A 121,896-nucleotide genomic window follows, 5' to 3' on the forward strand; every position below is an offset into this window, starting at 1 on the left:
TGCGCGGCGAAGGGCCCTCAGAACCCAAGCGGCCCAACAGGTTCTCGATATCGGTATTGTCAAAACCTGACTGTACACTGTAAGTTTGATCTTGGAGGTTAGCCATGGTGTACAATCTAGATGTGTGCGATCCAGATTCAGCCTCGCTAGACAAAGCATCAACAGAGAGAATCGGCTCTTGAGAGCTGTATTCTACTATCGCGGAGTCTTTGAGCTCGTTGTCGTTGCCGTAGACGGTAGCTTCTGGGTTTTCTCTTTGATCAGAGACTATTGCAATATTCTCGCGATTCTGGAATGATATACACGGGGGCAGTTGGAGCAGGTTGGGTGCAAGGCAAGAAGGCAAGACACTTGGTGAGCAGATTCCGAGTCTATAGCGTCGACCATTACTAACATCCGAGACAGCTCACTCGGGCACAGCCGCAGTATTCTGGCAAGCATTATCTCGAGGCCAAAGTTTCCATCTCGAATCCCTTCTACCCCACCCTCGCCGCTCTGGTTGGACGGGGGGAATCCCATCGTGATGGGGGATGAGAAACAGGTCTCGGCACAGCGGCAGGGAGACGGATCTTACCGCGTCTAGGTATCTTGGTATTACTACGTATGACGGTTGCCAAGGACTTTGCCACAAATAGACCAGTGAACTTGGCTGAAGGGGGTGGAGAGGCTGCTCGCAACTTGTTCGTTACTGATGCCGAGTTTTTCGGTACTTGGGGCTCTTTGCTCAAGAACATCATCACGAACTCTGCGGGTGCGTTTAGAGCCTGGCCACTCTATCATATGCCTTCTTCTGCGCCCTCCTGGGCCTCTGCTGCGAGAGTTACTGTCATTGGTGATGCCGCCTACCTACGTGTCGACTCCCTTTCGTGGGAGAAGGCGGCTCAATGTACGACGCCCTGGTTCTGGCATCCCCGATTGTTGAGCGCGGCTTAGACCAGCTGGATGCCGCCGTCACGGCCTACGAAAAGGAAATTTGGCAATGTTTGTGAGGGGACAGGACTTGATTGATCGGAGCATTGGCAGCGGATGACTGTTGTTTGCTCCCGATGCTCCGAAGGGTCTCTTGGAAGTTCTGCGCTCTACTACACGGGACGTTTGATCCAAATGACTACCGAAAAGCAGCTGCAGGATTAAGCCTATCGCACCATATCCCGAGAGAAGTATATCTCGTGTTGCCTTTAATACCTGTAGGATTACATCTATGACATTCTTGAGATCTGATCATTCTAGACTGCACAGATGGCACTCAACACATGATGAATCATACAATTGATAATTCGATATCCTTCTATAGCGGTCCCCAATCTGAGATTATTACCATCACGACAACATGAACCAAGAATTCCTCGTTATCTGGCCCAGACCAGCCCCCCCGAGAGAACTGATTTATGGCTTCTTGACACAAGCGGCGCCCTTGAGGTACGAATCCTGCTTGCAACACTGGGGGGCGACTCCAGCACTCATTGCGCAGTAATATCCAGTGCCGACGTTGCATGGCCCGTTCAGGCCGCACGGCACGAGCTGCGCATTGCCAGCGTAGCATCTGCCATCAAGAGCTTTCTGTCCGTTTGCGCAGCAGATGGTGTTGCTGATATCCGTGCCGTTGATCGAGACGCTGACGTTGATGGTACACTGCGGCGTGGCTCCGGCGCACATGTTCTTGCCATCAGCACAGAGGTTGGTAGACGCGACGGTGCATCGGCCATTGACGGCCTTCTGGCCTGCAGGGCAACAGATGGTGGCTCCGAGGTTGTCGGTGGCGCACTGCGTGTTCGCTGAGCAGACGGTGATCCCGTCGGCACAGAGAGAGGCGGCCGCATCAACGCACTGTCCGTTGAAAGCCCTTTGCCCCATGGCACAGCAGATGATGGATCCTTTGTTGTCCATGGTGCACTGGGACTTGTCGCCCAAGCAGATGAACAGGTTGGGACAGGTGCAGAGTCCTGCGAGTCCAGCATCAACAGCTCGTTGGTACAGGTCGGGGCGGAAATCACCAGGCATGATGTCCATGCTTGCGAAGTCGTCTTCCGAAGCCACAGCTGCCCGGAACATGCCCAGGGCAAGGACGAGAGTAGAGAAGAGTGAAGGCATAGTGAAAGGTGAAACCACAAGGGTGATTCAGATGATTTGAGAGGCTTGACTGTAGTTGGAGGCTTGGGATGAAGAACTTAAGAGAGTGTCGAACATCTCATTTGAATCTTCTCCAGTCGTTGAAGCCTCCCTATTATATACAACTTTTCTTCATGATGAACCGGAGAGGCAAATAGACGGCAATCATCGCTCATAGTTTCCTCACCGACAAAATATTTGCCTCTTACTGTTCTTCAAAAGTTCCAGAGACATTGTCTTTTGACGAGTTGGTGTAGGATGCCATGCCAGGTAGGATCTGGAGCAGCTCAAAGGTCAAGTGATTGAATGACAACGCAGTTAGCCATCTTTCAGCTCGCGGAACCCAATATAGCATCTGTAGTCTCCGAACAGTTGCATATCTTGGTAGACAAGCTGTAAGACTCCTTATGACGAGTATGTCTAAGGTTTGTAAAGCGAGAAGAGCCGAGGTAATATATTGGAAAAGAAGTTGTGACTGACCCTGAAGCTCTTGATCGATTGCATCAGGCTACCGACCTCGAGCTGTTGGGGGCCAAGCTGTTGGTGGCTGTGATGTGGCGCTATAGTGGACCGAGACATCCATATGCAATGTCGCTGAGGTTATTTCGTAGGCCAGGTCAAGACACGGATATTATTCTTTTCACGTCATCTGGACTGTTCACCCTTGAGCTGTCTCATTTGATATTCAGCTGTCGAGATCCCGTAGGTAATCGGCAGATCGGGGGGCTCTTCTTTCACGGCTGGCTGAGGTGGCCTTCAGACATGTCTTGTATCTTTTCACAGAGTGTGGACGCGTACGAGTACTTCATTGGTAATATATTGACCATATAGATAGTCGAGATCATATGCAGATCTACACCTGTCTTACTATACGGACAGGAGCCTCCGGGTAGGTTGGTTCGTTGCCATTGCTCTTTGGGACCGTCGCCAATTACCCCGTCTGTGAATGCCCTCCTATTGATCAATTGTACTGAATGACATATATGAGTTAGCTGCGTGCTGATGCTGCATATGGGCTGCGCAAAGGAGCGGATAGGCAAGGTAGACTCACCACCAGGCGGCCGTTCTGGTTGGAGATTCGGTCGTCCAGGTTGACACCCTGTCGTTCACGGTATCCGCCGTCACGCATCGGCAGCTCGGCGGTCAAAATGGTGCCGTCCAACCGGATGTCGTTGGCAGAGTGCGAGAAGTCTAGGCATTGCCAAGCATCAGCATTCCATCCCATGAGCAAGTATTCGATCGAGATGAGAGAGCAGTAATATACGCCGGTGGCAAAATGAAGGCTGTGTGGCTACGGGCACGGGGATATCGAGAGATGTGTGTAAGCAGAAGATGCAAGGGAAGGACTATACGTACTCTCACCATCCCACATGAACCAGCCGTCTTCGTTGCCAATGAACTGATCAAGGTCAATTGAGGACTCCTGATAGTTGCCCTCCTCATCCGCAACGGAAGCGCGAAGGATGTGGCCATCCTCCAGGTAGAAGTTCTGTGCAGAAGCTGAGAAAGACATTGTTCGTGTGGTGTAATTGTTAGTGAGGAATAAGAAACAGCGTGATTGGGTCGACTGATAATTGATCAGGTCGTCTCCAACAGGAGGAGAATACAGAGGGCTGCTTTATATCTCTTCGAAGAGCACGTTTCTATGGTTTAGGGGGCGGCTGTGTCGATGTGCCCCTGCCCAACTGCCCCTCACCTGCCCCGCCTTGTCGACAGATATTCTGCATGATGAGGACGCGGGATGGGGAATTTGACGTATAACATGAGGTTGGCTTGAGAAGTGAATGGATGAATGGCCAAGTGGACACCAATGGCGTCTCCAGCTTGTGCCGCCTGCAGCTTCAGGAACGTGTCAATGGCGGATATTGCCTGATATCCCCGATTCTGGTTCAGTTGGTGAGCAGAACTGAGGCCTCACGATCGCCGAGCAACCCAGTCTGCCTTGCCAAGCTTGGCTCTGAACAAGGACTAGTAACGTCAAGCTAAGATGCAGCTTTCCCCAGCTATGTGTCCACTCAATTGGACTCACCGCAACGCAGCTCGACAATCTTCCCCGTGATGAATGAACCTAGCATCAAATGGCTGGCCAAGGGACTCACCCCAAGCTTCCTGACTCGCGCAGCATCCGCGTCATCAAGCTTCATGGCGCTGCGAACATCAGTGACGAGATCCGGTTCGACCTCATCACCACCTCGCTCGACGAGCCTCTGCCGTACGAGGCAATCTCATATACGTGGTCTGGACAAGCACTCGATCGCCCGGTCTACGCCAATGGCCAAGAATATCACGTCACGAAAAATGCAGAAGATGTTATGCGAAGACTTCGCCCAAGCAGGCCTGATGACTCCAGGAACCTCTGGATAGATGCTATTTGCATCAATCAGAAGGATGACGCCGAAAAGTCGGTGCAGGTACAGCTGATGTTTGAAGTCTACGCCAACGCAGAGCGCGTCAACATATGGCTTGGCCAGGGCACCGACGCAACTGCTCTTGCTCTCCAGTGGCTGAGGTGGTACAGCTGGTCCTTTGCTGCTGCTTGGAAGCTGCAGTCGAAGTTTGCATCGGCCATCAGGTCTGCGGACAGCATCTTCATAAGGCTCCTCTTAGGCATCGCGGCTGTTTCGATGTCGTGTATCTGCGCGTGTATGATGATGGCTGTTGGGGCGCTGATACTGTTGCCTTTTGGCCTGTTGCCCGTATGCAAAAGTGCGCATGCCTTAAAATCCCCGCCTCTTCAAAAAAAAAAATCATTGACATTATATCAGGCCGTAAAGAACAGTTTCGAGCCGGTTTGGCCGAATTGGCTTCCCTCGAATACTGGGAGAGAGCCTGGACAGTCCAGGAAGCCAACGCCAACCCGTCTTGCTTCATCCTGTGCGGTTCATCTGCTCCGCTTCGCCTGGATTTATTTTGCCAGAGCCATAACATGGTTCCGCCCATCTACGTCTTCAGCTCACTGAACAACAGCAAATTGAACCAGCGCTATGGTCTACATCTTCTGGACGCTTTCCACACCAACGGCGAGGCGGAGTTTGGAAGCCCAATCTTCGAGGTGCTGTGTAAGACAAAGGCGACGATAGCCAAGGATAAGCTGTTTGCCATACAAGCAATGTTTCCTGATACTTTGGGCGAGTTGACGGTAGACTACTCACGATCAGATGGCGAGGTTTACACCGAAGCCGCCCGTATAATTCTCGATGAAACTCAAACGGTTGAGTTCTTCAGATATGCTGGCCAAGCTGGTCGAGAGCATGGTTTCCCTTCATGGGTGCCCTCCTGGTCTGCACTTGTCGATCTGCCAGAATGGCTCTGTGGCTTCTCGCCAGCCACAATCTCCCAGGACGCTGTGGTGATAGAGGGGGAAGACGATACGGTGCTCATATTGAAAGGACGACGGGTTGAAAGAGTTACATCGGCTGTCAGTGATCGCTTCCCAGTTGTGGCGCCTCTCCCGGTGCCGTGGTCCCGCGTTCTTGATCTCGATATCGCAAAGGAAGCCTTTGCAGTGTTGCGGAAATGGATACGCACAACAGGGGCAGCTAGTTGCCATGACCCTCAGATACTCCAGCTTGCCTCCCTCATATCGGACATGATCAAAATGGAAGCCGAAGAGATTATTTCTTGGTTTCACTTGATATGGGAAGAGGACAACATTGGCATGGAGAAACTATGGGATTATGGATTAAACGGGGGTCAAGTCTGCGATTCTCGCAAGATTACTGTCAACTTCTTGCAGCTTGTTAGCGGCAGGTCACTTTTCATGACGGAAAGCGGAAGAGTTGGGATGTCAACGTTGGTGATACGCCCGGAAGACGAGGTTGCGTTATTCACGGGCGAGAAGTTGCCGTACGTTGTTCGCAAAAGCCTTGAGCATTCTGGTGGATATACTCTGGTAGCTCCGTGCTGGGTGAGCGGTGCTCTCAAGGGCGAGCAATGGCCCGGTTGGGATGGAGATATGGAGGACCTGGAGGATATTGTACTTGTATGAGAAAGCGCTTCATGAGGCATTGACAGCATCAGGCCTACTGGCAGACTCATCCCAACCATGAGGTATTGAGACTTATGTTAAAAAGTGTTGTATTTCTCATGGCTTGAAAGCATCAACAATTCCCTGTGCAGTCATAAAACAGTAGATACCTTGTGTCTGGGGACGCTTACAGACGAGCATTTCCCACAATTTAAGCCTTATCACCCGACGACCTTGAAGTCGCCAGAGCATTCATAGACTTGGTCGTGACAGCATCCAAACTGGATCCGCTGAGGACGGTTTCCTTGATCTTGTTGATGATTTCGGCGGTTGAAACAATACCAAGCTTGAGGGCATCACTGAGCAGTCTTACGACGCCATGTTGCATGACGCCGCGCTGAATCTCTTCTATTGCGGCATAGTCATGTCAGCACTATACGAGGCGTCTTTGTAAAGTCTTCTCTTACTTTGCATAGCTGGAGTATGGCCCTTGTGTAAAACGATTGTATACTTTTTCAGCTTGGACTTTGTGCACTTGTTGGAGAGGCCTATGGGGTGGCCAAGGCTGACGATTGTGTGCTTGTTGCCGACAGATTCCGTGTTTAAAGAATAGTATTTGCGCAAAGCTTAGATGGTAGTTGAGAAGATAAGTTAGCTAGACACTTCAAGATCAAGACGTGGGACTCTCATCACCTTCTTTATCTTCTTTGTTGATGCATTCGAGCTGGATCGATTTGTCTTCGGGTCTCAAGCCGGCCTTTTTTAACAGCTGCCGGATTGCTTCATCGTCCTCTTCAAGTGATGCATTCGCAAAATTAGTGTTTGGCAATTCGAGCGGTTTGTGTTTACTCACTGTAGATGATGATGCCGTGCTCGAACCGAGACTCGCCGGAATAGCACATTAGGAAGAATACGTCAATGTAGCCCACGAGTCGGATCTTGCCGGGCCATCGTTCATTATTGACGAGAACATCCCATGGGTGGATGTCACTAATCGTGAGTCAGTTACAGATCGGCTTCTGAAGAGAAAGAAAAGGCTTCAAGCACGGACTAGTTGCATTCCAAGATGTTGTCTTCGATTGTACGGCCAAATGTGCGCAGAACGCGGTGATATGATGCCATTGTAAAGGTCTCTGTTAGATCGTAGGGAACCTCAAGGGGCAATTGATCATTTGCAGACAGAAATCTCGCATGTCTTTCAAGAGCAATTCAGACTCAAGCTGTCTGAGCAATGTCGCATTCTCGACGTTCCAACAACAACATACTGTGTGTGACAGATGCATCGTCTCACATCGATTGGCTTGCTCTCTGCGAATCGCGTCTCATCGTTGCATATCACATCAGACCGGCCAACCAGCCTTGGATTCATCCTGTTTCTATCAGCTTCAGACCACGTCACGCATATTTGGGCATTGATGCATTAGTTACGGGGCATGAAACTCCAATTGCATCAAGTTATGGAGATTACTGTCTAATTTGAGATGCTTAATGGCATGTCTGCGCCGTCTAGTGGCCAATAAAGTGGCCACTCTTGAGTCTACTTGCATATGCCGAAGCCTAGCAAGGATCAAAGCTGAAGAGGAGGAGCCGGAAGGACAGGCGGCCTGCACCACTGCAGTATCGTCCCATTGTTGTGATTGTTATGGCTGGAAACATGTCGCGACTCGGTTCGCTTATACTGCGCGTATCCATGGCTGTTCATGCGATGATTAGTACGAATAGCCATGTAACTTGATGAGATATAGATCTATCGGGTTTCCATATCTTCACCCATCTGGCGTCTTGTTGATTGTTCCCAGCCCTGCGATTCCTCTACCATGGAACCCTGACGCCAATTGATTCTTTGTCTGCAGAAGCGGAGGGTTGTCCTCCACACGCAACGCTATCATGGCGGACCAGTTCGAAACAGAGGACGCTTCAAAGCGAGTCCTGGTAGCCAAGAAGATGCTGAAGACGATGGGATTCCACGAGGAAATGTTGAGAAGCATCGTCACATCGTGGCTTGTCCCCCAGCTCAGAACAGAAATTACCCGCGAACCGGGCAAAAGCCTCACCAGGATCCAAGATGTCGGTTTCTTAGCAAAGACTCGCTCTGACGGGCTGAGGCCTTACCGGATGTTTGATATCACCGACCGCATGTTGGTTGATGACATTGATCCAACAGCGCCGTACTGTATGGTATCGCATCGGTGCAAGGACCCAGAAGTCGATCTTGATCTGCTTCGAGCAGCCAGAGACGATGTGTCCCAGTCGTATCCAGTGTGGTACAAGCCGGAGCGGACTGATGTCGAAGTGATTCTCAAGTACTGCAAGGAAAAGGTAACGCAGCAAAGGAAAAACGTCAACGGCTGCGCAGTGAAGAGCAGACTCGATGAGAAGCTTGCCGAGCAAGGCTGCTATGTCGCCTCTCTCCTAAAGATGCATCACCAAAGCAAAAAGGTCCATGCCGAGATTACAGAAGCCAAGGCTGATCTAGAGAAGATCTTGCGCGACCAGAAAGTCTCAGATATGGAGAGCAAGGCATACCGAGATCTCAACAAAAAGGCAAAGAGTGGTGGAGCTGAAAGAACCACAACAACATCCCTCGTGGAAGCTGATAGCTATGTGTTTGTAAGAAGCAACAACAATGAACACAAGAAAGCCGTCAAGGCGGCCTACGAGAGGCTTTTTGACGCAGAGTGGGAGAGAGACAGAGAGGCGGAGGACCTGAAGTTTGATGCGCTCAGCCGCGATCTTCGAGAGGCGGTGGAGGAAATGATTCGTTGCTTACGACTGTGGAGATCTGCCATCAAGATAGAGCAGTTGATATTGAAGGCTGAGCAAATCTTTGATGGTGGTCTGATGGCGGGCCAGAAGCAACAGAAGTGCTACCTGTGGCTTGATACCTGCTGTATCGACAAGAGCAACCACAATGAACACTCTGAAACCATGTCGCTCATGGGAGACTGGTATGCACAGTCCTCATTCACCCTGGTTCACCTGGACACTGGCATAGACAAGTCGCCAAAAGGATCTGACGCAGAGGTCCATTGGAACGAATACCTACAAACAGATGGCGATCATCACAAGCTGGTCTCGCTTCCAGATCAGGAACAAGATCGCATCCAAAATTATCGAGACATTGGCAATGGCTCGGAAGTTGAGTGGTCTACAAGGGGGTGGACGCTGCAAGAGCTGGTGATGAGCCGAATGACTTACTTTGTCAACGCCGACTGGAAGTTGCTGCCTCGACCTGTGGAGAGTCTAGGACGACTATACCACCTCATACCGTATATCGATCTATACACCGAGGCACTCGACGCCAAGCCTGGTCAACATACCTGGCGGCCCGAAATTCTGATGACCGCGCTGCTCAATTCGGGGGCGGTGGCTCCAAGCGATGCGACGAAGGTTGTATACCCTAGGATACAGAGGGAATCGGAGCCAGATGAGGCGGAAGTTGAAGACGACACACAATCGCTGAGCAACCGGCTCCTAACGTCTATTGCTATGCCATGGAACATAGTGGACACGATGTTCCACGTTATCAAGCCGGAACCAACCAAAAGCGATACCAAGGAAGAACAAGACCTGCGAGCCGACTTGCTGCGCGAGATGTCGGTTCTTTGGGACCCGTCTTTGGCAAGTCGATTTCCTCAGAAGACGGCAAGCGAAGAGAAGAATGGAAAGCAGAAGCTTTTCCAGGTTCCTGAGCACCCTTTCCCTCAGAGTGGTGCGGATGCTGAGGATAGGGTATTGCGTGCGCTGTCTCTCATTAAGGCTCTGGAGCTGGTGGGCTTTTGTTTTCCCAAGGACCTCTCCCGTGAGACCGCTAGATCTGAAATGGCTCAGGCCATTTACTTTGCGGCTGTGGGACTGATTGAATGTTACGATGAGACGCGGTTCCCAATCGTTGTTCAGAAAAAGAGGAGGGAAGAGAGCAACAACAAACCAACTGATGCTGAAGTGAAGGCTTTGTCAAAACTGAAAAGGAAAGCGGAGAAAAGAGTGAAGCTTGAGATGAGAAAAAAGCTGTTCCAAGAGCTGCTTGAGTCCTTCCCTGAAGTTAAGCATCGTTATTCCGTCGACGGCTTCGAACGCACTGAAGAGAAAGAGGAAGCCTTTTCCAACATCCTCGCCCACATATTGCATGTTCTGGTAGGGGAAGTCAAGCCTCTGATACGAGAGGATCGAAGTTTCATCGCTCAATTTGCAAACATCACCTCTCTGGACGCGTGGATAGCGGGAACGAAGAGATACGGATTCACCACTCAAGAAGTCATGGCCCTGGCGTGCCAGCGGAAAACTACGAAACCATTCGATCGCGCATATTCGCTCATGGGCATCTTGGGCGTTCGGTTTCCGACATTCTCGGCCGAAGGCTATGAAAAAGCACTGTGTCGACTCCTGGATGAGGCGATTACTACACACAACGACGTCTCCGTCTTCAACTGGACAGGCTATGATGCAGGGAACCCGACGCGAGGGCGCTCAATGTATCCATCGACGCAAGAGGCGTACAGAGCGGGAAATGGCAGGCTTCACAACCGAAACTCCCTTGCAGAAGTCGAAAAGGACAAGATGGTGAGAACTACACGCTCATATCATGCCATCGTCGCCCTGTTACGCGATACAATCGACTTTCTCAAGAAGACTACTCCTCCAAAGCAGGAAGTCGAATGGATACAAGCGATCGCTACCATTGTTCAACACCTCAAACTGCAAGACTTGAGATCTCCATCGGCCAATCAGTCAAAGCTGGATATAGTTGGAAGCCAGGCCAGTAGCCAAAGTAGAAAGGACGCGCTGCCACTTGAGCTTGAGATTGTCAGCAAGTTCATCGGATGGATCATCAATCCTTCCAGCAGGCCAGCTTACAACCCAAGCAATGAATCTCTGGAGGGAACGATACGCGTCGCTCTCGAACCGGAACCTGAGCCAGTGCCTGTCCGTGCGGTCGATACACTCGATTGTATCGATGAGCAACAGGAGCCTGTCTCTCCGATTACAGACCATGAGGTTGTTCCGTCAGATGATGTATCTGCGATAGTCCCAACTGAGATTCCCTCGCCCGACGAGAACATTGAGGAGCAGAGCCCTCCTTTAGGTAGAAAGAGCAGATTCGTCGAGCAGCTCTCTGAAGCAGGCCCTGCTACAGAGGCATCTACCGCCTCTTCGCAAGACACGTCACGGACTGAGGTTACAAATCCACATGAGAACATCACCAGATATTTACAGAATTGGGCCATGGCCTTGACTCAGGGAGCCAAGCTCGATGAGGAATTTCTCACAGATCAATTGCCACCACAAGTTCGAGGGATTCGATACAGAGTCGAGGAGCCGCAGCAAGACAACTCCATTGTCGAAGACCTTGGCGCTGGCTACTCGAACATGGCCTCACCGCATCCGATCATCGTGACCAATGCAGGGATCGAGGGCATTTTCGACGTTCAACGAGTGATCATCACAATGGCAGATATGGAGGGCCTTCGGCAACAAGTCGAGCACACCACCAGTGGAGACCAGATACTATCCGGATATTGCTCCATCAGCACTGGTTTCGCGCAGGTCATTGTCCGATTCTCGTGCAAGAGCAGTCTTGTGAAGAAACAATTAGAGGTCATTGACGGGATTGACTTGACCGCTACAAAGGAGGAGATCAAGAAAGTGGAGAAAAAGAAGGAACACAAAATCACTGCCAAGGGCCTGTGGGATAAGATGAAAAGGGACAAGAAGAAGAAGAAGAAGAAAGGGAAAGAGGAGGATGACGACGACCTAGAGAGCGAGATGCTGGAGTCGACGACTCTGGACGACCCTGATAACAATGCAGAAGCAGAGAAAGAAGTGCCGGAGAACCAACAGGGCCATGATCTGGACGAAAAGAGGACCATCAGCGGCATGATTAAGTTTATCCAGGAGGACGACTTGCGACTGGTAGCAGGGGAATGGGTGCTCGCGAGGTGCTCAGGTGTGTCCAATGCCAATTGGTTCCTCTGCCATCTTGAACTGGGCTCGACGCATCCATTCTACGGTTATCGCATTCCGACAAGTGAGATAAAATTCGACAGTTGCACCCCCGAAGATGGTCTGGTCAATGCGTGGAATACGTATATGAACCGGAAGAAGGAGGAGATGTGCAAGATTCTGACAATGCTCCTCAAGTCCAAAGAGCGTAAGCTCAAGAGGAGGAAACTCGTTGGCCGCATACTGCGCGATCTCAAGACGGTGGAGGAGAGGGACGAGGAGGAATATGACCCTGGGGAGAGTCGGGAAAGCTTAGCGGACAGGACTGAAACCAACGACAGCCACGTCGATCACGCACAGAACGAGTACGATTATGTGGACGAGTACCCTCGAGAGAGAAGCGAGATGCCGCAGATGATGCCGCCAAACTCGGAGTTTCACTCCCAGGATTCTGCACTCAGCGTAGTGCAGGACGACATGTGGTCTGCCCCCTTTGATCCTCAATCGCAATTCACTGCTTCAAGCTACGAGACTCCAGACATGTTGCCCAACCAAGAACTCCGGCCCGAAGACTCGGTATCCAATATCGGAGATCAAGACGCCAGGCCAACTTCGCGACCGCCATCTATCCGCAGTTCCACTACAGTCACCGCATCCACGGCAAGAGACGCCGGCGATGACGACGAGAAGTCGCACTTTTGGGATATTCTACCGTTTATAGAAAAGGTTGCGGAGACCAAGGCCAAGCATTTCGACAAGCATTTAAGTGCTACCGTGTTGAAGAATACGCCGCCGGTCCTGAGGCAAGCGATTGAGAATCTAAATGAGGGGAGGGACTTTTTGCCGACAATGTTTCACTCGGCGAAGAAGATTCATATGTTTTAGGAAGCATTTCTGTGTCTGATGTGCGGAATTCAACAGGTTTACTGTAGCTATATGGTGCTTGCTTGAGGACTTTTCGGGGAAATTCCCAGACCCTGTCATTTCATGGATGCTCTCTTCCAAGAGCTTCGTTGCTCTGATCCCACTAGAAAATTCCACTGCACCTAAATACAGTAAGGTAAGCTTCAGGTTATTTTCCCGGTGCCGTTCGGCTGACTTGAACGGGTCAGAGCCGGCCACCTGTTCCCCTCCCCCTTATGGGCCTACTAGAGCCTTAGGTACGCATCACTATTCCGTTGTATCGGCGCTTCTTCTCTCGCCAAACCAGCGCCGCGATTTTCCTCGTTGCTCTGCCTCAACTTCTATGACAGTAGGCTACAGCTACAGAGCAGGAGTTCTGTACTGAAGATACTGATCACGCTTCTAAACACATCCCTGGCCGGGGGGGGGGGGTGCACCTTACCCCCTGTCCAGCATCGACGATTGAAGCATTGACAATTTGAAATGATACGCAACCCCCGGACATGGCCATGACATTCAGATTTTCGAAAAGACTCACGATATGATTTCAACGACGACCATCTTATTGACGCAAAACCAGATCACAGCACCCACACTGAGCATACTTCTCGATGTCCATGGACCAGCTGCCCGAAGATGGAGGCTCGAACCCAGTCTTCAAGAAGATACTCTACCCGTCGAAAGACAACCTCTGCGACGCCTGTCGCCGCATCTCAATTCCTTCACTGACTGCCGAGCTCGCTTCTCCCCCGAGATTCTGGAGGGAGATGGAGCTAGAGAATGTCATGCCGATAACGTCCAAGTATGGCATGCGCCTTTTTGAGAATGCATTGGACCTCACCAAGAGAGTCAGATCATGTGCCATGTGCTGGCTCATCGCAAACGCATTCACAATGCAGTATCGAACCCTTCAGGGCATTGCTGAGAGACCAATCTTCCTCAGCCCGTGGTGGACGTATGGGACGGCTACGCCAATGACCTCGAACCCGGTGGAGGACCAATTCCCGCTGATGGGGATGCTGATCTGGATACCTGTTGACGACCATCCGCATGCTACTCCGCGCGATGGATATGTCCCTTGCACGCTGCGATTCTATACTGATGACGGTACGGTTGATTTGAGATACACAGAATGTTGGTCACCCTTGGATGCATAACGGCATTTTAACATTGTCAGTCATGTAGAGAGCCCTCATACTTTCCAGCGCATAGTTGGCAGAGTCCCAGTTCCCTATACCGGGAGTCCGCAGATACTTGCTCGTCTGCGGCACCAACTCGCCACATGCCGGGAGAACCATCCAAAATGCCTCGAGACAGTCGCAGGCCCTCCATTTGAGAGAGAGAAAGAGCCGATCCTCCCAACACGCGTCCTCGATCTCAGGCCACAGAGTTCTGGCATTGAGAAGGATGATGAATCCGTTCGTCTGATCAATACAGAGGGCTCTCGAGGCCACTACGTCGTGTTTAGCTACCGCTCTGCAGTCCTCAGGGATCCCTTATGCACAACCCGCGCGAGCCTTGAGACTCATCTGCAGGGTATTTCCTGGACCAAGTTTCCCAAGACGCTGCAGCAGGCAATGGAATTAACCAAGAGCCTTGGTTTCCGCTATTTCTGGATTGACTTGCTCTGCGTTGTGCAGGATGACCCCGAGGAAACACTCCGTGAGTCAACAAGATTAGGCGACGTGATCGAAGGTGCAACCCTCGTCATTGCGGACTCAAGGGGATGGAGTTTCGAGGAGGGCCTTTTCAATACTCCGAGCAAGCAAATATCGCCAACTCTCACCAGGATACCTTACCACGACGCGGACGGGATTGCTGATGGCACGGCGCTGTATGTTGACTGCGTGGATCGCAACAACATGAGCGATCCAGATGAGACAGACAGCACGTTTTCCGGAAGGGCATGGGTCACCCAGGAGTATTTCATGGCGCGACGCATTGCCTTTTTCACTCATTCCGACACTGTCTGGTCATGCCGGACAGTTCGTATAGGGCCCGACGGGATTCAGGATAATCCAAGGAGAAATCTAAAGAATCGCAAGTGGTTCGACATCATCCAGCACCATGTGCTCTCCGAGCTGAAGCATCCCGCGGACCGGCTCCAGTCTTTAGAAAGCATCAGAACAGCAATACAGAAGCGGGATGGTGGGACGCCGTACAGACACGGCATGTTCGAGAAGGAATTGCAGACGCAGCTAATGTGGCGAGTCGTCAAAGGCCGAGCACGAAGAGCTGAGAACCCCGTCTCCGTCCCGTCGTGGTCGTGGGCCTCGAGCATGGCGGAGATTCAGTTCTTTGAGTATCCCGCAGATCCAGCGCCTTTATCCATCATCATCCAGTGGGAAAGTTGTGGCAATATGGCGTTCAAAGGGGACACGATATCAGTGCCGGCAGCAAAGCTGCGGAAGCTGAAGAAGTCGTCCTGGTGGCAGAAGATGAGGGTGGTTCCAGAACCGTTGACAGAGCCTGATGACGGCAACTGGGAGAATACTCTTCGGTTTGATGAGATTGAGCCTCCTGGAAAATTTGCAGGGGCCCTATTTGGTCTTTTGCTGTGTACAAAGGAGATGAAGTGGCCGGATGACCGGTTATCCTTGAACGAGTACTTTATCATCTTGAGGAGGATATCGAAATGGAATCAGACGTATGAGAGAATCGGAGCGGGAATGTTGACGAGTCATGGGCGGCTTATGGATAATTTGCCGACGTGGTCGTCAGATTGTAAAGTGAGGAGTATTCGGATTGTGTAGTCCAAATGCACCATTATATTTGCCTTCAGCGCTTGATATACCCAGTTGTCGCCTATGTCAATTCATGTTGTTGGGAATCGATAGATGTCGATGCTTCGGAATCTATCAGATTCGAAATACCGCTGCTGGGCAAATCGTGTCTCCGTTGGGGTTATCGCAAGCAGATAGGTGATGCAGGTGTTCAAGACTTGCTTTGATCCCGGTCCCGGATAGCAGCCGCTTTGGGCGCTCGGGTTACTTCTGGTTGAATACCTGCTTGTGCGTCGCTCAGCTTCTGGTATTCGAGTCCATCGCTGCCGAACTCTGAAGAACCCGAGCTATTGATGACGATGGACTCTTCACATTGTCAGCTACCCTCTCAATAGCCCCTTTACGACGGCATCCAATAATATATGCCTTATATATAAGAAACTTCAAACGAAGGATGAGTATCGGACTGCAATGGCTGTCGATTTGGGTAGCAGAGCTGGATGTATCACACGTGACGGGTTGTATGACGATCGAGATCAACGCATGACAATGTCTCTCTCGCTTCGTCTACGTCATGCCCTCAATACCACGGAAATATGCGTCGCTCATCCTTTTCATTCTTGGTCTCTTCGAGGCGTCGTCAATTCATTGATATGCCATATTGAAGACTTCAGAAGGGGAGCAACATTGGACTTAACAGAACATGGCACTCCTGCCCGGCCCCAGGTATGCAGAATGACCTACCCTGAATTCACCGGACGCTTGACTAAGGAAGATTCCCATAGAGCCATGAATATGGAAGACAATGAAGAGACAGCACTGCTCTCTGACCAAGATTCGGACTCATGGAGACGCCCATGGCAGCATAATAATGTTGCCATCCGGCTTTCCTCGCGGTTTCTTCGACATCTCTGGCTTAACCCACAACTCGTCTGGTATCTGGTGACGATAGCGCTGTGTGGAGAATTGGTGAGGCAGATTCTCGAGGGCCGTTTCTCGAGCTTGACGGTCCTGATATGTTCCATGAACATAATATGCTTGGCTACTTACTCGAGATTTCAGTCAGAAGAGGGTGATGGACCAGTGTAGTGTACCGTTGTGTGATTGAAGGAAGTGGACGGCATGCCATCTCATAATTTGCTCCCAACCTCTCCCTCTGCATTTCCAACTACCAAATGTCTGACTGCTGTTACATAACTGTATATTTTCTAACAGGCCAGGCTTTTCCCTCTCGTACCACCCACCTAAACTTCCGGCTCTGCGGCCAAGGAACTCCAACAGCCATGCATCGGGAGCTGTCGGGCGTATGTTGACTTCCGTACCGATCGATGGTTCGTCTAGACTTGTCCTTGAACACAACCGCCAGGACCTCGGGATCAACGCGCTTGCTGACCAGGAGCTCGGTAACGAGACTGGATAATCATTCTGCAGCACTTTAAGCCAGTAGTAGAACGGAGGGCACTTCGCTGTGAGAACGCGACTCAAAATCTGGATACCATCTCCATACCCACGTAGGGCGCTTAAACAATGGGTACACCCACCCAGAGCCCCTGTATATGATACATACTTGACAAGTCGGGGGAGAGAAGACAACAGATTCGCGGAATTCTTGGGCATCAAAGTCGAGCGCGACGGTACAAACTTATCAACTACAATAGTAAGGCTTCGAAACGCACATCGACCTCTCAGTATTGCCATGCCGCACCACCCGAGGGTCCTGGAATAGTGGGCGTGGAGTATCCGAAGCGAATCGAGAGATACACCCTATATACCGTATTGAGAGCGGCATCGTCTACCTTCCGTCGCCCTTCTTTCACGTTTCTGCAATTTGCTTGATGCCAGAGTTATCTTCACGATACTGTATCCAGAAACTACCGAAGAAAAGCAACCTACTCCGTACTTTCAAGTCGCCGTCGTGCCACCAACGTACGGCAGGGGGGCCGATCAAGACAGACCAATGAAAACATGACCAGAACAACGCGGCAGTGGTGGGTTTTGAAGGCGGCAACCAGCGGTTCGCCTCATGTTCCTATTCGCTGACCCTGGAACATCTTTATGTTACCCTGACACGGCGAGGCCATTTATGCGGCTGCCTCACGCCCAACAAGACGTATCCCCTTGAAGATTCCGCGTTATATCCCCGCATTGGAGGCGGTGCCCAATCTACCCAGCAGAATCTATAACCATCTGCATCATGACAAGTTATCCTGTACATCCTGGCCTTGTCTGCCCTTTAAATAGGGCAGTCCCTCTCAAATCAGGCAACTTGGCCCCGTCTTGTTGATGAAGCCTTCCTATGTACCATACATCCGATATTCGCAACTACCAGTCGAGATTGCTGTAGTACTTCCTCGCATTGCCAGCTTGGTCGACTGCCTTCGAGAACCCTTTTGGTGAGCAGTATGAGCATATTGCAGATTGGGTCTATACTCATCCAAGCTGTTATTACGGGCTTCCTCGGGGTTTGGCTTTGGTTATATGTTAGAAGAAAGCCTTTATTAGTCTTGCGACAAGGGTCCTTTGACTCGCAAAGCAGATCTCCTGATACGGTTCGTAAACTTTGGCCATATACATAGCAACAGTATGATAACCCGTTCATAGAGACGTACCAGGCAGCCTCTTGAGATCCTGTATCCTGGTCTCATCAGTAGTGCTGGTGACAAGGCCGAGTTTGAGTAGGGGACACATTGCATCAATGATGATACTGGTCTAACATATCGAGCAGATGCACCATTATTGCTGTACACGGCCTCGGATCAAATGTTGACTGGTCATGGACATGGAAGGACGGCGGGAAATGTGTCAACTGGCTTCAAGACCTCGACATGTTACCTGCAAAGGTGCCAAAGTCGAGGATAGTTGCATACAACTACGAGTCAAAATGGGATGCTGATGCCCCGAAGACGCGGTTACAGCTCTGCGGAGAAGAGCTCATCCACAGCATCCACTCGCTGCAAAGAGACGAACCCAATTGTCCAATTCTTCTCATCGGCCACAGCTTGGGCGGGAATGTCATTGTAAATGTAGGTAACATTATACGGCGGTTTCTTTTCGCACTTAATGTGCATACTAATCCATGTTGCTAGGGCTTGCTCTATGCTAATTCTGAAGACACGTTCAAATACATTCTCAAAGCAACTGTCGGTCTCGTCTTTCTGGGCACACCTTTTAGAGGGACAAAGTGGCAGCCTCTTCTTGAAGCCGTCGTGAATCTCAAGGCTTTCGCAGGCGCGCATAACGGAATCCCAAGGGAGCTCGACTTTGATGAGCCCATATTGCTGGACAAGCTCCATGGCTTCTGCCGACTGCTCAATAAGCTCTCAATTCCTGCATCTTGCTTCAGTGAGCTCTACGAAACCGACTACGGGCGGCGTTACGGAATCAAGGGAGCCATCAAGGGAATGGTGAGTAGCCAGATTTCAGGATTCGGAGAAGATGCTAAACGCACAAGGTCGTGACGGAAGCGTCTGCCTGTATTCCCGGCGTCGAAAGACATGCACTGCAGACCGACCACTTGAAGATCAACAAGTACTGCAGCCCAACAGATCGGTCGTTTCTGGCAGTATCTGCAACAATATCCGAAATGTACGCCAACGCGAAGGATATTGTTCGTCGTCGGCAAGCTCGTGAGTGCCCTCTTTCTGACAGTGTAGCTCATTACTGATTGTGTGTATAGCAAGAGAGATTATCACCAATCGTTCATGTAGGTTTTCAATTGATCGATTCGCAATTTCTTACTAACAAGTTGTCTAGATGTGCTGGAGCAGAAGCCGGAAGCCGAAGCCTGTCTTCGCGACCTCTTCCTGACCGACCCGCGGGATGACAGGACTGCACTCAAAAGGAAGAAAGGAGACCGTGCTCAAGGTACCTGTGAATGGATCATCGGTACAGAAGAGATCACCGCTTGGCTGGGCTCTACACAGAAAGTGCGCTCAGATGGCCAACCGAACAACATCCTGTGGCTCCACGGCAATCCAGGCACAGGAAAGTCCACGATGGCCATCTTTCTCACCGAAGAACTGCCAAAGGTCTTTTCGGAGACGGATGGGAAGACTCTGGCATACTTTTTCTGCGACTCCAACTTTGACACGCAAAGAAGTGCCATCTCAGTTGTCCGAGGGCTTCTCCTTCAACTCGTTCAGCAGCACCCACGACTACTCGATTACCTTTTGCCGAGGTATCGCGAACGTGGAGCAAAGCTATTTGAGTCCTTTGACGCTCTTTGGGAAATTTTCATGACTGTTGCGGCGGATCAAAGTACGGGTCATAAGTACTGCATCATTGATGCTCTCGACGAATGCGATCGAGGGTCACAGGAGGTTCTACTGCGACAATTTCACGATACCTTTGATGGTAACCGAGATCTAAATCTTCACATCCTAGTCACTAGTCGACCCTACTCCGAGATTCAGGAATACCTTGGACAATTCCTCAACACAGACTTGGCTATCTTTCCCAACGCAGCCCGAGATATAGAGACGTGCATTGAGGAGAAGCTCGCAAAGCTGTCTCAGAGGAAACACTACACACAGAAGTTGAAAGATCAGATCAGAGATCTTCTCAGGTATAAAGCGGAGGGCACATTTCTTTGGATCGGATTGGCATGCAAAGAGCTGGAAAGTGTACCCTCTAAAGATGCTCTGAAGCTCCTTCAAGATATGCCCAAGGGTCTCCATTCTCTTTACCAGAGGCTTTTGGATACGGCGCTCGCGCAAAGTCCTGAGCCAAACATCATAAAACGCATCCTGAGTTTTGTTGTCGTAGCTCTTCGGCCGCTGAGCGTGGATGAGCTTTCATCAGCGTGCGAATTACACCAAGACGAAACGGATATGGAGACCAGGCTTCAGTTCACACGCGAGCACGTTGCCTCCTGTCGCCTAATGGTGAAGATTCAGGACGACAAGATACTTTTGCTGCATCGGTCTGTGAAAGACTTTCTCACCGGAGCTAGTTCTGGCTGTTTCGTCAACACACTCGATGCTAATGCCGACGTGGCCTGTCGTTGTGTGGATCTCCTTGTCGATGACTTCCATGAAATCATTGATCCTGATGACGACCTTGTTGCTTATGCAATCCGCAGCTGGTTTATACACGCACGAAACGCGCAATCAAGCTTCCAGGTGCGAGAGTCTCATATTGAGTTCTTCAAGGTCGAGTCTCGTTGTCGAGACCGGTGGCTATGGAGGATTCAATCAACGACTCCCGACATTATCCCACAGGAAATGTCTGTTCTGCACGTTGCCGGATTCTGGGGAATACCTGGACTGGTTGATTACGTCGCCTTCCACCACCATTCGAACTTTGAACAGATGATGTCCTCACTCAGCAGTGGAGCAACACCGATCAACCTGGCCATCTACTCCGGTTATACAGACGTCGTTGCCAAGTTCTGTCAGCTGGGAGCAGCATTCACGAGCGGGTCCGCGCAGTTTGCCATGGAGTCCCGTCACGCACGCATAGACATGCTGCAGCTACTCTTCGATCTCAGGGGAAGCCAACTTGTCATTACAGAAGGTGCAGTTTGTTCTGCGGCGGCACACAAGGAGCACGGCGACAAATTCGTAAAGCTCCTTTTAAGCCAGCGAAGGGATGAAATTCGAGTTACGGAAAGGATGCTAGACTTTGCGGTCTCGAATTCGAAGAAGAACAACGACATTTTGACAATGCTCATTGGGCAGCTTGATGCGGCAGTCAACATCGGGGAGCGAACCGTGGCCAGCATTGCCCAAAAGTGCAATGTGCAAGTCGTGGCATTGCTGCTTGACCAGCAAGGGGACCATATCCGCATAACAGAGTTAGTTGCAAAGGCTGCGGCGGGAAATGTATTGCATGGGGAAGAAGTCATGGCACTGCTACTCAAGAGACGAGGCGCGGAGATTGTGATTACTGAAGAGATCTTCATCACTGCAGCACGACGCGCCAATGGTCATAAGTTGCTCGGACTACTTCTTAAAGAGCGTGGACACGAAATCGTCATCACACACGACATTGTGAAAGCAGCAGCAGGAAACAGCCATGGCGAACATAGTCTTGCATTGCTTGTCAGAGAACGAGGAGGTGAGATTGTCGTCACGGAAGACATTGTTAAAGCTGCAGCAAGACATAACGACGAGCATGCACTCGCCTTTATCTTGGACACATGGGGAGATGGGATCATCATCACAGAGGAGATTGTGAAGATCGCTGCTGGAGATAATGTTCTTCATGGATATGAAGTTGTGAAATTTCTCCTGAAAGAGCGAGGTGGCGAGATTCGAATAACCGAGGAGGTTGTGAAGGCAGCCATCAAATCATGTCACAGGAAGGAAAATGTGCTCGAATTGCTTCTGGATCAGCGAGGACACGAAATAGTGGTCACGGAGGAGATACTCAGTTTTGCGGCGACGAATACCGATGGCCAGAGAGAAAAAGCCGTTGCCATTCTCCTAGAGCGGCGAGGCAACGAAATAACCATTACCGAAAAGTTGATCAAAGAGGCGATGGGGTCGCTTGGCGGTCATAAGGTGCTGGCGGTGCTTCTTGAGCGGCGAAACGAAATCGCAATTACAGAAGAACTTATGATAGCCGCAGTATCGAATGGCATCTATGGCATGGAGAATGTTTCTGTGCTTCTTGAAAAGCGTGGCAAGGAGGTTATCATAACAGAAGAGGTATTGGAGGCTGCAGGGAAAGGATTTCGGGGGGGAAGAGTGGTTTCATTAATCCTGAAGTGGCTGGGTGAGGAAAAGGCAAAACTGTTTGAACAACATCGGCCGCACAACCCTTAGGCAGGTGGCAGGTACAATTTACAAGCAGATGCAAAGAGAGTAGCGAGCGTCGAGACACAAACTGTAACACAAGTCGCGAAAATTCGGAGGCTACAAGCTCAACCTACCTATTCGATGTAATCAACCCGCCGAGTATGGGCTTATTGTCGGCAAACAGTTGGAGACAACCTCACTTGAGGTAGGTTGTATTACTTCAGGTTAGTACCTGTTGTCGAAGACCTCGGGGCTATACGGGCAGAAGCTTAACTCCATGAAAGCTCAACAGCTGACTCGAGGAACATTCAATGAAGGTAAGGTACTACTAAGGTATGACGACCTAGAGGTATCTAATCCCAAGTAACAGTTTCAATAGGATGAGCTGCGGAGGCCACCTGTATTTCAGGGTTTCAAAGGGATAGGGCCTGGTATAATGGAATGCAAACGGCAAACTAAGGCAGGTGCCGTACTAATCAAGGCTTGTGCACGGCTCAATCAAGCAACCAGATTGGAGCGTTGCTGGTAAGGTACAGTAAGGTAGAGTTCTATCTTCTATACCTGAGTAAGATCACGTGAAGCTATCTGAGCTAGAGCAAAATCGAAGACCCCGCGATCTTCCCTCCGTAGAGATCGAGGCTGCGGGAACTGACAGAAAAGAAGTCTTTCTTACAATATCAATTCCGGATTGCCGCACAAATATGACAGCCAGGAAGGAATATAGAGAACTTGCCACTCGGGAGTACTGGGACAAGTACTATGCCGCGGCCAAAAAGTCCAATGAAAAGGGGCACGAGTGGTTTCGCACCTACGAGCAGCTGAAGCCTTTTTTCGCTCGCAATCTCTTTAACCGGGAGGGATTGCAAGTCAAGGATAACCCCATGATTCTGCATCCCGGGTCCGGAGAGAGTGTTTGTGTTTCCAAAATCCCCAGTATAACTGCCATTCAAGTGCTAATTGGTCTCTCCGCAGGACATTCCCCTGTGGCTAGCGAAAGAGGGCTACAAACGACAGCTATGCTTCGATTTCTCGAAGGATATCGTTGAGACGATGAACGAAGTAATAAGCAAAATGAAGGATGCGAACGAGATAGAGAACATAGAATACCGAGAAATGGACGCTTTTAATATGGAAGGAATACCTGACAAGTCCATCGACGTTGCGTTCGACAAGGGCATGATGGACTCTCTTATCGACGGCGATCCTTGGAATCCCGGCCCCGAAGTCAGAAGAGATACGAGGAACTACCAGAAAGAGGTAGGTATTCCTAGGATAGAACGTTACAGACCATGTCTAACGGAAGATTCAAGCTTCACCGAGTGCTGAAGGATGACGGAGTCTTTCTCTACATCACTTTCAGACAGCCCCATTTCGTAGAGCCATTGTTGATCCCGAACGATTCAGAGATCTTGTGGGATCTTCATAAGGAGGTTCTGATAGACAATGCCGCCTCCTTGGGCTACTTCGCGTGGGTGATCAGGAAGAAAGGCGCTCCTGTTCGGCCGCTGGTCGAAGCTCCATCCGAAACAAAATCAGACGACCAAGACTCATAGTCGCAAAATTACTGCAACGACACAACATCCGCCGATTCTCTTCGCGCTCCTCTATTCATTCAGCGGTTTCTCCCGGTTCTCCCCTGCCCTTCCGGAAGCTCTAAGGTTCGGAGAGAGAACAAATGCAAGGCGCTAATAATCCATCATTTTGGGGAAAGCCCTATTGAGTTCCTACATTTTGGCTTTTCAGCAACTTTTACAATCCGTATGAAGTGCACACTTCTCTTTGGAATGGTACTTTGTAGCAGTGTCTAAGGAAAGCGCTGCATCTCCCTCTCACAGTACCTAGGTAGGTATAAGCGGCTATCACCAGTATTCGCCTATGACGAATTGACGAATACCAGGCTGTCTCCGACAATCCAGCGTCTCAGATTCCTTTGTCCGTCACGACCTGCCATGATAGTATCATTACGAGACATCGCTTCGCATTGTTTACGACATAGTTAGAAGACGGGATGGAATCAACATAGAACTATATTTTGTCTTACACGGAACTTGTTATACCTTCACGTAAAGCTTTCTGCTATGGGATACTTCAGTTGCTTTAACCAATCAATACTAAATCTGCTGACAACTCAGAATAAGTATTCTGTGGACACAGCAAGAGGGAGCAGAGAACACAGCTGCTTCAGCATCGCTTCTTGTGCGTCCGTTGTCTCCTGAACTCTCACATCTTTTGTCAAAAACGGCTTCCCAGTCTCTCTGTCAACGCCCACGGCGCATGACATATCAGCCGAACCCTCAATAATGAGCGTCTTACATAGCGCAATCTCTCCCCTTCGAACGGCTGCACAGAGGGGAGAATAGCCAGGATCATCCTTCAGGCCTGTAGCGTCAACTTGACCCGTTCGTAGCATCGCCTTGACGGTCTCGATCGCTTCGACGTCGCCAGTGATGCGGTGGAAGATGAAGTCGCCAAGAGGGGCATCGTTCACTTTATTCCTTATGTTGACCCCTTCAGGCCAGCGTTGGATGAGTGTCATGATGATTTCCCTGATGCCCCTTCTCGCGGCTTGATGGAACACAGTGTGTCCGTGCTGGTTGACGTAGCGTATATGAGGCTCGATCCCGGGTTGTTGACACAGAAAGCGAACAATCTCCACGTGCCCTTCATACGCAGCCTCGCCGATTGACTGGTGCGTTGCGAGGCCTCCTCGCCAGTCACTCATCTTGAAACGGTCTCCCATTATGATTGCTCTTCTCAACTCCGGGTCATGCTCAGACACCTCAAAGAGCTTCCTGACCAGTACGAGGCATCCGTTGCGAGCTGCTTGACAGAGGATCTCGTTGCCTTCCTCGAGAAGGTCTCCGCGTAGAGCCTTGATCAGGTATTCGAATATGTCTTCCCATTCCTTTGCGGCGTTACCTTGCGCCCTGTCGGACTTTGTCCAGCCCAGGACGGCTTCAAAGAAGAAGTACGTGCAGCACAGAATGGAGCCAAGACTCTTGTCTTTCAAAAGCTGCTCAACCGTCGAAATACGATTGCGGTCAATCAAATTGCTGACAGCAACCCAGACAGAGTTGGGCAGAAAATCAGGACTCTGGAGATTGCATTTGAGCAGGTCAGTCATGTACGCTACCGGACCAAAATTGGCCGCCACGACGAGAGGATCGAGATGGTTTGTGGCTTCGGGGAAGGTCAACTGGGTCCTCCGCGAATTTCTTGGGCGTTTCCACTGCTCAACCCAGTTGTCCAGGCGCTGGGAGCCGTGGCTGCATAATTTGATGAAGTCAGTTGGATTGGGCCAGAGGTCTTGCGCCGCATCATGGAAGTGAGTTGTCCAGCCGCTGGCCGCATAGGTGAAGAATCTCCCAAGCCCGAGCTCAAAGGGATCGAATTCCTGACTCAACTCCGGCGGAGCCTCATCGTCATCGAGAATGCCTCCGATGGCGAAGAAATCGGCATCCAGGGACCCCTCAGTGAAGGCCGAGTAGAGGTCAATTTCCCCGCATTCATCAAAGAGGAGATACTGGATGCAGCGTTTGAGGAGGAAGCCGTTGAGTTCTCCCTTTCGTTGGACGGTCTGGTTCTTCCACCCTGGTTTCCCAACCAAGCTCCAGCTGGATGGCGAAGCCTGCAATATGAGCTCCTTGAGAGACTGGTGGACAAGGCGAAGCTGTGCATGTTTCTCATCTATTGCGGTTGTGGTGCTGATGAAGGGTCGTATGAGATCAAGGAGGTTCACCGATTGCGCATTGTCCTCCAGCTCTGCCATTGTCGCAGGGCCTTCATCATCCGTCTCGATGAATACCGCGTAAGCAAGCTCGCCGGACGATAGGGGGCGCCGGGCCACTGCAAGCGTCTCCAGAGCCCGCCGGAGATGTTCCTCGTTTTCCGGCAATCCTGCACAAACCTTCTCGAACAACTTCCAGTACAGTTCAGCAAGGCCTGTCGACGACGGGAGCCGCTTCAAGGCGGTTTCTAGACCCCTTTCATTCTGTACGCGAAGCTTTCCGATGTACTCCAGAGAAATGCGTAGCCAGATGGCGGAGCCGTCAGCCTTCTCAGCCAGTTTGTCCACCACTTTCCCGCGAGTCTGCTCCGGAATGTTGAGCTGGCTCGCGAGATAGTTTGCAATGATGCGGTCTCTTTCTTGGGAGAACCCTGCCCCTAGCTCAATTCTGCTGGCTCCTGATGGTAAGGCCTTCTCAACGTCGTCGTCATATCTAGACGAAATGAAGACCTTGAGCCGGGCCTCGCGCTCTAAAAGCTCGCGGAAGAGGGAGAGTATCTGCCTTTGAGAATAGGACTCGCACTCGTCCAGGCCGTCAAGCACAAAGAATATGCATTGCTTGGATGAAGAAAGAGCATCGAACAGGAACTCGCGCAGCATGTCGTCGGATTGCGTCGGATTCACCTGGCTTTGCGATTCAGCCTTCTTATACCAGCTCGAGAAGCGGGTCTTCAGATCAGGTTTCCTTTTCAAGAGCTGCCAGATGAGGCTGCGGTATATATTCCCAAGTTTTGTTGTTTCCTGGTCGTCTTTGCAGTAGTAAGAGCAGACAAGCTGCCCCTGTGACAACGTGTCTACCACATAAGCAGTGGTTATCGTCTTGCCGCAACCCATGTCTCCGAATAAGGCCAAGAGACTTGAGTCCCGGGAGTTTAATCTCCAATAGGAGAATTGGTCGTTGGATGCTATCCAGCTGCATGCTTCGTCGGCACGCCGCTTCAATTCATTGTGGTACGCAATCTCGTTTTCTCTGTGGATGTCGAGGGTATCGCGAACTGTTGAAGCCCATCAGCCTCGTATGCTCGCAGTATCAAAGGCAATCGCTTACTTAAAGCTTCCACTTGTTCGTCTTTTATCTCCTGGACGCTCGCAAACGTCTCAGACTCGAGCAGCTTCGACAACAGGTCCGCGTGGGTAGTGAATGAGGCGATAATTCCGGACAGGTCTGACTTGAGCCAATCCAGAGCGAGATGTATGACGAACCCGGACTTCTTGAACATGATGATAGTCTTCAGATAGAACTGCAAGAGATCTTTGTACACGTTGACCAATGCCTAGGAGAGTTAGTTGCGGCCATTTCCTGTCCCAGTAGCGTGACTGACCTTGTGTATATCGAGCAGTTGGCTATGTCCGTCGACAACCTCGCTGCAACGCTCGATCGCTAGAATTCGTTCGAAGAACGATCCAATCTGGCTGGACACATTGTCGGCCGCACCGCAGATGGCAATGAATATCTGTAAGTCATCGTAAGTTAATCCGCATCTTTATACCTACGGAAAGATGACTACCACATGTTGAGGAGCAATTTAACATACCGAGTTGACGCCTTTGATAAGGCCAAGTGCAGTTCCTGCAGCCGGGTTCATACTGGCAAAGGGGCTGATGAAGTCGATGGTGATGCTGAGGCGATCTAGATACGGGCTCACAACCTTGAGCCCTCTTCGAAGAAGCGACTGAGCTTGATGCTTTTGATCGGCATCTCTGAGCTGATCGAATAGATCTCCGATGTCATCTCCCTTTAGCAGCAGCTTTTGCTCCTCAGTCAATGAACACCAAGCTTTGTGGTAGGCAGATTCTGATACGTCAGAGCTTTCTATATGTGCTTCGGCCTGTATTTCTGTGATGAGCACTGAAGGTTCGTTTGGCTTCGGCCGGTTGCTGTTTGAAGCTTGTATAGGTATTGAAGGCTCTTCTGTCTTGGTGTTGCTGCTCGGTGGTTTGGGTAGTACTAAAGATCTGCTTTGTTTCTCACTGCCGCTGTGTACCGGCGCTGGAGTGACCGGCGCTTGAATGACGGGCGCTGAAGGGGCGGGAGACTTTGGTCGCGAAAAGACATCAAACAGTTTCCTCCGGATGGACGCCTGAGCTGGCACGGGTTTCAACGATTGTGTGCCGTTCTCCGCCTGGCGTTTGAAACGGTGAGAAAAGAGTGACATGATGATAATGGCAGAGTTTGAACAGGAGCAGGAGAAGATATGAAGATGCAAGATAATGGTTTGTAGAGTCAAGAAGCATTGTATGACCCGCAAGAATCCCACAGGGACGGGAGATAGCTGGTATGAAGAATGAACATCATCGTCGACCGCAACTCCGGTCAGTGAGCCTCCATTCGGTGGCAGAAGGCGGAGGATCACCAGGCCCGACAGGGGGGTTCATCCTCATGTATCTACTGCATGCCTGAATGCTGTTGGTAAGCCCATGCAGACACGGCTGCAGATTCTCAAACATGGGCAGCGACGCGCATTGGCTGCACGTATAATCCCAGCGCTTAAGGCAAATCCGGCTGTCTGGCCGTGTTATCCAGCGAACCGCCAACGGGCGAAAGCAAGGTAAGAAATAGCAGTCGGTCCAAAGCCATAGAACCACCACATGATTCCTATTAAACGGGCACCTCTTTTTTACATCCGCTGCAGATGAGTTGGTTGGACGTCGTAGCTCCATATAGATGGGCGGCTATTTTCTGACGCGGAATGCCCTCAACCATCATAAAGAGCGAATAAGCATCCTTCCGGTAGGCTGTCATCTACAGCGGGATTTACGATACCGCTCTGACCTTTTCTTTTCCAGGAGTAAGTCCATCAAGTATTTTGTCACGCACCAGAAGTAAATGCAGCCACACCCCTGTTATTTCTCTAGGTGATATTGCAGTGATCGCCTGACGCAAATACAGAACAGGATTCAACGGCTTCAGATTATCGAATTGCAATGCAACGACCCAACTATGTCCACAAATATAACGACAGCGGAACGTAGCATTCTTGTGTTGTGACCAGCATCCCTTGTACCCGTCATCCAGGCCGCTACCCGGCAAGCATCTCTAACAGTATCGGGTTTTGCATGATCGATATTGAGGCAAGATGAGTGGGAAGTTGATCCGGAAGCATCGTCAGCCGGACATCATGATAGTTCCTCTAAGTGATCAGTATGTGCTGCGAAGCCGTTGACGGATGCTCCTACCAAGTAGGTATTCAGGTCGAACAAGAGATGCTTCTTGACCTTGACAAAACGTCACATGGCAACTCCATTGCCAGTTCAATCAGTGACAGAGGGGAAATGCAGGGGAATGTATAGTTGGTTCGTAAAAAATTCGATACATACTCGCTAATCGTCGCTATATTCTGATCAATCCAACCAAAACGGATCCAACTCTTGCAACAAACCCAACTCAACATTGATATAACTCTTCCACAGATCAACCTCTCTCAACCACGGCTTCGTCTGCAGAGCAAACGTCACAGCCGTACAATACTTCATCAAATCAACCGCATCCTCTCCCATGACGAGGATCAAATCTCCCCTACTAACCACCCTGTCTCCAAATTGCGGCTTCAGAACATCCAGCCTCGACGAAACAGTCAGGTGAATGCTAAACTCGCTCCCGGGCATGTCCTTGTTGACAAACTTCCACTCAAAGGGCCGCCCGACGCTATCAAGGAAGCTGTTGCCTTGCCGGTTCTGCAAGCCGACCATGAGCGGGTAAAAGTGCGGCGCGGACCACAGCCGGAGAAGGGCGAAGCGGGCGTTTTGGTGTTTGCTTGCAAAGGCCTCGGCACGAGGTAGCAGCTTTGGCCATTTGTCCGGCCCGGCAAAGTTGGGTGGGAACTGTGGAGCGAATCGGTTATAGGGGTCCTCGTAGCAGATAAAGAGGTCGAGTTTGTCGGGACGGTGAGGCTCGGTCATGGCTGTGGCTACGCCGGGGACGATTTCCGGGTCGTTTTGCAGATATGCTGGGGCGATGATTCCTGCGCGATATACTGCGATTTGTTAGCTGAGGCCCATAGAGCCGTTGGAGAGGGTAGCAAAAGCAAAAGGGGAACTGACATTTGGCGACAATCGGGCGCACGGCAAGGCTCCAGTCCATGGGATATACATCCGCAAAGTAGCGCTTGGTCTTCCCAAGGTCCTTCCACGGTTGCCAAAACTTGGGGTCACGGAACTTGTAGCTTGTTCGGCTTCTTCGGTCAGGCAGGGTCTTGCTTCGTTCTCGGGGGTCGAAGATGGCTGAGTTTCTGAGTTTCTCCCACTCATGGTCGAAAAGCTTCATCACATTGGCGGCAATCTCTGACTCTGGGAAGAACATGGCCATGGTCACAAAAGCCTGAACCATGTCTTGCACAACGAAGCTATGGGGCCACGGTGCCCTAGGATCGTCTGAGTATTCGTCGTAGTCTGCTCGAAGGTTGAGCCAGCCCATGAGCTCGGCGATGTAAAACACCCAATCGGTTCCTCCAGTATGAGGAGTCTTGAGCATGGAGGCAATCATTTCTTGAACCTGGAGGTACTTTTCTTTACTTCCAGGCTCTAGGTCGCCGTCGTGGAATGCCTCTTTAAAGTCTATCAAGTGTGATTAGCATCTTCGCCTGCAAAAGCTGTCAGAACTGAAAGGCTTACTAAAGGACCTGTCACGCTCCATGATTTCCAGGCCCTCTGCATTTTCGAGGCGGTCGGCCAGCAACTGGCTCTCATTGATGGTATTCAGGCCCGTCTGCTTGAGGAGTTTGCGCTGCTCGGCTGAAAGAGTCCCTCCAAGGACCTGCCGCAAGCCAGTTTCCCATAAGGTGGGAAGCGCCCAGATGCTATCCTCGTCTTTATCCGTTGCCCGATCCATCACGGAACCGGGATCATTGCCCTCGCAAATTGCCTGGAGACCCTTTTCCAAATGTCGCGCTTCACTCGGGAGCATGGGAGCCTCCAGGCGGTTGATGGCGTTTCTGATTTCTCGGAACGGCACTTTATCCCTCGGGGAGACCAGCTCATCCGGAAACAGAACCTCATCTTCTGCCACGTTTGCTTGGTTGTAAAAGAGATACGGGGAAGAAGCCAGCTCCCTCGTGGTCCGGCAGTTCACTTTTCCATCTTTGACGTCGAATAGGCAAAACTCCACGGCATCGCCTGCGACGACATCCCAGAGACTCTCAACCTCTTCGCCGGGATTGATCTTGCGAGTGCGCATCGTATCCTTTTCTCGGGTCAAGGTTCGTAAGAGCGGCTCCATGTGCGAATATGCTTCTCGTGGGTGTGTGATGCGCCACGCCGTGCGAAGCTCCTGTTTATTGCCGTCCAGTTAGCATGCTGTACGAAGTTCACCATTATCGAGGCTTTGAATTGGGGCACTCACCGAGATGACAACATTATACATGTCTAGTGGTGATTGACCAGGCACAAAGCTCCAAATAAAGACGTCGTAGTAGTCATCGAATGAGAAGCGCCATTCCCGCAGGACGTCGGTCATGTAGAAATAGGCAGGCCCTACTTCTAGCACATTTTGCCATTCGTTCTTGGAGGCTCTGCCGATGCCTGACTTGCGGCGGTAGGTCCACAGATGCTCGTCAGGGGGTGCCGTTATAACGCGGCCGGTCTTACCGTCGCGCACCAGGACAAGCAGCTCCCCAGTTCGCATTGTCACATACTGCAGGAAGCGCCGGGTGACTGGATCGCCGCGCTTCATGTGGCCAACGATGATGTTTCTGCCCTCGCAAATGTCGTGCTGGCGACGCACTCGGCCTCGCCCGCCGACCTGGACATGGTGAGTGTGTCGTTGGGCATCAAGGTCGACAAAGTAAGGGAAGAACTGCAACTCCTGCAGCTGCTGGATAAGCCTGTTGCTGGCCCAGGACGTCCAGTTCGAAGCCGGGAAGTACTGCCACAGGGTGAGGAGGTTGAGGTCGGTGAACTCGGCCCAGTTGCGGCAGAGCTCAATGGCATGTTTGAGATCGCAGTCTTTGGCAATGATTGAGAAATGCAGCCAGCCGTCTCGAGACATTGCCTTTTCACTGGCGTGATTCCACACACTCTTGCCACAAACCGTCACTCGCGTCTTCTGCGGCCGGGCGCGTGTCGTCTTCTCCCTCTTGGGTAGGGCTTTATACTGGCGGTCGGCAATCTTGTCCATCAGCCATTCGCCAGAGTCGAGATGGCTATAGCGGTTATGATCAGTCATCATGTCGCGCATAGTGTCTTCGTCGTCTTCAGAATCAGGGACTTCCGAATCTTGGTCAACATCGTCTTCTGCATCATCCCCACGTGCAAAGTCGGCACATGCATCTCGAATTTCTTGGAGAGAGGGGTCTTCCAGCTTCAAGCAAACGTCTCGCAGGTCCGAATCCACAAGCTCGGCGTCGTTAAGGAACTCTTCCACACTATTGGCTCGCAGGGCTGCGGGCAACATGGAGGCTTGCGCAAGCAAGAGGCGGCAGAAGAGCAGCAGCTTGATCTCTCTGATGTCCTTGATGACCGACTCGATCTCATCGTTGGTCATGGGAGCCGTCCTTGTATGAGTCTCGTAGGGGTTCTCCAATGACCCAACGAGCTGGAAGCCGGATATGTTGTCCATCTTCTTGTCGACTCCTTGGCTCAGGCGTTTCCTCATTTCCTGCTCTGTCTCAATGTTGTTCTTGTCGGGTACGTGCTGGTCGACGGCTAGGTTTTTCGGATTGCTATCTTGCATGGCCATGAGCTTGCTTTGGCCCCTGTCGGTTGTCGAGGCGCTGTGATCGCTGTGATCGCTGGGTTTCGCCGCATTCGCATTCGCCTTGGCCTTGGCCTTTTTCTTGCCTCTCTTGGAGGTTTTTTGGCCGTCTTCCGGCGCAGGAGCTTCTGCAGGAGCGTCTGGGGCCGCCTCTGCAGCCGCAGGCGTTGGGTCAGCTGGGGTGTTTTGGTCTTCGTCGGCGTCGTCCACATCCATCCAGAGAAAGTGCTTAATCAGATCGATATACTGATTGCGCTTGTCGTGGCCAGTATCCTTGATGGGATCCCATGTCTCGTCGTTGTCCCATTCCTCTGCCGACATTGCCATGCGCTCTCGGAAGGCAGCCTCGAGGTAGGCATCCTGGCTCTTCTGCTCCTCCTCCCGCCTGGCCTTTTCGAGTCTGGCCTGCAGCTTCTCGCGGTGACGCTTGAACAAGGCGGCTTCTTGCTTGATCTTCTTCTGCTCCTTTTCACGGTTGGCCTCCTCCTCCTCTTGTGCCTCACGAACCCAAGCAAACCATTGCTCTTTCTGGTAGAGCACATCAGCCGTTCGCCTCTCCAATCTCTCCAGGGACCGGAGAATAGTGTGGCGGTTACTGCTGAGCTTGTCGAGATATGCCTGGTGGCCAAAGTCGATGTGGAGGGAGTAAAAGTGCGTGTGATGAAGCTTGCGAGCATCGATGACCTTTCCGGTGAGGACATATCGCTTGAAGAGATGTGAATGCAGTTCCCTGAGAGTCTCCTGGTCCTCGACGTCCTCAAAGGTCTGGTTTGCGAGAGGCACCTTGGACGACTTGAGGTAAGCCGGGGGGTCGGCCTCTAGGGCATCGAGTTCGGCATTTCGCCGTTTGTAGCCCTTGTAGAGGCCATAGACCTGTTTGGCGTGAAACCAGCAGAAGATGCCGTTGGCATGGGTGGCCTCTTTGGTGCACTTGCTGGCATCTGAAAGATGCAGAGCCTAACGAGGTGTTCATGGTCAGTGTCTCAAGCAACCAGCCAGCTGAGATCTGGAAGATGGTCTTTGCATGTAGTACCTGGCATTCAGAGTAGCCTTGAGTCATGGTAAAAGTACCGACAATGTGATATCACAGCCTGTCTTGTGCTTGCTTGTGGCACCTTGAGTCGAGTTGGGCTTGCTATGGTATAACCAAAGATTCTACCTGTATCGCGGCAGGTTGCCCTTGGAAATGGCCATTGAGGCCCAGAATCAGGATTTTCAGTGAACACGAGAGTCAATTGTCTGCACCAGACTCAGACAAACGCTGGCCTGTACGGAAACCCGATGTCTGAGTTGCAGCCCAGAAATGCGGCACGCGATAAAATGATGCTCCAGACTGGAATCAATTTACTTGCCCCTCCCCCTCAACGCGAAATCACGCGTTTCAGGCGCGTTGCATCGCTGACTAAGCTGCTGGGCCACGGGTGGGGCTGGACAAATTGTGAGCATCGCTCTGAGACGATAAACGAAGAAGTGATTGACGAGGAACAGGCTCAAGCGAGTCCAGAGTGAGGTCACACAGAAAATGACGGAGCAGTTGAGACTCGCTGATGAGTGACGCCATTATCATCCCCGTTTCCTTGTTTTGCACGCGTATCAATCCGGTTCATGTATGTATGTATTCTCTCGATTACTGTACACACAGGCAAATGCCATGCTGCAACACGTAGGTAGTACTGTATGTGGTACGGCAGTGACAGGAAGTGAAGCCTCACAACATAAGACCCCCATTTCACAATCCTGCAACAAGCTGCATTGGTGATACTACTATCAGCAGTTATCGAGCTTGCATCGTGGACCGAGAGCAAAACGAGAAGTCATCCTTGCATGGAGCGGCAGTGCTGGTTCGGTCATCATACACAAGGTACGAGGTACTGTATGTTTACGGTCTGCAACCCCGCTGGGCGTCGCCTCTCGGATAGTGTTGGCTTCGTCTGGCAGCAGATTGGACATGTCGCCATCAGATGACCTCCTCACACCCGTTCGGCGCTTCTCGTCTCCCCGGCGTGAATCCGTGATTTAGTAGCAGTTATCTTGAATATCTGGTCAAGAGGTCGCATGTGCCTGCTTCAAAGGTCCCTTTGAGAGACGCTGCCGCAGGATGCTCGCAACTGTGCCTCAAAAAGAGTAACAAATCACACACACACGAGTGCCATGCTTGACACTGTACTGTACATACACAGCCGATCCAGACGTCATCTGCCAAGAGACGGAATTGGGACGACTTGACCCGTGACGAACGAGATATTAATACTCTCTCAAGATCCAGTTTGCTGAAGAAGCTGCACAGACCGCAGGCAGGCCTCCAACGAGATCATCACCGCGGACTGCTCCAATCGGCTGCACAGAGAGAACGGCCAATAATCGCGCCACTGTCCCCTCCGCATTAAAGCCACTGTGGTTAACTCCTTTTAGTAATTCCTCACCAAAAAAAAAAAAGTAAGTGCCCGCTAGTCCTCCCGCTGGTCTATACAACGTCAAATACCTTCAATTCAGCACCACTCCTTTTCCTTACGCATTAAAGTCATGGCTTTAGTATCTATTAAAACGCGCTTTCCAGTGCATTATAGAGGGCCTAGAGCAGTATAAGCTGATTTTTTTTACGTTGCGTATATGCGCAGTCTTTACTGAACTTTGCGTAAAATGAAGCCGTCGGGCCGCATGTTATTCCGGAGATCAATCTTTTTCTCCGGTGCGGGCTTACCTATAAAGGCTTAAACACAGTGGCTTTAATGCGGAGGGGACAGTGGCGCGATTATTGGCCAGAGAGAACATGGATCCAAGGTTGCGCGACCCAACAGCCCTCGACCCAGGACGGCTCTGCACGCTAGCCGGCATGGACTCGGCTGGACCCCGCAATAGGGATCAATTTGCTTTCTAGAGGCATTCGCAGAGGAAAAGCGCGCATTAGCCTCGGGGAGGCCAGAAGGTGGCGGCAACGGCGCATGAACTGGACTGTCTTCAAGGGCAAGCTGAGGCCAGCATCGCAACAGTGAGGGTGGGAGTCCACGAGGTAGGTAATACAGTAGACCGTCGATGAGGGCCCCTTCCAACGTTTCCTCAAGCCAGTCACATGTTGGGCGGCCCGAAGCTCGCGAATCGCGACAAGTTGCCCGTGTCAGGGGGAACAGGATGCTAGTATCTCGAGTCCCTCGTGGGAACACGAATCAGGCTAATTGCGAGGTTACGCACGAGGCTTGCCGCAAAGGTGTGGGTGGGAAAGGGAAGAAAAAAAAGGGTCCTGCAGTAGAGGGTCATACCTTAATCCCTCTGTACGAGTTGGTACTCTGTAATACGTCCAATACCTACGTGAGGTGGTGAGATGGTCTAGAAGCTTGGAGAGAAGAGAGCGCGAGAGAGATGGAATCGACACAGTACGTATGCAAGAGGCGCAGCGTTTACCAGGAGAAAGCGAGCAACAAGTACATGACTGCAGTATGATAGGACAAAGTACTCCGTGGGATGTGCAAAGCCGAAGAAGCGAGCCACCGCCGAGCCCACAAACGGTCCCGACTCTTGAATCCTGCAACTCGCTCCCACGCTCTTCATCTTCAGCGTTGATCGAGGGCTCCGCCCCAGCGCAGTGCGTGGCTCGCGGGTACAAGAGCCAGAGAGGAGCTGGCGAACGCGCGTCGAATGCGCCCCCCCAAGCCGCTCACTCTGCGTCGGTCGGTGGCCCTTTTCAGATAAATTGACGAAATACATAGAGAGCTCGCGACTGGGGGACTGTCCGTGTTATACCCAGATGGGGAACGACATGCTCGAGACGACATCATCTGGGCTTGGCGAGAGGCCGAGTCGATAGTATGTATGTACAACGGAATATTATTATAGGTAGGTATGATGTGGATGATCTGGTAAGACTTGATATTACTAGTATGCAGCTTTACATCTGATACCCTCCCTCCGCATCTGCGAGCATAGTATGGCGTGTGAGATACACGTATAGGCGACCTTGGCAACGCCGCAAATCGCCAGTGCTTGAAAGTAGGGCTGCCAAGATACTGTGGCCGCTGTGGGGGGGGAGGCTGGACCGGGGTTGAGAGGGTTATGCTCGGATAGGATAGGCGCCGAGGGAAAAGTATTTGCGCGTGCCTGACATGGATCGCTGGACGACTGGATCCTGGGACGCTTGACGGTTGGAGGCAGACGCCACGCTGCTGCTGATCTGTCTGGACGTGGTTCCTGAGGGCAGTGTACAAACCTACCTTACCTTACATGTATCAGGGGGGGGGGGTACGACGGGATACGGACGAGTACGAGGGTTGGCAAAGAGCTGTACCTTACTTGTGAGCGTGAAGAGTCAACCAACATGGTACTGTGTCGACGCCTTCATGTTCCTCTGCTTCCCCGTCATGTTCCCAACTTGGACGAGCCAGCAAGCACAAGGTCCCTGAAAGACCCTTCAGGCCTGGGCCCCCAAACTCGCATCGCCTCCCTGCTCGTCCCGGCCAATCAGCAGCCCAAGCCTAATTTCAGCCCCTGTCTGGCTTCATTCTCTCGCCTTTGACCGTTGCTCTAGCGTCTCTGTCTCTCCATAGCGGCCTTTTGCTCAAGCGCAGTGATAAACCCTTTGGTGCGCTTGCGGGACCTCAACAAGTCGCCCATGCTCTCTCTCCATGGTCCTCATGCTGCTGTTTTGGTGATCTCCTTCACTCTCTCAACGTTGTTTCTTTTCTGATTTCTTCCTCCCTTTTCCTCCCCGTCACCGCATCTCAGCAGCATCGTCATACCATGTTTGGCAGCAACGAGCGTCAGTACGACGAGGAGCGTCAAGAGCGCCTGGAGCGCGACTCGCCCTCGTCGTGCCAGCGATGGTCCATGAAGTATCTGCGCTTTCCGAGGCTCAACAGGTCTGCCGCCTTGATGCTGCTGCTCGTCGACTTGTCCATCGTCTGTCTGCTCGTCTACACCCTCGAGCCGCTCATCACGCTGCTGCGCCGCAACGATGAGCTCTTCAACCCGCGCATCACCATCCCTCGCAACGCCACCTGGGGCTCCTCGCACTTCGACAACGAAGTGAGCCATCCGCGAATCCCCCGAATCTTGCACCAGACCACGCCCAACACCACGATTCCCGAGAAATGGGCCCAGTCGCAGCGAAGCTGCCGAGAGACTTATGCTGATTTCGAGTACATGGTGAGTCTCAGTGACAACTTGGCGCTACTCATGAACCCCATGATTCACTGCGCCTTTCTGGATCTTCATTCCCCTCTATGTCAGCACGACTGATCAGTTCTCTTTCAGCTGTGGACCGACGAGTCGGCTCGCGACTTCATCTCTACCGAATACCCCTGGTTTGTCGAGAACTGGGACGGCTATGCCTTCCCCATCCAGCGCGCCGACGCCATCCGCTACTTTGTCCTGCACCACTATGGCGGCATCTACCTCGACATGGACACCTTCTGCAACGAAACGATTCCCTTCGAGGAGCTCGAGAAAGGCCCTGGCCCTCACTACGCGCTTTTCAAGTCGACGCTGCCTACCGGTGTCACCAACGACTTCATGATTACCACCGCCCGACACCCAGCCTACGCCGCTGCCGTCTCCAAGCTGCCTCTGTTTTACGACATTACTCGATTCTGGGCCGAGATCCAGCCCTATGCCAACATCATGATGTCCTCTGGGCCGCTGTTCCTCAGCCTTGTTGTCAAGGACTACTTGCTAGGACAGCCCTCGTTGCCGTCACCAACCGTTCAGGTCATCGATCCTCCGGAGCTGGGACCGTACATTACCGATCTCGAGAGCGCCACCTGGCACAAGGCGGATGCTCACGCTCTCATGTGGCTGGGCACTCGACCATGGACCTGGTTCCTCGCGGGCGCCATTGGCCTGATGGCCGGCTTATACCTCATCAACTACGTGCTGCTGCTGGTATCCGACACCTTCCTTCGCAAGGTCCCGTCTATAACCTACGCCATCAAGGAGAGCAAGTTGGCATGAAGGGAGCAGCGGTTAATATAGGGTGGCTCTTTCTTTTCTTTGTATATATGTTGCGATAATGGCTGCATCTTGTGCACAGTGGATTCTGATTTACGGCGAGGAGTATTTTGTTGACATATCAACGGACGGTGCAACGGATTAATGATATTACACGGCTCAACGCGCTCACCTACCTAGACTGGGAGCTCATTTGTTGCCCTTAATTATAAAGAACAGATGAATGACTATAACTTAATCATCAAAGTTGCTTGGTTGTCTTTGACAGGCAAAGTTTTAAGGAGGTGTCTGGACTGGGCTTGTACTACCCGTCGATTTCTCATGTTATGAATTGCCAGCAGGTTTACATCGAGGACTCTGTCAAGTTTCAAAGACTTGAGACTCGCCAGTCACGCTTCCACTCATCGAATGTTGAAAGTCTCATGGCAACAGGGACTTGATCCTAAGCAAGGAGCAACTAGAGATTACAAGACGGCCAAAACGAACTCAATGACATGGGCAGCAGGGAAGCAGCTAACTTCACAGCCTCAAAAGGCCACGACAATGGAACGTCAGCTGGGAATATGGGTTACGTATGCAGCACATCCTCGTCGTCGTCAAATGGTGGCTCAGTGACCGAGCTCTCGTCGTTTGTTGGCTGTCTTTCTTGCATCGCCACGCTCGCCTATTGATTCGGTTATACCAGGCGTCTGCGTTTCATGCTAGGAATGTTTGCCAAGTTCGCTTCAAGCGTCTGGCAGTCTAGCTCTTCTTGAAGGGTTAATTACATGTAGCTTGGCATTGCAGTTTTCCGGGCCCTAGAAGTTGTTTCAAATTGTTACGTATTCACAGGTTGAGACATCTCAGGCTGAGAAACTGACTTTGATGGCCTTCAGTTGCAGGAGTGTATACCAGGTGCGATGCTTCCAAAAGAAGATGCCAAGTTTAGTTCCTTCAGCGGCTGGACAGCTCCATCATTCTCCTCCATCGATTGTTGAAGATTTCGAGTAAGGGCTTGGCACCGATCCAGCGACGATGCATCGTTGTGAATGCATATACTCTGATTCGTCAATCCCGACTTTGGAGGCTTGCGTGGCTTGCAATGACATCCCAGCTTGTCCCACGCCCTCGGAGCAGGTTCGTATTACCGATGCCCCTGCCAAGCCCTCTGGATCGAAACCCCACGTTTTTCTGCTAGCCCGGGAGTGTGTCAGGGATTTGATGGTGGTTCTGCTTTTGCGGAGACTGGCCTTTTGACATGTGCTGTCGTACTGTTTCGCCCAGACAAAGTGCTAGGTTACGGTGGTGTATTCTTTGTACATCTAGATAGAAGCAAGTGTGTCTGATAAGACGGCTAAAACGTTTCAAAACCATCAGAGGACTTGAAGATTGTCGCGGTAATTGTGCTACAGCTGGTGTTTCTTACATGATTCGGTGGAAAAGAATCAGGACTTTGAAGTGTACTTGTTGAGCCGCAATCCAGACATCAAGATGTTCGACCTCTCGAGATGACCATGCAATCAAGCTCCGCTGTTTGTATGGAGGTAGGCCAATAATCTTCAACACAGCAGTCAATGGCAGCGAGCCTGGTGTATGTCCTATTGATGCATCTGGCAGTCGACAACGCCAAGGAAGTTGAGGACAGTTAGCCGTACGCCAAGGAAGCCAAGCTTTCAGCATAGTCTAGAGGTAGTGGCTTCAGATGATATGGAGAACCATGTAGAATGAGTAGCCTGTGTGACGAGCGGTTGACAGACTTGTTTTGTAGATAAACATACATAATACACAGTAAGGTAAGTATCGACTGCTGGTTGTCTTGACCATCCTAGTCGCTTGTTTGGCTCCATCTGCCCCAGTGCTACTCACCACCTTTTGTAGCCTCAATTTCCAATATCAGGGGGCAGGAGCTGGCATCATTTACAGCAGGTTGATATTCAAACAGCCTAGCCTTTGAGTCAACTTTTGTACTGCTGCACAGCGTGCAGTCATCGTATTGTCGTGAATCTACATGCGCTTGTATTGTTCCTAGGTCTGAAGTGGCATATTGTCCGTCGCAATTCCCATACTCGCTTCAAAATTGATAAGGCCTAAAGTGTTCATCATAGGAATATGCCTGCTAACAACAAGGTATTCCTCATTGTACCCCATTTCTGGCAGATACCAACTGATCACTAATGCCAGGACTAGATAACCTTCTTCATAGATATATTGTTCAGATCACAGTGCAAGCAACAGAAGTGTGTCCAAAACCTGCACCCCACAGAGAGCCCCTTCAGGAATCAAGCCTTTAGCAGCGAGCTTCATTGAACCCATCAAGACAATGTGGCATACAACACCAGCTGCAATGCCTCTCTTAGCACCACCCAGTGCCCGTAGAGCAAAAAATGCCCCAGGAAAGAACAGTATCAGCGTAGTGACAAGTCCTGGGTTATACCTTGGTCCAGCGAATATTGCTGGTAAAACGTGCGTCAACCCGTTGATAAGCGTGAATCCGTAGAAACTTCTCGCATTTTGAATGTTTACTCGCGCGGCAAGCCCAGTGATCCATACGAGTGAACCGTTGACAAAAAGAATGACAAGAGGAGTCAGCGGGCAGGCTTCGATATCTTCAAATCCCTATTTCACATGTGTCAGAGATGAGTGAAGAGAAGAGCAAGAGTACATGATGCTTCTCATACCAGATTTTTGCAAAAGTATGCTCGGAACGCGTAGCGCCTACCCAGGAAATCGTAGCCATGTTCTTCGAATTGGTGCAGTAGATATATAGGCAAGGCAGCGCGCATCCACCAGCCTTTGTCGTTGAGTAAGGAGCTCCATCGAGGCTGCACTCGTGTATCAGCACCCAGTGAAGAGCTTGTAGGCTTGAGGAGTTCGTAGATTAGGGGTATTCCAGCAAGCAAGCCAATGAACGGCCAATCTGAGAGAAATCCCATGACAGTTATAGACACAAGTAAGGTATTTTTGAGATTATTTGTGACTTTGGTCTTCCTGGCGCGGGTGAAAGGTTGGAGCCCATCGAGAGAAAGACCGCTACGATGGTTCAAAGACAGTATTTATATTGTCATACACATATCTACAAAATGATGATATTCGCAATAGCTACTCAGCGCTAGATGAGTGGCTAACTAGCTCTTGATTATTCTGTAGCTTTTGAGCTTCTTTGTACGCTTTGCACATTAAGATCTGACTGAAAAGCCAAGTCATATATGACAGCTATAGGGTAATATCGCCGATTGGTCCAGGGAGCTGACGGCTTCACTAAGGCTCACTCGCAGTCATTGAGGTTAACTAAGAAGTTGCACCTCATCCACTTTCGGCCGAGTTGGGACGAGAAAACAAACTCATTAACGCTATACATTGTTCAAGACTCTCGTGATTATATCCGAGTCTGTGCGAAGGTTTCTGACATGGACAATTATGATTCGATGCGCTTGTAAACTGGCAACTAAGATGCCGTCAATAGAGTGGTTCCCAAAGGAATTGACACGATAGGGTTTGTTACTAGACAGGTATACGTGAACTTGTGCCAACAACGACTGTACCTATATATTGTATCTTGAGACAGGGCAGGTCATTGCCCCAAGTCTCCTGCTCGGAGGGTTACACTATCATCATCTGAAACAGCCAAGTACTGAGACCTGACTTGAAGTGTGCTCCCTATGTATGCAACTCTCTTTCTCCATACATATATCTGGTTGAGAGACTCTTTGATATACGTAATCTACACATTCTAGGTCATGTAGGCTATACCTCATGCCTTGATGATAAGTGCAACTGCCACGGCAGTGCGTTCCATCGCAACATATCGACAAGCGGCCCAAGTTTCCAGTGCTTGTTTCTGGCGGTATCCAAGACCGTGGGCATTTTCATTGGTTGTACATCCATCGGTTGTACATCCATCAAGGCTATTGTACGTAACATTTGATGATTACATGAAGAAGAGATAGCGCTCCCCGGCTACGATGCGCGATAGAATTACGAAGTCGTGTGAAGCGGACCACATGTGATAATCAGATAACGGTGACAAATTTCTCGCAGGAGTTTTCCAAACCTCGGATTGCGTAGCGACAACTCGTTCTTGAGAGCACGTTCAAGAACATAAGGTGTATGCAGGTGGGCTGCTGAAGTCACCCAAGTCCTGTTAGTTCTGGACAAAACCTGGACTCCGCTCATAAACTGCCCGCTTGTTACCTATGTTGAACCATCCAACTTCAGCTATGGGACCGTCTTCAATTGAAATACGTACAAAGAGACTCAACTACCTTACCATCTACCTACATCACTAAAGCTTACCACTCCCCAGGACATCTGGGCATGGAAATCAAGTTGACCGGGTTATACCTACAACACTGATACGGAATATCCGCTTTTCTCTGCTCTGTCCGGTGATGAAATTTTTGTTGATCACCAGGGACAATTTTTCAGTGGGTTGGGTCCCTGGCCGAGCAAGAGAATGTCTCCAATTCCACTCTTCCGTGTGTAAGCGAAGAGGCTCCATTGGCAGGAAGAGTGAAGGCCAATACCTGCATTCCTAGACGCCCATATGCGTTATCCCTTGCCTCGAGGCGCTGATGGGTCGGCCAGTGACCACAAAATAACACGGAGTGTTTGATACTCGAGCGGCAATTGTATTACGCCGGGCCTGGACACCAAGTACGAGAATTAGTCTCATCTTTCGACGAACGGAGTAATTTTGGGATTATCCCGAGATGCGGCATCAGTGAGGGCCATGGCATCGCGAAGTCGCAAGTTTCTGCATCTATCGGGCCTTCTCATAAAGACAGGTCGGGGATTGAGAATCCACCACGGGCCGCCCCTAGCCTCCTATCGGGAAAACATGGCTGGAGCAGACCAAATATGAGTTGCGACGAAGCTGCTCCGGGCGACAGCGATGCTACATATTCGTGAAACAATCAACAGAAACGTGGACAGGCAGCACTGCATAGGGCTGAGAAAGACGGCCGTCCTGTCTTATCCCTACCAAGGGTACTTGCATGCGACAGCCGCAAAACGTCGTTCATACGGGAGATAAACGTCATACGAGAACCAATGGTCCTAATTCATACCGTGAAATGGAACTGTTAGGTTAGTGCACTCCTCTCCGTTGATATCTCATTGATGCAAGCAAGCCAAAGAAGAGGCAAGGGCCGGCTATCACTGACGCCGGCGTACGGCTTCGTGCACGTTCCTCCGCACACGTTCATAGTGGGAGAAAAAGAATAAGCCAGCTCATAAAGAATCTCGGAGCCCAAATCAAGATGCCGAGTGCAGTCGATCACTAAGTGACGCTCGCGTCAGTACAGCTGCCAGTTCGGCTTTTCCCACCTGTCCCGTAGGATAGTTGGCTCTCAGAAGAGTGTATGAAACTTCCAATAGACGCAAAGGCTTCACTGAAAGTCAATGGGCTATTGAAAGCTCCTAGTTCATGACCCTCATATCTACTCGCGTATCAGAAACTTTGCACTGGCCATATGAAAGATGCAGCTATCAGTGCGCGAATAAACCAAGACAGCTCAAAGAAACTGGTAAGCGAACAGGGGGAGGGATGTGAGTTTGGTCCATATAGGTAGGTGACAAGTATGGTGATCCGCCCACATATAGCTATTCCGTCCATAGCCCGAGGTATATCTCGTTTGAGCCAACAATAATATATCAGTAGGTAGCTAAAAGAGGAAACCTCTTCCGACAGACAAGAGAACGCGAGCTGCGAGCGCATACGAGTCTCTATCGCTTGTTGGCTTGGCTTGTTGCCTGTGGTCTTGGGCTGTGAATGTATGACTATGTAGCTGAGCGCATACGGAAGATGGGAGAATAAGCCTTGAGACTGCCTGAGATTGCCACGTCTTTCTGGAAGAGGCACCGAAAGGACTCAAGTCCATATCCGGGAGGAGCAGAAGAAGGACTGCATTATGCGCCTTTTGGAGGACTAAAGCCTCGGCAGCCCGCTCGGACACACGGAAGATTGATACTTTGACCTGCTTCTGTAAGAAAAATTTGACCAGCGGCCACTTGCTCGCTGCAATCATTGTAGTACCATGATCACCTGCTGCACCGAGCGCAGGGATACGGGACCCAAGAATCTCCGCCAAACACGTTGCAAGTCGGTGCCAGCCTCTTCAACGAGACAAAAAGAGACTCCGGTCTCAATGCCTGGCAGAGGGGGCCCTGGAGGGCGGGTCTTGCCCACTGTTCCCACGACTGAGGCTGCGCACAAGATGACATCCTCCCGCCTTTTTGGAAACATCAACTCACAACCATGCAGCAATCATACGCATACTCACACCCTCCCACGATCCAGTTGTGGGGGCACTCCATTAACCGCCGAAGGATCATACGGAGAGTGCCATTCGTGCCCCAGACTGGGCATGGTGGCCCAGAAACGCTGCCGTGCTCATCCATTCCATGGTATCGAAGTGATCAAGGACAAGGGAGGCCGAGAGCCGATGTCTGGCAGACCGAAATTATGACCTGAAGTGCACCATCCAAGTCCGTACACTCATCCCGGGAGGCTCTTGGCAAAGCCATGCTTTGGGGTACAGATAGTAAGGGGAAGGGGTGTAATTGCGAGCAAGCAAGTGTCCTGCTGCCAGATGTTGTCAAAGTGATTCGTGACTGGATTGGTTCTCCTTTGTCGACAAATACACGCGCTGTCAAATCGTTTATAGAGGTAAAGCAATGCAGTAGTGATGAGAACAAGTTGGCCAAGGAAGGAAGAAAGAGAAGGGGGGGGGGGCGTGGCCAAGGAATGATCGTCTTGTGGGCGTCTTCAGGCCTCGGACAGTTACCGTTCGCATGGGAAATGGGCTCGACAGGCATGAACGAAGCATTGACCTTATGGAGTCTACGGCCACCGATCCTTCTGCCAGGGTGAAAGTCTCGCAGGCCCCGGCGATATTGACGTATTTGCCATCATATGGATTCCTCGCCAAAAGGCTGTATGTAATTAGCCACAACAGTCCCTCAGCCATCTGCTTTTATCCGCCTGCAATACTACAATCCAGCAACTCTCAATACTGAGCACCGAGCCGTTCAATCGATTGACTATGAGTTGCGTGTGCAGCGTAGCCAACAATTGCCTGGGAGCCTGACTACCATGCGTACAGTAAAGCTGCTTGTACCTCTAAGAGGTGGGTAATGTTTGCGATTGGAACGACAGACAGACACTCTAGTCCAAGACTCGTATCGGAGCAGTTCGCATGTTGTCTTTCGCATATTATCTGCGAATGCATGCATGTAGCATTGTTACCATATTATCATAGGGCATTCCTTGTTGTTGGCCATTAGCCCCGACGTCTTCTCCGGTTACCAGGGTTTATTCCCAGGTTGTCGACAGCCAACAGAACTACCACCCCGGCTGCTTCAAGTTTCCGCGAGCACAAGGCATCAAGTAGGCCGATAGGGCGTGAAGTTGAGTTGAACAACACATGACTTTGACGTTCAACCATGCTCGAATACAACGGAATCGGCACATTGTGATGGCGGGAGTTACATTTTGAGCAGCCATAACTCTCACTGCTGATGCGTACATTCATGCAGAGTTCTTACGTACCTATACTTGCATCGTCTGGGCCATTGTGTGGGCGCAGTCATGGAGTCACAGGATGTGCGAGCTCAGAAGAAGCTGTTGGATGTCCGTGTCTTTTGTTGGAACTTCTAAGCGAGGCGCAACGGCAAGCTGATCGCTGCGATGCCGAAGCAGCCCCCCTCTTGTGGACATGGCTACTGCCATGTTCTAGTAGTACGAGACTCTTGAGAGTCTTGAGACTCGGAAAGTTTCGGTATGTCTGAGTTACCTCAATATAGACCATGTTTTCCACTAGAGAGAAAAATCGAGGATAAGGAAGGCGTCCAGAGTCCTGGCCTCTGAAAACCTGTATCAGTTTCTGCCTGCTGTCTGTTGCTCTCTTGATGATCAGTGGCGTGTCTTACCAGCAAAGGAGATCTCATGACTCCTGCAGTGAAAGGTCACCAGGAACCAATTGTCTAGTCTTGGAAAGATATAAGCGGTTTGGAAGGGCTCGCAAAGTTGTTGCGTAGGAAGCTTAGGAGTACGCTCCTCGACGAAAACACAATCACAATGGTAAACAAGTCCAACATGTGAGACACAAAAGAAGTTCACATAGACGTAGAGGCATGAACTCTATGGGGATGGGAGGTGTACAACCTGGTAATTAATTGGAGTCAAACACCATTGTTCCCAGATGTTATAGACATGAAAGGCGTAGCTTCGAAGGAGAGGTCTTTTACATGACACTGAAAGAGACCCCAAGGTTCTTTGACACTTCTGAAATGTTAACCTAAGTGGTCAGGCAGTAATTGGCCTCAGGTTCTGTCAGAGACTGCTTCAGAAGACGCGTTTCGCTGGTTGGAGAAGTCCCTACCATACATCGCCAAGAACTTGTGTTACAATTTCAGTGGAGAAGTGTCTTGTTGAAATGTCCAATAGAATAGAATCTCTATATGGCAGTAAAACTGCTCGAAACAAGAGTAGAGGTTACCAATCGAACGGTATGTGCCTAGCCCGACCGTGAGATTTGGCGACTTCGTGACAAGTAGAAGTAGTATGGACTCATCAACAGTTAATCATGTAAATAGGCTCTCATATGAGTCTAAATCACACTGTTTAGCAGGCAAGAACATAGCCTTCTCTCACGGATGCCAAGGCTACGTATACTGAATTACGGCGAGGAGTACTGCCATTGCGGATCGTGAACTACACCACGACCCTTCAATATCCTGGTGCAGAAAGCAGCGAGAAGAAGAAACATGAAAGCATCTCTACAATACTACCCTCCGCTTCACAAGTTAAAGCAGTCATTTCACGCACATTCCGCCCACGGCGCCTTCTTGAATGACTATCTGGCAATGCGGTGTCCAACAATGATTGAGGCCAAATGATAGGTGACAAATCTTTCTTCATAGACATGTCTGCAGAACAGCCTCTTAAAGACGACGGAATCACTAAGTTATTCTCACTAGGCACGACGATGCATGAGAGTCTGTTGCCTTTTTGTTGGTTGCAAACCGGGATAACATGCCTTCCATAATTCGCCAGTACCATCACCATCCCGAGTAACAAGAGCATCATGAGAACTGCCAAGAAATATATACGGTTAGCAGCAATTACAAATCTTGGCTGTCTTGGTTGGGGATCCGTGAGTTCCTGTTCGGCGAGATCTCTCGCGAAATTGCCATTGTCATTATCGTCGAGGCAGAATTGTCGAAGACCTTCCAATGTATTCGAGCGCTTCCGGGATGCGAAGGATATCCATTAAGACCGTCGTCGAGATGGATTGGATCTAGTAAACATCGAGAGAAAGCGGCGACTGGGCAGCTGGTGCGATCGGTAGTAGTCCGAGGTCGTCGCCTCAAAGACGACCATGTGTGCGCCGAGAAGCTCAAAGTGGTCAAGCAGAAGCATATGCCAGACGACGTCTATTCGTTGGACTGGCTCGCACGGAAGCTGCGGAACGATGGCAGTGGTATCGCCCAACTGCCAAGATGTCAGATGCTCCAGAGCTCATGCATCGTCATCATCGCTCTCGCTCTCGCGTCCTCGAGCTTCGTGTCCGTTTCGTCCGGGTAGTAGCGCAGAGGCGCATGCGCCATCCCGACGGCTGTTGTCGTCGCTGCTGCTGCTGCTGCAAGATGCATATCAGAGTAGTATGGGATACGCTTCCGGCTGACAAGTATTGTAAGTTTTGGCCCAGTCCTCCACAGAGTCTAGACAATGGTTGAAGAAGTCCCTCGAAACACCAACGTCCTCCGCCCTTCTCACCACACCCTCCTGCCTCGAACAAACGCGAACCAACCAGTAGAAGAAAGCTAAGCCTCCGTAAGCTCACCGTTCTCGCCCGGCACGTCCTCTAGCAAAAGTCAAGGCTGCATGCAGGACGCATCTACACGTGCATGATGCTCTGAACCATAGCCACCAATACACTTCGTACATATACGAATACTCAGCCAGCGACCACTGCAGTATGGAGTGCATGTGTAAGTAAAAGGTAAGGTAAGTACATTAGTCGTGCATGCACACGTCAAGCTGCATCTACCGGGGTCCTCGCTCGCCTACTGTATATCTCCGTCCCTTTTCTTTACCGCCACGTCGAAGCGGAAATGATGCGCTTGGAGAGCCACCGACGGCTGTTTCTGGCATCTCTTTTGCTGTTTCTAAACTCTGCTAACACAAGCGACGTTTGATGTTCATGTTCGATCCCCCGCGTTTTAAGATAGCGCTGGCTCTGCTGTCTGTCACTGGGTATGACTCGCCGGGGCATAAGGATGCTATATGAAAAATATGCACTCCTACAGAGCGTCAAACGGCTGTCTTGTAACTTCACAGGTAGGCCATGCTTCATGTCATCCAGTAAGCATTGACCTACCTAGGCGACGCCGTTGCGAGATTCCTACGTGGTCTGTTCATCGATAGGCAGGCCTCACGAACTCTCTCAAATTGGCTCCTCCTTGTCCCGAGAGCCGTACACGAATTACTCGATCCGTCTGTCCAGAAAGATAGATAAAAGCCGTCGGCGAACAGGCACGGGCCAAGTCAGGTTAAACTGTAGCTTGTGTAAGCAGATAAATCTCTGTTTTATTGTTATTGTAGTCCCTGAGCAGAAGAGCTGCGAGATGGGCAGCCTGGCATGTCTTTACGAGAAAGTCATTCTGACGAGCCGAATGAGCCGCTGGATGCGAGGATATGGCAAGCATAAGGTAGGCCTTGTCCTCTGCAGGAACTGTCGCATGTAGTGCGAAACGCTCCATGAGGCTCGATGCCGTCGATCCCGAATCCCAGACGTGACTACATACAGGCTCGGGTAACGGCCATGGATATATCATGTCTTATGCAGATATCACACTGGACAGTCAACGGGAGACGGCCATAATAAGCGCGAATCTGATGCGTCTTGAAGTACGCAATCATGATGCCAAGATGCTCACGGCTTGAAACACAAAAGCCCTCGGCAACAGACAGCGTGAAGCCGCAGTCCCGCCATTCTGGGACAAGCCAAAGCCGGCGAACCCACCTGACGCAGCTCAAGCTCATCAATAGTAGCAGGTGTTAGTCCCAGCAGGTTAGTGAAAAGGCGGCACAAGTAGCATTACAAGCTCCAGTCTTCACCACCTAGATAGTCTCGGTCCGAAGCGGACGAGGGCCGTGGCTTGGAGCTGGCTCCTCTTACCGCGTGGAAACACAGCACTACTTACCGCATGTAAGCCGACTAGAATGCAGAAGACAGTCGAAGAAAGCTCTTGTCTCTCTCAAGTGACTAGGCGGAGAGCTGTCCGTGTCCGCTGTCCGCGCCGTCCCGTCTTCGTCACCGCGCGAAACTGGGGATGCGACATCGCAAGAGAGGTGGTCCGCCATGACGAGACAGAGACCGATCCGCAGAAACTGGCCATCAAGGTGCGTGAAGCGGCTCGCAGGTAATCAAACTAGGGATGCTTGGTGGCATGCCATGCGTTAAAGCTTGAGCGGTGACATCCCCATCTTAGCCGAGGAACTCTTCCGCATGAGCACTTTTTCCTACGTACAAGTACTACTACCTATTCCTGAAGACCTTCAGTAGACTTCGGGAGACAAGCAAAGGAGGGACAGAGCAACAATCTTCACAGCTCTCACAGCAGACGAGCTGGGTACATGCCCTCTTACACCATGCGCCGCACACCGTCCTGTCGATTGTCCAGAGGCGCCAGTACCAGCTCGCCAGCCGCAAGTGGAGGCCGGACATAAGACTCGGCCGCTACCAGGGGGTAACATATGAATCTGTTGGCCCGGACTCTGTCTGCCTCTTTCTATTGAAGTAGCGGTGCGAGGCCCCTTCAAAGGTCTCGTGTGTGTGCGTGAGGAGACGATGACAGTTGCTTCCTATCGGCATTGTCTCGTGCCGTACTACTGAGGGATTTCCACCATCTTGGAACAGTATAAGAAAGAAAAGGGTCTTGATGTTTCCATCTGACATTTCTTCATGCACGTCATGGGCGTGTTCATGCAACAAGGCCCCAAGGAGAGCTTGACACGAGCGAGCAAGCATCAACAGTAACAGCCCAACGTGTGGCAAAGAACGCATGGAGAGGGAGATGGAGGGAGGGCGAAGCTCACAGGCTGTGCCCAACGGAGCCCGCTCCGTTGCTTCGTCGGTTGGCCGTGCAAAAGGACAAGACGAACAGGACCCTGACCTCCAAAGAGTCTCAGCCCTGGTCGCTTCTTCCTTTCTTTTTTTTTTCGCTCCAGCTCCCGTATCCTGCATCCTGGGAATTCCCAGAGACAGGTCATTGGTGACGCCGTTGATTGGCCAGGCGGCAGTTACGTGTAGCTTTTGGGCAGCACACCCCCTAGCTAGGTAGGTTGACGAGGCCCCTCCCTTGGCTTTGCGCCGTCGATTCTCGCTCATGTTGCTTCTTTTCCTATGTGCGATGTCCGCTGTCGCTTGAGGGGTGTAGATTCGCCGCATTGCAGGCACAGTTTTTGTCTCTGACACCCCTTGGGAGGCGTAGTAACAGAATCGTGTGGGCGCGCCTATTTGTTCCATACATGTTCCATTCCCCTTCCAAACCGGGGGGCCGGGCCAAGGGAAGGGGGGACCACAAGTTTGCGGTGCAACGTCTTTATGCTGGCCGCGGCAATATCGAACTGGAAAAAGCCGACACTTGCTTGTATGTAGCAGGAAGCAAGCGAAGCTGCCGATGACGATGCTGATGACGAGAGAACTGGAGTCTCGCATTGAAAGGCGTGCATATTGCATGTCTTGATTAATACTTGTGAGACATCGGAGACTGTCGTTAGTTCAGCTTGACGACGCGATGCTGCGTCCCAGCAGATCGGGCCCGCCGTGACCTGACGGTGGCCGGCATGAGAATCGGTACCAGGGCCCTCTGGGAGGTGAGCGGTCCGAGGAAACGATTTGGGCATCAGCAAGGGGGAGAAGATGGGAGGTCGCATTCGAGATTGACGCTCGAGGAAGAGGCCATGTGGGGGGATGTGTCAAGAAAAATTTCCCTTCTTTTTGTGCTTTCATTGCTCGAGTTTGGAGAGGACAGGGGTTTCCGCCACGATAATTTTACGACAGGCTGTCACAGAGCTGTCGCCATTTGCATAGGGCCGAGGATGGAGTTTCTTCGTCATAGCCAGTTCTCGGGCTGAATGAATCGACGATGCTGCCAAAGAAGCTAAGATAACTCGTATGGCAGCAACCGTAATATGGTCGAGCCGAATGTCCAAGTAGTGAGCATCATATATTCGTACCAAGGACTTGCCAATCCCCATTCTTCAGCGGGAGGCAACGAAGCTACTGCGGCCTTGCCGGCCGTGCCCATGCGGCAGTTCAGCCGGTTCCTTGCATTCGAGAGGCAGACCAAACTCCCGCACGGACGACTGCATCGTGTCATGACCACAAAGCACAAGCTTCTCCGGACCGCTTCAAGCAGCGGCCATTGAGTCGTTGATGGTGCCGGCGAAGTTCAAATTCATGTAGGCTGCCGCATCTCTGGAGTTCCCCGACACACGCCCTGTTTCCCCCCTGGCTGTGCTTGAGTCAAGCCGTGGAAGAGAGAGAGGCGATGGGCGATGCGATGCCCTGCTGCTGTTACGAGTTTGCTGGAGTCTCTGATCCAGGATGGATACAGTTTCTTGTCATGCCTTGACGCTCGGGACTATGAGAATATGACAGAGCTGCGTATCTCACATGACAGAGTTGCGTATATACGTGTACTTGCTCCATAACCACCACATGCAGCCCACTCTGATCCGGGGACTGCAGGCTCAATGTAGAAGATAACTGACAGAATTCTTGCCGGCATCTGCCACGAATGGCATGTGTAATTGGTTGTCCATGGTGTGCTCTCAGGCCATGATCGTCTCTTGTTTGCCAGAGATTCGCTGCTTGAAGTTGCCACTGCATACTCCAAGCACTGCTGGTTGTTCTTACTAGCCGTCAGACCAAGGGCGCCATAACGCGGCGCGGCAGGGGTTTCGCAGCCCAAAAGTCACGCCAGGACGGGCAAATCGGCATCGGTCATGAATTCTTCAACCCGATGATTTAGATTCGAGGCCAGTTCCAGCCACTCCCAGGCGCTCCCACCGATTTGGTAGCCCGAGCCAGGGGAGGGGTGGTCCGCTGCGTGACTCTCCTGCCCTCAGGACGGAGTGCTGGCATACCTAGGACTAGTAGTGGTAGCATGGTAGTAGTAGTAGTAGTATCATATGATAGAGAAACCCACGATGCTACGGGAGGTACTCTACCGCTCACGCTGTGCTTTGTTGCTCCCCGCCAAAGTGGGTTGACGAGTTTTCCAGAAGGCTTCTCCGACTCTCTTGGCTCGATGAGCGGGTCCTCGCAGTCTCCTTCACCCATTGTTTCGAAGTACAGTAGGCTGCCAATTCTGGATCCTCGTATTCCCTGCCCGAGCATGACGAAGGCGAATGGTGAGTGAGGAGCGAGAACATCAACTCATTTGCCTTGTTGTGGCTATGGAGCAGACTTCACGGGCCAAGCAAGTGGTCAATCCCTGCCCGTCGTGACGAAGAAGCGGCAGCCTTTGTGCTGCCAGAAGGACTGTACCGCACCAAGAATCGCCGGTTCTCGCACGCCTAGGAGGTGGAGGTATGGCCGACAAAGTATTACGGAGTACGAGTACTTCGTACAAGGTAATAATCAAATCAAACTCCAATCTCTCGATGGCCACCCGAGTTATCGAAGAACCACGTTGGGGGCTGGGCCTAGGCTGGCTCAGAAGCTCGGGCTCTTTGAGCATGGTTCCCATCCCCCAGCTCGACATGCCGCATCAATGGCACACCATCCAGACGGACCCTCTGCTGGCAATCGTTGGAGTTTCTCCCTCCTCGAATCGCCGCTCGTTTGGAGGAGAAAATTGCAGCCAGTCATGGCGAAAGAAGCAGGTCATGACACCAGTTTTGCGTATCCGCCCTTCTGGATTGCTCAAGGTTCCCACCCTATTCTTTTTTTTTTTTCCGGTCTGTTTTTTGCTAGGACGCATGACTTGATTTGTTTTTCCTTTTGCGCAATGGAGCAGTTCGCGGTCAAGACTTTAATTCCTCTTTGTGATTTTTTTATTTTCTTCCCTTACCTCTTGGCTTTCCGTCTTGTCCTTCCATGCCGTCCTTCGTGACTCGTAAGAGGCCTCTTGGTGGCCACGGGGGCTGTGGATTTGAGTCAAGAGGAACGTATTAGCAGGCAAAGAAAAGTGCCAGACCATCCATCCGTAGAATGGTACGACGAGTGAATGCCACATTCTCCTCACAAGAGCCCGGGATAGGATCGCAACGAGCGCGAAATGGAGGGCAGAGGGGCTGCCATCCTCGACCAGGTTCAACTGCAAGATTGTGGGCTTGACCTACCGAAGGCTCCAACCACGTGGGTGCGATGGACCAGTGTCAGCAGCAAGCCTCTCTGCGTCTTCACCGGTTTCAAATCTTATGCATGTGTGTCTTCTGAGTTTAGCCCGAGTGCGGGTGGTGCATTGCAGCAAGCAGCTCGCTCTGCCAATGACGGCTCTTGAGTGTCGTTCTCGATTTCTCGATCAAGAGGCCTTCCGTCGACAACGTCTGCAAGCTGGAGCTCGCAGCAAGGCATGGCTTGCAGATGCTCTGCACACATGATCCTGCTAATGTATGGAGTGCGTGTACATACACTCAATAATGATTCAGTGGCCAAAAGCGTCGCTTCTCCGTGCCTCTGCTGTTGAGCTTCTCGCCATGACATTGGATCGCGAGCATACAGGGTATTCCCTACAGGGCGGCACACACCTCCAAAGCCCTCGCACAAGTGGATCACCAGAGCATCCCCAGGGCATTTTGCAGAAGGGGGGGGAGGAGGCCTGTCATTCGTCATAAAGCCGCTTCGGACAAGCCTATCGACATCGTCGACCGTCCGTCTCATGACCAAAGTTCATGGCAATCATACCATTTCCGTGACCGCCGCTCCTCGTCTGCCGTCCGAATGTAGATGCTCGCGGCCTCTCGATATCGAGTCCTGGCGTCCTGCACCCTGGGCATACCCGACAGAGTGGGTTGGTCTATTCACCCCTCGTCAGACTTCCTCCCCCCTGCCAGTCCAAGAGGAGGGGGCAAGAAAAGAGGAAAAATGGAAAAAGAAAGAAAGCCTGGAATCAGAGGCGCTGAATGGCCCGAAACCCCATGTCTGCCGTCTTTCTTCAACGCGCAGTAGCACCACGCAAGTGCCACGGGACAAGACGGCGGGAGCCTAGGCTAAGGCACACAAGCATGTCCACAGCTGCCAGAAGCTGAAGGAGGAGAATGACCCTGTCTCGCAGCGGTGAAGATGAAGAAACAGCAGAATGGATTGGATGGGCGGATGGCAGAGCCCGTAAAATAACCAGCCAGGCCACCCGGACTCGCTCGTCAACGCCAGTTTGCTGCAGCATTCCGTGTCCGACTAACCTGGTGGAGGGACAAAGATAGCGGCGGACCGTCCCCCTCACCATTTCATGGTTCTGTGGGAGTCAGTGAGGTGCCAAGTTTGGCCCTATGTACGGTCCTGGCACCAAAGTGCGCAAACTACTTCCAATCAGCGTCGTCTCCGAACCATTCGCAGCAGAATGGATAATTGCTAAAAGTGCTTCCTATTTTAGAGCCCCGACGCCACAGCATGGCTTCCAATGAAGGGTTCGAGCCGTCTCGACTGGGACATGGGGCCTTTAATTCCCGCTCGACAGCCCAGACCAGACCAGACGAGCAGCTTGGATGTCGTAAAAGTAGCATCGTCCCCCGTACGTTCATGTCCAAGCCATTACAGCACGTATGCGCCTATCGAGGCAGAGCACCGTGGCTCTGACAGCAACAACAGAGGGAGGCTCAGTCCCGACCAGGGCAACAAGACGACGGGACTGGACTCACTGCCATTCCATTTCTGAAAGCCCCTGCGAAACATCCACACACCCCCACTCGCTGAAGCTCTCGCTCGCACAACACCCCTCCTGGCCCTTTGTCCCTCTTTCTCGGCCGTTGGAGATTTCTTGTCCACACACCCCCCTTCTGCCCCCCAGACGTCAGGGCAAGGGCCATGTAAATGGCAAGACGTTGTGGGCAAACGGTTGAAGGGTGACTGGGGGTGATACTAGTGCAAGCTGCTATGTGCGGCGTGTCGGACAAGGTACCACTACGGAGTCCCTCGTACTACCTACCCAGCAGCAACTTCGCAGACGAGCGCAGGGGGGGTGTGTGGCCGTCGCCGCTACCTATGCCATGGCCGCTCCGGTACCTTCACGCCTCTTCTTTCTCTCTAGTTCTCGAGGTGGAAACGACACTTGGAGGGCGGGCCACCAGTCTTGTTAATGAGACAGCTCGGCATCGATGCCCGTCATGGGAGTCCCGGAGACGTGGGCAGGTAAAAGCGTCCTTGTTTGACGGCTAGCCATATAAACGTTGGCCTTTCCCCCCGCCTGTCTGCAAGCTGCTGCATTGGGCTTCATTCATGACAGCGAACTAACTTAGAATCATTTCTCCATCATAAATTCATTCCGGCATTGCCTTTACCTATCTGCTATCTGCCTATCTGTCTGTCCAATCTCTTGACATCTTCCACCATTGTGACAGCCAAGCAGCCTCTTCTCTTCCACGATACGACGCAGGATCCTACTCTCTTCACGCCACCCCAGCAGACAATATAGCAGCCATGTGCAACTACATCTACGTACGCCTGCCCACCATCTTCTCTTCTTCAATATTCCCCTCCGATGCTAGGATGGTAATGCAGGGCCGGGGATATGATGAATGCTAACAAAAATGTCCGCACTTACAGAAGGAGCTGAAATGCCAGCACCACTACCACTTGGTAGAGTCTTGGTGCCCCAAGTATATTGCGACTGAGCGACGATGCACTCCCATCATTGTGAGCAAGCAGTACTGGTGAGTCCCGATGTGATATCCTGTGCGTCAAGGCATGGTCTTTGTGCTAACATATGTTTGACCACAGGGGTGACGATATCTGCGGTATGCTTCTTCGTGACTACCACCCAAACTTGATGCTTCTATCATTGCATTGGAATGGACACTAACATGGCCATACAGCTGCTTGCCGCGAACGCCAACAACCCAGCAATCACCCTTGGGCAAAGCTCATCCGCAGGCCGGCAGATCAAACTGCTCCCCAAGCATCGGTTCCCGCTCGATAGATGAACAATCTCAAGCCAAAGCTCAAGATGGTGAGACCAGTTGAGCACAATCGTTACCTTCAGCGCAAAGACCTCACACGATATACGGGAATCATGGACAAGAAGAAAGATAGTGCTTGGATTGTGCCGCTACAAGTGCCTGGGCAGCAACGGCATCATAGTTCACGGGATACTGCCGAAGAGGAGGCGCATTTCTTCTGCCTCTATCCATCGGATCAACGCTTGGGCACAAACACATAATTCAGACACGCACAACGCGGACGCACACACACACCGCAAAAGAAAAGCAACAAAAAAAGGACCACCATGGACATGAGACGGCAGGGGACGGGGAATGGCTGATGCTCTCCCTCAGGTGCCAGCCTGGTTTTCAGCCCATCTGTTCCTGGCCGACTATTGTTCAGTACGCGTTCTCCGCTGGGACTCTCTCTGTTTCCCTTGTCATTTATTGTACTCACGGGATCGATCAACGGGCGTTAAGTTATTCGGATACATCAGTTGCAATCAGACTGAGCAGCATCAGCCTCTTTACAACGCAAAGAGGTGGAGTTATCATTTCACTTGGGCATGGGATAATTGGGAACAAAGCACGCCTGCACACCGTTGGCAGTGCAGAGGCACAGAGGCACCGGAAGATGGTCCGTCTTCAAACGCCACGGTATCACACAGCTCCATGGCCTGTAAGGCAACACAAGGAACCAGATACGGCTGGACCTTGCCGGATCACACACCATGGACGGGATATTCATCATACCGAACCATGGCATCACAAGGCGGTCTGTGGCTCGTCCACGCCTCTGAATACGGCTGCCAAAATGGGATCTGTTTCGGAAGGGGAACAGGTCCTTTACACTGGGATGGGAAATAGAAAAAGGGACTTTTGGAAAATGTAGGATAGAAGGACAACTCGCGCCCTTTGCTGGGCAAACATGTGTAATGGGCGTCTTTTCCTTTTTGTTGGGTTCTGTCCTGTTTGGATAGCTTTGTCCACTGTATGTGGGGATCGCCTCTCCCGAGGAGTCGGGATTGTATGGCTGCGCTTGGCATATTTCGGAGTACTTTAACTTTTGGAGGCACTTTGTTTTGTTTTTTGTTGGATAGGCATTTTGAGCGAGTCCGCCGTTGAGCAGGACGGGATATAGTAACTGGATTGTGTTTTTAGTCTCTTCATCAGTAGCTAGTCATGGCCGTCGTCTTTGGTCTTTGGGTCTGAGGACACGAACAATCGAATTACTGCTACCGTGGATACACACGCCTCTCCCTTTGATTCAAGTGCCTCATCTCTTGGCCATCGGAGCGGTTTCACAGTCCATTCTTGTTTTACCAACCACGGTTTCAACGTACATGTTCGACCCACCTCATCTCAGTCCAGCTCTTCAGGGCCCGTTAGACTCGGCTACAGACTCCAACATACTGGCTACTAGTCCGATGCTCTCTAGCTGTACGACGGTGACGCCATGCTCTTGCTTTGCTTGTCTGACATCTGCGTTGCCCTGTAGTTGGGTAGACTGATTTGCGTAAAGATATGCCTGCCTAACATACGATGAAACAACGTTCTGGTTGTTTTGTGGGCTGCTAAATCGAGCCATTTCCGACCAAAAAAACAGGATATTAGAGGTTTTCCAAGGACCGTCAGCCACTACGTTATCTTTCGGCTGACGCGGGGATAGACGGGAATGTGCATGACGGAAGAGCATTCTCCTCCTCGTTCTTTGTGAAACTCGCGCGTTGTTGGTGAACGGTGCACGGATCCCGATTTATATTGCAGATGATGAATGCTGTGGACAAACCCGGTGTTAGTCTGGTCAAGCAACGGCTATGACTTGGTGTTGTACGGTGGCACAACAGGCAGCGTTCGCTGTTGCGCTGGCACATTTGCGGGCTCATCAGATCAGGTTCTTTTATGCTTCTGATTCCACTCCCCGTGTGTCACGCCTCCTGTTGTCATTGTGGCTATTGTCACTTGAGCTACAGGGTCGGTCGATCTGATGAGGCAAATGTCCCGTAACGGCAGTGAAGTGCTTCAGGCTGCGTTGCATTGCAGCCCTTAAGGATGAACTACATAACAAAAAAGAAAAAAAAAAAAAAGGTCCAACCCCAGATATCGGGCTCCCCCTGATACGACTCTCTGTGCCGCTGTCACATTTACCCATCCCAAATGCGTGTACAACCATGCTCGCCCAGAGTCTGACCTGTCATAATATCTCGCTCGTTTGCTCGTCTCTTCTCCGCGCTTCAATCATATACGCTCCTTTTGGGATTTTCTTCCCCCGCCTTATGTTACTGTACTCATGCAGTGGCACACGCCCCCCTCACTTTCAGCCAGCGTATGCCGCCCAATCAGCGCACCTCGATTTCCATTGCCGATATTCATCATCTGGCCTTCTTCTACGCATTCTCACTTCTTCCCGAAGTTACACCCAGCGGCTCATATGCCGAAACAATTGCGGAGAGAGGAGGGGAGAGAAAGAGGCAGAGCCACAACGACACGGAAATCCAGAGTATTGCAAAGCCGCTTCGTGCCAGCCTCTGATATCCATGCCGCCGATTGATCACCGCGATTTGTGAAACCTCGTGAGCATGAGGCGCAGCTTCATTGGTGAAAGTTACGGCCGTGTGATGGCAACTGGGGTTTCCAAAGCTTCCCTTCTCTCCTCTCCCTGCATTATGAGCGAAGCGCATGATACTACCACCACATCCAATCTTCAACAGCCACAAAGAAGCGGACAATCGTCACGCCGAACATGGGTCTATCGCAGTATATGCCCAAGCCACTATAGCAACTCAATAAGATTAACAGGAACAGCGCTCTCGTCATCAAGAATGACAAGTTGATCGCATCAATTGCTTGCCCCCCTTGTGCCGTGCGGCTAATGATCGAGAGCAAAGACGCGCTTGACTTGGAACAGACAAAGCTACGCCCCGGCCTTTGAACTGTGTCGGCCGAGTTGGGGGGTAAAGCTCCTTGCAGCTTGGCGAGGATGGAAACGCGACGGGAACAAAGAGGGAGAGCAAAAGACGGCATGCTAGCTCTTCTGTGACTAGCATGAGACTGCTAACGGCTGCCAGCATGCATCAAGACTGCTCCAGCGGCCGCATAAGTGTCCGCTTGCTCGAGTCCTGCAGTTGGAGGTGCATGTGAGCAGTTGTTTGCGAGTATCAGCTCTGGGAAAGTGATTTTCCGGGGAGATGGAAACTCGGAAAGGCCCAACAAGAGTGGAAGATGGTCGCATCGCGAAATGCTCGGGCTACCTCGTACTTGTGTTGTATCCTCACCCTGCTGAGAAATTGCGGTGCTTGGTTTCTCGGACCTTACAATACTCGTTGAGCGTAACGGAGCCAAGTCCGCCTGGCCGCTATTCGATAAGGTAGCCAGCTACTAACGCAAAAGGTATGCATATTTGATGACGCCCTCGTCTGTCTAGGGGCCGGGGTGCCACTTGGCCAACGCACGGCATGCATCTTCACCGCATAACCAGGGGAAGCATCTCAGCTCAGACTTGCTCGGGAGCCGCTCCCAGCACGAAGTAGTACACTCGTAATAGTACACCTACGGAGAACCAAATGGTATGAGGGATACACATATGATTACCTCGTGTATACCGAAGTTTACGCCAAACAGCGCAACAACACTTTGGTCTAATCTTGTGCCCTCCGGATCATCGGCATATATGCATCGATATCTACCCTAAAAATTCACGAAAACGCCTCAGAATTGCATGGAGATATCTTGTTCGAGGTTCATTGGACTAGTAATAGCTCCTTCAAACAGGGCGTGCATCCGATCTCAAAAAGTGGCAGATCAGACTCCTCACTGGTTATGCGAAATGAATATGGACCCTCCCTCACCACACATGCCATTGACGAGTAGTATTCAGATTCCAGGCATTGTTCGGCTTTCGGCTGCGTCGGCATTGAACCCTTGGTCCTCAGCTTCAAAGCTCTGCTGAAAAACTAGACTCAGGTCTACGCAGCGACACGATCCTCGTCTTCTCTTACCCTGAAGCAACGTCTTTTGTCAAAAACTTGTTCCTCGTAGAGTGTGGTATTCAAATGTCCTTTTGCAAGTGAGTTTCCTCGATATAACGCCCAGATCATCGTAATCCCGACGGATAAAAGACAAAGCACCCATTTGTCCGTACCTCTGCGTCCGCGTAAGCTGCAGGTGTAATATCAGGCCCCTGTCCCGGTGAACAAAAGTAAGCCAACGGTAAACACATACAACATACAACGTCCAACATAGCAACAAAGCAGTGCACAGCCAATTTGGAAAGACTCACTTTCCCAATCGTTTTCGGAACGCTTCCTGCGAATTAATGCCACATTTGTTCTCTTGGTGCCGTTGGTTGAAAGGAGCTATAGCTTCTTGTTGTTGCTCCGTCTCGCTTTCGACGCGCAACTCGGCGATTGGGTACCGGGAACCCGGAAATTCGACTCCCATTTCGATCCAAGAAAATGACAAATGACGCGTAGATGCGTCGCTGAACACCATGCCTCGCATCCTGCTCTTCAGCTGTAGTACGTTGTTTGAAGCAGCAACTATGATCGTAGTCTTGCACATCACAGACGGAATCATCCATTAGACTTCACAACCACGACAGAATTCCAGCCCTATCAAATGTGGGGATGCATCTTCAATCTTTATTAAGCACTCATCACTTTGCTATTGCTAGGCTTCAGACGAGCAAGGGGGGGTCCTCCACATGTGAAAGTATGGCGGTAGAGGTGTGCCGGCAACTTTCCGTGGCGATGCGAGCCACGATGGCTTCATGAGCTACACACCGTTGCAATGCTCCTGCTGCTGCTACTCCACCACCCGCACGATTGACCTGTATATCCGTTGCCGCCAGGGCCGCCGTCTGGCCTTACAGGCTTGCATGTGTCAGGTGTGTATATCTCCGCCGTCTGCCCTGATTTGATCTCTACATTGGCCCGGATGCTGCGAGTAGTAGCACTGTACGAGACTGCACCTGCACCTGCACATCATCCTTGTATCGCCTGCATCCAGCAGCCGTCTAGACTCTGTGACAACACGCACGGCCAACTCCCGAGCAAAGCACTTCGGTTCTTTGAAGCAAAAACACCGTCCTCTGTCGGCCATCTACCGAGTATGTACTTCGTACAGTACTCATGCCCTCATGTACAGCTACCTCCTCAACCAGGCCTGCCTTTTTATTCAGCACACGGCCCTTCACCCTCAGTGCCTCTTCCCATCGAATCTGACAGACTGCAATCTCGCCTGATGCCATGGGCTCCGCTCACCCGCATACTGCTGCAAGCATGTGACCGAGGTGTGAAGCGTTCCTGAGGTGGCGACGGCGATGCAAATCCCACCGATACAACAGTCTCCAGACGTGCCGATCGATCAGCCTTTTACCTTCAATCTCCAACCAGGACTCCTGACAGCTTGGTCATGAAGGCACCAAGGGCACTAACATCGAGAGGTGCTGCCACTCGACGGGCTTGACGCGGGCTTGACGGTACGCTAACATCAAAGATGGCGCCACAAAGCCGTTTGCCGCTCATTTCGTAAATCTGACTCGTCACTATTCTGGGTAGAAGAGTCTCGACATTTGAACCCCAGCTCGAGGAGAAGCCGAAAAGGGCAATAAGAGGAAAAGGGTTACATCCATCTCCACAGCCGACCACCTCTCCGCCTTTCGTCCGCTTTGCCCTTCACCCCCCCTTGCAAGACATTCCGATTGGTGAGCTTGCGAGTGTAAAACGGCAGTGCTTCCTTTTCGTTACTTTTCGAGACTCAGGGACCTGGCACCGAGTCTTAGAGCCGATTTGGCGCCTCAAAGGTAGCTGAAGCGTCGTCTTGCTAGCTCGACGGCTTCATCGTCCGGAACAGTAGGCCGCTTGCGCTATCCAGACTCGAAGGATGGCGGAAGCGAGGATGACTTTACGCGGACGGCATTCGAATCACATACAATAGGTTAGAGACGCGCCGTCTTGCTTTCTCGAGACAGAAGCAGCCTTCTCACCGGCACCACCCTTGGAATCCCGTGAGCAGACGCTCATGCAGGTCGCTGCGAGGACCCCTGGCTCACCGTGTGCCCATCCGGCCAAGGCTCAATCCGGTCGACTCACCTTACATACGCATACATCCACCTTGAAACCTGCTTTTGCCTTTCCTGTCGTCCACTCTTCTGCCCCTGATTTGCCTTACCGGGAGTACGTAACGTGTTGTAGGCTCCGTTTCTCGTTCCACTCTCTGGACCGTATTATCCGTGAGCCGGCAATTGCAGTATGAGTGCTCCACGCATGCTCGATGCTACTCCATACGGTGCTCCGCCGATGTAATCAAGCATAACTTGGCTTTTCTGCCAATGGGAATGGAGGACAGGCATTCCTCAATGATACGTGCTGTTGTATTGGCACATATTGTATGGGGCCCTGGCCTTTGGCAATCACCGTTTACGTTGCCTCTGCTGTCTGGGTAGCATCTCGATCCAGCACTGCCTGGTTTACGACACTTCGTAGTGCTAGAAAGAATGGAGGCCGGAGCGCAGACATCGTTACTCTGTCAATCTGTGTCATCAACATGCAAATGCATGTATCCACAATTCCAGGGGTTGGAATCGAAACGGTGATGCACCTAATCTGCTCTATGATCGGCCAACTCCAATGACTGCTCCAGCGTCGATATTGTAGGCGCGTATCAATCAAGCCACGGGCCTACAATTGGTATGTGTACGAATTATCGAGACATGAATGGCAATTAGATGCTACTCATGCTTTTCTATGTCTACGTCAGTATGCTCCGTATCATCGGTTGGCTTTGCACTCAGGAGTAGGTATACCAGATGGGGAGCATGATGCCCCATCATCATCCATTGTGACAATGTGAATGCACGCGTGGGTCCCTCCTGTTTCGATGGGCGTCTGCACCATCTCAGTCACAACTCACAATGACGATTCATGAGGGAGAGCCATCGGCAGACTTGATGACTGAACCCGATCGGTTGAAACAGCCATGACGACCCTGCAAGCGGGACAGGCAGCAAGTTTCGCAAGAAGAGGAACCAACGGGCTAAAAACAGGTGCAAAGCAGGCCTTCGATATGCACCAATACACGCAGAAGCAGGGGGGGCCAAACGAGCTGCGGCTTAATGTCCGCAATATTCGCATAGCCGTGATATGAACCTATAGCGGCAAGACAGGGACAGGGCAAGTAAGTGCACGGATATGGGCGATGGGATAATATGACCTTGTTGCTATGAAAGCTATGTATCGGTTATGGTTATAAGCAATACGAAGCGGCGAGAGTTATCCCAAGCAGACTTGACGCCAGCATCCTGTTCAGTCGGGCAATCGCCAGCATCTTGCTCTAAAGCCGACGCTGGGCCCGAGAACTTGGTAGATCTGATGCACGAACGGATCCCGGACTATTGGCCGATGATTAGCATACTCGAAAATCAGGTGATTTTCTTGGTTGGACATGGAGCGCTTGGCAGAAAGGTGCGTCTTGCCCTGTCACGCTTGTGAAGAAGAGGAAAAGGCTTCATCAAGGGTGCAGCGGTCGTGTCTTGTGAAGGTGCTACTAGTAGTACTGGTGGAAGTCCTATCTTACCGCTAGCAAGGTTGGAAGCTCTACAGATAGGCAGACGGTTTGAAGCGAGTGTCGCTTTGTTTCTGACGGAGGGACACGCACGCTGCCTGCGTTGAGACTCCACGGCAAAGACATGTCACTACTGCGTCGTAGTAAGTGGCTTTTGGTGTTTGAGATTTGCTGACAAGCCAAGCGAGCGAGCTGGAGGTAGCATCTGCTACAGCTGGACGAGGATGTATGTACACAGGTGCATTAGGATGACGCCGGCGTGTGTTTATTCGCATAGTATTCGTAACCCATGGGTTTAGCTGGGGCTATGTGCTCTGCGGGCGCTGGATCGTAGCCGAAGAGCGTAGAAAACGATGAAGCCAATGGCGGTCCGTTCAGCTCAACCCCAACTTCAGGTAGGTACACAGAATGCTACCAAGACCATCACAATGTCCTGACACCGACTTTCTCATGAAAGATGCTTGGTACACGGACCGAGTTATTCTCCATCTTTCCGTCAATGATACGTTATCCGGTACGCGGCGGACCCGGCCGGCCCGTAAGAGGATATTAGACGCCGTTTCCGCTTGGGTTTCTTGAGCGCGGTCCGATGGGCCTATTAAGGGATGAAATACGACGCACGGTCTTGGACATGGGACAGTCCGCATTATCATGACGATTCAGCTTCCAGGCATGAACAAGAAACACGATGGGGCTGCTGCATGCCACTGTTGAAGCAGAGAGCCTCCGACATAGTCCATCCCTTCATCTATAGAAAACACAAGCAAATCGTCAGCGGCCTGATATGACAGGTGTTAGTGGACGGCGTGGAAACACTATGACTCGCTAGGGGCGGAAGACGCGAATAGTATTGGCAAACGGTCGCCAATGCTGCCAGCTAGGATGGTATTCATTATTAGGTCGTGAGAAGCTTAGTACCTATGGATCGATATGAGCTGCACGACAGGCATCAAGGTTAACGGGCTTGGCCGACTTTGATGAACCAGATGCCTGGCGAGTGTGGACTTTGTGCGCCTAGTGTACGATGAGCGAAATGAACACAACAGAAGCTTGCAGACGATAACTCTGTCGAGATATTGTCAACTTTGACCAGGTCCACGCCAGTTCTTTGCTACACCGCCCCCCGCTGTCCATCAACATGTTGTGAGCAGGGCCATTGCCCGTATCGTGATCATGCAGCAAAGATGTACAATCACCCTGCGATAAACGAAGAGCCTCAAATCTCCACGGATCTGACAAACACAATCTCTCGCTCAGATTGCTCATTTTCCGCCCCGTAGATTTTCGAGCTGACTGCATCGCAGCCCTACAGGCCCCCTCGGCATTCTGCCCTATCTCATCGGAGCTGTCTCCGTGTTCAAACAGCCTCTTGCATTCTTCCTGGCTTGTCGGAGCTGTCTCCGTGTCCAAAACAGCCTGTCAGCGCGCGCCTTTTTGCCGTTCATCGCGCCAACTTCCTTTTAACACGCGGCCCATGTGCGAGGCTTGGCTAGGGGTGCTTCACATGGTGCAGTGTTAGCGTAAGGTAGCTAGTAATAGTAATGAGTACTGCAGGAGAGTGAAAAGTAGCCCTCGCATGCGCCGAGATTCGTGGGGCGGCTCTAGACAAGTCCCTAGAGCCCCTGGCTGGGCCATCGCGATTTCTCGCGACGCGAGCAGGTCATGGGGTGAAGGTGTTGAGTCACCCTCGTATCGAGGAGGAGTTAGCCTACTGAGCTGTAATATGATAGACCGAATGCCCTTGGGATGAAGGAATGGGGAAGAATGTCACCATGTCACCATATGTTGGCCGCCAATGATGATGAACGGGCCGCAGTTGCGTCTAATCAGACGATAAGGCGGGCGAAGTTGAGACGCGCAGAGTCTTTTCGACGATGATGCGCTGGGTAATAGTTCTTGGAGTTGATGCATGCCAACTCATCTGTGTTGCTATATCTAATACAATAAGAGCTGAGTTTGAAATTTTATGCTGCCTCTCGGAGATGCTCGCCCCGATGGGCTCATCGTCGGAGAAGAGTAACCTACTTGGAAGGATTTGCCCTTCATTGTCCGAGTGCTGGCCTTTAACTATATCCTGAACACTGTTCTGTGTAGCTAGGCACGGTAAGGGCAGCATCAGATACACTGCGCTGTGCTGTATGAGCATGTTGATAGGATTCACGATTACTTGCTGTGTGCATCTTCGCCAGGCTTCATCAAACTGTATCCCGGGTCCTTGAGATCAAGGCTCTTGAGATAGCTGACGGAACAAGCCACTGAGACGAGAGCCAAGATACATGATGTTCAAAATGTTTACAATTCTATACCGATACTCTGCACGAAAAGGATGCTCCCGAACAAATCATTCAAGGATGAGATGAGTTGAACCCACCTCTCAAGTCCAACACCACCAAAGTCATTGTGCCCTATCCCCGTTCCCATCTCCAACTGTGTAATTCACCCGATGCAAACATTCATGGGAAAACAAACTTCAACCAGACCAGCTGGCAATAAGCTTCTCCTCCACAAACTCCGCCAGCGTACGCAAAGACTTTTGCGGACTGACAATGTCAAGAAACGGTACATCAACCTTGAACGTATTGAAGAACCAGGTCCTGAACTCTGCGGCAAGCATACTGTCGACGCCGAACGAAGGCAGAGGGGCGCTGTCGTCGACCGCATCTAGCTGCATCAAAATCAAGTTGCTGAAGCGCTTCTTGGTGAGGCGCAGGATAGCCTCCAGCATAGTGGGTGCACTGGCCTCGGGCATGAGGATAGACAGCGCGCTTTTAGGCACATCTTTGACCCATTCGGAGGCAGCGAGGAGCTGGCCCACATCAGCACCCTTCTCGTCCTCTTTCGCATCCTTCTCTGAGAGCAGAGAGGCGGCAAGGATGGATGTGCGAGACTCATCCATGACGCCGTTGTTGACTTCGAAGCCCTGGGCCATGAGCTTGCGGACGCCATACGACTCCAGACCAGTCAAGATGTGAGCAGACTCGCTCGTCATGGGGGCGCCGCGGATAAACTCGCCGTCACTGCCGGGGCCGGAGATGCCATAGTCAAGCACTTGCAGGAACTCGTCCTCGTTGAGCGGCTGGATTCCCTTTCGAAGCAGCATGGCCTCAATGTCCGGATTCTCGTGGAGGTAGCCAACCTCTGATATCATACCGAGGCCAACAGAGACAGCAGGCTTTCCTTGAGAGCGTCGCCACCTGGCAAAGGAGTCGAGGAAGCCGTTGGCCGAGCAGTAATTGCTCTCCGTGGCCGTGCCGCAACTGCCGGAGATGGACGACGTCAGGAGGAAGAAGTCAAGCTGCGAATCATGGCCCTCTAGAGCGTTGTGCAGATTCCAAGAGCCCTTCCACTTGGGCTGGATACCTGTATGCCATGCCTTGTTCGTCATGACAGAGAAGAGCGCTTCGCTGAGACCCATGGCGGCTTGAACAACGCCGCCAATGGGACCATCCTTTGCACAAGCCGCAACAGCCTCACGAACATGATCCTCGTTGGAGACATCGCCACGGACGACAGTCACGTTGGCGCCGGCATCACGGAGACGCTTCACCAACTCAGCGGCACTGGGCTTATCGCATCCCGAACGTCCGAGGAAGCAGAACTTGCGTGCGCCGCGAGACATCATCCATCGACTGAGGCTGCGGCCGAGGCCACCAAGGCAGCCCACGAGTAGATACGTCTTTTGAGGATCGAAGACGGACTGATATGATGAGGGAACGACTTGGACCAGGCTGTTGGGATTCTCCAGCGAAATGACAACTTTGCCCACACGGTCCTTGTTGCCAAAGTATCTGTAAGCTTGGCCAATATCGGCAACGTCAAACGTTGCAATAGGCGAAGGCTTGATGATGCCGGCGCGATACATGTCGATTACTTGGGCAGTGTAGCCGTACACCACGTCCTGGTAATAGCTCTCTTCTGCGTAGAAGAACTCGGATAAGTCAAAAGCCGTAAATGTCGCATTTTTCAAAAAGACACGCATGTCAAGCTTGCCTGCGTCGATGAGTTCTCGCTTGCCAATCTCGACAAAGCGTCCAAAGGGCGCAATGCAAGACCAAGAAGCGTGCATGAGGTCGCCGACGAGGGAGTTGACAATGACGTTGACGCCTCGACCACCGGTGGCCGCCAGTATGTCGTCCATGAAAGAGGCGTTGCGCGAGTGAAAGATGTTTTCAGACGGCACGCCCATCTCGTTGATGATATAGTCGCGCTTTGCTTGTGAGCCGACCGTTGCAAAGACGGTGGCACCCATATGCTTGGCCATGGTGATGGCGGCAAGACCAAAGGCACCGGCTCCAGAGTGAATCAGGATGGATTCGCCAGCTCGAAGATGCGCTCGGTCTTTGAGGGCGACAAGAGCAGTGCAGTACACCGTCAGGAGAGTCGGCAAGACGGTAAACTCCTCCTCCGGCAGCATCTTGTGTACAGCCTGCACAGGAACGCGCTCCGTCGTGCTGAAGTGGTTGGGAACAAAGCCAGCGACTCTGTCTCCCACTTTGAGATGCTCGACATCCGGCCCAACTGCGGAGATGACGCCTCCGAAGTCGAGCGCCGTCGTGGCGGAGCGAGTTTCCGCACGGCCGTTGAGGGCGTATATGTCCTTTGCGTTGAGGCCCACGGCACGGAGCTCAACGTCAACGAACCCTGCCGGAGGTGTGGTTCTCCGCTCAGAGACTTGCTGGAAGTGAATGGTATCCGTCATGCCAACTTGGCCGATGGATAGCTTTGCCGGACCAACTTGTCCAAGGGGGACGAGCTTCATTGCGTCTGGACTCATGCGCTGGCGGAAGAGAGCGTTGAGTTCGACATCGGGGGCGAAGCGGCTGATGTAGAGGACTCCGTCCTTCTGGATGAATTCTTTGTCGTCCGTATCATACCGACATGTCAAAACCGCTGTAACGCTTTTGCAGATGGACTCTGTGTGGTTGAGCTTGGGCAAATCCGCACCAACGTCCAGAATAGTATATCGCAGCGCTGGCTGTTCGAGCATCAGGGCGCGAGAGAGGCCACTGGACAATGTGAGGTCCGGATTGGGAGCAGAGAGCATATTGGCTCCCGTCAGCCACAAGAGACAGCCAACGTTATCCGTAATCTTGCGGAAGCGGTCCATGTCCTCGCTGCTCATTGTGGCGAGGAATTCATGCTCCATCTCTAGAAAAGACACGCAGGTGACGTGCTCGTTGAGGTTGACCGAGTCAATGCTGTCGAGGGTTTCGGTACTCAGTTTCACAACGCCTGTTTCTCTCAGGTGAGCCTCCACGGCCGTTGCCAGAAGATCTATTGATGAAGAAGATCGGTTGGGCTTGACAATGACCACCTCCTTGGTTTGCTGCTCTGTTTGCTTGGGGCCACGCACGGCAATGAGAGTCTCGTTGGAGAGTTGCACAGAGACAAAGCCCGCAGCATGCAAAGCTGAAACGGCGCCTTTCGTCTTGCGGGTGATGATAATGCCATCGTCAGAAACCAAAGACAGGATGTTGGCCGCCGCTCTGGCCCAGAGCATCCTGGAGACTGAAAGATGAGGAATCAGAACGACATCATAAGGGCCAGGGTATCTGGTGTCCTCGACGGTAATTCTGCCGTCATCGCCAAACTTTCCATCGTTCCATAGTTGGAATCGTGGGAAGGCGGTATCTTTACCCAGAATCGACTGACAATCCTTGGGAGTCCAATGACGTTCTTGACCCAGCTCCAGCACGCTCATGCGAGGAACCTTGTGACCGTAGAGGTCGAGCAAAGCAGCAAAGACAACAAGGGCGCCATTGTCGTTCAAATCCTCCGATTGCTCAGCTGCAAAAGAGGCGATGTATGCTTGGATAGCGTTTTCTGATCCTGGCTGAAGACGTAACACATCGGGCTTCCATTGGACACGAAGACAGGGCTGACGCTGGAGGTAGATGCTCGACTCAGGCTCAACAGGAGCCTTGCCTGTATATGCATTCATGCGCAGATGGGGCATATCAATGGCCGGCGTGCCATCAGGAAGTCGAAGTGTGAATGCAACTGCTCGAGTAGAAATCCCCGTCTTTTCCATGCGTGAGTGGATTCTGACCTCCTCAGTGCCGAGGCTGGCAGAACCGCCCTTGGGGATCTGGATCGAACAGCTGGAGATGAAGACGGGAACATAGGCCCGTAGGGTGTTGATGTTCCCGGCGGTACCTCCCATGATGGCAGCCTGGAAGCAAGCGTCAATTGTAATGGGATGCATGGCGTAAAACATGCCAGGGGAAGCTGCAGACGGCGGATCAAGGAGCGTCGTGGCAATAGAATCCGTTGATACGCGGTTACCGTCAGTATGAAGGCTGGTCAGTGACTGGAACGAGGGTCCAAAGTTGAGGCCTTCTTCCCTTGCTTTTGTATACCAGCGACTCATGCCCCAGACCTCATGCCCGTTGTCTTTGATAAGGACAGCTCCGTCTTCAGGCATCAGTGTTGGGTTGACAACTCGAATGCTGCCCATGCAGTGCAGCGTTGCAACCCCGGATACCCAAGAAGATATCGAAAACTCGTGCCAGTCAGCAGAAGTGTTTGCGGTTGAGATCTTGCGTCGAGACATGACCGTGTGAAGCTCAGTACTATCAGCACTGGAGTCGCTCTCATCAGGCACAACAAATGCTGCGCTGATATTTACGTTCTCAAAGTCAAAAGAGAATTCTTCTCCAGCAATCAGCTCGCCCTTGATATCCTGGACCTGGGAGAGGGCTTCAATTGCCATTGCCATGTAAGCTGCCCCTGGAAGAACAACCTGCGTCTCGCCGAGCTTGTGATCGCGCAACCACGACATCTCGGACATGCGGGGGATGTTGCGCCAACACCATTCAATGCCGTTGCCAGCCGTCGCCCGCGTCCCAAGCAGCTCATGGCGGATATGTTTTCGAAGACGATGCTCAACACTGGCTCGGGGCTCGTGCCATGGCAAGGGCTTGGAGTAGTCCCAGGGATAAGAGGCCAGGGGCGGAGTAGGGAGCGCACGATACCGCACGACGCCGTTCACAGCGTGCCAGTCCAAGTTGTGGCCATACGAGAAGAGCGTTCCCGCAAGCTTCTTTAGGCACACGTAGGCATTCTCCTTTCTGACCAGAGTGGGAGAGTAAGGAACAGCTTCCTTGTCGAGCTTGGTACTGCTGCGAATCTGCTGGATAGGGCCTTTGAGAGCCGAATGAGGGCCAATTTCGATCAGGTGATGCTTCTGACTGGTGATCATGGTGGCCAGTCCCGCGCTGAACTGTACCGGTTGCTCAAGGTTCTTTCGGAAATAGGATGCCATGTTGGTCCTCGGCTCAATGACTTTCACGCCGCCAGATGAGTGACCAACAGTAGAAAACATGGTGACATCTGATTCCGCAACAGACTTGGTGGTGAGATAGGGAGAAACCAGCGCTTCATACATGTCGCCAATCTCAGCCATCATATGAGAGTGATAAGCGCGGCCTCCAGTCTCAAGCTTGCGAGCAAACTTGCCCTCTGTCCGAAGCTCTGACTGAAGAGCATCGACATCCTTGACAGCACCGCTGAGCGTAACGCTCTCCGGAGCATTCACGCAAGCAACTCGTACTTCCTTTAGGCCAAGCTTCTCAATCAATGCATTGGCGCTCTCTGGTGTGATTCCTGCGGCCATCATGCAGCCACGAGACTGCAGCTGTCCAACAGAAAAGCCTCGGAAATACGCCGCCAGGATGGCCTCGGACGCAGTTAGATGTCCGGCGCTGTACGCAGCAGCAATCTCGCCAGAGGAATGGCCAATAACACTTGTTGGAGTGACGCCCCAACTGCGGAGCGTATTGACAAGAGCAATCTGGACGGCGGTGCAAACCGGCTGGCTGCGAGTCACGTCGTTGATCTTGCTCTCTGATGGTTTATCAAGGATCGTCTGCTCTAATGTCCAGGAAGGCTTGTACTCCGCAGGCAGGCTCTGCAGGACTTCGTCGAGATCCCGCATACTTGCCAAAAACCCGGCGTCGTGCTCAACGAGTTCCTTGGCCATGTTGGCATACTGAGCACCTTGACCAGTAAAGACAAAGCCAAATGGGAGAGGCTGTGCGCTGGGGCTGGCCTTGTCGCCAACGTCAGCCATCTCTAACGGGGTCGGTTGAGAGCCGGGCTTTGCGGAAGCAAGAATGTAGTCCCGAAGGCGCATCTTGGTCTGCCGTTTGCTTATTGCAATAGCGAGTGGCTTCAAACCGTTGGCCTCGGTCTTTTCCAACATCTCGATGGCCTGTCTGCGGCGAGCTTCTAGCGACTTGCTTGATGAGGCGGAAAACGGCAGTACGAACACCTGGTCCTTGTCTGATTCATGGGGAGGGGGCAGGCTCCTCAAGGTAGGAGATGAGACCAGTGAACCGACAAAGTAGCTGTCAATGGATTCGAGGATAACGTGGCCGTTGGCACCTCCATAGCCGAAGGAGTTGACGCCGGCCCGACGAAGTGCCCTGGGCCATGCCTCAACCTCGGTCAGCACCTTCATGTTGCGCTCTTTGAGTCTCACTTGATATTGTCAGCAAGTACGATTCGTTGAGTGATCAGGGCAAAGCGTGGCTTACACTTGGGGTTCAAGTTCTTCACACCATAAGTGGGTGGAATCACGCCGTGCTCAAAAGCAAGAGCAACTTTGATGATAGATGTCAATCCGCTGGCTGCTTCACTGTGGCCCATGTTCGTTTTGACCTTGAAGATTGGCCAGTCAGTAGACGCAACGAGGAGGAGGGGGAGTCAATCGCAGACGCACCGATCCAATTCTCAGAGGCTCGCCCTCGCGGCCTGCAAAACAGGCCGCGATTCCATCCACTTCGATTGGATCGCCAACCGGAGTCCCAGTTCCGTGACACTCAACATAATCGGTGTCAGCAAACGAAAGCCCTGCGTTCTGGTAGGCCTTCCTGATAACTGCTGCCTGCATCTTGGCATCCGGTAGAGTAATTCCTGGAGTCTTGCCGTTGCTACGCCATGTCAGTACCGGCCCCCCACCGATAGAAGGAGTAGTAAGAGAGCTTACGCATTGATGGCCGTTCCACGAATGACGGCATGAATCTTGCGTTCACTCTTGATCGCAGATGAGAGCCTTGTAACGTAAATCGCATTGAGGGCTTCTGCACGAGCATAGCCATTTGCCGATATGTCGAACGTGTGACAGGCGGAAGTGGGAGAAAGGAAGCCGCCTTTTGCTGTTCCAAAGTGCTGTTCAGGAGACGTAATCAAATTGGCTCCCGCAACAACGGCAGAGTCGCAGTCTCCATTCTTAATGGCATTGACGGCCTGGTGAAGAGCGTAGATGGTTGATGAGCAGGCAGTATCCAGAGTGAAACTAGCAGAATCAGATTGAGTGCGGTCTTTGAGAGAGATATGTGCAAGCAAGAGAGCAGGGTCTCACCTCGGGCCATGGAGATTGAAGACGTGGCTGATGCGGTTCGACATGATTGACGTACCGCCACCCGTAGCGGCCAAGCGGTGCACATAATCTGTATCACGAGATTGCATGACCGAATAATCCACCGTAAAGTTGCCCACAAACACCGCCGTGTTCGAGCCGGACACGTCTTCCATCGACAGACCAGCATTCTCAAAGCACTCATACACAACCTCAAGCAGCTTCCGCTGTTGAGGATCCATATATGAAGCCTCGAGGTTGTTGATACCAAAGAACGAGGCATCAAAGTTGCGGACATCTTCTTGGATGAAGTATCCGCCGTCTACGTTCATCACACCAGCCCTGCTGCCGTCCTTGTGGTAGAAGCCTTCAATATTGTACCGATCCAGCGGTACAGTGCATTGAGCGGACTTCTTGTTGTAGACATAGTCCCAAAGCCCTGATGGCGAGGTGATTCCACCAGGGAGATGGCAAGCTGTAGAGGGGCAAGTGATGTCAGCAAAGCTCATACATCTAAACACAATCTGCACAATACTGACCCATGCCAACAATGCATACTGTATTGTCTTCAACTGCAAAATCACTCGAAGGTCCAGAGGTCTCCTGTGCCTCATCGCTCAGGTAGGCCGTCTCAGTGAGGACAACGGCATCCTTTGCACCACGAAGCGCCGAGTCCGAGTCGGAAAGAGCTTCTAGAGCGGGTTCAAGAGTGAACATGGTGGACAAGTGATGATCAAGGTTTGATATTTGAAGATGTGTCTTTACAAGACGAAGAGTAAAAGCGTTGTGATGAATATCTTGCCTCAAAGCCCAATGATCAAAAGAGATAATGCCATATTAATACTCTATGCTAAGTGAGGTTTCCTAGATCTGACACTATCTTCCGTCTACTACACTCTACTACACACATTTTCTCATCCAGAGCTTTAGAGCCTTGATTGCAACAACGCAACCCGCCCATCCTATTCGTTCTCACAACGCCAAAGGGATTCTAACTAAAGCAAGCCATCGTATTTTGATGATGCTAAGTGAAGATATCAAGATCCTATTACGCCTTGTCATATTCCAGAATCAGGAATCACACTGAAGTCTGACCAACCTTCCTCTTAGATGAAGCACCAGTCAAGCATGTGTGTAGAGGGGAGGCGGATTGGGAATACCTGGCGTCCCCAGCGTATACGAAGACGAGCCACCAGCACATGATAGAGTCTAGACTCCAAGTTTGCTACGCATCTTTCACTCTGTCATTACCATATCCGGAAACTGAAGATTGTTCTGCTTGGCCATGACCCTGTGGCTGCAAGGTGAGATAAGCCTTGCAGCAGACAGGGTCATCGGGCAAAGTGTCTGGAGTGCCTGCGTCGAGCCGAATTCATGCATACCGAAGATCCATTGGCAGGGCCAACAAGGCTGCAAACAGTAGTAACGATCCGGCTTCTGGGGTTACTCGAGTTGGGGTAAATGCGCACAATATGCTGACTCCCGAGATATCACCACATAACGATATGTCTCGGCAATTGGACCGTTGTTGTGGGTTCCGGAGCCTCGCCGTATCCAAGGTGTACGAGCAGATGTCGTGAGACCCATGAGATCCGTTATGCGAATCCTCACCGTGGGATGCACGGGGATGAAGCCTCTCTCTGCTACACATATTTTAATCCATCATGCAGCAGGGATTTCGGTGCTTTGACATGGCTTTTCTGCCAGAAAGGTTTCTGCGGAGATTCCAACTTTAAGCATTGATCTTCGTATCGGCGTTTGTAAGATGGACATATTCTGAAGCATCCTTCTTCGTATCATGTTGACGAGGAGCTTTGATCTCGAAAACATCACCGCGTGTACTTGCGAGCTGAATCATGCCGACTTTCGAACTCTATCGTAGGACAGCATTGAGATACCCAGCAGCCATATTGAGCTTGCCAACACAGCAACTCACAGCTGTTCAACGCGAATTCCCCTTGAGGTGGAAGAAACGATGTGTATTAGGGATGGGGAGCCCTTTCACAGATAGCACGTTTGAGACTGCATGCAATGCAATGTACCCAGGCTTCATTATACATCAAACGTGTATCTGGCTTTAATGACTCTACGTTGAACGCCCGCATGCATAGCTGATTGGGTGGCCATCTGTTTCTTGAAGAGTTGTATACAGATGGACATATATATATAAGACTGTTCGATCTATTTCATGCCTGGACAGTCCACAGCCCTTCGTCTTCGCTATTCTTGCCATTTCAGTCCAACATTGCGCTGGCTTATTTGTGCTATTGAGGCTTGTTGGCACATGACAGAGCACATCCTCGTATCAGGCCATGAACATCACCGGAAATGCTTTCATCGTAGGGGGTGGTAAGCATAACCTCTACCCCCAATGCTTATCTAGGGTCCCCCTTAGCTAAGAAGTGAATAGGAAGCGGAATAGGTAGAACATGCGCTCTCGGCCTAGCCAAAGATGGTGCAGTTGGCATTCTCATTGCGGACTTGAACGTTGAGGCCGCAAGCCGCGTCGCTGCTGAATGTAGAGCCGTTGCAACAGCCGCTGGCTTTCGTGCCGAGGCGTGTCAGATTGACGTCTCGCAGGAAGTATCGGTGGTAAACGCAACCGGTTACATGGTCGAAACCTTCAAGAGAATCGACTACTGCATCAACTGTGCAGGGGTAAGTCCCTGTGTTCTCTGAGGAAGAGAAACTCCGTCGCCTCGATGTGGTGAGAGCTGATTCATGTGCAGATCGGAGTTCAATTGGCCCGGCCCATATCGGAGGCAGACTTTGTCGAGTTCAGCCGGTTCCTCCGTATTCACGTAGAGGGAACATTCTTGCTCATACGAAGCGTCTCTATCGTCATGCAGTCTCAGGAACTCAAGCCGGTTGATCCTGAAAGTCCGGGCCGAGGGGGGACTCGCGGTTCGATTGTGACGCTGGGCTCGGGGAATTCATTTGCTGCAGCTCCTAACTTGGTGCAATATACGGCGGCCAAGCATGCCGTGCTTGGTGTCACCAAGAACGCTGGTATGATGGCCCCTTTACCGGCAATTGCCGTATTTGGCATTTTTGCAATGTTCCGCATTGACGCTGATTGTGACCTCTCCAGCTCTTGACAACGCGGGCCTGGGCATCAGAGTCAATTGCGTCTGCCCGACGTGGGTGGAAACTCCCATGATCCAGGATGCCCGAGACGGGGGTGTGGACATAGATGGCTGGGTGAAGGGAATGGTCCCTTTGGGTCGTATCGCCACTGCGGAGGAGGTGGCAGATGCGGTGATCTTTCTCTGTAGCCCCAGATCAAGCTATGTGACGGGATGCGGATTCATTGTCGACGGAGGGACTATGCTAACCTGTCATGCTTGAAGGGGGATGGGAGATTATGCAATGGACGGTGGGCAGCAGATCCGGTTGGTTGATAATCCTGGGGGCATCTCAGCCCCAGCCTCGTCTTCTAGCTTCATGCGTGTCGATCAAACTGGAATACCAGAATAGAACTTGATGGTGCTCTAAACAATGGGATTGTTCATGTAGGCTCGCATCGATTACGGGCCGGTCCCTTTTTGCTGCACGCCGAGCAGGTCGAATGTCAGCAAGGCGGTGATACGGGAGTGAGGACAGTACTGCGCTTCCTCTACATCCAGGTAGAGGCATCGATTCACTGCCCAATTGACGATAATGATGAAGCCTTTGTACGACTGCTGATTCAGGACACCAAGGCTATTTAACAACTACAATATACTGTCCCTTAACGACCAGAGTAATACCTGCCATTACAACTTATTCTATTGTCTCCCAAGCCAAGACTCTGACAGGCAACATTCCCCGACGCAGCAATGGCCGACCAGCAACAAGACCAGCAAGAATCTGAGCTTCTGCTCACAAGTGCCGGCTATGTGAGCACCTTTCCCGCCCCAGGCCTCCGCCGCACTGTTCGACACATCACCGGCCATAACGCCGAGGGCAAAGGCGTCTTCATCCAGACCGATTGCGGTGACCATCACCGTGTCATTGGCAACGAGCAGGCGCTTGCCAACATCATCTACTCAACCAAGGAGACTCCCGTTGAGATGAATGGTGATGTTGATCTCAAATATGCCAAAGAGAATGAAGTGAGACCCCCCATATTACCGTCTGACCTGCGAGTGCTAACTACCTGCAGCCTCCCCTGCACATCCACAACGGTTCTGTTTGCCGCATGATTGACTTTGCACCCGACGTAATTTCCCCCATGCACCGCGCTGTCTCACTCGACTATGGCATTGTTATTGAGGGCGAGTTCAAGCTGATCCTCGACTCTGGTGAGTCCCGGATCATGCGTCAGGGCGATGTCAGCGTCCAGCGCGCGAGTGCTCATCAATGGCACAACATCACCGGTGGGGGCACTCTGCCGGGTCGCATGATGTGGGTTCTGCTCGACTGCAAGCCTATCGTCGTTAATGGCCAAGAGCTCAAGGAGGAACTGAATGAGCTTCAGCCATACTATGAGGGTCGATAGATATGTGGACTCGTATAGATTTGAGACTCTGTATCGCTCAGATATAAGATTTTTATCAAAGTGGCAGAAGGCATATTACTACGCTACATGTGTTCCAGCACGTACTCATAGATGTAAGGAAATCATTTATCGTATTGTCCTGTTGTCTTTGTAGAAGTCCACTTGAGCAACTACAAAACGCGTCATTACTATACTCTAGAAGATGTCATACTTGAAGGTACTACTCAACTTAGTCGCAAACGCCTTTTCCTAGGTAGTGAAGTGCGAAGCTATTACATATCATTCTCGATTTGACCCTCTTCGTGGCCGAAAAGCCTTTTTTTTTTTTTTTTTTTTTTTTTTTTTTTTTTTTTTTTTTTTTTTTTTTCATTCTTAGAAACTTCATCATGCAAACCACACGAGTTGGGGACATCTTTACATAGAATGGCCACAATGTTCTCAGATGGTCTCTATTCGACCTATCGACTCTATATATCATGGTGAAAAACTTCCCATGCATGTTATTCATGCGTTCTTCTTCTTTGTAAGATGAGCTTCCCTCACTTTGTTCAAATTGAACTCACGATAGAAGAGAAAGTCCTGCGATGAATAGATGTTAGTCAATCACCATGTGCTTTAACAGACTCCAAAAATCTCGAAGCAGTCTTACCCAGATGGTGCGCCATGCGAACATGTCTAAGAAGCGGATAATGCCAGTAGCACTGCCAGTCCAAAACCACGGGGCCGGAGACGGCCTCAAGCTCTGAGATACGACCTTTGAGGCGTACTCAAATCTACTTGTAGTCTCTACGTAAAACTTTTAGCTTATCCAGTCAACTATAGCTGAAGCTAGATTATGACAACTCACTGGGTGTTCTTTGAACGTGATTTCGGAAGTCGTCTGCCAGAGGCTCGTAGTATGACCCTAATCACAGTTCGTATCTTGTATAGGCATCTCTTGATACTAGGATGATGACGTACCTTCAGGTAATTCTCGGTGAACATCATTCTTGAGAATGTTTGTGCCAACTTCCCCGGAGATGACCTATCGCTCCAGTCAGCGTTTTGTTCAAGACTCATACATTCGACCATAACGAGCTTACGGTCAGCACTTTGACACTACGAAAAGTAGAGATTAGCAACCCGATCCTGACGCATTCTTCCCGTCAAGAAGCCTTACTTGAATGGTGACATTTCAAGTCGTAGAGTGTTGGAATAATGGTGAAGGGCAGCTTTGGAGGCGTTATATGACGCTTCAAATCGTGAGCATGTATATGGCCCAGAAACGGTCGGGGAAGACGGTCTTACCTCCATACATATATGGTACAACACCGCCGATGGACCCAATATTTACAATAGTCCCAGCGGCCTCAATGAGCATACCGTGAAAGTGACGAACCATCCGCATTGGGCCAAAGACGTTGACTTCAAACATTCGTCTGACCGCCTCAACATCCGTGTCAATGGCAGTCATCGTGTAGCCTAAGAGATCCCGATATAGAGTCAACATAACGCTGTTGTAATCCACAGATCATGGGTCTTCATACATATGCCACTATTGTCTGTCAGAAATGAAGTGAAGTGAACAGAATATGTGAAGCGTACTTACGCGTTATTCACCAGAATATCCAAATAGCCATCAGTAAGTGAAGATAGTTTTTCCTTGAGGCTAATGACGGACTCCTCATTAGTCACGTCGAGAGGAAACCAGGTGATTCCCGTGGCCGTTAGATGATCGCTGTTCTCGTTGGGAAGCACAGTCGCGATAGCAAAGATGCCACGGCGAGTGTATTCTTGAACAAGAGCTTCGCCAATGCCACCTTTTCCGCATCTGTTGACAACTTTCAGTGACATACTCATATACTCCAGCGGGCGTGGTTATCGAGTGTTTACCCTGTAACGAGCGCGAACTTTTTGTCGCGACTCATGGCTTGGACTGGGCACTGAACGCTCAGAAGGGCTTGAGAAACTTCATGAGAATTGGAGACTGGCGCTGATGGAACGAGCGAATATCGCGAGTGAACTAGAGAGTTGCTATGCGCTGAGATGACAGAAGTTGCCCTACTATTACACCAAAAGCCCTGGACCAGCTATCTCCCATTGCGCACTTCCATATATCGCATCATTGCACGGCTCCAATCTGCATATTCTTACTCTCCTTGGCCATTGAGCAATCATGATTCTAAACCCTTCTTCCTCTACGGCTGGGGTGGCTCTGACAGGAGGAAGTGCATCCGTGGCCTGGCCCTTCAGGACCTTGTACAACGTTGGAGATGCCTAGAGTAGATTTGCTCACGGGCCGGCGAATTTATGGCGAGCTCCGAGTCTACAGTGAGCTTACCTTATGCAACGAAGGACTGTCTGATTTTGGCAGGATTTTGTCACTGAAGCATGTCATCTTCTGCCATTGACGAAAGTAAAGGGAGAATATTACGCCCAGCGTAACACCACATGCTGGCATCTGTCATACAGTAAACCGGAGTATTTTCACCGTGGGCTCATGCAAAGCGGATACGGATCTGGGCAAGCATAGCATGAAGCTGTACTGCTTACCCACATAGAAGAGTTACACATTCCTTTAGCTGGTCAAGCCAAGGATTACAATGATGCCAATGCTGGCCAAGTCGAACATGACCCTCATATTCGCATACTGGACAACCGCGAGAGTGCTGTTGCAGCATCGGGATATCTCATGGTTGGAGAGTTGCTATGTGTGCTAAGTTTCTACCTTGCCTCTTCTTTCTCTTTGCTAAACTTCAACATATTACCCTTATCGAATAGCACTACTCCATGAGAAGCTTCATACCCAATGCGATGAGCTCAACGACAGAAAGTATGTCCAAGACTTGGGCAGTGCTGGGCTTGGGTGCCGTGACATTTCTACTGTGGCGCCTCAGCAGAATCGGTCGAAGGCCTAGTAACTACCCCCCTGGGCCGCCGACTCTGCCTTTGATCGGAAACCTTCACCAAATGCCCACCAAGAATGCCCACCTACAGTTTCAGAAATGGGCACAGGAATATGGGCCCGTGTACTCACTTATGCTGGGAACCAAAGTAGCCATTGTCTTGTCGTCAGATGTGGCCGTCAAAGACCTCTTGGACAGACGTAGCTCGATCTATTCAGGGCGGCCAGAGCTCTATATGGGGCAGGAGATTATGAGTGGCGGTTATCGGCCACTTTTCATGGTACAGTATCTTCTCTGATGCCCTTCAATTTGATGGGTGAAGTAAAATAACTGTTTGTGGGTTGCTTGATTGGCTAACATAGTTTTAGGGAAACAATTCTGTGTGGAAAATGGTCCGAAAGCTTGCACACGGCCTCCTCAGCGTAAAAGTCTCCCGAACTTATGTCCCGTACCAGGACCTTGAAGTGAGAGCCATGTTGATGGGCTTACTTGAAAGCCCAGGCGACTTCTTGAACCATATTCGTCGATATACAACCTCTCTAACCACGCAAATGGCTTTTGGATACAGAACCCCAGAAAGTGATGACAAGAATTTGCTGGAGATGTTTGAAGTTTGTTCAAAATTGCAGCCAGATCAAATGGAGACACCCACTAAACAATTGCTTGTAGAATTTCGAAGAGCTGTCAAGGCTGACTGGAAGTCAGGTAAGTTACTTGTGATGTCTGAATGTCGCTTGCCCTGACCGAAGTCGTCGCTGCAGTCTGCCGCCATCCTCGATCTATATCCAATCGCAAGGCTTCTCCCTGACTTTCTCCTCCCTGTCAGACGAATGGGGAGAGAATACCACAAGAGAGAGTTGAAGCTATTCATGAAGCACTTCATCAATGCTCGGACCCAGTTGAAGAGCGGTACTGCAAAGGCAAGATTCCCTGCGCCTAGAAGTGAAGAAAGTCAGCATGCTAACAACATAGGCAGCCGTGTTGCGCCATTGATCTTCTTCGCGCACAAAAGGAGTATGGATTCTCCGATGAGCTCGGCTGTTATCTGAGCGGCTCTCTCTTACAAGCTGGCTCCGAAACGACGGCCATCATCCTGGTTGGGTTCTTCCAAGCGATGCTGGTCTTCCCCGAGGTCGCGAAAGAAGCCCAAGCGGAGATTGACCGTGTTTGCGGAGATCGCATGCCTGATCTGAACGACTTTCCAGATTTGCCATATGTCCGCGCCTGTATGAAGGAAAGCTTGCGCTGGATGCCTGCTACTGCTTTGGGAGTCCCCCATGCTGTTACCCAAGACGATTCTTATATGGGCTATCACATCCCCAAAGACGCTGGCCTCATACTGAATGTCTGGTGAGTCTGAATACTCTAACATGCTTCCTGTGAAGTCCTCTTTCTTGCTGACGTACGTAAGGGCCATTCATAATGACCCAAAGCGACACCCCGATCCACGAAGGTACAATCCTGCCCGTTGGGCGGGCGATAACCAAAACTCTGCGCAAGCAGCAGTCAACCCTGATCCAGCCAAGCGCGATCACTTCGTATTCGGCGCCGGCAGGAGACTGTGTCAGGGGATGCACATTGCCGACCGGTCGCTCTTCTTGGCCATGGCTCGTACGCTTTGGGCCTTTGACCTGAAGCGACCGATGGATAGGCAAACGGGGCGGGAGGTCATCCCAGACGTGGACAACATCAAAGACGGCCTGTTTATATCGCCCATGCCTTTCGCAGCTGATATTGTCCCCAGAAGCGAAAGCAGAGCCACAGCAGTTAGAGAGGAGTGGGACAAGGTGGCAGGGTTGCTTGATGAGAATATGCAGTGGAAGACTGTCCCGGAAGGTCTGAAGTGGAAGGACTATGAGCCTCTGGACGATGAGAATGAAGACATACTAGACTCCCTGTCATGATCATGTTCTTGTAGGGCAAGATGAAAATGGAGCTCTTTTCGTAGTATAGCGAAATAACATGTCAGATGTCTCTGAGCATAGCCGACGTTTGGAGACCCGAGATTCAGCAACATTTAATTACCATTGTCTGAACTTTGAACAGCTTTAATACCAATATGGGGATTATCAACCCAAACTCTATACAAAAGAACAGATTCCCTCTCATATATAGAACATCTACCTGAGTCAGAGTCTCTAAGCCCATCAACTTGGAAACTCATCCCGTCCTTTTATTTGTCTTGTCAAACACAAAAGTGCCTCTGGATGCCTCATGGATACTGTGTTGGAAGAGGATGGTTGTATGCAAAAAGATTTGACGGATCATACTTCTTCTTCAACTTTGCCAGGCGAGGTAGCTTTCGTTTGCCGTAGACATTCTCGATAGACTCATCTCCGCGGGCGTAGTTTACGAAAATCGCCTGCTCGGAATACCCTGACGTGGCAGAAAAGTCATTGCGCAGCTCCTCCCCGAGCTTCTCAGACGCTTTGGCCGTGACTTCATCTCCAGCCGCCCAAGCAAAATTTGTTTGACTATGATCATCAGCTTCGACAAAACAAAGGAGAAGAACGTGATGGAAGTCCAAGAGTTACTTACATGAAGCCCTTGAAATCTCTCCACGGAAATGAAGTCGCATCATCAGGCACAGCAGCCACTGCCTGGTTGGGAAAAATCTCATAGACCAGAGTCGTATCTCGCCCACCAGGATAGTCATGAAAGTACTTCTCAATCTTCTTGAAACCCCGCTGGTAGCCATCCGCAGAGTAGATCTTCTGATTCAGACTGTAGAGAGAACGCGGCTGGTTCGGCTGGCAGACAAACTTGTCAAAGCCGCCACCTGACCTGTTGATGATTTGGTTCCATTTGACCACTCTGGTGACTGATGTCGCATTAAGATTGAACACTGGAGCCAGTTCCCTACGCGCCTCCTCCTCGGGTCCGTAATAGACCCAGTTGCCACCAACTTGGACCTAAGTTTCGTCAATATCTTCTGCTGCCACTATTCAACCCTCATATTCGGGTGTGTATAAGACGAGACTTACCGAGTTGGTGGTTCTATTCCAGCTTCCAATGACAATTTGAGCGACATTGGCAGAGGCATTGCTGTAGTACGTCTCTACCATATCAAAGTACTCCCGACTCCTAGACGCAGGAAGAAAGAAGTCGGCAAGAAAAACATCCCCGTTGTTGACCAATGGATGGATCTTGTACGTAGCAGACGTAATGACACCAAAGTTGGCGCCAGCACCGAGGACTCCCCACCACAGATCAGGGTGAGAAGTTGCCGAGACGGTCTTCACCTTGCCATCAGCTCCGACAAGGCGGACAGACTGAAGTGCGTCCATCAAGAGGCCATATTTCCCCTGTAGTGGTTGCAAGATGCATGAATACGAGAGCGTAGCCCGGTTGTAGTTGTACAGAGTAAGAGGGAAAGGGTCATACCATTAATCTTCCAATGCCACCACCGATGGTAACACCAATCATTGAGGGGCATGAGCAGCTGCCGGTTTCTATCCAATTGTCAGTTCTCGAGGGTCTGGATTATGCGTCGGAGGAGAAGTTGTGCGTACGAATATAGAATCCGGCGTTGAACAAAGGGTCGAAGATATCAGCAAAGGTAACACCAGGCCCAACGGTGAGCGTCTGGGCCTTTTTGTCGATCTTGAGAGACTTCCATTGACTCAAGTCCAGAGATAAGCCATGCTGGAATTTCCCCAAGCTGGCGGAATAGCCGTGGCCGGCTCCACGAGTCAAGAATGGGAATCTTCTCGACCTGGCAAGATTGATCTAGATGTTGTCAGGGAATTGACCGTTCATTGACGGGTTCGTACTCGAGTTGATTGCACACCACTTACGACTTTGCTAATATCTCCTTCGGTCCCGGGCCGTATAGCAGCAATGTACGTTGGCGGGTCGGCGATTGTCCAGCGCTCCGTAGAAGCTTCAAAAGCAGGCGAGTTGGGGAATGAAACGGTTGTATTGGCCGACCATTTACGGACAGGGTCAATCAGTAGAGGCTTCAGATCGACTGTAGGCAAATCACCGTAGTCCTGAGGAAGAGCAACAGCATTCGTCAGAATGCCGATGAAAGCAATGATTGACAAAATCCACGGCCTTGCCATTGTAATGAGGGTGAATAGCGAAACGAAAAAGGTATGTAACAATACTGAAAGAATGTATCTGGTCTGCTCTTTATCCATTCTCTATGGCTCGAGCTATTCGTAGCCACTATTTATCTATACTCTATACGAAGAAGCTTGCTCAATATCATCACGGCTGACACACACTGCGATTCTCTCTCCTAGAATAGCAATCGTAGGAATTACTCAAATCATCTAGACGCTCTGATGGCAAGAACGCTTGAAACGCCTGTAGCAGATCTTCTCAGCTCGTTTACCTCAATGAGGCAGGGGTATCGAATGTGCCTTGTAGGCTCCAGCTAGATCCTGCATCCTCATATCAACATGTGAAGCTCGACATTACATGAAGGAGGCTTGCAATTACGGTGCCTTACTAGACAAACTATCTGTCTCCCGTTCTACACAACCTCAGCCCGACCTAGCAGAAGGAATCCGATAGCCCGGTAAGCAACATCTCGGATATGTGCCTGATCGGCAAGGGGCTCAATGGAGCCTTTGCTAAGGCTTCGGGATCCGAGTAGGTGGTGGGGGCGTGCTGGCACCAGCCGGAGAGATCTCATGCGGCGTAGGCGTAGTAAAGCCCGAAGTCCGAACTGCGCAATGCAAAGCGAATGATGGCATGCATCGACTCGACGGCAGTGTGCGAGTAATCTGGCACAGCAGGATGTACGTGGGTATATCCGGAGTGAGGATGCGCCAAACAGTAAAGGCAGCACAGGTGCTTATTCTTGGATATCCGACGCCAGCAGCAATATCCGTCCACACAACGCCTCTTTAGCTATCTCCACGCCGAGTCTCTTCACTTGTGTCAGACTTGGCCTTTGCAGCTGGCTGTTCCTCCTATGTGCTTTCACAGGTAGTGCAACGCGTGTGGGATGATCGAGTACTGAGTGGTTAGCCTTGCTATTTGATGTCAGTGCTCGATGGATGGCGGCAATACAATACTCTTAACGATGGACCAAGGTCCTAAGGAATCGCGTTGCTTCAGGGGGATTGGTGTAGAGCCTTGACCAGCATTGGTGCCTGCTTCCTCCTCTCATCAGAGCAGGTTCACAGCACCAATCAATGCCACATCATCCATCGGAGCTTCTCAGCTGGTAGGTGCTTCTCTTTGTTAGGTAGGAATCTTCACATTACATCACTTGTGTCACCTGTACAACCGCATTGTCCAACTCGACCTCGCTCGGGCACGCAGTTCCCCCGCTCTTCCGCGCTTGAGGGCACGCCCAAATCTCAAAGCTGTTGGCCCCAAGCACATTTCCTCCCTCGCCATTTCCAGGCGTTAGCTGGCCAAGGTAGGTAGGTGGCTGAAGCAAGCAAGACCTCCCACCATCTGTCCCAAACTTGTCAATCCTCGTACCCCAAAACAACAGCATCCTCTCGACTCCCAGCTATGGCGCCTCCTCAATTCTCCATTACGCCTGAGAAAGAGGCGAGCAGGTCGCAGTGGCTGTATCGTCAGCTGCTTGGGAAAACGCTGCCCCTAGCCCAAGATGTGACTCTCTCCGGCAAAGTCGCTATCGTCACCGGCTCCAACAGTGGCCTTGGCTTGGAGACAGCTCGCCAGCTGTTACGTCTAGGACTCTCCAAGCTCATCCTTGCCGTGCGCTCTGAGTCAAAGGGCGAGGCTGCTCGAAAAGAGCTACTCGCTGATACGGGAGCCGCGCCTGAAGAGGTTGCAGTCTGGAATCTGGACCTATCGTCATACGAGTCCATCACGCAATTTGCGGAGAAAGCAAAAGCGCTGGACCGCCTGGACATTGCCATTTTGAACGCTGGGTTGTTCCAAGCCAAAGAAACGTTCAACCCGAATACCGGTTACGAGCAATGCGTCCAGATTAATTACCTCTCTAGCATGCTTCTAATGACGCTCCTCCTAGATGCTCTCAAGCCAAAATCAGGAGCTTCTCCAGGCCGCCTAGTCCTCGTCTCGTCCGATACGGCGGCCTGGGTCGAGTTCAAAGAGCGAGAATTGCGGCCCATTCTGTCCAACTTCAAGAAAAAGTCGGAGAAGTGGGACATGCAAGAGCGATATGGAGTAAGCAAGCTTCTTGGTCAATTTTACCTTACGGAACTGGCCAAGAGGGTACCAGCGTCTATCGTCACGATCGATGCGGTAAACCCAGGCTTCTGCTACGGAACGGCTCTCACGAGAGACGGAGATGGCACTCTTACGGGCGCCCTCATCAACGGCTTCAGGCGAATAGTGGGAAAGCCGAGTTCCGTCGGAGCACTCTCTATAGTGCATGCTGCTGTTAGCTTTGGACAAGATGCTCACGGGCAATACACCGAGGATGGCGAGATACGGCCGTGAGTATTGCCTCTGTAGTGCGTAAAGATGGACATTGCTGGCTAACAGAATACTAGGATGGCTCCGATCATCTACCAGCCCGAAGCCCAAGAGATAGGCAAACAGCTATGGGATGAGACAATGGCCGAGCTGTCGTTTGCTCACCTGGAGAAGGTTATACAAGAAGTCGTAAATTAAACGAAGGATTGAGATCAAGACTTGGAGATCTCCTCTTACACACCAGTATCAAGCGTTAATGGATGCTCTTCTGTTGTCAACATTATCTAGATTGTAGTTCCAAAAATGCCATTTTGCCATCGCCATCATACTCTCTTTCGAATTACCTCCTCTTCCTTCAAATCCTCGTAGTATTCGGGATATGACGGCTTGTACCTACCGCATGGTCAGTATTAGTGTATGGCAAACGACAGAAATAGACCGCGAATTGGCAGACGTACCCTAGCAGATAGCCCCCAACCCAGTACGCAAGGATATACTGGAGCGATCCAAGAAGCCATAGTGGCATCCAGAATGGTGGTGTGGCCAGAGTTGCGCAATCATAGCATATCAGCATGAGCTGAAACACTGATGGCGCCAACTGTGCAGAATGACAGTCTCTCTGGTACCCGATGAGGTTGCGGATGAATCTTTCATCAAAGCTGTTGTCTAAGCCTTGAGGTTCAGCCCAAACCTTGAAGACTAGATCCTCTTGGTTGGAAGGATGGGACCAAAATCTGTGCCTACGGAGTATTATGAGACACGAGGCTGACTGAATATCAGGGGGAAAGGGATCTGAAGGTAGCCGAAGGCTTGAAGGAATAAAGGAAGAGGAAGAGGAACACTCACCTCGTACCAGCTGGCACCTCAATGACGCCGTCATCCTTTGTGGCCCTGATTTCCTTACCATTCCTATGAATTCCAATCACGCCCTTCTCAACTTGGAAGTACTCAGACTGCTTCCAGTGTATGTGCCTATCCGAGGTCAGCATCCAAGGCAACAAGATCGACTGGCTAGGGCGTTTTACAGTGGCGGGCCAGACAACCCCTTTTTTACCAAGGGATTATCGATGTAGTGAGTCTCTCTCACCACCCACCTGCCATCCTCTTCCCTTAGGAACTCGAAAAGTGCGGCGTCGTCGTTGGAGTAGATGTGCGAGCTGGACGCAATCATCGAGCGCTGCGGACGAGGCGAAAGCCACAGCTGCCAAGCACGGACCATTGTTTCTTGGTGAAGGTGAAATGACTAGTGTGGCATCGGCACAATACTCAAAAGGAGACGGAAAACGTGATTGTGTGAGTAGGGGGCTTATCGGGAAGAGTGTTTAATACTGCGGATCAGACGCACCTTAGATATGCGCTGAAAAATGGACGTAGGATGGAGAGACAATCTTGCTCGTCTATTGTTTTTACTCCAGCGAGGGCAATTCGGCGTAAGTCTATCAAGAAGGCATACAATATCGGGCCGTGCAATAAACAGCCACCACCTTGGGGGCGCACAACCAGGCGTGGGGTTGTCTGACTGCTTCCTTGACATGGTTCAGCCGCCACATTACTTGCCCTGATCCTTGGGGAGCTCCTTTATAGTATTGTCCTGCGACCTAGGCAGTATTCCAGAATTCTTGGGAGATTCGGGTTTAGAGCATGCAGTTCCTCGATTGAGTCAATAGAAATTGAGTGATGGTGAGGCTGGCCTTTAGACAGCCCTGGCGTTCTCGTTCTAGGCTCCCAGCACGCCACAGCTCCCCCTGACCATGAAGAATTAAGTCTGACGGTTGATTCCCATTGTGCGTCCTATGCCTGGCAGCTGACACTATAGGCTTGCAATATTCGTGCCGCATTCCCGGTGAGTCGCGCTTTGATGCGTGCAAATACGGACGTCGTACAACAACATGTCATCTATATGGTATTGCAGGCTCGATATAGCGTCTTTTGCTCGTATTCAGCCCCGGGAGCCTCTAGGCTACCTGGGTTGTTGGCCATCCTTGACATAAACCTTCAGCCCCAATGGATGTCATCCTGATGCTCAGCACCGGATATGCCTGAAACTTCGAGGAGCGATAATGGATTCAGAGGATACGGATTGAGAGTCATGATAGCCCTGAAGCATGGTCTCTCGGAATGAAGGCGTCTTCGTTGACTCCATAGTCGACGGTATGCTACAATGGCTGGAACTATTTGACTGATTCGTCTGCTCGCTCTCTATCTGCTCGCACAACACGCTTCGACAATCTTTTTCAACCTCTGAGAACAGGCCATGCATTCAAGAGTTTGTAGCCTGTTGGCATCTGGCCTGGCACTTCTCCCAAGCCTTGTGTCGAGTAGCCCAATCGTTCCTCACTATTTCCGAGCAGTGGATGTCTCCAGAGCCGTGTCTCCAAAGCAAGTCCAGAATGACCTTGGCAGGACACTCTCCAAAGGGGCCCTGATATTTGGCCCTTCCAACCCTGCCTTTGCGGAAGCCACAGAGAGATGGAGCACTCGATCTATGCCGGCAGATATCCAAGTGGTCATTGAAGTTGCCCAGGAGTCAGATGTGGCCAAAATTGTAGGTTGAACCTCTGATTTTTCAAGTGTACGCAAATGTCTGACTGCCTTCCATAGGTCAAATATTGTTACCAGAACAGCATTGACTTTCTCGCATATAGCAGAGGCCATGGTTCTTCTAGCACAATTTCCAAGTTTAGGGGCATTGAAATCAACCTGTCTAAGCTCACTGGAATCACCATTCAGCCCGACAAGAAGTCTGCACTGTTCCAGGGTGGCGTGTACGCTGATCTGAGTATTAAGAAGCTCTGGAACGATGGATATATTGCGCGTAAGTGACCTTCTTCTTGAATATCTCTCAAAAGACACATTCTGAGACGTGGATGCGTGCCTGTCCCAGCTACCGGAAGCAATGGCTGTGTCGGTCTCCTCGGACCAGCTCTGGGGGGTGGTCTCGGTCGATACCAGGGCCAACATGGCCTCATCTCAGACAACTTTATCAGTCTTAACGTTGTCCTCGCCAACGGAACAGCAATCACCGTCAGTGCCAAGTCTAACAGCGACCTCTTCTGGGCCATGAAGGGTGCTGGCCATAACTTTGGTATCGTGACGAGCGCCTACATCAAGATTTACCAGCGGAATGCCAGCACTTGGCACTACCATAACTATGTCTGGTCGCAAGATAAGCTGGAGAAGGTCTTTGAAGCCCTGAACAAGTTCCAGGGGAAGGGGCAGATTCCGGCGCTCATGGGCGTCAACTTTGGGCAATTTTCCATCGAGCCCGATATTAGTAAAACTGAGGTGAGTAAAGCGGCGAGATTCGGGTCAGGTATGTTTGCAATCTAAACTTTCTTGGAACAGGCTGTTATCATCTGGTCTTTTGCCTACGATGGTCCTGCTGCAGACGCTGAAAAGCTGCTGGCTCCCTTCAACGCTATTCCCGCGATATCAAGCACAAAGGACGACGTGTCCTACCCCGATCTCCTTGTGGCCCAGCAGACGGACATCAACAGCGCTTCTTGCAGCTCGCAGCCATATGTCGGAAGCACCACATGGCTTCAGACGTACAACGTCAGCTCTCAGCGCGAGATCTACAAGCTCTTCAACAAGCGGATCGCACAGAACCCTGGCCTTGCACCTGGAGCTCGTGTCTTCTTCGAGGGCTATTCGTCAAAGGCGACCCAGGCAATCGATCCCAGTTCCTCGTCATATCCCCATCGAGACGAGTACCTGCTCGTGTAAGTGTTGTCCAGGACAAACAACCCATCCTCGTGATAGAGCTCCAGCCTAACAATAAGCCACGTAGCTTCTTTGCAGTCGCCGCTCCACCACCACTGGAGGGCTTTGCTCGAGCTTGGGCAGATAAGACGGTGGACATCTGGTATGCAAGCCAGCCCGGTCGTCGACGCGCAACATATGTCAATTATGCTGTTGGAAACGAGCCGCTCGAGTCCATCTATGGGTATGATGGGCAGCTGAGCAGGCTGAGGGCTCTCAAGGCCAAGTATGACCCTCGCAACAAGTTTAGGTGGTATAACCCGATTGTCACTTACTGAAGGCACCTTGGGGCTTTTGTACACGTTCTCTCTTGTCCGGTCATATCGTCTATCTACATTGTATCGCACCGGTGTAGACCTGCTAGTTAGATTTTGTAAATGTATCGTTCGCTTTGTTTAGGAGTACACGTACCAGTCTCGCTCTTTTTGCCTGACGATGAACTTGGCTCAGCCTCATGCTCGGATAGACTCGTTCTCATGTGCGTCAATGCATGTCGAATCAGAGTTCCAGAGGTTGGAGAAGATAGGTACAGTCATCGTCAAGGGGCTTCATGAGTCACATAGTCACTTGACGGTTGGCAGATAGTTTGGCGATATTGACCTGATTGTTAAACCGAGCTGGTAAGGCCCAAGCACCCCTAGCAGCTTGAAAGGCCGGGCTATATCGCACCAAAGCGGTATGGCTGAAGGCATCCAGCTCGAGGCTTTGGCCGCAACCAGCTTGATATGCGGCCTGGAAAGAATAAGATGATAAGCGAGACCACGCAATTGATTACATAGGTACGAAACAAGAGGGAAAGGGAAAGGATAATACCTTAGGTAGACGAAGCCGAAATTGAGGCTATCTCGCCTCTTCTTTGAGGTGCCTTATCTTTCTTATCGTGCGGTGAGTGAGGGGTGCACGTGCCCCGCGGCGGGGCAGCTTCTCTCTTCTTTCATCGCTTGACTCACTCCAACCGAACAAATTGATTCTATATCAGAAGCAGTCCAACGAAGCCTCAACCACACGACAAACGACGGTTTGAAAGCCCGAGCAGCTCGAGAGAGACACGAAGAACACAGACACACACACTCACTCACACACTCTCACCAGCCACGAGACACCCACCGCCCGCCATGGCTGACGCGGTCGACAAGGTGGCCGACAATGTCGCCAAGCTCGTGCTAGACGAGGAGACGGGCGACATGGTGACCAAGAACGAGCTCAAGAAGCGCATCCAGAAGCGCGCCAGAAAGGCCGCCGCCGCCGCCAACCGCAGCAACGCCCAGCAGGACAAGAGCAGCAGCGCCCAGCCCGCGGCCAAGCCTGCGAAGCCCGAGGAGCGCGTCATCGACCCGGACGCCATGTTCAAGCAGGGCTTCCTCAACGAGGTCTACAAGCTGCGGCCGTCCAAGGAGGTGGTGACGCGCTTCCCGCCCGAGCCCAACGGCTATCTTCATGTAATGCGACTTCTTTGACTGCCTGGACTTGTCGATCGATCGATCAGTCACTGACATTGTGGTAGCTTGGACATGCCAAGGCGATTGCTGTCAACTTTGGATTTGCCCGGTATCACGGCGGCCGAACTGTGAGTATCCCTCCCTTGGGACATTGGTGTTTGTTGGAAGCGCGTGTTGCTGACAGGTCATAGATCCTCAGGTAGCAACGCTCATCAGCTCTTGGCCAACATGGCACTCTGCTGACATGCTCGCCCTAGATTCGACGACACGAACCCCGACGCCGAAAAGGGCGAATACTTTGTTGCCATTGAAGAGACGATCCGATGGCTAGGCTTCACCCCCAGCGAAATCACCTACGCGTCCGACAACTACCAGCGAATGTACGACCTCGCCGAGAAGCTCATCAAGATGGAAAAGGCCTACGTGTGCCACTGCGACGATGTCGAAACAAAGAAGCAGCGTGGCGGCGAAGACGGCTTGAGCCCCAGATACCGATGCGAGCACGCGAACCAGGATGTCGAGACCAACCTCAGGAAGTTCCGTGGCATGCGCGATGGAGAGTATGAGCCCAGGAGCGCCTGGTTGCGCATGAAGCAGGACATTGTCAACAACCCCAACCCCCAGATGTGGGATATTGCCGCCTACCGAATCCCCAAGGACCAGGAGCCGCACTACCGAACGGGTACGAAATGGCGGATATATCCCACATACGACTTTGCGCACTGCCTCTGCGATAGCTTTGAGGGCATCACGCACAGCTTGTGTACCACCGAGTTCATCATGTCCCGGGAGAGCTATGAGTGGCTGAACAAGTGAGTCGAGTTGCCGGCAGGATTCTCCTTAGTGGCAATCCTCAGCTAACCTTGAGGCGCAGGCTTCTGGTGGACTTCCAGCCCATGCAGCGCGAGTACGGCCGCCTGAACCTCAGCGGCACCATCATGAGCAAGAGAGGACTGAGAACATTAATTGAGAGCAACGTTGTTCGCGGATGGGACGACCCGCGCCTGTACACCATCAAGGGAATCCGACGACGAGGCATCCCCCCCGGCGCGCTGCTTTCTTTCATCTACGAGCTTGGCGTCACCACCTCCATCACCCAGGTCAGCATCAAGCGATTCGAGCAGTCCATCCGAGTCTATCTCGAGCGGACCGTTCCCCGCCTCATGCTGGTCCTAGACCCGGTTCCGGTCGTGATTGAAGACGGCGAAGAGCAGGACCTCGACATCCCCTTCTCTCCCAAGGACCCCAAGCTGGGATCTCACACCGTTCGCCTCACCAAGACTGTGTACATTGACCGCTCAGACTTCCGCGAGGTGGACAGCAAGGACTACTTCCGTCTGGCTCCGGGCAAGACCGTCGGCCTCCTGAACGTTCCTCACCCCATCAAGGCTGTGTCTTTCACCAAGGACGAAACAACAGGTGCCATCAAGGAGATTCGGGCCGTCTACGACAAGGAGGGCAAGAAGCCCAAGACGTACATCCAGTGGGTGCCCGAGGGCTCGCTCCCGGCCGAAGTCCGCATCCACGAGGCGCTGTTCAAGTCGGACAGTCCCGGCTCTGCGCCTGGCGGGCTTTTGAGCGATGTGAACCCCAACAGCGAGACCATCTGGCCAAACGCGTTGATTGAGACCGGCTTCCACGAGGTGAAGCAACGCGCGCCGTGGCCCGCAGCCGAGGGCGAGAAGACGGGAGAGGTTGGCCCCGAGACAGTGCGATTCCAGGCCATGCGTGTTGCCTACTTTGTGAGTCATTGCCCACTACACCACAAAGCGTGTCACTGATGCTAACCATTTCTCTTCTTTTGACAGGCTCTCGACTCGGATAGCACTGATGACAAGATTGTGCTCAACCGCATTGTTGCTTTGAAGGAAGACTCTGGCAAGAATGCCTAAGAGTCTTTGGACAGAAAGGAGCTTCAAAAAATCATGTTTGGACGGCCTGACTGCAGATACAAAGGGACAAGGACGAAACAAACGGTAGAGAAAAAAAAAAAACAGAAGAAAACATACCACATCCAGAGCATGCTGAGCTTTCCTTACTAGTAGTGAATGTGCCTGACTTGCGGTGTCATGCAACCAGGGACGTGACAGCCAGATAAGTATGGCCCTTCGATGTCTTGCTATGTCTTGGGTAGGTGCCTTTAGGCAGAGTCGCCTGGTCTAGATGACTCGGTTTACAGCCACTTCTTGTTCCCATGATGGGACACGTACGAACCACCGCTGCCACCCTCGATGCTTGCATTCTCCCACACAGAAATGACACTCCTGACAGCATCCTCTGCCTTTGCCGGGCCCTTGAAGTCGGGATTGTTCAGCACAAACTTTTGAAACATGTCCCCCAGCTTCTCCATTTGCTCCGGGGTCGCTAGAAAGTTCATCAACTGGTCAGCCGGCAGTCCACAAACAGGGCCATCACAGAAGCGAGGGGGGAGAGGAGCATTTCATACCATTCTTGTAGTGTCCGGTATCAACCACGCCCGGACAAATACTCATAAACAAAACCCCCTCCTTCTTATACTGCGCATGAAACTTGCCAACCGCCACATTCATAGCCGCCTTGCTGATGGCGTAGCCAGGCGCAACGTGCAGCTCGTACTTGTTCATCGAGTCGAGATCCGCCATGCCCGTGGACAGGGTGATGACTTTCTTGGTGGTGCCGGCGAGGATGAGGGGCATGTAGAGGTTGAAGAGGTGGACGTTTGCTATGACGTTTACTTTGAAGGATTTGAGGAGGTCTTGTTCGAGGGCTTGGGGGTTTTCGCCTCTGTTGGGGGAGAAATTGTTAGCTTTCGACTGTTGGGAGGGTGAAGAGTGAGGGAGGAGGGGTTGGCTTACAGGACGCCGATGGGGTCGTAGGCGTCAAATTCAGAGACATATGCTGCATTGGCGATGAGGTAGTCGAGCGTGCCGCCTGTGATTCTGGCAGTCTCTGCTACGGCATGCTGCAAGTGTTTTTGTGTCAGGAGGTGAGGCTCTGAGGCATCAGAATTGGACTGGTTGTCACCTTGATGGCCTCGTAGTCGGTAATGTCAGCTTCCAGGATGTGAATGTTGGAGCGGCCTGCGAGCTCGTGGGCGACTGCTTGGTCGGTTGCGGCTTTGTTTCGGACGAGGCCGATGACGATGTTGTTGGAGTCGCTGGAGAGCTGGCGGAGAAACTCGAACTGTATCCATGCGATCAATGAGGTCTCTTTCTTGAGGTTGTTTTATTGAGTTGATACGCACGCCCAGGCCTCTAGAGGCGCCAGTGATGACATAGGAAGGCATCTTGTTGAGCGTCGTCAATGTTCAGGAGATGTAGGACCTAGAGTGATATATATCAACAAAAGTAAAAGGACGTGTGTTGGCGAACAGAGTTCTTTTATATAGCGAGTCCGGCGTGATGAGGAAGAAGAGTGTTTAAATAATTGGGGATATGAACAGAGGGGAGCTGTGGGTGGGTGAGTGACATACATACCTACACGAAGAGTCGTACGTGCGTAGGTGCGCCCAACGCTCGCTTTCCGCGTCCCACCTAACAGATATCGACCATGGACACCCTGTTTTCCAGCGGCCGTGTAACTAAGTATTCTGCGGGATTCCATGTTTGCATTCGTAGACTCGGCGAAGGCGGGATGTCTTGCGCTGCCAGAGTGGGAAACCCCGGGACTGTGAGTCGAGAAATTGAGCCTGTATGAGATGAGTCTGTGGAATTAACCATGTTTTTGAAATACAACTTTATTAGGCTAAGGATGCTATTCATTCATATCTAAGGCCGTATTTAATCTCATTGGTGCTATGATTTCTCTGCAATTGTTGATTTCGGCCGCTTATATCATTCATTGCATGCTGCCTGTTGAGCTCTGCCTCAAATCACCCAATATCTTCGAGGCGCCCACAAAGCTCAACTCTTCCATTGTCTCCTCCCAAAGCCTCTCTGTGAAACTTCTTCCTTGCGGCGTATACCAAACCTTGGGATATCTACGCATGTCTCAATCGTCTACTCAAACATTCGTCAAGGCTGAAAGGGGGGGGGAGGGTGTCACTTACGGCTTAATCGTCCAGTCACTCGTAAACGACCCATGGCTCTTCTCTCCCTGCACCAGAACAGCATCCAGATACGTTGAAGCACCAACATCCACCGACCTTGCCAGCATCCACTGCGCAATTCCAAACAGCCTCTTTGCCCAGGTAGGATATCCGCGGAAGAAGTCGGTGCCATCCGTCATGCCCGGATTCGACACATTGACAATGACATCGCGCGGACTGACAAACTCAGCCAGCTTGGAGACAAACAGTGCCTGAAGCAGCTTCGTCTTTCCATACCACGCAAACTGTGTAAACGTGTCTGCCCGTTGGAACTGTGGCAGGATCGGGCCTCGCAGCTCCATCTGGTTGTGATACATTGCATCCGAGCCAACAATGCTGAGAACAGGCGGCTGCGACGAACCAGCAATCTTCTTCGCTTTCAGAACTGGCAGAAGCAGGATCGTCAACAGGGCCGTTGACAAGTAATTGACCTGCAGCATGAGTTCATTCCCCGTTGCCCTTGCAACAGTGTACGGCGCCATAGTCAGCCCAGCATTCAGAATCACAACATCGATCCTCTCCAAGCTCTCGCACCGATTAGCAAAAGCACGCACGGAGTCATACGACTCCATGTCGACGATCCAGACAGATACAGTAGCGGAAGCAAAGTCCGTCCGCAACTGAGCCGCCGCCGCATCGCCCTTTGCTTGTGACCGAACTGCCATGATCAGGTGGGATAGTCCGAGCTGGAGCAGCTGTCGGCATGCTGAGAGCCCGAGTCCGACATTGCTGCCGGTGACAATGGCGACTTTGCCTGCGAGAGACAGGCCTGCTGGTAGGGGCTTCGGACGAGTGAATTGGCGCCGTAGGAAGCCCAGCGCGGTGGCTTCGGATGGAGCCTTGCTTTCGAGTTGGCTGGACATAGCAGCGATACGGTTCAGGGGAGACTTGCTGACTCGACTTGAACTCGTTTTTGTTTCGAATTAGCAGAGGAGGAAGAGGTAAAGTGATACAGAAATGGCAAAGCTGAGATAAGACATATATCATCTGCCAATCACTGTATACCCAAACCCCCCCTCCGCTCCTCAGAGGAGGATGCTATATATACGTCGTACAAGCTCTCTGGCCTGATCCACGGCCCGTTCCCGATTAAGCATCACACCGGTACAACCCTTGAAGTCCAGCATTGAGATGGTCAACATGAAACCCACACAATCTCACAATGATAAGACATTCCCTCCTGAAGGAATCCGAAGCACTTCTCAAGGAGCTCCTGATGCTTGACATTTGTCAGGCTGGAGATGCTGCTGCTGATCCCTGTTCGGCAAAACGCTCAGGCCGACCCGCTGCTGCCGAGAAGCATCGACCAACAACCGCGCACTTGACGGATTGCCGAGGCGGCCTGTATTGGCCCGAAGCCTCTGTTGAATAACAACTCCGATGGATTGCATTCCTCGCATCGAAGCGGGCTTCCCGCATGGTCAGGCTTTCCAAGGGAACCTATCATGCTCTTCTCACGAGCCGAGTGCTTGCTTCACTTGCTGACGCACATGGCGTTGGGTGATGGCCAGATGTCTACAGACAGTGAGTTGAGAATATCATGTCAAACGGCTTCCTAGCCATGGTCCGTCTCCGTTCCGGACTGTTCGGGCGTTGGTCCCTGCGGACGCTCGTTGCGTATTATTATGAGTCTCTAAATACGCTGTCGGCTGGGGTCGCATTGCAGGAAGATTACTCTCCATATCTCAGCTCAGGATCCACAGCCCCCCTGTCACAAGCAATCGAATAGTATCACGATTCAGTGACATCTGCAACAGTCATCTTAAGGAAAACATGGAGAGATCGACTCCACGCTCATTCAGAAGTGGCGGTAGAATTCATCAGCCCAGTAGCTTCAGCTTCCTGGAGTTTAGCGACCTGGAGCTGTTTCCTGCCTCTCAGGGAGATACATGGTATCTATCTGCCAGCAGCACTGAGGACTTGAGCGTGCCCGTTAGGCCTGCAAGGGCAAAGAGCCTGCCACATGGCTACAGGACTCCTCACTTTCTGCAGCCCGAAGGCATCGCGGGCCATGATTTCCAACCCAGCGACTCGGATATGCCCCTGAGGGCGCTCAACGATGAATCAGAAAAGCCTCCAGATGAAGAAGATTACATGTCCGGCTTCAAGCTGTGGCTCATGCTCGCCTCTTTGATCTTCAGCATCTTCCTCATCGCCCTAGACATGGTAATCACACTTCCAGCTTCCCTCAAGCATCCTACTCGGCTAACGCCTCTCAGACCATTGTCGCAACCTCCATCCCCGCCATCACCAACGAGTTCAACGGCCTCGGAGACCAAGCCTGGTACAGCGCAATCTATCTCATGACGTCCGGTGGCTTCCAGTCCACATGGGGAAAGATGTATCAGTACTTCCCTCTCAAGATCAGCTTCCTCAGCGCAATGGCCGTCTTTGAGATTGGCAGCCTCATCTGCGGCGTGGCCCCTTCGTCTGTGATTTTCATCATTGGACGCACGATTGCTGGTGTAGGCGCCGCGGGCGTCAGTTCAGGAGCTTACACGATATGTGCTTACATCTCTGAGCCCAGGAAGAGGGCGGTGCACACGGGGATACTGGGTGCTGTGTTTGGGGTTGGGAGTATCCTGGGTCCTTTGCTCGGCGGTGTCTTTTCCGAGGAGTCCACATGGAGATGGTGAGTGCAGATGATAACCCCCAACGCTCATGCTCTGGGGTGATTCAAGCTAAACTCCCGCCAGGTGTTTCTACATCAACCTCCCCATTGGTGTCCTCCCTATCGTATCAACAGTCTTCTTTCTCAGCACGCCCAAGGCCGCAAAACCTCGAGAAGCACCAATTAAAGAAAAACTTCTACAGCTGGACCCCCTGGGAACAGCCGTGCTCATGGGAGCCATCATCACCTACCTCATGGCCGTCCACTACGGCGGCCAGATCGACCCCTGGAACTCTGCACGCGTCATTGGCCTTCTCGTAGCCTCCGTCGTCTTGTTCATCGTCTTTGCCTTGATTGAGCGCTGGCAGGACGAAAGAGCCATGATCATCCCGCGGCTGTTTGCCAAGCGCGACATCTACGTCCCGCTCTTCTACACCGTCTTCCAGGGTGGTGCGCTTTTCGCCATGGTGTATTACCTTCCGCTGTACTTCCAGGCCATTCGCGGTACCGATGCAGTCATCTCGGCTGTCCACAACTTGCCGTTTATCATTGCGGCCATGCTCTCGGCTCTTGGCGCCGGCATCTTCATCTCCAACACGGGCCTGGCCACCCCTGTGATGATAGGGGGCTCGGCCATCGCCACGGTTGGATGTGGTCTCTGTCACTTGTTCGACTTGGATACAGAGACAGGAGTCTGGATAGGGATTCAGATCGTCGTCGGCCTCGGCCTTGGCTGCGCATTTCAAGTCCCCATCATGGTTGGCCAAGTCAGCGTCGACGTCGCCGATATTCCAGCCGTCACAGCCATGATTCTATGCTTCCAGACGGTGGGGGGTGCCATCTGGGTGTCTGCGTCGCAGTCCATCTTTGTCAACAGGATGTTGATCGCGGTCCCGCATTTTGCACCAGGGGTTGATCCCACTCAAGTCGTGAGCACCGGCGCAGGAGAGCTGCGAGAGGTGTTTGGATCCGAGCAAATTGTGGGCGTCCTCACGGCGTATCTCACCGGTATCAGAGCAGCGTATATGCTCTCTTGCGCTGTCGTCGGAGCGTCTCTGCTGGTGGGGGTGTTTCTGCCTTGGAAGAGGCTGGACACGGATGCTTTGAAGGAGGCTGGAGGGGCTGCAGCATAAAAGACGATGTCTGGTGCTTGATATTCACGGTAATCATGTTCACTGTGTAATTCCCCTGCTTTTCATATGCCTTAGTTGGGAGCTTTGCTCATATAATAGGTACATATCTAGCTTAATTAAGATCGAGTATTTAATTCCTGCGGTGATCTGCTCCGAGCCCCTGCCATTCCCATGATCATGCACATTATCCCACTGAAGACTCTCCCGTTGGTATTACTGTTCAAATGGGAGTATCTCATGCAAGTGACCGTTTGATCGTTCTTGTCCCTCATTGAACCACCCCAACTAGAAACGTTCAGAGCTGAGGACAACCCAGATCATACATCGTTCTAGAAGAATGGAGGATTCATAAAACAGATACCCACCCCAGTGCCAAGTTTCTCACAACAATCGCCATCTGCGAGGGATCTTTCTCTCCTCCTTCCTCCGCGATAAACACCCTCAACTTTACTCCGCTTGTCCGTCCCTAGTGTGGCAGATGCAACGTCCAGGGTAGCATTCCGAAGCATCTCTGGAATCCCCTCCGCTAATCAATCCTCCGCGTATGCTTCGAATCATGAGCTGGGGATCGGCTGCCGTAAGAATGCTGTGACCAGGTAACCATAGGGGGTGAGGATCCCCAAAGGCCCTTCTGGTCCAATCTCTCGAGGTTGACTGTGATACGGCGTGTCTTTTGTACTACTCTTGCCCTTGGCAGCTGAAGAGTCTCGGATGTATACGATGAATCGGACTTGACAGTCTCAAAAACTGGATTGCTGATGAATCACCCCTGAGACCTCTATACGCTGCGGGTGCCTTTATCAATTCCGCTACAGATAATCCTCCCAGCCCTTCAACTCCTGTATGATTCCGCCCAGCCTCTGCTCAACACCGGGCAGAAGCACGTCATTGACGCCGTGCTTCCTCAGCCGTGTCACCGCGCCCAGCAACTCCCTGCACCGCACCAGCAGCGACACCCGCAGGATATGCGCCCACTCATGCTTCGACTCGACATGATAGTCCCCCACGCTGCAGAGCCTCGCCGCAAGCGCACAAGTGCCGCTCTCGTCATCATCCTCCTCCTCTACCTCTTGTCGCATCTGACGGACGCACCCCGCCACGCCTCTCTCCAGGTACACCGAGAGGCCCTCGATGACGAGCACAATCAGCTTGGTCGTCGCCCGTGGCGTCTGGCCGTGGTCGCAGGACAGCCAGGCGTTGAGGCGCGCCAGGGCAATCTTCTGGTAGCCGAGGATGCCGTCGCCGGAGACGTCGAGCCTGGTGTGGAACTGGAGCTCGAGCTCTTCGAGCATGTGCAGCGCAGACTGGGCGCAGGTGCAGAGCTCTCCGTCATTTGTCGAGGGGCTGTCGCTCAAACACGGGCCTTCCGTGCTTGTCGGGGTTCTTTGTGGCGCTACACAGAACGGATTGGTCTGTGAGGGCGAGATGCTGCTGCTTGAAGCCAGGCTGCTGAGGTCTCCGAGCGTAGAGTTGAGCTGTTCGAGATCTGTCACGGCAACGCATAGCCCACCGAGGAATCAGCCAGCCAGTCGATGTACAATTTGTCGATGTACCCTTTGTAGAAACAAGGAGCCGAAGCTGAGACATACCAAGAGTAAAGTTCTCCGCCAGACCAGCGCAGTGCAATGAAAACTCAGACGGACTAAAGTCCAGAGTCGGCGAAAACTCAGAGGTCGTGGCAACGGGGGCAAAAGGGTGCGAGTCGCGGGTAGACGCAGACGAGATAGAGCTGCTGGTCCCTCTACTCCTGCTACTCTCCCCATTGCTGCAGACCATCTCACTGCCCGCAATGCTCTTGCGTCCGTCCTGACCGACGGTTGGCGCCGAGTTCTTTTGCCTCTTGGTGCCACGCTTTGTTCGCTCCGGAAAGACGCAGGTTGTACCGGTCCCCTGACATCTCTGGCAGCCAGTGACTTCTCCCGAGCACTTAACCTGTTGGTTTTGCTCAAAAATCATGGTTCACTCTTCGTTATTCTCGCAGGAAATGGCAGATCTGGGGTGGGGAGAGGAGTCAAGTCTCACCTTTCGTGCACGGCATTCTACACACGCGAGCCGTGATTGTCGATACTCGCCGAATGTGTGGTTGCTTGCCAGCTTGGACACGCTTTCGGCTTCTGCCGAGGTGTTTTTGTACGAAATTGTATAGAACATGGGTTGATCTGCTTTCACCTTTTAACCGTTGTCCTTTCAGACCTATAGATCAGAGAACAGTGCCTCAACAGAGGACGAGAAGGAAGAAGCAGCGACAAGGCAATGATGTAAGAAAAGCGAGCCCACGATGTTGCAGTTGGGAGACCTTACGGATAGCACACCGAACTGAGGTCAGTGACACGGGAAAAGCCAGCTCGTAAAGCATCCAGACCTTCCGTATCACCCAGGCAGTGGACAGCTATCTTCTATAAGAGATCTGGTAGGACACCACCATCGTATAGCTAATCTGCGAACTCTTCCCCCTCACGCATCTTCCGTCCCTCTCGTCTGGGCATGCTTCCAACAAAAGCAAGTAGTGACGACGCCAGCCAAGGTTCCCCTCAAACTACAGCTTTCAACTCCCACAGGAAGACGTGCCTTGTCCCACCGGGCTTTTCCTCCATTTTCCCACAATGGCCACCTTAGTGCTCACCTGCTCGCCTCCACATGCGCACCCCATATCAAGAATTCCATGTTCAAGCTGTCCCCCGGTAGCTGTAGAGCCACGTCGTGTACCTTCATGATGGACGCGGGTAAGGCCCCAGTAGGGACGCACATGGGGGAGAGAAAACAGCCACGGAGCAGCAGTGGCCCTTCCGGCGTTGCACGACGCTGCCAAACCGGGGCCTAGATCCACGGTGCTCCGAAGCCCTTGGAAAGCTACGGAAGGTTATCAGCAATGCCCAGCATCAGAGGGCATGGTGAAGAAACTGGGTTGGATCAAACATTACTTACCGGGCTGCATTGACACCATATGAGAAAACTCCTTTGTTCCTTTTGTCCACATAGCCTGGAATGCGCGTCAAGATGGAATCCTGAGTAATGACGCAGGATGTGAACGCCATATGCAGTCAGACGAATCCTCTTCGGATCGTAGATGAATTACCAGGGGCTTTGGTAAGGCCAGTCCTCTCACATACGTCAACTGACATCTGTAACGTTCCGTATGAGTGCATTGAAGAGTCGGAAACGCGCAGCTGTTTCACGCGTGGTACCTTACCGCATGAAGAGGTGGCTGAAGGAGGAGACCATGGTCAGCCAGCAAGAAAGGGGGGTGATGTGTTTTGAAGTTTCTCTCAGTATAGCTCATGTGACTCTCTGCATCCAAAGATAACACATATAACTCTTTCAATGGAGGTGTATTACGTGTCGTAGAGAACTAAGAACAAATCATGGAACAAAAGTAAATGCAAGGTAACCAGCCATCACACGCGACGCCGTTCCCTCAACGCTGCCTTTAAAAACAGAACCTCGTATATCTGCACTCCAAAGTAACTTGTCGTTCGTTACCCGACTCCTCTCCTTCGCCGCGGAGGACGAAAGCCCTCTCAACTCCGCCAAACGCTGTGTCACGGCCTCTTGAAGACGCTCTCCAGCCCGCCCTGCTCCTTGAGTCTCCGTGACACCTCGTCCAAGCCCGTCCTGCTCTTGTAGACGCCATCCAGGGCGCCCACGGGCAAGAAGGAGCCGATCCGCGCAGCCATGGCATGCCTGCCTCGCCAAACCCAGAGCGGCGGCCTCTCCCTGCTGAGGTCCTTGACGACGCCCTCGGCCCACTGCACGGGGTCCGCGCCCGTGGCCGTGGCCTCGGCGCCCGACATCCACCTCTCGACCGCCTCCTTGGCCACGTTGTAGATGGAGGTCGGCGGCAGCGAGACGCGCGGCGCGTTGGCGTGGAACGTCGACCGGACGGAGCCCGTCACCAGGTTGGTCACCCGGACGCCAAAGGGCGCGAGCTCGAGGCGCAGCACCTCGCTGAAGCTTGCCGCCGCCGCCTTGGACGCGTTGTAGGCGCCCGAGAAGGGCATGGAGGCGTGCGGCAGCGCCATGCACGACGTGTTGTTGACGACGAGGCCGCCTCCGGGCGCCTGCGACCTGACGAGCAGCGGGAAGAAGGCCCGCGTGACGGCGAGGAGCGAGAAGACGTTGAGCTCAAACAGCTGCCGCGTCTGCGCCAGGTCGAGGTCCAGCACGGGCATCGAGTAGCCGGCGCCGGCGTTGTTGACGAGGGCGTCGAGCGAGCCGCCGGTGAGCTCCGAGACGCGGGCCACGCAGGCGGCCACGGACGCGTCGTCGGTGGTGTCGAGCTGCACCACCTCGAGGCCCGATGCCCGGGCTTGCTCCATCTTGGACGGGTTGCGGGCTGAGGCAAAGACTCGCCAGCCCTGCCGGTGGAAGGCGAGGGCCAGGTGCGAGCCCAGGCTGCCGTCGGAGCAGCCAGAGATGAGGACGGTCCGCTTGGCGGCCATTTGGGATGCTTGTGGCAGTTTGATGGTTGATGATGCCGGGGATGATGCTGTGTATTGGTGACTTGTCGATTATCCTGTGGTTTTGCTCTTGATGGTGGTTTTGTGGCAATGTTCTTTGGTGCCTCGAGGAGAGACGGAGGCTGCTCTTGGTTGAGTAGGTAATGATAGAGTGTAAAGTTGGTGCCACCGGCCAATCCTCCGGGACCCAGACTGCACTGAAACAGACGGTATAGATGGCTTTTATGGCGATAATGCCAACTGTGCGTCCATTGTGCCACTCGGCATGTATAACAGTCATGCCTAGGTATCTTAGGTATAGAGGTGCTCGTCAACCCAAGGCGCATCAGATGTACACGGCTCGCCAACCGCCAGGCCACGCTCCCGTGTAAGTCAAGATGCTCGGCATCGTAATTGCCCCGGTCCACGTCCCGAAACCCCTGTCAGACCCGTCCTCCGGACAATCCACACTCAAGCCTCTTGCGTCCCAACAGCGCGCCCTGGTTGGCTGCATCTGATCGGAGCCTTATAAGCACCACTTGCCTAGCACTTTTAGTCTCCGCGAGGAGGTCCGCTCCCGTTTTCTGGGCGTGTTGGTCAGGTCTGGTCCGACGAAGCTACTACTACGTCAAACCGTAGGTAGCACAGGTAAAAGAATTTCAGCTTTGTTCCGCTGTCCGGCGGGAGGCGATACAGGGCCGATACTGTACGGAGCTTGTGCGGCCTGATGCGGAGTGCGAAGGACGAGATTCTATGTTTATTGCTTGGACTCGAGCGCTTCAAAGACGTGTTGACCTCAACAAGGTCGCCAGTCGCTCTCTTTCAATTTCACCGCTTCTCATTCCTGTTCCAGTATTATCGTCCTAGGTCAAACAGTGCACAATGTTAGAGGCCCGATTCTGCGCTGGGATGAGTTGGAAAAATGAGAAAGAATACGCATCCTCTTCTATCTGAATATAATCATTTAGAGGAAAAAAAGAAAGAAAAAAGAAACCAAGAAATCTACGTAGGCTCTCACGTCTAGCCTAGATTGTAGTCGTCGTCAATGCATTTTGCTCTCTTATAGGAATCAACATGACTGCGACTCGGTAAGAGCTATTTTGCAAAGTACAAACCCGTACTCCTTTCCTCCGTGTCATGCTTCGCCTGGCTGTCTCTTTTCTCGCCTGGATTCTCGAAACTGCTTTGGCTTGGAAGACTGACTTCGTCCACATTCTTCAGAGACATCCTCGTCGAATCAGTTTAAGGGTTTGACACCGTATCCCAGATGCGCCACCGGCAAAGCGGCGTCTGCGACCGCTATACGTAAAACTCCCTTCCGAGAATCAGCGGGTGGAACTTCTTGTATGCGGCGCGCGAGGCTGCCCGGTAACGAAGCTTGTGATCTGACGAATGCTCGATAGCTGTCATCATCCTCGGCTGCGAAGAGTAGTAGGACCTGATCTAATAGATTCATGGTCTCAGCTTCATCACTCCAGCAATTGACCTTCTCTAATGTCAATGATGATGCGTAGAGACTGCTATGCAGAGCATGAACTTGAGCGAACTACCTTATATCTAGTACCGCTCACCTAAGGCTTAGCTGTCTAGGAGATCTTATAAGTTCATGATATGTAGCAGATTGAGGGCCTGGAGGAGTGCAACAACAGAGGACATCCAGTTGGGTCTTTGAGATGTGGGAGCGAGCGGATCAGCCAAGTGACTGGAGCGTGTGAATCGTGCACTTTTCATTGCGCAAACGCAGGAGTAGAAACACAAAAAAACCTATTAGGACAAGAAAAAGAAAAACAAAAAAAAGACAACACAATTGGAAGCAAATCATAGATAATTGAGCTTCTTAGTAGGAGAAAAGAGCAAAAAATTGAAGCCCCCCGCGGGACTCGAACCCGCAATCTTAAGATTCTCTTCATAGAAGTCTTACGCCTTAGCCATTAGGCCAGGGGGGCTATCGAGCCAAGCCCAACTAGGGCAGGCTCTTCGCTTAGCGACTCCGCTTCTCGGCCGTTGAAAGTTGGAGACATGATTTTCATTATAAACCTAACATCAGGCAGTGCTTCCACTTCGATGGCGGTGATTGAACAAACTCGGATCATGGATACCTACAGACACTGAAAACATACATTCGATTTCTTCTTCTACTTCTGTAAAGATTGCGTGCCCATCAATCAGTAACTGCGCCCAGCCTCAACGAGTGTGGATTTGGCACTCCCGCAGCCAGGGCTGAAAAGCCCAGCGAAACAAGCAGAGTTCTCTTTTGAGCAGGTATATCAGATCAAGCTGGATCATAACGAAGATACCTTGGAGTTGAAACGGCCGCAATTCAAGCAAAGAAAAGAGAAGTGGAACAAAATAAGGAAAAGCAAGGTACTGGCTATAGCTTCTGCTTGAAAATGTTAGTCTAGGATCGCTATTTAAAGTAGTGCTATTCACCACATACCCCTCCGTCTTGCATGTGAAGACGTGTATCCGGACCAGTTGCCACAAAGGCCATCTTGTATTTGCAAGCACCAAAGGGTAAAGAGCGGAATTACTGCAAGAATGCATTGTTCTAATCCACTCGCGATTGACACCATCTGACCGAAGTCGATTGGAATGGCAACGCCCAGGTCTAGGGTGGCCCTCAGTGACTTCACCCATCTCCGGCTAGCTGAGCAAGACGATGAGCTCAAGAATGTACAATTCCGAAGGGCTCATAATGATCTGACTTTGGGCTTGAACTTGACATACAGGCTTCTCCCTTCTTCTAGACACCATACTAGGAGACATCGTCTTGGCATTGAGCGAGACAGCTTTATCGACACCTCCAACGCCTTGCTGACCGAGATATGCCGAACGATTCTCATCACTTCGTGATGAAGCTCGGGAAACCGCAATAAATGCATTCATGTGGACGCATTACTGCAAAGGCTCAAAGACCTAGTGCATGACGAAATACCCGCCTCAACATCGACTGTGAAACTATCGCCACTGTTCGTCAAGAGGCCGTCCATGATAACAATCTCCAATTGCCTGTCCAGAAAGACTTCACCATGAATGCTACTTTCGGTGCAATACGTAGTGAGTTTAGTGCGAGTGCCGGCAACGCTACATAACCTTCTTCGATAGTAAAGATCTGGGAGACACCAACCGGGACTGTAATATGGTGTCTGCCTTAAAGTCACCCCCTAGGTATGAAGCCATCACTGCATGTAAGGTAATCTTTGACCATTAGAGTGCCTTGTGAACTCTGGACAGATGTAAATGTCTTGTACGGTGAGAGAACAGGTCTTATATACTGCAGAAGGTCTCACAAGCAACACACGATCGTGCCATTTCCTCTACTAGAGCATAAGAAGGTTTCACATCAGCCCCATTGTCATTTGCCCGCGACAAAACTACACGAATGCCCTGGCCAACTACCTCCCATAAGATCAAGTTGCTAGCAAGTGGCATACCACGAAAGAAGAGAACACATAGGGTGTGCCATCTAACACAACAACAACTAAACTACCTAATGTACCCTCAATGGCCAACTCGATATATAGTCCTCAATTACGAATAACGGACGCCATGCGATGCTGAGTTACACATAGTTGACAGAGAAAGAATCTATAACAATCAAGTTTCTTAATGGTGCCCCAGAGTCAATGAGCACCCAACTTGACAACAAATTCGAAAACACGGCTTGGAGTTGTTGACGTGAGGGAGAGCAGAGCTACTCAGTGTCAGTTACGATTCACCAAGGCCAGGCTCCCAGCATCATTAAAACCATAAAAGACAACAAAAGTTCCAAGGGTAAGAGAATAAAAAATGAGGAAAGGAAAAAAAAAAGCATGTAAGAGTGATTGGTGCGCAATCTGACAGCAGCTCCACCACTGGGAAAATTCAGAGGAGACCTTGGATCCATAAGACGCGTGGCTCGAAGCCATCAACCAGGAAGCTGAAAAACAGGATACTGAACAAGGCCCCCCACGTACATGTAGGCAGCCAACAGATCATGAGGCCTCGTGTCCCCCAGAAATTATTACTGTTCTGATACCGAACCTGATCTTCAGATATTCATAGTATACCTGCCCTCATTCTTTTTTTCTTTCCGTGATATATACATCCCTCTTACTAGCGTCCTAGTACTCGTTAATGCCCACGCACTTCCATAAAAGCCAGAGGCATCAAACACACAACTCCTTGCAAAAGCACCATCCATTCCCTGCTCGCAACCATGCTGAAACCCGCAAACCACATCAAAGAGGCTGATACCGCCGTCAACGCAATGCATTACCAAAACCGGAAACTGCTTCAACGGGTACAGGAACCGTACGGTGACGGAACTACGCGTATGCGACCAAAATAAGAACGACAAGGGGAAGGGGGCGGGCTTATACAAAATAATTGTTAGCCACTTGTCGAAATGGGGAATACATCAGCCCCCCCTACGACCTCGTATGTGAAAGGGTATATGACCAAGTGTCTTTTGCTGCCCCAGTCACGATGTCCTCGTTGTCTGCAATTCCGTATCCAGCTCGCTCTTTTCAAACCTCAACCTCTTGAGGGACCAAAGCCATCACGGCCATGGCCCTCCTCTCAAAGACTTTCCCCGTGCGTATTCAGCGTCGGGGACTGAGAGTCACACCACGGACTTTGTTCTTGTCTACCTTCATACTTGTTGTATCTGTATGGACGTTGCTGTCTTACAAGCCTGGCCAAAGACGGATCGTGGACGAGGCTCAGTTGTGCGAGCGGTTCCCCCTGACTTACAACTACATTCACACCTTTGATAGGGGCAAAGGAGGAGGTAAACATGCCTCCCACACTCTCTATCAACATTCATTCAAGAGTCATACGGGGCCCTATTTAGGTGACTGGAAAAAAATATCAATTAACTGACATACTTTTGCTTCCAGCGTGGTATATCCCCCCAGAATGGCTTCCCGCAAACCAGGCGCCACCAAGAACCATCATCGAAGCGGCCCAGCTAGCCTCAAAAGCAGCCGCATCAAACCCCGAGCGAAGAATCCCGTTTTCAAACATCCCGCTCCTGGTTCATCAGAAATGGGATACGACGCAACTCAACGGCACAAAGGAGTCGATTCTCACCTATGTGGAACAATGGCTGATGTATTCCATCACACCTCCGGCTGGAGCCAATCCCATGGCCTATTTTCTCTGGGATAACGAAGGAGTTCTGGAATTGATGGAAGAGTATGAGAATGACCAAACAACGGATTTTATCGAAGTCTTTTCGCCAGTGGAAAAGGTTGACATTTTCCGAATCGTTGCTTGTAAATGGTTTGGAGGCATTGTGAGTCCTTCCGCAGTACCTGTCAATCCTTGTTTATCAATGCTAACTGGTGAAATCAGTACGGCGACATAGACACAAAGCCACTCCAACACCCCTCCCAATGGATTCGTTCGACCGATCTCTCAGAATGGACTGATGAACTCACTGGGAAAACCTACGGAGCAGCAGCAGCAGCAGCACAAGTACCCCAAGATCCCTCGCAAGCCCAGCCCGTCAACGCAATCTGGGGCATCGAATGCGACACGGACCCCGACACAAACACCCACTGGCGCTCCTCCTACACGTATCCCGTCCAGCTCACAAACTGGGCGCTGGCGTCTGCTCCCCAACACCCTATCCTCCAGTACTTCCTCGACCGTATACCCGAGAAGGCGGCAGAGGCCAGACACAGGGCTGCGCATACGCCAGGTGTCAGCAGCCTCGCAGAGCTCCATTACGACCCAGTCACACGGACTGGGCCGGTAGCCGTTACGCAGGCAACGAGTTGGTTCCTAGAACAGCATGACGGGCTGAGATGGAATGCGCTCACGGGGCTCAAAGACGGAGGCAAGAACAAGGTTGTTGGCGATGTACTGATTCTCCCTATAACCGGATTCAGGTGCGTCTTCTCTTCCCCTGGTTGCTCTTGATGGATTCAGCTGAGCAAACATTGACTAACTTTGGTTTTACCTCAGCCCAACAACAAAGAAATTCAACCGAAACGGTAAAGGAGGCTGGGACCATCCCGATGCCAGACTCGCCCATACGGCCATGGGCTCATGGCATCACACAAATCTCATTGTCGAGTATGGAAAGTTTTGCCGCTCCGTCTTTGGCTTGTGCAAGGACTGGCAGAAGATGTGGTGAAAAGAGTATCTGGATAAATGACTGCATCTCTGGCGCCGGGGACAACTGCAGGGAGAGAGCACCAATCGAGCGTTTCATCTTTCCTACTTCTTCTCTTATAGTTTCATGTTTACCCATCTTTGCATATACGGGTATATGCCACGACTTTACAGCAAGCAGTAATTTGAATGACAATAGAACGTACATAGTAGTATTCACGCATCATGAACCCGAAATCAGTCGCATACCGAATGTGTCCGCCCTCCCAAGGCCAACCGATAATGACAAGGAACGCACAACTCTGCGTGATTCACAGTAGTAATCGCGCAAAGACTCACGGCCAAGTTCTCAGGGACAGGCGTGGAGAGCCATCGGTATGGAAACTGCTCTCATCCAGAAGGATTACGCGTACCATTTATCTGATTGGACAAAGTACCTACCTAGGCATAAGCTGACAGTATAAGCTTAGGTTCTAGCTTGTATCCCACCGGTAAGATTCCATGGCTTGTTATCACGTGTGATAAAGTGGACGACAGACCGGCTAATTGTCGATTCAGATCATCGCAAGCGTGGGAAGCATCCAGAGTTTACCAGGTCGGATCCGAGCCCTCGATCCGGTCACAGATTGCAATTCTGTAGGTATTCAGGTACATAGGTAGGTAGCAGTGGTGAATACAGCCGAACTCAAGATTAATATTGCTAGTAATAATTGTATCTCAAACAACAAACAGAACAATGTCTCACGAGAAACAGGCAAACGATAAAGATGTCTTAGATTGTGTCTCATTCATCCATTCAAGTAAATCATGACTGGTGCCTGTGGGGCTCCTCGTTCTTCGTAAAGTGCCAGTAACAGAATACACATATGTACACGCAACTTCAGACCCCCGCGCCATGCTGTGGCTAAAGAAGAGAAAAAAAGGAAATGAAGCAAAGGAGAGAAGGTTGGAGAACGGCTGTGGGCCCTAGTCTCCTAGGAGATGGAAAAGAAAAAAAAAAACCGTAGAGGTGCATGGACAAGAACAATGATGCTTCTGTCCATAGGTAAAGAATGCGCATCGTATGTTGATACACGGACAAAGAAAAGGTCTTGGTGGCAGACGTGCTGCAAGTTCAGGTCACAGAGCGCAGCCTCTAGCTGGCCCTGTTCCTCAGGCTGCTACCGGCCCTTGAGAAGCCGGGCAACCACTTCCTCCGGGTCCCAATGACCGACGGCGCAGGCGGAGCCGGCTCGACCGCCTGCTTCCTCGCGCTTGGCGAGTCTCGCCCACTGACAACCAAGTCCGAAAGGCGCACCGGAGCACTGGTCGACGAGGGTATAAAGGTGGGTGCGGCGTCAACGCCAATGGTGTTTCGCCTCATGTGTCGGGGCTTGAGCATGATGGGCGGCGGCGTAGCTCCCGCGCGGTCATCGAGCTCGCTCCCAATGTCGCTGTTCAACCAAGGCTGCAGGCTGACGCCCTGGTTGGCCTTGGTGGCCTCGGCAAAGGTAGCCTCTGTAGCGCTCGCCGGGGTGCTAGACGGCGACGAGGGAACCACGGAGCGGCGGAACAGTCTGTTCAATGCAGTCCGCGGTCCGGTGATTGGGGGATACTGGCCCCTCTTCTCGCTGTGCGGGTGCTGAGGAATGGACGGAGACTGGGCGGGCGTGTGGACTTCGGCCCTCATCTGGACACTGTCGCTTTGCTGCCTGGAGTGGCCCGAGTAATCGCCCGAGTACTCTTGCTCTTCCGGCGTGCTCGTAAGAGTGAGCGTCCTGGGCGAGTTTCGCACGGACGAGGTAGTGGATGATGTTCGAGCATGGAGACTCGACCGCCTGTCTGGTGGAGGCGGGGCCGTATTGGTGACGAGAGATTGCCGCAGCGAGAACAGCTCCTGGATGTAGTCGGCATCATTGTCAATCCCTTGCGACTTTTTAGTTGAGGGAAGGCTAAAGAGATCCGACGATGCGGCACCTCCGTTGGGGTTGGTACTCTCGCGCATCCATATATCGAGACTGGAGCGATGCGAGCGGGCATCGGAGTGATCGTCCGAGTCGGTGCTGTCCCATCGGTTCTCCTTCTTCTGAGAGACGGTCTCGCTGGAGGCTCGTTGATGGCGGTGCATGGGCGCGGAGCCCCTCGACGACTTGTCTGCGTCTCCGCGAAGGTGGCTGGGCTTGTTCCGGAAGGAGACCTGGAGGGGCTGGCTATCAGAGTCGCTGTATACCCCGGAAGATCTATCGTTGCGACTGTCCTGTTTGGCAAGGGAGTCATTGGAATTGCGCATCCGGTGCAGTGTCGAGGTCGAGATCGTGTCTGGGGTAGGCGGGAAGTTTGGATCGTGAAGCCGTACGCTACCGGGTCCATCGGTCATGACCTTCCGCAAGGTGGGAGGTGGCTGAGAACGTCGTCGATCTCTGCCCTGGCTGGCCACGGGACGGAAACCCTCCTGCAGCACGCTCTGGGATCTACCCAGCTTCTCAATCTGCTGCAGGGGCGAGACATGGTCCACCGCACCCGAGACGGAATGGCGGGTTCCCAGCGAGGAGCGGCTTCCGCCGACAAAGTGGTTGGCGCTGGCCGCTCGGGGCGGATATCCAGACGGGGTGATTTTCCTGGAGGCGTCTCGGCGGCCCGTGGACAGAGACTGCAAGTCGGCGTCGGCACTATCCAGGCTGAGGGGCTGGTCGACGGGCGGCGGGAAGATGCTGTCCTGGCTCTTTTTGCCATAGACGCTCGCAAAGGAACTCTCGCTAAGGACGCTCAACGTCGGACTGCCCGGGGCGTTAGACGGGCCGTTATCCGCATCGGGGGCTCCCTCGGTGACGCGCGCAAGGCTGAGCGCACTGCCCTTGACTCCGAGATAGACGCTGCGCAGGTTCTCCGTGTTTTCGCTCTTTTCAGACAGAAAGCTGGGCACGCGGTTGATGGACTTGAACGTCTCACTTTTCCGGCTTGCGTCGTCGCTGGGGACCTGAAGAGTTGGGCGTAGGTATTTCTGGTCCATGTCTTGGGGACAGAAGAAGCCCTCCTGCTCGACTTGCAGAACCATGTTGCGTTCTTGGACGAGCTGATCCACCTTTGCCTCGAGCATGACAATCATGGCAACGGCCTCCTCGACGGCCTTGTCACGCTTTTCGAGCTCATCCAGCAGGGTCTCATTCATCTCCTCTGTTTGGCGCTTGTCCCGCTCCAGAGACTCGATGGTTGTTTCCAGCAGTGACTGCTTTTCGCGGCGATGGTAGAGTTCGAGTTTCAGGTCGAAGTTTTGCTTGTGAAGGCTGGAGATGACCTGTTGATGGATTAGCCACGACTGAAGATGACACTATGATGCTCAAGGATGTCTCATATGAGAGTTGACGTACATGTTCCATGTCCTTGACGCCCAGTCCGGGTTTCTTGGCGAGCTCGATGCCGGCGCCACCACTCGACTTGGGCCGCGATCCATCTGATGAAGCCGCCACTGACCTCCTCCTGGGAGAGCTGACACGACCGAGCTCGACCGACGCGCCGAGATCCTCATTGACTCTCGACAGGGGGCTCTGACTCAGCTTGTCGCTCTCGGCCCGGCGTTCCCGCTGCAGTTTCTCCTGCAGGAAGCTCGAGACGGCTTGGGTGCGGGTTGGTTCGACGCTGCCCTCTCGAATGGGCGGAGGGGTGTTCCTGGGAGTAGACCGAGGTGAGAGCAGAGGCTTGTTGCAAGGGTTATGGTGGAATCGATGTGTCGGGTGGTCGGAAAACTGAGGTGCAGCGAAGTGAGGAGCAGGACTCCTAACACCCTGAGATGCCGTCCGAGCGTGTGATGCCGACCTGTTGGACGTTCGAGATGAGGCTCGAGGGTAGGCCGGAGCCTTCTGATAGGCCCTCGAGGATGAGTCCATGATGCAGATAGGTGTAGGACAATCCCTGGGTGATATCGATGGTAAAGGAGGCGGCCGGGGCGATGGTATAGATGTCCGTATGGTACCTAGATATGTGCTAACCGATGAGGATAGAGGTATATAGCGGACGCGCAGTTCAAGGATGCTGATGCCCGCATCAAAGTCAAAGTAACCGGGTCTCGATGCTTAGTGCTTAGGGGAAGCCAAGCTCTACGGTGAATTGGCAGAGTAGGTTTCCCGGCAGCAGGACGCGGTTGCAAAGTTGTCGCGCAGAGAATCAGGCACGCGAGGCGGCGTCGTGGTGAAGCATGTCGCTGCGAGCACAGTCCAAGGGGTCGGCGTCGCGAGATGCGCGTGCGAGGAGCCGGCCAGGCGTGCGGATGTTGGTGATAAACGCACAGGGTCCAGGTGTCGACGGTCCAGTTCCAGCTCCAGGCCAGATGGTTAGGTGAGCAGAAGCAGGCGCCCTGTGCCGACGGAGAGAAGGAAACAAGGCAGAGTTGCGAACAGGGCGGCCGCGGGCAGTGGCAGCTTGAAAAGGCGAGGCAAGGGGGGTGTGGAAATGCCGTCGTCCTGGAAACTCGCTTAAGGGCTGTTCGTATTATGGATTTCCACAATTGTCGCAGGGAAGAGAAAACGAAGGAAAATGGTCTGAATAATCGGTTGAGGCAATGGCGGCGACTCAGAGGTAAACAAGCAGTTTGTGTCTGCAGCAATTGGAGGACTGTGCAGAGCGGTTAGGAATGCGGCTGGATGGCGAGAAATGAGGGTGGAGAGGCGAGTTCTGGCTGAGGAATGACGAGACGAGTGACGCGACCACAGGAAGTTAGAGAGAGACGAGAGAGAGAGACGGAAGACGAAAGGCGACAACGGCACAAAGGACGAGAGCAGGTAATTCAGGGCTAATCAGGAGACGAGGGCAAGGCAATGCAATTCACTGCAGTGAAGACGAGGCTGGAAGGGACAGCGCCGTCCATGCGGATTCGCTGGCTGGGTGGTGAGGCAGAGAGAAGTAGGGAGGGATAGATTGGAGGGAGACAATGTTGGGAGGTTGAAGCTGGATGAGGTGGAAGGGCAATCGAATCAATGGTGGAAGCTCCAGGTCAGGTCAGGTACCTACCTAGGTACTGTACAGCTTGGGGCTCCGGGGCACCTTTAGGGCGCTCCAGCACGCTGAGCTGTGCGGCTACTCCGTAAACGGGCGGTTCCTTGGGTGGGATAGCGCCTGTAAGTGGCCTGCGAGACGCCTGCAGGGCCGGACAGGGGTCGCGCTAGTGCCTGGGCCGGAGCCTGTTAGCGCTGGACGGTGCAATTGAGGTCCACGGGTACTAGCACAGAAGCTGGATGGAAGCACGGGGACATGGAAGATGGAACATTGACGGGAATCAGGCGCTGAATGAGGGTGATTGATTCGAGCATTCTACCTATCGATAATTGGGCGGAATCTCTCTCTTGGGTTGTATCTGCGTATCCAGGCACAAAATAGCAGCCATCCATCATCTGCTGCGGTTCATGCGCTGGATGATTGCAGATGAATCTGCAGCTTCGGTGCAGCAAGGACATGTCACCCGGTACCTCGCTACTACTACTAGCACCGCCATACCTTACATGTACCTTATCCACCTTTTGCCCGCCACCTCTTTATGCCACTCCTCGTCTTTATCCGACACGCATCAATCACTCCTACGCTCCCACGGATCTCATCATGCCTCCAGCTCCCGCGACCGCAGCCCCTTTCCATCGCCATTGAACGAGACTGACAGCCGCATGAGAGAGAGGCCGAAGCTGCAGCTCATCTCTCAGCCCACCCGCGGCTGCTCCATGTCAACCCTCAGGGCGCTCTTCCGACTGCTCCATCCCGTCCAGCCCAGCGTCCATCTGCAGATACTACAGACAGCACAGCCGATTCATCGCAAACCAGAGCCCTCCAAACACCGCTCGGCACCCGTCAGAAAAGGGCAATCTGTGGGGAGCTGCTGCATGCATCCTGCAGGGCCGCCTCGGGCGTCAAACGCGCTCTTCCGACTTGCTGTCCTGTCCATTGACTCTCGCTCTCCCAGTCTTCTTCTTCTTGGTAGTTTGTGTGGTATACAGGCTCACGATGTGATAAGGTACCTACCTAGGTAGTGTTCAACTCTTCGCTGCCGAATCCAAATCTACCTACATCCAGTTCGGTCCATCCAAAACTTGGCTTCCTCTCTCTCTCCACCCCAAAAAACCACCACTGGATCTCCCGAGCCCGCGGGTTGGAGCCTCGTCCGGCCCTGCGGCTCCCGCCTAGTGAAACTCCATCCCGAGGCCCCCGCCATCTTCTCCATCTTCTCCATCAGACAACGCAGACGCAGAGACGCCACGCCCAACGCCCGAAGCGTGGCGCGCCGGCCGCGATGATTCGTCGCTCACCACCAGGGTCCTGCTGCACATCTGCGTCAATCCAATCGTGTCTCGCTCGCTCTTTTCTCTTGTCTCCTCTCTCGCCTAAGCATGTCGCGATGATGTGATGTCGCTTGCTTGTCAACCCATGCTTTGGGAGCGGTTCGTGGAGGTGTGCGTGATAGTACGAGTACATGCAAAGCGAAGTCGATTCACCCTACTACCACTACGACATGTCGCATGTCCGGGAACTGCTTCAATCAGCAGACACTCAAACAGACGGTCAGCGACCTTGGAATCGTCATGCCATACCCGCCAGTGGCACCAATGTCGTCCCAACCTTAGGCCTCGCCAATGCAGCAAACCGACAAAGCTCTGCTCGCTCTCTTGTCACGACGGCTCGCCCATCGTCTCTGTCATTTCATACAGATGCAACGAACCTTGCAAGCTCGGCACCGCTTGCCCTGCGCTGGCCGCGGCAATGTCGCAGAACTGGAGACAAGGGCCGCATTTCATCGCCGCGCACGAACCGTAAGCAGGCAAGAAAGCAAGTCACACCGATCATTCCCCTCTCCTCCACCGTTCCCTGCCCTACTGTACTGTATTGTATGTACGAGTACTGCTGCGCCATCTCCGAACGAACAAGGGCCGCGGACAATGACGGCGATCGAGGAAAGACGGTCAAAGAGCCTTGGACGGCTCGACTTCACCATCGTGTACTCGTACAATCCCAATTGACATCCAGACACCGCTTCATTGCACACACAAAGACACACAAACATCGACGTCAACACCATCAGCAACGCCACTCCAATCCCTCCCGTCCATTCAGTCAGCCCTCTTTCGACACCGCCTTGCCCAACGGTGGAAAACACCCTTGTCCGTAAAAGCGGTAAACGCACAAATTCCTACCCAATCCATCGTAGCGAGACGTCGCCGATGAACTTGTGCACATTGACTGGCTTCCTCATCTTCTTCATGCCCAACAGAACAGAACAGCTGTCCATTTTTACCAATTTAGAACAATCCACAGACGCACGGATGCATTTGGCAGAGGCAACAGCTGGCTGTGGCTCCATGTCCATGCACGATCTAAACAACGCATCATCAAGAAACCCACATGTCTGCGAACCCCGGCCACAGCTAAAGAAAAGAAGAATTACTACTAGAGAAAAATAAAAGAACAAAAGGGAAAGGAAACCAAAAAGTAAAAAGGGTTACAAAACTAGATGCGAAAAAAAAAAAGCAATTCTATGGACCAAGCATTACAGGCATGCATGAAGGTTCTACAGCGCGTGCCACGAATCCGCGTTTTCGGAAACCTTCGCGACGATTGGGAATTGCCTAGGTCATGGGCAACTCGTCTGACGCGCGGACCTCGCGATACACGATAGACATTACTACACGACACACGTGGATGCGGCTCATCAGGCGAGAGGCGAGAAACAGAACTGCAGTGTATGGCTTTCTAGTACTACTAGTATCGCGCGAGAGGAGTTGACACTCTTCTCCCTTGCATATGTGTGACATGCTACAATGACTGAATCTGACTGGGAAAACAAACAGGGACAAGACAGGTGCTGCTGTAAAGGAAGCTTACAAGTATTGTCTGTTCAATGTGTCAGTCCATCACAGAGCGAGGAATCAATTCGAGGGTCAAGTATGAGTGCTATCAAACCGAAATGCCATTTGACATTCAAGCCTCATCGACGGCTATATACCTGTCATGACACGCTGCTGCGCAGACAAACAGCAACGCAATGGACCTGCTCATGTAATATCCCCAACGCCATAAAGAAGAAGAAGAAGAGGAGAGAGAAAAGGAGGGAGGCATCTCAAGTCATCACTTACCCGTCAAGCAGACTATAAACCCTCATTGTAGAACTTCTCCTCGCTCCCTTGGTCATCCTCCTGCTTTCCCTTCCCGCGACCCTCATTGGCGCCGCCATCCTTCCTCCTCCCCTTCTCCTTGGCTCCCTTGCCCGCAGGGGGCTGCTGCTGCTGCTGCTGCACTTGCTCGTCACCGTGGCCCTCGTCCTCGTCGTCCTCGTCCGTCCATCCCCGGAGGTGCCTCTTTACGTCATCCACGTCGCCCACAATCTCCAGCTGCCACCCCTTGTCGCCAGCCTTCTCCTTCATCTCCTCCTCCCATTTCTCAAGCATTTCCGGGCTCAGGTTCAGCTGCTCCAGCTTCTCGTTGCTGAGTCGCTCAATCTGACCGCCGTCCTGCTTGCTGGCTGCCCTGATGAGCACCTGGATGAGTTGCTCCGCAGCTTGCTGGCCGTTGATGTAGTTCCGGGGAGGCGCCAGTATGAGGGGTGACTGGCCGTCCTTGTCGCCCGCTGACAGAGACCTGCGTCCCCCTACAACCACGCCGCCAACTGTAAGCGGGGAGTTATTATGGCTGGCGAGCAGGTGCTCAGCTTGCTCCGCTTCTCCCTCCGCATGGGCATGACCAGAGGCTTGGTGCTCGAGCAGCGGGGGGGTTCGTTGTTCATCGTCGTCATCGTCGTCGTCGGTGATGAGCTGGCACGTAATTGCATCTGCCTTGCTTTCTTCAGGCGGTAAGAACGCAACATCGTTGCACAGCCTCGGGGTGTTGACGACCATGACGTATGAGCAGATGGTGACCTCCTTGATCCATCCAATCCTGTCGCTTTGCATCCCCGGGACACAATGGTACTGCACCTCAATGGTGCGCGGCCTCAGGGTCAAATCGCAGATGGTTCCCCCTCCCAGCCTCTGTACCAGGTATCGCTGATCTCCCTTCACTTGGAGCTCGGCCGGCACTTTGGAGCCGTCTGATGCCGAGTCCGTTTCCGAGTCTTCGGGCAGAGACGCCTGGCCCAGGATGTATTCGGCCGCGTGGGGATCGGGCTGGGGCGGCTTGCCCATGGGCGTCGAGGGAAGGGCGTGGAACTGCACAATCTCGCGGTTGTTGCAGAACCTGTAGCTCCACCAGCCGGACATGAAGTAGAGACATGTGTCTTCCAGTTCGCTGAGCAGGTTCCAGCCGCTCGCCGCAGCTCGGCCCAGTTCCCGTGCCTCTTCGGCCTTGGCCAGCTCTGTCGCGGTCTGGTTTTCGGGGGACGGAGGCTCGATGACGGGGATGGCGCACAGGTAGCGGTGCGGCGGCATGTTCATCAGCTCGTAGGTAAGGGGCGAGCTGTCCCGGGAGTGGCGGTCGTCATGCTGGTCGTGGTCCTGGCTGTCGCTCGAATCGGTGATTGTTGGCTGGGAGAAGTCGGCCGAGTATGTAGGATGTTGAATGTTGTATTCGAGCAGCGATTGAGCGTCTTGCTCTGAGATGAAGCGGTCGGAAAAGACGACCTCGAACTACTCTTTTGGTCAGAAGCTCAATTCCAATAACATGCTGTCGCCCATTGAAAGCGGGACACCTTACCTGGGGAAACGCCTGGAGATCCTCGTGGATGCTAAAGGCCCTTGATTTGGCCCTGCACAGCGGCAGGGCTGCCAGAAGCGACAGCTGTAGACGGCGCATCATGCCATAGCCTGGCCTCGTAACTGACAGACGCAGAGCCTCACGAGCAGACGCGGCTGTTGGATGTTTGGCGTCCTAACCTGCTGAAATGTCATCAAGTTGAGGTCACAGTGTCATTGTCGGGTGTTGTGCCGGGCTTTTGCCGACCATTGCCATCGCCATCGTCATTGTCAGGCCACCCGCACTTGAGCTGCACTTGAGCCATCACCAGAAGCTTCATAGCACGCATTGGCGAAGCATTACTCAAACAGAGCCGCATGTGTCATTGAGGTCTGTCCAGATTACGAATTGACCGAGTTTGCCTCGCGAGATAAGAACTCTACAGGTTTGTCAGAGCAATTCATCATTGATATTTGTCGATTCTACTCGTCACTTGCGGCCAATCGCCTCCAGGGTCATGTGCTGTCAGATGCGTTAGCTTCGCTCCCAATTGACAATCCAACAGGATGTTCAGCTGTCGTGAAGCCGTCGATATCCGCTGTTCTCCTCGTTATGCATCATGGACAGCATTTCCGCGCCATGGCAAGGCTATCATACGAACCGAGGACGCGGCTGATTGCTGATAAGAGGCCAGGAGATGCTCTCTAGGCTGCGTGTCTACATAGCCAAACATCCTTCTGCCAGCCAATCGACAAGCACTTGATAGCCGAGGCTAGGATATCGGCGAGATGCGGTCCCAGACAGCAAACCACACACCATCATACACTCACAGCCATCCGAGCTTCCCCAGATTGCTGCCCTCCAGAAGGGGGCTGTACGTATGCATGTCCACAGCCGGCTAAACCGCTCTCGCAGTGGTCAGTTGACTGCCAACATGGACCTCCACGTCGTCAAGCCAGCCCCTTCCAGCCTTGTGAGGGCTGCACCCCTGCGTCAGCGAGCTGAGCTCGAACTCCAGAGCATCCACAGATGACGGAAGGGGTCGACGGTTCCTTCATACAGTCGAGACACGGCGAGATGGGGTGCCCGACGGCTGGGGTTGAAGCTTGCGGGAGTGATGCGGCTATGTACTCTGATT

General features: G+C 52.0%; 30 protein-coding genes across 30 annotated transcripts in view; 14 read left to right on the plus strand and 16 right to left on the minus strand.

Annotated features, from left to right (window-relative positions):
* Positions 1 to 933, plus strand: part of TRIREDRAFT_109334 (uncharacterized protein) — a gene marked incomplete at both ends in the record, with an annotated part of 988 nt that extends 55 nt beyond the window's left edge. The window contains 4 exons of the mRNA XM_006966948.1: positions 1 to 79; positions 314 to 354; positions 406 to 498; positions 619 to 933. The exon at positions 1 to 79 is cut by the window's left edge and continues 55 nt beyond it. Coding sequence (XP_006967010.1) covers positions 1 to 79; positions 314 to 354; positions 406 to 498; positions 619 to 933 — 528 coding nt within the window. The remainder of the gene's footprint in view (positions 80 to 313; positions 355 to 405; positions 499 to 618) is intronic.
* A 453-nt stretch (positions 934 to 1,386) lies between these two features.
* TRIREDRAFT_109335 (uncharacterized protein) lies at positions 1,387 to 2,091 on the minus strand (the record flags this gene model as incomplete). Its single annotated transcript, XM_006967042.1, has 1 exon — positions 1,387 to 2,091. The coding sequence occupies one exon, from the start codon at positions 2,089 to 2,091 to the stop codon at positions 1,387 to 1,389; it is 705 nt and encodes a 234-aa protein (XP_006967104.1).
* Positions 2,092 to 4,187: 2,096 nt separating this feature from the next.
* Positions 4,188 to 6,097, plus strand: TRIREDRAFT_109337 (uncharacterized protein; the record flags this gene model as incomplete). Its single annotated transcript, XM_006966949.1, has 2 exons — positions 4,188 to 4,805; positions 4,889 to 6,097. The coding sequence occupies 2 exons, from the start codon at positions 4,188 to 4,190 to the stop codon at positions 6,095 to 6,097; spliced, it is 1,827 nt and encodes a 608-aa protein (XP_006967011.1).
* Positions 6,098 to 6,287: 190 nt separating this feature from the next.
* Positions 6,288 to 7,445, minus strand: TRIREDRAFT_109338 (uncharacterized protein; the record flags this gene model as incomplete). The annotated part of the gene is made up of 4 exons (XM_006967043.1): positions 6,288 to 6,484; positions 6,544 to 6,702; positions 6,930 to 7,066; positions 7,342 to 7,445. 4 exons carry the CDS (start codon positions 7,443 to 7,445, stop codon positions 6,288 to 6,290), a joined length of 597 nt encoding a protein of 198 aa, XP_006967105.1.
* A 518-nt stretch (positions 7,446 to 7,963) lies between these two features.
* TRIREDRAFT_109339 (uncharacterized protein) lies at positions 7,964 to 15,675 on the plus strand (the record flags this gene model as incomplete). The annotated part of the gene is made up of 4 exons (XM_006966950.1): positions 7,964 to 12,897; positions 12,941 to 13,079; positions 13,549 to 14,029; positions 14,135 to 15,675. The coding sequence occupies 4 exons, from the start codon at positions 7,964 to 7,966 to the stop codon at positions 15,673 to 15,675; spliced, it is 7,095 nt and encodes a 2,364-aa protein (XP_006967012.1).
* Positions 15,676 to 23,086: 7,411 nt separating this feature from the next.
* Positions 23,087 to 23,938, plus strand: TRIREDRAFT_65214 (uncharacterized protein; the record flags this gene model as incomplete). Its single annotated transcript, XM_006966951.1, has 3 exons — positions 23,087 to 23,296; positions 23,358 to 23,642; positions 23,696 to 23,938. The coding sequence occupies 3 exons, from the start codon at positions 23,087 to 23,089 to the stop codon at positions 23,936 to 23,938; spliced, it is 738 nt and encodes a 245-aa protein (XP_006967013.1).
* A 575-nt stretch (positions 23,939 to 24,513) lies between these two features.
* On the minus strand, positions 24,514 to 28,328 carry TRIREDRAFT_109341 (uncharacterized protein; the record flags this gene model as incomplete). Its single annotated transcript, XM_006967044.1, has 4 exons — positions 24,514 to 27,167; positions 27,221 to 27,446; positions 27,495 to 27,626; positions 27,708 to 28,328. 4 exons carry the CDS (start codon positions 28,326 to 28,328, stop codon positions 24,514 to 24,516), a joined length of 3,633 nt encoding a protein of 1,210 aa, XP_006967106.1.
* A 1,186-nt stretch (positions 28,329 to 29,514) lies between these two features.
* On the minus strand, positions 29,515 to 30,586 carry TRIREDRAFT_65012 (uncharacterized protein; the record flags this gene model as incomplete). The annotated part of the gene is made up of 3 exons (XM_006967045.1): positions 29,515 to 29,767; positions 29,888 to 30,146; positions 30,214 to 30,586. 3 exons carry the CDS (start codon positions 30,584 to 30,586, stop codon positions 29,515 to 29,517), a joined length of 885 nt encoding a protein of 294 aa, XP_006967107.1.
* Positions 30,587 to 30,739: 153 nt separating this feature from the next.
* Positions 30,740 to 33,802, minus strand: TRIREDRAFT_64963 (uncharacterized protein; the record flags this gene model as incomplete). The annotated part of the gene is made up of 2 exons (XM_006967046.1): positions 30,740 to 31,438; positions 31,511 to 33,802. Coding segments are annotated over 2 exons (2,991 nt in total), but the record flags the coding sequence as incomplete, so codon positions are not given.
* A 3,921-nt stretch (positions 33,803 to 37,723) lies between these two features.
* TRIREDRAFT_64925 (glycosyltransferase family 32) lies at positions 37,724 to 38,800 on the plus strand (the record flags this gene model as incomplete). Its single annotated transcript, XM_006966952.1, has 2 exons — positions 37,724 to 37,996; positions 38,105 to 38,800. The coding sequence occupies 2 exons, from the start codon at positions 37,724 to 37,726 to the stop codon at positions 38,798 to 38,800; spliced, it is 969 nt and encodes a 322-aa protein (XP_006967014.1).
* Positions 38,801 to 40,993: 2,193 nt separating this feature from the next.
* On the minus strand, positions 40,994 to 42,134 carry TRIREDRAFT_109344 (uncharacterized protein; the record flags this gene model as incomplete). Its single annotated transcript, XM_006967047.1, has 3 exons — positions 40,994 to 41,392; positions 41,455 to 41,806; positions 42,046 to 42,134. The coding sequence occupies 3 exons, from the start codon at positions 42,132 to 42,134 to the stop codon at positions 40,994 to 40,996; spliced, it is 840 nt and encodes a 279-aa protein (XP_006967109.1).
* A 6,143-nt stretch (positions 42,135 to 48,277) lies between these two features.
* TRIREDRAFT_109345 (uncharacterized protein) lies at positions 48,278 to 50,584 on the plus strand (the record flags this gene model as incomplete). Its single annotated transcript, XM_006966953.1, has 7 exons — positions 48,278 to 48,470; positions 48,740 to 48,769; positions 49,119 to 49,142; positions 49,383 to 49,489; positions 49,910 to 49,989; positions 50,051 to 50,183; positions 50,336 to 50,584. 7 exons carry the CDS (start codon positions 48,278 to 48,280, stop codon positions 50,582 to 50,584), a joined length of 816 nt encoding a protein of 271 aa, XP_006967015.1.
* A 5,846-nt stretch (positions 50,585 to 56,430) lies between these two features.
* Positions 56,431 to 56,929, plus strand: TRIREDRAFT_109346 (uncharacterized protein; the record flags this gene model as incomplete). The annotated part of the gene is made up of 4 exons (XM_006966954.1): positions 56,431 to 56,448; positions 56,557 to 56,663; positions 56,731 to 56,747; positions 56,826 to 56,929. 4 exons carry the CDS (start codon positions 56,431 to 56,433, stop codon positions 56,927 to 56,929), a joined length of 246 nt encoding a protein of 81 aa, XP_006967016.1.
* A 10,034-nt stretch (positions 56,930 to 66,963) lies between these two features.
* TRIREDRAFT_65116 (polyketide synthase) lies at positions 66,964 to 74,571 on the minus strand (the record flags this gene model as incomplete). Its single annotated transcript, XM_006967048.1, has 6 exons — positions 66,964 to 72,974; positions 73,031 to 73,154; positions 73,216 to 73,426; positions 73,483 to 73,791; positions 73,858 to 74,329; positions 74,394 to 74,571. 6 exons carry the CDS (start codon positions 74,569 to 74,571, stop codon positions 66,964 to 66,966), a joined length of 7,305 nt encoding a protein of 2,434 aa, XP_006967110.1.
* A 1,595-nt stretch (positions 74,572 to 76,166) lies between these two features.
* TRIREDRAFT_65095 (uncharacterized protein) lies at positions 76,167 to 78,334 on the plus strand (the record flags this gene model as incomplete). Its single annotated transcript, XM_006966955.1, has 6 exons — positions 76,167 to 76,200; positions 76,265 to 76,512; positions 76,584 to 76,863; positions 76,946 to 77,125; positions 77,755 to 77,948; positions 77,999 to 78,334. The coding sequence occupies 6 exons, from the start codon at positions 76,167 to 76,169 to the stop codon at positions 78,332 to 78,334; spliced, it is 1,272 nt and encodes a 423-aa protein (XP_006967017.1).
* Positions 78,335 to 78,838: 504 nt separating this feature from the next.
* On the minus strand, positions 78,839 to 80,241 carry TRIREDRAFT_109349 (uncharacterized protein; the record flags this gene model as incomplete). The annotated part of the gene is made up of 9 exons (XM_006967049.1): positions 78,839 to 78,913; positions 78,984 to 79,120; positions 79,182 to 79,238; positions 79,295 to 79,358; positions 79,417 to 79,432; positions 79,494 to 79,566; positions 79,622 to 79,827; positions 79,923 to 80,144; positions 80,207 to 80,241. 9 exons carry the CDS (start codon positions 80,239 to 80,241, stop codon positions 78,839 to 78,841), a joined length of 885 nt encoding a protein of 294 aa, XP_006967111.1.
* A 907-nt stretch (positions 80,242 to 81,148) lies between these two features.
* On the plus strand, positions 81,149 to 83,123 carry TRIREDRAFT_65040 (uncharacterized protein; the record flags this gene model as incomplete). The annotated part of the gene is made up of 6 exons (XM_006966956.1): positions 81,149 to 81,499; positions 81,588 to 81,830; positions 81,889 to 81,924; positions 81,981 to 82,117; positions 82,192 to 82,569; positions 82,631 to 83,123. The coding sequence occupies 6 exons, from the start codon at positions 81,149 to 81,151 to the stop codon at positions 83,121 to 83,123; spliced, it is 1,638 nt and encodes a 545-aa protein (XP_006967018.1).
* A 308-nt stretch (positions 83,124 to 83,431) lies between these two features.
* TRIREDRAFT_109351 (uncharacterized protein) lies at positions 83,432 to 85,283 on the minus strand (the record flags this gene model as incomplete). Its single annotated transcript, XM_006967050.1, has 6 exons — positions 83,432 to 83,693; positions 83,758 to 84,131; positions 84,204 to 84,524; positions 84,604 to 84,671; positions 84,732 to 84,948; positions 85,017 to 85,283. The coding sequence occupies 6 exons, from the start codon at positions 85,281 to 85,283 to the stop codon at positions 83,432 to 83,434; spliced, it is 1,509 nt and encodes a 502-aa protein (XP_006967112.1).
* A 1,447-nt stretch (positions 85,284 to 86,730) lies between these two features.
* TRIREDRAFT_40808 (uncharacterized protein) lies at positions 86,731 to 87,768 on the plus strand (the record flags this gene model as incomplete). Its single annotated transcript, XM_006966876.1, has 2 exons — positions 86,731 to 87,611; positions 87,669 to 87,768. Coding segments are annotated over 2 exons (981 nt in total), but the record flags the coding sequence as incomplete, so codon positions are not given.
* A 167-nt stretch (positions 87,769 to 87,935) lies between these two features.
* TRIREDRAFT_109353 (uncharacterized protein) lies at positions 87,936 to 88,810 on the minus strand (the record flags this gene model as incomplete). The annotated part of the gene is made up of 4 exons (XM_006967051.1): positions 87,936 to 87,984; positions 88,050 to 88,325; positions 88,438 to 88,563; positions 88,686 to 88,810. Coding segments are annotated over 4 exons (576 nt in total), but the record flags the coding sequence as incomplete, so codon positions are not given.
* A 1,035-nt stretch (positions 88,811 to 89,845) lies between these two features.
* On the plus strand, positions 89,846 to 91,631 carry TRIREDRAFT_65098 (Hypothetical protein; the record flags this gene model as incomplete). Its single annotated transcript, XM_006966957.1, has 5 exons — positions 89,846 to 90,136; positions 90,193 to 90,406; positions 90,476 to 90,876; positions 90,937 to 91,313; positions 91,382 to 91,631. 5 exons carry the CDS (start codon positions 89,846 to 89,848, stop codon positions 91,629 to 91,631), a joined length of 1,533 nt encoding a protein of 510 aa, XP_006967019.1.
* A 742-nt stretch (positions 91,632 to 92,373) lies between these two features.
* TRIREDRAFT_22804 (uncharacterized protein) lies at positions 92,374 to 94,684 on the plus strand (the record flags this gene model as incomplete). Its single annotated transcript, XM_006966870.1, has 6 exons — positions 92,374 to 92,792; positions 92,858 to 92,920; positions 92,984 to 92,991; positions 93,050 to 93,604; positions 93,667 to 94,534; positions 94,601 to 94,684. The coding sequence occupies exons 1-6, from the start codon at positions 92,469 to 92,471 to the stop codon at positions 94,682 to 94,684; spliced, it is 1,902 nt and encodes a 633-aa protein (XP_006966932.1). The 5' UTR covers positions 92,374 to 92,468.
* A 281-nt stretch (positions 94,685 to 94,965) lies between these two features.
* TRIREDRAFT_64937 (uncharacterized protein) lies at positions 94,966 to 96,057 on the minus strand (the record flags this gene model as incomplete). Its single annotated transcript, XM_006967052.1, has 5 exons — positions 94,966 to 95,156; positions 95,239 to 95,555; positions 95,627 to 95,733; positions 95,796 to 95,954; positions 96,016 to 96,057. The coding sequence occupies 5 exons, from the start codon at positions 96,055 to 96,057 to the stop codon at positions 94,966 to 94,968; spliced, it is 816 nt and encodes a 271-aa protein (XP_006967114.1).
* A 551-nt stretch (positions 96,058 to 96,608) lies between these two features.
* Positions 96,609 to 97,721, minus strand: TRIREDRAFT_109357 (uncharacterized protein; the record flags this gene model as incomplete). Its single annotated transcript, XM_006967053.1, has 2 exons — positions 96,609 to 96,750; positions 96,820 to 97,721. 2 exons carry the CDS (start codon positions 97,719 to 97,721, stop codon positions 96,609 to 96,611), a joined length of 1,044 nt encoding a protein of 347 aa, XP_006967115.1.
* A 1,174-nt stretch (positions 97,722 to 98,895) lies between these two features.
* TRIREDRAFT_65085 (uncharacterized protein) lies at positions 98,896 to 100,602 on the plus strand (the record flags this gene model as incomplete). Its single annotated transcript, XM_006966958.1, has 3 exons — positions 98,896 to 99,024; positions 99,078 to 99,490; positions 99,555 to 100,602. 3 exons carry the CDS (start codon positions 98,896 to 98,898, stop codon positions 100,600 to 100,602), a joined length of 1,590 nt encoding a protein of 529 aa, XP_006967020.1.
* Positions 100,603 to 101,411: 809 nt separating this feature from the next.
* Positions 101,412 to 102,558, minus strand: TRIREDRAFT_109359 (uncharacterized protein; the record flags this gene model as incomplete). Its single annotated transcript, XM_006967054.1, has 2 exons — positions 101,412 to 102,088; positions 102,192 to 102,558. The coding sequence occupies 2 exons, from the start codon at positions 102,556 to 102,558 to the stop codon at positions 101,412 to 101,414; spliced, it is 1,044 nt and encodes a 347-aa protein (XP_006967116.1).
* A 1,703-nt stretch (positions 102,559 to 104,261) lies between these two features.
* TRIREDRAFT_32087 (uncharacterized protein) lies at positions 104,262 to 105,041 on the minus strand (the record flags this gene model as incomplete). The annotated part of the gene is made up of 1 exon (XM_006966873.1): positions 104,262 to 105,041. A coding segment is annotated over one exon (780 nt), but the record flags the coding sequence as incomplete, so codon positions are not given.
* Positions 105,042 to 109,425: 4,384 nt separating this feature from the next.
* Positions 109,426 to 111,162, plus strand: TRIREDRAFT_109361 (glycosyltransferase family 32; the record flags this gene model as incomplete). Its single annotated transcript, XM_006966959.1, has 5 exons — positions 109,426 to 109,457; positions 109,724 to 109,809; positions 109,919 to 110,316; positions 110,376 to 110,914; positions 110,991 to 111,162. 5 exons carry the CDS (start codon positions 109,426 to 109,428, stop codon positions 111,160 to 111,162), a joined length of 1,227 nt encoding a protein of 408 aa, XP_006967021.1.
* A 1,113-nt stretch (positions 111,163 to 112,275) lies between these two features.
* On the minus strand, positions 112,276 to 115,003 carry TRIREDRAFT_122817 (uncharacterized protein; the record flags this gene model as incomplete). Its single annotated transcript, XM_006967055.1, has 2 exons — positions 112,276 to 114,414; positions 114,488 to 115,003. 2 exons carry the CDS (start codon positions 115,001 to 115,003, stop codon positions 112,276 to 112,278), a joined length of 2,655 nt encoding a protein of 884 aa, XP_006967117.1.
* A 4,236-nt stretch (positions 115,004 to 119,239) lies between these two features.
* On the minus strand, positions 119,240 to 120,878 carry TRIREDRAFT_79797 (uncharacterized protein; the record flags this gene model as incomplete). Its single annotated transcript, XM_006967056.1, has 3 exons — positions 119,240 to 119,349; positions 119,401 to 120,712; positions 120,780 to 120,878. 3 exons carry the CDS (start codon positions 120,876 to 120,878, stop codon positions 119,240 to 119,242), a joined length of 1,521 nt encoding a protein of 506 aa, XP_006967118.1.
* Positions 120,879 to 121,896: the final 1,018 nt, after the last annotated feature.

Source organism: Trichoderma reesei, assembly GCF_000167675.1.
Source record: "Trichoderma reesei QM6a unplaced genomic scaffold TRIREscaffold_15, whole genome shotgun sequence".
Lineage (NCBI taxonomy): Eukaryota > Fungi > Ascomycota > Sordariomycetes > Hypocreales > Hypocreaceae > Trichoderma > Trichoderma reesei.